Source organism: Haemaphysalis longicornis, unplaced genomic scaffold (assembly GCF_048455015.1).
Source record: "Haemaphysalis longicornis isolate Haplotype H1 unplaced genomic scaffold, Haemaphysalis longicornis Haplotype H1 scaffold_7, whole genome shotgun sequence".
In the NCBI taxonomy this organism is placed as follows: domain Eukaryota; kingdom Metazoa; phylum Arthropoda; class Arachnida; order Ixodida; family Ixodidae; genus Haemaphysalis; species Haemaphysalis longicornis.
This window is the reverse complement of record NW_027526422.1, coordinates 65,756,344-65,867,905: the sequence shown is the minus strand read 5'-3', so window position 1 is coordinate 65,867,905 and position 111,562 is coordinate 65,756,344. Positions and strand designations below refer to the sequence as shown.

Here is a 111,562-nt window from a genome sequence, read left to right as displayed (position 1 = left end):
AAAGCCAAGCACGCAAAATGTTGCATAAAATTAGTGCACGGGTGATATATGCTGTCACAGCCAAAGCGGAAAGTTGGATGAATTGGTTGCTGACTAGAGAATTCATTGTACTAGCAAAAATTAGCACAGGGACAAGCTACACAAGAGAGTGTATTGCTTCGCCTGTTTTTCACGGTGTTTTTAATGAACGTCTTTCCACGTGACATGTTCATAGGCGTTTTCCGTGTTTTAGTGGGATACTCTGAGTTGAAGTGCTAGCGTGTGGTTCGTCTCTTCTGTCCATGTTTTAATGTTCGCTAATAAACGAATTCCCTGGCGCCATAGGTGTTTTTGACTATTAGTTAGATGTGAATCCCTATTTACCCCTTCCTTGTGGAATACCGCATCACTTTCGTAAGCCCAGAGCAGTTTCTGACTCATCCATACTGGGACGAGAGGGAGAGAGAAGTGGATGTGTATGAAAGCGGAGGAGGGCCTTGCGTTGCCAGGGGATGTAGGTAATAGCTGCGCACAAGCCACACCTTGTCGCAAGTGACCGGGTAAATGGTCTTTGTTACAAGCTCCAAAGGTAACCACCACATGACACCCGGTCGCACTGGTGAATGTCAGCTCCAAATGGTGCCGCTGCAATTCATATCCTTGAAGGAGCACAATTTACCCGGAGACCACGACCAAGTCTGGACAGGAAATTTGAAATGGAACAAATCAAACGTGGCGTAATCAAATACCCCAAAGTGGCGTTGACAGCTTCTTTAATTCTAACACGCCATAAATTCCATGTAAACGGGGGCTTCGTACGTATTTAAAGCTCTCTGGCTGGGGTCGTAAGTATAACTCGACACATTGTGTTTAGCGACAAAGAGCTCATGGTAGCTTTTGAGTAGGTGTTGGTAGCTTTCAATTCGAATTTCTTGGTTTCCCTTAATGGCTCGAAAACTTCCATTCGGTCGGTAACATAGCGTAGGCTACGCTACCGGCAGCAGGTACCGGGACCATTCTTGGCATGGCCGCATTCGTTCCGCTTGCTGCTTCGCCATGCCCGCGCATTCATTCCGGTGGGGGCGTTCCTCCTCGCCGTGCCCGCGTGCGCATGCGCGGTCGAGTCCCGGTACCCGCCGCCGCTAGCATAGCGTACGCTACCCGCTATGCTAAATCTATCAAATAGAACTGCAGAGAAAGAGCAGTGGTCTTCAAGAGAAAGAGCCAATGCAAGAAAGAAATAAGGGCACCCTCTAGATAAGTATTTCCTTATTGTGAGAGCGGGACAGCGAACGGGAAAAATAAGAGGAAACGGAGGAAGAAGAATTGGAGGAGAAAGAGGTTAAAGAAACAGCAGCTTTTAGGAGCTTGTCAGTGTAGTTTTCTCGCCTGTGTAACCACCTGCCCCCTACTGCGCAGGCGCGGGGCCGCAAAGATAGGCTTGAGGAGGATGGGAAGGCGGCTCTTTTGTCTGATTTTGTACTCACCTTAGCGAGGTTTCAAGGTTTATTCAACAAATATTTTAACACTACAGAGCGCATAAGGGAAGTCAGTACGGAAAGGGGTCCTGAAGTAATACTGTTAGGGGGACCTCCTATTTATAAACGCAAAAGATACACAGCAGGTATTGAGGAAGACGAATCAAAATTACAAGAAAACTCGTTGAAAACATCAAGATAACAAGCTTAGTCGGAAATAGAATGGTAGATGCTCAATTCTTCGGCGTTTAGTTTCCTGGTTAGCTTTTACAGCCGACTTGGCTCCATGCCTTCGAGGCAGAAATAATTTGCTCCCCTCAGTCGAATTTCCTACTCTAACTTTCCAACGACCTCTATTCGTCGTTTTAACATCAGGTTTAACACCTTTTTTTCAAGAGCTTTCATGCTCTACTTTTGGGTAGTTGTTCTGGAATGGCGACGCTCGCGAAAACACTTTCCGTTTTCTTTCTCTAAGAAGCGACGTTCCTGGGAAAAGAATCGCCTGCGCCTGACGGTTGTAAACAGCCTCCTTTGAAAAACGCCGCTTCACACCGGTGGCCGGTGTGAAGCCCGCAACGGAGCAACGATAATAAGCAGAAAAAGTTCTTTATCTGTTCACGCGGAAAAGAACAACAAAAATAAGAAGGAAGGTGCACTAATAATACCGCCCCTGCGTATTGGTACAAAAGGGCGGGCGATAAAACTGGGACAGTTTAGAGGGAACAACCTCCAAGAAACACAGCGATACATCTAGTTGGCGCGAGAAGAAGCGTGGTGGCGAATACGTGGAAAATAAGGCACTGTTTACGGGTGCTAATAGGGGTCGACGTCATCGAATGTTTCTTCTGGTTTAAGGATGAGGTCAATCTTACTGCGTCACAATCAGGATGATCGACGCATTTACAGCCCCACCAGTGTACGGAGTTGCAAACGGCAGGTTACTGAGATAAAAGACAGGGAGAGAAGGCTCTCAGCTTTGAATAGAGGTGTCGACAGGGTGGGTCCCTTGGGGCCGCCCCTTTTCGAGCGGCAGCGTGGTGGCCAACTCTCGAAACGTCGTCGTCCGCAGCGGTTTCGCGGCCCCTCCCGGCGGTCGTTGGGGACGTGTGAGGGCACAGGTGCAGCGCTAAAGGAAACCCTCCACTAACAGTGCAGGCGAGGCAAGCTGCGGGAACAATGGCGCGCTGCCGCTTCATCCACCGTGCCAAGCCGGCGGCGGTGGCGCGGAGTTTTTCCAGGCGCACGTGCAAAGGCGGCTTCGCGCCGCCTTCCGACAAAGGGAAACACCGTAGTAAGGGAGGCGCGGGGACACAAGCACCGCCACTGCCTCTCCTTCTCGAGAAGGGCAAAAACCGAAGCAAACAATGACGAGAACGCACGCGCGCGCGTGCGGTCGAACTGGGCAGGACAAAAGCCGGCAGCCGCGCGCCAGAGCGCAATTCCACGCGGTGGTTGTTCTTTTCGCAGGTGTCGTTGCTCCTCCTTGCAAGGAACGCGCTGCGTCTTCTTCCCGGCGGGGACCACGGCTGCTCCGACGATGGATGACAAAGGAGAGCGGATGGACAAAAAAGGAGGAATCGGCGCACCTCCCTAATCCCCGGGAAAAACAGTTCACCCTTCTCCCTCTCCCGCCAAAAGCCCCTTTTAAGTTTTCTCCCCCTGTCTTCTCCTGGTCGATTCATTCTTGCCGTATCGGCGGGCACAAGACGACAACGAGCACAGGTCTTTCCCACGGCCACGTGCGACTGCGGATAGTCGTGTAGTAGCTCGACAGTGTGCAGGTGCGTTTCGAAACCAAGGGGAGGCACGAGTCCGATCGGAACTTAAGCCTAATAGTTTCGGGGCGCTAAGCCTAAAGATCGGGCTACGACGGCTCCAGAAGGGCAGCCGCTTGCGAGCAAGAGACAACGCCAGCGGCGTAGACGCTTGCTCATGGTGTCCTGCGGCGTAGCGACGGTACTGTGCGCAGCCGCGGTGGCGGCGGCTGTGGCCGTTGCCGTTACAGCGGCCTCGACTGTAGCTCCCGGCATGACGACGACGTTGGCGCCGGCGTTTGTAGCGAACGTTACGGAGGGGCCTCCGCTCGAGGACTTCGACCGCAGGGCGAGAGAGACTTCGACGAGGCGTGGGAGTTCTTCCAGGACTGGTGGCGGCGCCACTTCCTCTTCGAGAAAGCTGGTAAGTAGGCGAAACTTGGCCTTGCTTCACGGCTGAAGGCGTCTTTAGCGATTCGCGGTTTTAGCCGCCTCTTTCGTGTGACGCAATGTGATCTCACCCCGTTGCGACGAGCTGGAAGTTCTCGGTAGTTCTATGTCGATAACACCAGCGAATGGATTGAACTTTATCGCTTAGAAAGGTGGAGGTATCGCGGATAGCCAAAAAGTGAAAGTAGCTGATTGTGTGGACTGTTCTTTTAGAGAAGTTGACACCGACAATGTGCCCTGTTAGGCCGCGAAGGGCGGCCTTACAAACCACATGTGTAACCCATCAACAGTGTTCTATAATTCAGTCGCAGATTGTGTATATTTTTTTTCATTGCTTATACTGCCCACCAGCGGCATACCTTTGCTGAAACTAACTAGGGCATAGGCCGAAAATAGAGGTGCCAAAAAATAAGGTCCTGATGTTGCTGTAACTGAACAAGAGACGCTCATTAATTTGAAATCAATAAACGTAACGGCAACAAAGCCGAATAAAGATGACAGGGAAACGTAGTAATGGTAGTCCTGTCATTCTGGGCAAGCAGGTGTCGTTAAAGTAAAGAACATGTTCGCATAAGGTCTTGAACACTTTTCGGGTCTGGAATGCGCTTTCTTTAAAGCAGCCCCAGAGTTCAAAAAACATTTCTTGCTCAAGGAGCTGCTGAGAATGTGTTACAGTAAGGTTCTAAATCGTAAGGTAACATTGATATTTGTGCACGTACTTTCAAAATTTCTAATATCGCCGAAGATTTTTGCCCTCGACAAGTATACGTAATGGGTGTTCCCGTTGTAATGTACTTTGGTAGGCAAAGCGAAGCGGATTTTTGCAGAGCTGTTTTAATAGCCGAGACATCTGTGTGTACTTCGGGGAAAACGAAGTCAAGTATGGTTAGAAAAAGGGAACACATCGAAAGCCAATCAAAATATTTAATTAGAGACAATTTGGCAACAGCTACGAGAAGTACACTTGAAGCAGACAAGACGAGCGCTGACTCAAAACTAGTTCAATCGTTGAATGCTACTAGTTAAGCGTTCATTGCATGACACGATAAAACTAAAGGTTTTCCCGCTCGATTTGATCCAATCGCCATACAATTTATTCCAGGCGCCAACTAAGTTAATCCAAGCGCCATCTAATTTATGCCAAACACCATCTAATTTAATCGAGGTGCCAGCGAATTTAATCCAAGTGGCAACCAATTTAATCCGGTCGCCAACCAAATTAATCTATCTGTCTGAAGGTCCTTCAGGAGTGTCTTGTGCGAAATTAGGCGCAGCTTTGCGGACTTTGTTGCGCGAGTTGGGGTGGAACCGTGGTGTTTCTTGATCCAATATGTGCAAGATATCTTATGCTCACAGCTTAGTGGACAACTACTAACACCAGCAGACCATGAGAGCGATCTTGTTTGATCCGTTGGTGTCGCGTGCTGAGCGTCTGCGAGATCGGCAGACCTATCGTCTGCTCACGTATTGTTACGCCGGCAGACTTGCCAACGTATTATTTCGCGAGTAGCCGATAGTTCTGGCGCGAGCAGACGATATTATAATATGGAAATAATTCTTTACACTGCAGAAACGCATTCATTGATTGAAAATCGGAACGCAAAGGGCAGTTAAACGTGTTTTTATCAAAGGAACTTCCGAAGGAATTGTAACGCGCGGAGCAGACGATACTTTTGACGTGAGCTCACAGTACGCGGCACCAGCGAATAAAAAAAGACCGCTGTCTTGGTCTCTGCATGTCAGTAAATGTCCATTAAGCTGTGCGGATAAGATATTTTGCACAAAACGAATCAAGAAACACCCCGTTTCCACCACAACACGCATAACAAAGTCCGCAAAGCTGCGCCTCTAACAACTGGAATAATTTCGTTGGCGACCAGAATAAACTGGTTGGAACTCAGATTAAATTAGATGGCTTTTGGATTACATTAGATGACGCTTGGATTAAATTACATGGCACCTGAAATAAATTGTGTGGCGATTGGATTAAACTGAGCGGGAAAACCTGTTGTTGTCAGCCAGCGCTCGTCTTGGTAACTAGCCTCCTGGCTATCGGTCCAAATAGTCTGTAAACCTTTTTCCTGTCTTGTGATAATAAAGCTCTTGATTGATTGATTGATTGATTGATTGATTGATTGATTGATTGATTGATTGATTGATTGATTGATTGATTGATTGATTGATTGATTGATTGATTGATTGATTGATTGTCTGCTTCATTTGTACCATTGCGCTGCTGCCAAGATGTCACTGTACCGAATTCCCAGCTCACTACTATTTTACGGTTTAATTAGTCAACTATGTTGTCCAAGTGAGGTTTTATTCGGCTATTTACGATAACAAGCAAATCGGGGAGGACCAATTGTCATTGGGCTGACATTTGCACTAATAACAAGGTAATCTTCCCGTGCATACATGCAAAGTGGCTACATTGACAACTCCCATGCGTCGTGCACAGTGACAAAAAATAGCACGCGTAATTAAAAATTTCGTCAGAAAAGCCCCTACCTGCCGCGTAATTGGATACCACGACAGGATAGTATTTTACGTTTCGAAACTTTGTGGGACGTTACGTAAATATTTCGATGTGGTAGTCAGTGCTTTCTATAGAAGATCGTGTTCAACCTCGCACGTGGTACCGCGAGTGTTAAGAAACGAACCCAATTTTTCTGTTCGCCATTATTGGACCAGATACCAGAAAGCAACAAATAATTTGCATGTCCCTGTTATTTTTGATGAGACGCGAGACTTGTTTACTGTAACTCTAAATTGTCACCTGAAACAAACGTTGAAAGCCCTTGGTTAGATTTTTTCGTTCATGTATTAACACAGAAAAAAGAAGCGTGAGTAATGCCTGAGACCATGAGCAATGCGATTTGTAATATTTTGCTGTGTTGTTTTATTGTTTGATACGTTTATCGCCTTCATTTTCTTGGCCGATTGCTGGACCATGTGTATCAAGGCTCTTTTTGGCTTTGTCAGGCCGGAACATTATTTACCCCTTCCGAGAATATAAGTTAAATATATTAATATTCCTATTGTTATTAATAATAATACGGAGCCATAAACCGATCCACGTGACAGCGCACACGACATCAAGAGCTGCACTAAACCAAACATTTGACGCAAACAACAGCAGCAAAAATTTAAATTCCAATTGATCCAATCGCAAGAGCGGTATCGTGAGCTAGTGCTTTCATTTTTACAGCTGAACGGTTGGAATTACGTAATTTGAATAGCCATTTTGCAGACTCTGACAAAAGCCCTTCAAAGAGAAAAAAATAAGCGGCTCAGGACATTTAGCCCATTGCGAGGCTTCGGTGAGAAATGTTTGTCAAAAGTAACGATCGTGTTGCGTTGGATAACCTTCGAAATAAGAAACGTGCGGAAAAAAGGCCAGCGAGTGGTTGTTAAAATCTACTTTACTGACATTTCACCCCTAAGCTTTTGCACTATAGAATCATTCGCTTACCGCCACCTAGTAACCGCGTTCGGTCACGTCTATTTACACAAGGACATTTTTCGTCGCTTTCACTCTTCAAGTGACATCTGTCAAGGGCGACCGCATTCTTGTTTGTTTAAAAAATAATTTTTAGTAGCTTTGAAATTACAGCAGCCCAGAAAATGGAGATCATTCCGACGCCCGTCTAAACTCAAAACGGGGAAGAATTACGGCAAGGGACGGGCCGTCCAGCTGCATGGCGGGTAAGCCGATGAACTTCTCCCGTTCCTGCTCCTCAAGACTTTCCTTATTCTGGCGGTGTCCAGCGCTGTTCGAGAGAAGCGCCTGCGAAATGGGCGAATGTAAAGTCGAAAACTGCGCAATGTGTAGTTAACCTCAGTTTGGGGCCATCGATAACAGGCACAAAGGATTTCCAGATCCTACGTTTGCGTTGGTATTACTCCTTGAAATCAATGCGTAATGGCGAGATTTCGTGGAAAAAACTGAAGTGCCGGCAATCATGCCGGATTCCAATGCCCCAAGAAGAATGACAAAAGAAAAAGTACTTTGCACTAAGGTGCAGTGCCCCGTCGAGTATGCCAACTATCGCGATCGCTGGCCCCCCCGTTCCACGAAATCCCACTATTACGCATTGATTTCAAGAAGTTCCAATGCAAGCGTAGGATCTGAAAACCATTTGTGCCCGTTATGGACGGCTCCAAGTCGAGGTCAACTACACATTGCGCAGTTTCAGAATCTACATATGGTCATTTCGCCGGCGCAGCGAGCGACAGCAACGCAGGGGCAGCGGTTTCGTGGCGAACGAGAAAGTTCAAGTATGCCGACGACATACGCGCACGAACCTTGCGAAACGTTTCCCGGGCCCAGTGCGGGACACTGCCGGTATTTGAGGAGTTGGGGGGGAGAGGAGGGGAAAAGTTGACTCGGCTCATCCCATATGCAGCTAGACGGCACGCCGCTCACCGTAATTCTTCCAAGTTTTGAATTGCAAAGTGGATCATTCGAGAATCTTCTTTGCCTCTCTTGCGCGAAAGGTACACACAGTCCGGGCATTCTTTGGATTTGTGGAGGTCACGCACAGCGAGCCTCGCTTTGGTGGGAGGCGGATCAAAAAGTTGACAAGGCTCTGCAGAGTTGTGAACGGCTTGACTCGGCTTGGTTTGGAGAGTTGCGAAAAAAAAAAATTAAAATTATTCGCTCAACAGTCCCACTTGTTAGGAAAGATGGCTTTTGTGGTGATAAATGCTGTGACTGCGGGGACGACGGATGGCACGTGGACGATTTATTATCAACCCGTAGTAAGCCACAAGCATTGGCGGATCCAGAGGGGCGGTCCGGATGTCCTAAACCCCCCTCCTCCCCCCCCCCTCCTTAATTTTTGAATGTATACTCCCAGAAAGATGTCTAGTTATGAAGATATCCGGAAGATGTCTAGGAAACGTCTAGTTGATGATTTTTTTCTGTTTTTTTTTTGTGTTTTGGCTTTACGAAATTGCGGTGGATAAAAAATGTTACAATCCTCGTCCTCCTTATTATCACCATCACTTATAGAAGCTGACCCCCTCCTCGGAACAAACGTGACCCACGCCTGGTTACAACTAAGGTTGTGTGAGGTTTTGTGAAAGGGGGATATTGCGGGTGCATCACCGTTGGCGAGTTTATGGTGACCTTCCTAGCGATAGTTGTCGACAGAGGCCGCACGTAGGGCTCTAGGGATTGCGATACTCGACAAGTTTCACTGACGGTGCGGATAAAGTGACCAGTGAAAGTTTTGCAGCATAACCAGAAGGTAGCGCGTGTACTGCGCTCTTCACGGTGCAATGGTCGGCGTACGAGTTCTTGTTCTCGCTGGGATGATAGCTGGATCAAGCGATTCCATCGGCCCAGCTTTCCTTTCTCCGTGCTATTTTGCCATTTGTTCGTCATTGCCGACAACTATACAGACCATGCGTAAGGGGGGAAAATGCCAGCCCCAGTAACAAGGACCAAGCCGTGCTTGTATGCAGGAACTGTATAACATTTAAACGAGCACCTTGTTAGCGGCGACTCGTGGAACATCTTGAAAAGACGCGTATCTTAGGCCTAAGCGTAGCGAGCGTCCGCGGACAAAACGCGAGGGCTATGTGGGGAGACCGTTAGAAATAAGCCGGACGCTAACAACGACGAAGAACAGCCGGATGGAAGCGTGGTTTCAGTGACTGCGTGCGTACCGCTATTCGTTTGCCAAGTTCACGAAACGGTTGTAAATTCCAGGGGTTTCGATTGCCGTGCAGAGGGCAGTGGCCCAGACTCACCTGCCGTCTACTGGCATGCGCTGACACTTTGCTTGTTAAGAGGGCGCTCGTAACAACTAAGCAGGCTCAAGGGCCGGCACATGACGTCGATGCATAGATTAATAGATCAGAAAATCTTGCAACTCTTGTAAGTACCTTTCACTGCAGCGCATCCGGGCGACTAGTGATTGCTACGAACGGCTCGAATTGGGCCAAGTTATTGCGCATCGCGCACCAAAAGCTAAACACAGAAATCGGTCATCCGCCGGGACATTATAAAGTGCCTCCTTGATGGTTTGCCTTGCGGGATGCCGCAATACAGATCCCTTTTTGGAGAGAGAGAGAGAGAGAGAGAGAGAGAGAGAGAGAGAGAGAGAGAGAGAGAGAGAGAGAGAGAGAGAGAGAGAGAGAGAGAGAGAGAGAGAGAGAGAGAGAGAGAGAGAGAGAGCTTTCATTAGAGCGGGAGGCTCTCGGTCAAGTAGGAGAAAGGGGTGTAAAGGGATTTGTAGTCTGGGATGTCTTCGGGTCCGTTGGAATCTCAGAATTGAGTCGGGTGGAAGATTTGGGACGGCATGATAAGTCTTGAGGGTTCAGAGTGAAGCGAAGAAAGGAGACTCACGGCTTCATAGCTGGTGCAAGACCGCTTCGAATAAAACAGTGTGCAGTAAAGGACCGGGTGGGGAGGGGGAAGTGTATGAAAGTCCATTTGTATGGGAAATTGGGAAGAGGTGTATGTTGGCGGCAATGCTGCACCCCATCACTTCCACACCCGCCGATTTTCAGCACCTAACCTGGCATTGTTCAGTTCGTCATAGGATGGCACTACGATATAGGAGACTCAGGAAATTGTCGTTGCGCAGGCGCTTGCACAACCTATCATTTCTTTTACTTCGATCGACTGCATCAGCCGTTCGTCCCTGTTCGTTCCATAAAAGGATGCATACTATTTCCTCTATATAGGCGGGAAGGGGGTGGGGGGTGGGGGAGCTGCTGGATAGTATTTGCAAAAGAGTCTAAGGATGAAAATTTCGGAACCTCGAGGGGCAGGGAAGAGACCTTTGCTTGTCAGTACAAAATTGCTATCAATATTTATGCTTCTGCTGCAAGCTGCACACTTACCCTACATAATTTCCATGTCTGCACTTACAAACAGGCATTTTCAACGCCCCCGAAGGGCATCGAAACAAAACTGTAAGAAAGCGATTGGAAGGGGATACAGAGTACGCCTATGGCATGCTCGAAGGATTCACTCTTAATTTCGCATTTCTTCCTTGTGTAGGTTTTTCTGTTTTTATTTATTTTAAAGGGCTTCTAAGATTTTTCTGCATTGACAGACTCTCTCTTTCTCTCTCTCTCTCTCTCTTGATTGGCGCCCCCCACAATTTTCTCTTAAAACGAAATCTTGCGAAAGCCACTGGCTTAAAAGGGCTGAGCCTGGTGACCGTTATATTTAAAGAAGGCGTTCACGTAAGGCGTTCACTTCAAACTAGCGTTTCCTTTTACTAGCGTTTCCTTTTCATTTCAGACTGGTTGATTAATTGTGAGGTTTAACGCACGGACGCTGCAGAAGCTAGCGTAGTGGAGGCTCCCGATTAATTTAACCACCTGGGGATCTTTAACTTGCACCGAAATCTCAAATACACGGGCTTTTTGGGTTTTCGACTTCGTCAGAAAGCATGAAAATTACTTATCACGGTTTACAGCCCAACTGATCGTAAATTCCAGAAATACAGCTTAACAAAAAGGCGAACAAAGACGGGCCTCGACACAATTAAGGTGAAAAACTTTATTTTAAAATAACAAAAAAATTAGTACTGCAATAAGGACGGGCGGCTACATTCGTACAAATTTTTCTGCGCGGGTGCTGTGGACGGATTTGCACAAGAAAGAGCCTGCGGTGCAATCAGTCGGCAGCGTTAGTCCGAGACAAAAAAGTAAATGTTACTTGCGGAGCCATGTTTAACAGAGTGACGGCTCATACACAAAGATAAACTCAAGTTTCTTCGTTCGGAGTTCCGTACGTGACACTACGACAGAGTTCAAATCTCCCGCCTAGACTGCTGCAACGAAGACAGGCCCCGTCTTTCTTCATTTGGGGATGCGGAGCAATACCGAGCACGTTGAACGCTAGGACGTGTAAGCAGGCACGGCCGTTCGTTTAATGAACGGCAGTGCAAATAGGAGAATAACACGACACACACACACACACACAAAAGGCGCCACGAGAGCGGAAAAAAAAAAAACACTTCTAAACAAAGCCTGTCCCTCGAGTTTTTTTCACGGCTGCCCGATTTCTTCCAAGAACCCAACTTTCAGCGTCCTTTCCAACTCAAGCTCAGTTTACTCGAGCCTTTCCCGGGCGAACGGTTTCATTATTACATTTTTTTTTTCTAGTGTCCCGTTGAAAGCTCACTGAAAAACAAGGCTTAAAAACACGCTCGACATGGTACTGTCTGCGGATCGTTCATCGAAGTGAACGCTACGCGCAGCGGGCGATTTTGTGTTCCCTCCGCGAACGCAATCAGGGGCTCAAATGCTATACCGTCGCTGCTTCCGCTACTGCAACCCGCGCCTTTCAATAGCACGAACTGAGAACGTAGCGCCGGCGGCCGGGCTGTTTGCTCGGAAAACAGGGATGCTGCTTCCCGAGTCGGTAACGCCTTTGGCACCACGCATGTCGATAAAAAGAACGGTGACGACGAGGAGAGAAGACGAAGAGGTGTCAGCTTGAGCAGCACCGAGCCCGCGGCGGCGGCGGCGGCGGCGACAATTGAGAGAGCGTTGGAGCAAGGCCGGCGCCAGGGTCCGATCGAAGATTGGATCGGCGTCAAGAGTTTCCCCGGCTTCGTGTTTCCGCTGCGCGTCTTCTTTGATTGCAGCCGACGCCCCCTTTTAACGCAGAAAGTCGCCGTTTCTTTTGTTCTCCTTATGATATGCAGAAAGGCGGAGGAGTCAACGAGGACAATTTTTTTTTAGAAACGCGACGGCGCTGTCGAGTCAAAGAGGCATGCATTTTCGTTTACTGACGAATGGGGCTAATGAACGTTGAACTTACGCAGTTCATGCCTTGTCGGGCCTTACGCGTGTACTTGACATCCGAGCCCAGCGTTAGTGCGCCACCTTCTTTAGAAAGCTGAAAGGAAACAGGAAGGAAAGAACCCACAAGTCGGCCTTTTGCCTGTGTTACTCCAACAGAGAATTTTCACAGTACTAAACGTTATTATCGCGTTACATTTTAACATACACCCGGGTCGTTTGAATAAAACGTTCTCAAACGTCAGGATGATCTTTCTTTAATGAAAGGTTTCAGATGTGCCAAATCTTGCTTGGTGAAGGCCTTGGTGAGACGGCTGCGATAAGAATTTGCGTGTTACTGTTTTTTTTTTGCACTTGGGGTCGTTTTGCGCATCTTAGCTTGGTTTTAGCTGCTATATATTTAAAAAGGGTATTAGCGCTGGCTTGTTGATATACACTGATATAAAAAAGAAACAGCGCTCGAACGGGAGAAGACTGTGTGACATGACTTGGCGCTTAAATATTAAGTTTAATTTTTTGTAGTTAGGGTGGTTTTGTATAGTTTATGTTGCTTTCGTCCGTGTATTGCGTCATGTTGCCGCTAAGAGACGCGATAACGCCTCCCCAAAAATACGCTTTCTTGCACACTCAGCAATCCCGGAAGTGAGAGGCTGGTTAGAGGAAGCTAGCGGGATTGTTACAATAAAAGCTACACTTCGCAAAGCAAGCTTTTAACACCTCAAAAACGAACTTAGCAAGAGGTTTTTCAGGAATTCATCAGGTTGGTGTAATTATTCATCAGAATGCTCTGCGAGTATAGAATATCTTTAATCTTCTTTTAAACCTAGTCGGAGTACCGCATAAACGTTGTAAATGTACGGAGAGCCGGTTTCCACATATAACATGGCAAAACACTCAGCAATTCCAGAGTAATTAGCCGTCGAAATTAATGGCTTGCCACAAAAATCGTGGACATGAAATGGGACTCGATAGAAGCAGCTACGTTCCTTTTTTTTCGGTATCATTGCAGCATGAGGAGAGTATGATGGAAAGTGTCTCTTTAGTTAAGTGCTTCTTTAACTTCTCGAAGCTGCAGCACAGCACAGAACGAAAGCGGATTCTACATTCCCCGCGGTTTTATTGTATAACCGCATTTGAATTCACTGCTCGCAAAATATTGTGAGGTTGAAATAAAATAAATATAGGAAGAAGAACAGGATAAAAAATGGCCGGTTACAAAGTCCACATGAATGTCTTTTTTTAGGATATGAATTGCCTTTACCACGGCCCAAAGAATCTTGAAATTAAATTAAAAAAAACTCTTTATTTCTTGTCTGAGCGAGAGGAGACCGGGACTAAAAGCACAAACGGCGGCCTTACGGAGGTTTTCAGCCTCCTACACACTGTGTCTGCGACGTATATCTCAGTACACTTGTCTTTGTATGTAATCCAACAGAGGTAATTGTTTTCATAAATAGGGGAATAAGAAAAAAAGGATAAAGCAACTAGGAAGAGAGTGAGAAATGAGGTGAGCAAAAAACAAAAACAAAACAACAACAACAAAAAATCACTGCACAAAAGTTGAGGGAACTCTGCGTCATCGAAAATAAAAAGAATGCATATTTGTGCACGTATACATATACACACACTTATACACAGTTCGACACAAAAAAACGCGCTCATATACTAACTGCAAGACAAATGACGGACAAATAAACAAAAAAGGCACGTCGAGAAGTACCTTTTTATAATCAGTGCAAGGGACAGCATGTTTTCTATTTAGCAAGGCGCGGTATAAAAAGCACACGAAAAAGGCTCATCAATCTCTACGTGATGCTGTAAATAGTAGGAGAACAAAACTCGTACAAAAGACTAAGCTGTTCAAGAAACCGCACGTTGTCAGTGAGCAATAATTGTTTGATTTGCTGTTTCAATGAATTTTCATCAACGCAAAACTTACAACTTTCACAATTTTGTTTAACGTTTCTGTCGAACGAAATATGAAAGTTTGTTTTCCCTAATTAGTCCTTGTCTCGGTGGGTGTCGGTGCTACGCCTAAGAAAATAGTGGTATATAGGGCTGAATATTGTATTTCAAGTTTTTGTGCATATTTTTCGTGGGCGTTTATAACACAGGCATGAGGAACCAAATGCTTAGGTCAGTTCAGATGTTTCGGGGATTGAAGCGAGTCCTCGCGGCATCAGAAACGGGAATCGGTAATCACACTCTCACGATTCTTCGCTGATAGGGAGGCATAACCCATGCTTTTTTTTTTTTTTTTTGCCTGAACCTGAATTTTTTCGTGCCGCACAGTATTATTCAGTTTTGCCTTCCCCCACATACGCCGGCAATTTTCATCGTACATCTACAAGCCTTTCAACGCCCAATTCTGTTTTACAACAGCTGTCAATTGATTCTATAGCAACCCGCAGCTGAACGCGATGAGAGGAAACCGATTTTATTATCACAACCTATATCGCGGTGGTTCAGTGGCTAAGGCGTTGTGCTGCTGAGCCCAAGGTGGGATCGATTCCAGCCCCCGAGGTTGCTTCTTTGATGGAGGCCAGAACCGAGAACGCCCGCAAATCTTGATTTCCACGCACGATAAAGATAAACAGCTAGTTTAAATTAATTTCTATCCTGCCACTACGGCCCTAATCATACTCTAGGCATAGCTTCTGCGCGTGCAACACGAAAAAAATTGACTTTTTTGTTATTGTTGCCACTAATTGTTAAAAATACATATTGGTAGTTTTCATTAAAAAGATGAAAAGAATAGAATATTTCAGAAAGACACGTCGTTGGACAACTTTGCTCATACATTTAAAAATTTAAACTATCTTTTAAAACTTTTTGGAAAAGTTGATTGATTGATTGATTGATTGATTGATTGATTGATTGATTGATTGATTGATTGATTGATTGATTGATTGAGTGAGTGAGTGAGTGAGTGAGTAACTGATTGAGTGATTGATTGATTAATTGATTGATTGTAGGGTTTAACCAGCCGACGCAACGCATGCGATGAGGCGCACCGTAGTGGAGGGCTCCGTATTAATTTTGACCACCTGGGGATCTTTAACGTGCGCCGAAATCTCGTGCACACGGGCGTTTCTTGCCTGTCGCCTCCATCAGAAAAGCGGCCGCCGCGGCCGGGAATCGAACCCGCGTCCTTGGGCTCAGCAGCCCAGCGCCTTAGCCATTGTGCCCCCGCAGCGGGTCTTTTCGGAGAAGTGAAGAAAATGTTAATTAAAAAAAACATTGAATATTCTCCGTCGTTGTGTTTTTTCTTGCTTTGATGAAAAAGCTGGTGCAACCTGGGTTAATCGTGTGGTATGGGCGCGCATATACACAAAGCCCCAACAACATACCTTTTATGACAAAAAAAAACAAACAAAACAAAAACGAAATGGGCGTACGGTTCGGTTGGAGCTTACAAAACAAGCCTTGGAAAAATGCCAGAACTTCAGTTCCTCGATACATTCTAATTAGAAAAAAGAATACTGCACGGGAGGTTTTAAAAGGGGACGTCTGTTCATTATTAGGCTCCGTAGAACGCGAAGTCCTAAGCACGCGTCATCCGTAAAAAACGGCAGCCTAATTCCTTTCATCTCTTTATTTTAAACATCTTTCTGCTGCGGCAAGCCGTGCAAACGAACTACTTATCGAATAGACGAAAAAAAGCTCCTATCCTCCGCCGTTTATTCTCTTCACTCTACAGAAGAAAAAAAGAAATTCGCCTTCGGTGTCGTAAATCTGCCTTCTGAGGGGGTTGGAAATAAGACGTAAGCACGATCTTACATACAAACGTGGAATACGACTTTTATTAATGAATTGCTTTTCTTGAAACGTTTCGAGCGATTTCTCCCCAATGACTGCACGCCTTATTGGGCGCGTCTCGCTGTCAGAAGCAGGGCCTATTGTAAAGCTGCCCGAAATATTTTTAGGCACTCGCCCAACAAACATTGCATAAGATTCCCAAAGTGCGGCCGACTCCCACGCAACGAATTTGCCCGCACTTTATGTTGAAGAATCAGGCGCGTTTTAATAGAAAGCTCTGCGCCGCCAATTAGCCTTCCATCCGTCTACGAAATTCACGTTGCTTGGTAACCTGAGCGTCAAGGTGACGCACGTGGCCTTCGTAAGATGAGCAAGATGAGCGTGACGTCAAAGCAATGAAAGAAGCAGCAGCGGCACAGTGGTATAGCAGCGGCGACCCCTGTTCGAGCATTGTCTGCGCCACATACAGATAGCGAGAAAGCCTCCCTCTGCCCAGTGTCGTTTTACATTATTCTCACGGCAGACTTGATTCCTGCTAATATTTAAAGTTTGAGGCCGTCACTACACGTGGGCGGATTGAGCCAATCACCTTTGTGAAACAGCGAGCTTGTCCTTGCATCAGTAGTTTCGGCAGAGTAGACTGTGGATGGGAGGAGGTGGTGCCGCAATAAAGGGAGCGGGGAATTGCGGTGACATGCCTTGCGAAAGACGTTAACATCATGCACGAAGCGGTAAGGCGTTTAATAAGCCGATTTTACCAATACCGCGAATGCCGGTTCAAATCCGAGATGACAGCCTGTAGACTTGAGCTAATGCTTAAAAGTAATGCGAGTTTAGTGTCGGTTGAAGGAACCCGCAGCTTGGAATATGTTTCGAAATCATGCCGTACCACATTACATAATTCTTGATGAGGTTTTTGATGCTGCTACAGAAAAGAGAGAGAGAAAAAAAAACTTTGGGTAAACCAAAAATTAAGGCCATTTTTAGCATTTATTATTGTGTGGTTTTTATCCGTTCATGCCTGTGCAATTCTAGGATGCGTGTAAGATTGAAACCGTTGGACGCAGCTCTAGTATAACCAAGCTTTGAACTAAAACGATGCCAGCAGCCGTTACGTACAAGCGCTAGAAAATACATTAGGCCTTCTTTAAATCAACTCCGCTTGTAGGATCTATACAACAGCAAAATATCCGAGTCGCATGCATGAAAAATTCCCCCGCATTTCCCCGAGGGGGAGAATGTGAAAGTGCGAATGCACGGTTGTCGGCCCGCTTGCGGCGCTTGCGCTCGGCCCCCGCAGCCCACCGCCTCGCCGCCTTCTCTTCCATCTCTTCCATCGGGTTTGTAGTATCACGTGTACACCACGCAGTTATCAAGCCGCTATAACGCCGCTGAGTCGCCAACGCACGCCGCTGACGACGTAGTTTGAATGCGTTAAAGATATAAGGCGCGTCTAACACTGATATCACCGTCGCGTCCGTGGCTTGGTCGGTAGCGCGTCGCGCTGCGGCCGCAAAGTCCTCGGATCGAAACCTGGCGCCGGATGCTGTTTCTTTTTCAAATATAGAGGAGCACTGCGGACGCCAACGCCGCCGGCGGTGGATGGTTTGGGGTCGCTTATAAAGTGCATTGCACTTAAAAAAAGTATTGTATACTATGCATTCATGGACTGCGTAAACTTGAATAGCGGCAATTTGTTTCTTAACACGACCGTTACTTTGTTGTTACGGGTGGCTCCAGGATTAAAAAGAGAAAAAAGAAAAGCTCAGTTAGAAGCTGTTCCGATGAAAGTGGTTCCCTACAAAGGCAGTTATCACATTTACACAACCACGCTTGAAAACAGCTCAGCGCGACTATCAAAACACTCTTAGGACCTAATTTGGACGAGAGCCAAGGATGCACGAGTTCCTTGCCAAGCGACGACCGTCTGGGCACAAACAAAGACGACGAGAAACACGACAGAAGATGGCTGTTCTACTTTGTTACCCTGCCAGCACGACTTCTATGCGGCGCTGTTTATTTCGTTCCTCGTACTCAAAACAGAATTAGAGATATGCAAGAAGACCATTCTAAAGGCAGTAGCTAAGTGCAGCAGGAATGAGAAAAGGGTGAATATGTGCGTACGGAAACGTTGTAATCTTAACGCTCTCGTTGGCAGCATACGGAAGAGGGGATGCGTGGTGCGAATACTGTAGAAGAATAAGAAGAAGAACAAGAAGAAGAAGAAGAAGAAGAAGAAGAAGAAGAAGAGAAAGAGAGTCTTTATTGTTTGAGGGAGCATAAATGCCCCGGTGGGGAATAATAACAAGGGAAGAAAATCTGTACAGATAAAAATGACAGTAAGCAAAAAAGAAGGAATAGCCGAGCGAAAATTGCAAGGCCAGCGTTTCCGACACGCTCGATGACTTTTTATGCTTTAGAAGAAAAAAAAATGTGTGCAAAAAAAAAGTGGCAAGTATTTTTTTATCCCTTGCGGGTTGAATCGGATTTATTTTAGGCCGAAGTATAGAAAGTGTCGGCAACGCTTTTCAAAGCGAGATTTGAAACAGCGTATATTGAAGAGTGAGATATAAACAGGAGTGAAAATAGCGCTGATAGTGTCGTCGCCGCATAGCGTCACCACTGAAACTAATGTTAGTTAAAGCGCGTGTCTAGAGTGCCGTCCGACGGTATTATAAGCACTCCACTGTGTCGACGTCCACCGGTGTTTTTGTAACAAAATTTCCGCGTCGGGCACTACATCGCTCTAGATAACGTAAGCTAGGCAACCTAACCTAAGCATACCATAACATGACCTAACGGACACAAATAAATATTTTAATACACCAGAAATAACCTACGCCGTAAAAATTTGAGTTCATTTTAAACACGAGAAAAAAAAAAAACCGCGGGAAAAGCCGGTTTCGAACCACCTCCCCTGAATCAAGAAGCGAAGACGGATCCTCTGCACTACAACGACTTTTTTTTTCTTTATTACATGGAAATTTGAGAAAACTTTAGAAAACTCAGACAAGACACCTAACACACAATATAAACATTATAGGCAGGAAAGGGGAAGGACATAAGTCGAACAAAGATCGGCACCATGTCAAAACTCGGGCAAGCAAACGCACGCATCCAAAAGAGACAGCACAGCGACTCCGGTGGATCACTCTGCGCAGCATAAACGCTCCGCACCAACGCCACCTGTTCCCGAAAAATGCGCTTTGTCGGCCTAGGGGGTTCCGCAAGCCGATCAGTCATGCGGAACTTCCACAAGCTAAACAATCCTAGGAGAACGAAAACGTCAAATGGCACCCGGTTAACATCTTCAAATGGCAGGAAGCGAATGGTGTACGGGGTGATGTCGATGTCCTTTTTTAGTGTCCGCTGCAAAAGATCCCATAAGAAGAGAGCGTCCTGGCACAACACAAAACAATGATCAATTGTCTCTGGTCAATTACACAGGCGACAATTGACCGACCAAGCAATAGACATTCCCTTTTCGCGCAGCCATGTCTTAACTTGGAGTGTGGAAGAATGAAGCTTGAAGAAAAATGATTTTGCATTTGGCAGGATACACATGCTCATTACGCGTTTTAAAACATTGCTTTTCTGGTGGCCTTGGTAAAGCTGGCGATAAACAGGCACCGAGAATAGACTTTCAATAAGAGTGCTCGTTATAGTTTCCCTTGACAAGCTGAACAGATATTCCAAGGAAAACCGCGCGGTAAGAAAGTTGAATGACTCCACGACCTCTTTGAGAAATCCCCATGGAGGCTTCGTATTGACTTCGCCTGTACATATAAGCAAAAAAGGCACATGGAAATTTATGCGCTACTCAAGTGCAGTTAGTAAAATTGGGTGATCAACCAATTTGTAGACGAAAAAAACGAGGGAAGTTGGTGCACAAACAAATTCATGAGCACAACACCCCCTGCTTTTAAAGCTTTTAAAGGAAGAAACAAGTTGTACCTGCGCATAGGTTCCCATTGAGAACCCCACACAAATGTTGCAAAAACTCTATGTAGGGCCTGAACTTTTGATCGCGCACAGTGAAGCACTTGCAGCACATAAAGGAGCTTTGTAGCAAGGAAGACATTACCCACTCTTGCACGTGGAAACACAGAAAGGTCTCGCCCAGTCCATGCCTGCGATGCGCGCTTAACTTGCGTGAGGGCTGACGACCAATTAGGCCCTGTGTTCCGTATTTGATGTAACAGAACGCCGTGGTACTGGGGTGGAGCCCTATCCCACGTGATACCTGCGAATCTGGATGGAATTCGTTCCCTATTGTCCGATCCAAAATCCCGTAGTTTTTTTCTATATTAACATCCGCTCCAAACACATCACAGAACTGCTTAGTAACTGTAAGGGCTTCCTGGACACTCCTTTTGTCAGCGCAAAAATACGCTATATCATCTGAATAAGCGAGCACCTTAACTCGCTCGATTGCACGCGAAAACCTTTCATTATTTGGCTCTGCTGAATGCTGAGACAAAGAGGTTCGAGGTATAATGCGAACAGTACCGGTGACAGGGGGCAGCCTTGCCTCACAGACGACTTGATCGCAATCGGCAAAATACGATTGACGATAAGCTGTGTAGTGCAGCGATTATAGCACAGCTTGATGCCCTTAAATAACACATAAACTAAGTTGACTGCTGCCGGAAGTGCGAATAATAAATCATGAGAAACCCGATCAAACGCTTTTGCAAGATCAATTTGTTTTAGGTCCACCTGATCTACCGAATCGGACACGCACTCCAAGACAGAACGAGCAATATGAATATTTGTATGAATACTCCTGCCCCGAATACCGCAAGTTTGGTGAGACCCCACTAAACTAGTGATTACAAATTGAAGGCGCCTGGATAAGATTTTTGCAAATATTTTGTACTCAACGTTGCAGAGGGAGATTGGTCGGTAACCCCCTACATACCTTAATTTCTCTGCATCCACAGTTTCGGGGATTAGCACCGTGTGTCCTGAATAAAACGTTGGCGGCAAGATATTATGATCATAGGCAGCCGTAAATACGTCCTGGAGAACTGGAGCAAGGATACCAGAAAACGTCTGGTAGAACTCACCACCAGGACCATCCGGCCCCGGGGTCGTGTTAGTCTTAAGCGCGGAGATGGCATCCTTAACTTCCTCCAGTGTAATAGGGCCTGACACCATCATGCACTGGTCATCTGTAAGCCTGGGAAGTAAGCCAATTAGAGAATGGGACTTTAAAAGCCGAGTTTAATACTGGAGCCCCCAAAATAGCATGCTGTAATGTGTGTGGAAAGCACCGACAATTTCATTTGCTTGAGTATACCGAACACCTTTATAATAAATTTCAATTATCTCCTTTGCAAGTGCGGATTGGCGCTCTTCAATAAAACACTGGCGAGAAGGATAACTATCAAAGAACCTTTCAGTTCTGGACCGAATTACGGCACCATGATATTTTTCTGTTACATATTTTTGCAGTTGTCATTTAACAATCCCAATTTCTTCCAAAGCTTATCCCGCATTGACTGCTTCCAGTTCGTGAAGTGCCACCAATGTACGGGAAAGTTCACGTACAAGACAGCGTTTTAAAAACGAAAGGCGAGCGGGCTCCTCTATTGCATCATTCGTAACTTCCTGTTTAAAGAGATCCCATGTCTGATACAGAGATAGCTCTGGAGTTGCGAGAATACTGTGTAAGCAATCAGATACCCCTTTGCAAAAAAATTCATCAGCCAGTAGAGAGGTATTAAGTTTCCGCAGGTCCTATTGAGTCGGCATGTTACGAGGTCTTGACCTACCGAAGTAGATTGAGACCATACAGTGGTCAGTAAAAAAATATTGGACGTACATTATAGTCCGCAACTCCAAAAACTTCCTCTGCTGATATATATATATCCTGTCAAGGCGGGTATTTGAACTGCACTGAAAATGAGTAAAGTGCACTGCACTTCCTTTCATCTGACCGACATCATCAAGACCATGCTCGTGCAGTAAATCGGCCAGTGTGGCTGCACTGGATCATAGCGCGCAGCTGGTCGAAAGCGATCATGCTCACTGAGGAAACAGTTGAAATCACCCATAAAGAGAACCTTTCATTGTGTTCAAAGGAGCTTTCCCAGCGACAGGAAAAATAAATCACGTTCTCGACAATAACTGCTGCATGGAGGCAAATGATACGCCATGCAACACCCCCAAGGACAAGGTCACAGCAAATCAAACGCCCGGAAGTATCTACACTGCAGGAGAGGCAAGAAAACCCTACTTGCTTGCTGATGAAAACGAAGCATCCGCCAGACATGCCTGCGGAATGAGTGACGCATACACTATAATGTTCTAAAAAGCGCTCTAAATCCGCCGCTGTGTCCTCATCACTACAAAGCTTTGTCTCCTGAATAGCGGAGATGCTTACGTCCATCCGTTTAAGGAGACGCAAGAGCTGAAACTCTTCTCCTGTTCCTGAGTCTTCTCACAGTAAGTGTGGTAGCGTGCAATGCTGTGACACTTGCCATCCCGTTGGAGCAGCTTACGTAATTACGTACGAAGGAGCCGTAGGCACAGCCATCACATTTTTCGACAGCATCAACTGGCTAATCTCCCCTGTCGCATCAACGACCTCCGTGACGTCCATTACATGGGCGGAGAGGTCCTCATCAGTCGATGGTTCCTGACTTTGGCGGAGCTTGTCAGCGTACGTCATTGCGCATCTCTCAGCGGTGTGATCATATCGTACCTCGCGGCACCGATGTGTTCGGCACTGTCTCCACACATGTCCAATCCTGCTGCAACGCAGACAAAGAGGTGGCCGACCAGGAATCAGAAAAAGGCACTGGCTTCCATAAATGTCTGCACTACAACGACAGACGCTTCGTCCAGTGCTAGGCCAGTCCTAAATGTTCGAATGCCATCGCGCGGCACTCTAGACACTGCAAAGATGCTTAAGGGTTATTAGTGGGCGTAACCAGCTTGTTCGATAGTCCAAGTTTTCGGAAGCTGTCCTGGATAGGGAAATGACAAGAGGGCTTCACAAATTCTTCCAGTTGAAAAAAGAAATACATAAATAAATACCTCTTGTTGATTTGACGGCGCGTGTCGGGGTTGCCCTTTCTTAATCTTCTCTTTAACAACCATCTGCTCCTGCGCGTGCGCACTTACAAATTCCTCATTCCTACTTAGAGCACCCTGAACAACCTGAGAGAGTCGGTATAATAGGTTTATTGTGTGAAACTGCGCACGTGTACTCTTTTCCCCTCCTCTTGTGGTTGCGTTGTGCCCGCAGTTCCCCGTTTCGAAACCGTTATTTCTTGAACTATATCCTACCCTGGAAATTGTTCTTCACAGATTACCTGGTACAACCGTTTCCACGTCTCTAGGTCCCTTTCGAACAACGCCGAAATGCCTTGACGTTTTGATTTTAGGCTACGTTTTGTTGAGGTGAGTAGCTACTGTCTTTCGGATTTTAATTCGGGCACTTCACGTGCGGACAGCATTCTTTGTCACACCGTTCGCGATAGGCTTGCTACCCCTGTGCGCAATGTATAAAAAATTCCCGTAACTACCACGTGAAAAATCTAAAAAAAAAAACGCCTTTTTTTTTGCTCAGCCATACACCAACTCCCTTGAAGTCGGCTGCACTACGACACACGTGTGCTGCTGGGAAAAAATCTTTGGCGTCATATTATCCGTGGGATGCCGACGTGTGAAGGCCCTACCGCCTTCAAAAGTCCCTAGGTCCTTTCGACTGAGAGTTCGGTGCTGTTCAGCTGCCACGCCCACCACTCGTAGGTTGGGTGGTGATTGGGGGTGAGGGATAGAGTTTTCTGAGAAACAAGATTTTCACACACATTGCTTTTTCATTTCACTCACTCACTCACTCACTCACTCACTCACTCACTCACTCACTCACTCACTCACTCACTCACTCACTCACTCACTCACTCACTCACTCACTCACTCACTCACTCACTCACTCACTCACTCACACCATGAATCGTTGGTGGACGTCACTCGTAACAAAGGCCACCACCCACTTATTTTGACTAATGATCTTGAAAATGGTGCCCATTGATAGCTATCGCACTCAGAACGAATGTCCAAGTGATGAGACGTATAAGCTTGAGGTCTCTGCCATGTTTTAAACAGCGTGGGACCTTGAGTGTGACTGCACGCTAGTAGCTCAGACATCGGGGCGTTCGTTTTCCAACGCCTCGCGTTGTGGAGCCTCAGGAGGCCTTGTTCGCAAACATTGAAAATACACGAAACCATAGCATGAGCTTCGTTTAGAAGTGGACTTTCGTCGGGCCTTCAGTATTGAAGATTGACAATAGGAAAATGTAAGTAACAGAATTAGTGCCGAGAGACAGGACTACAAGTGAGGGAAGACGACTAACACGATGGAGGGATGAGATGGCAAAAATCGAGAGCCAAAAGTTGGACCACGACCGCACAGGGTAGGGGCGTTTAGACTGCCACGGAGAGGGCCTTCATCGTGAAGTGGACATTATTGATGACCATAATGTGTATGTGTGTAATTAAACCTTACAATACCTACGCTAAGACAACCAGGCAGTTCAACTTCCCCACAATGTTGACCAATCCATAGATCCAAAAGATAAATGCGACGAATGACTGTGCCGTTCATGCGAAAGTTAGGTCCGCGCTGTCGCATGACGCAATGCAAGCATGACATTTAGCATTGAGCAGTGCCACCACATTTGGGGGTCAAATAGTATGTACTTCGCTGTCATTCGCCGAATTTGCTTTTCTGGCAGCATGTATTGGTCCCTCGAGTGCATTGTGGGGAAGCTGAACCTCGATATCGCGTTAGGGTTCACAAGGTCTGCTGCTGCTACTTTTTCTGGCGATTTGGTTGATTGGGGGGTTTAACGCGCCCAAGCTACACCTTGGCTACGAGACGCGCCGCAGACCCATCTATATAGATCTTGTATAAAGTTCTTGTATATAGCTCCTGGAGGAAGCTATATAGAAGAACTCTGAAGGGCCCAGGATAAACTTTGGTCACGTGGGGACCCCTAACCTGCCCCAAAATATCGACACACGGGCGCTTTTGCTTTTCAGCTCCATCAGAAAAGCGGCCACCGTGGCCGGGATCGAACCCGAGTCCTTGGGCTCAGCATCACAACGCCTTAAACACTGACACCACGGCGGGTGCTGCTATTGTTTCTACAAGATGTGTCAGATGTAACATTGTTTGTAATGCCGTGCATGATTAAAAATACAGTGAAATCTACAATTGTGCCTTGAGAAGGCATGTATTTATGTATGTATTTATTGTACAGAAAAAAGAAAGGAAAATTCATTAACAGGCGTAAATTGTCTCGCCTAGGGGCGACACCGTAACGCCTGCTGGTGTAGGGGAGGTGGGATAGGAAGGAAAGAGTACATAGGAATAGGGGGATAGGGTAGAGGGCTTACATAAATATATAACACATGGGCAAGAATAAGATGTGACATATATACAACGTCAGGTGAGAGAAAACAAAAACAAAGAACGAAGCACTAGACATATAAATAAATATCAAAATACAGGACACGAAGGTGTAGCAAAAAGCGAGAGGTAGCGAAATTTCTTAGGCGACCCAAACCGTTAGTTTGTGGCCATTACCGGCAGTAGGGTCTGCTGAGACTTAAACAAAAAAAATGTTTTTTTTTTTAATTTGGGCTGTTTTCTGTTCTTCTCTCTTGTTTATAGGGGATATCCTGAGTGTGGCGGTCGACTGTTTCTTTAAAGCGTAAACAGAGGTTGCAGTTTTAGTGCCTCGGGCCGGCGGACTGCACAACTAGCGTTCATTGCTCGGCGTAAAGTCCTCGATAAAGAGGGCGTCGCAAAACTGGCGAGATACACGAAGCTTTGTCTTTAATGTTACCCCATGAAATTTTCCCCTTCCACATTTTTGACCCCGTCTTAGACCACAGGCTTGCATGACACAGCATGACAAGTGTTTACGTACACGCGGTGAGCAGGAGCCCAGAACTTAATACTGGCGAAATCGGGGTTCTTTTTTTAACCCCTTCCAAGCCGCAGCCTTCACCGACGTCGTTCTGCCCTGCTTATCGGCCGCCGCAATTAGCGCGTGCATTGTTGTAGCCGACTAAGACGAACACCGACCTTTCTTTTCTACATTAGACCGGCGTCGTCCAGTCGCCGCCAAGAAATCAATGAGTGCTCAGCGGTGGCTTGCGCGATACCACGGTGAACGAGGGAAAAGCAGGAGGCGATCGAAGGCTCCCAAGGGATGCATTGATCGGGACTGCAGCTAGTTCGTTGATTATCGACCCAGGGGCGGTCATCACTCTTCTGCGCTGCTTTCGCTATGCCGCTCTTCCTTAGATATAGAAGAATGGCTGAAAAGAAAGGACGGTGTGTTAATAGCCGTTCTTTCTACGACTGTGTGGGAAGGTTTTCGATCGGTATGCTAGCTATTTGTTTCCCTTGACCTCATATCTCACTGAATGAAGACGAGGTTTCGCAGTGTCGACTTAATTTGCGTCATTACGACGAAATAGGATCAGCATTCGACTATCAATCACTTCCACAACTTAGATTCCCATACTGCTGTGACTACAATCCGGTTCTACAATCTAGAACAATTGTTCCAATCATTGAAGCTGGACTTTTAATGACCTTTCCCATGCTCGGAAAATGTGCGTTGAGATTTCAAATATTTTTTCTCTAAATATGTACGTATTGAGTGAGTTTTAGCTCGTAACAGCCAGACAACAAAGTTTCTCAAAAGACCCTGAGGCCCTCATTTTCGTCACGTCTTGGCATTGTTATTCGAAAGGGTTTATTTTATATTGACGGTAAAGCGTTCCGTGCCATCGTCTAAATGTTTTTTCGCACTATATGCGAAAGACGTGTTCGTGCTGGTCCGTGCCACCGTTTTTTTCCCCGTCATTATCACCTTCCGTTTCTCTCAATTTGCACCTCCTTTGTCTTGACAGCCGAATCTCTGTCGTCTCGTCAAGAAGCGATGTCATCTAGCTGAAACACGCTTTCCTACTGACCTTAGTGCTCCTTCTTTAATTATACGGCTCAAATGATTCATGTTAGCTGTGTACGACACCCGTTTCTATGTAAAAGGCTTCAGTAGGTCCACTTTTGGTCCGCCAGATTCGCAGGGCCTTGGTGGTCTTGGCAGGGCCAGGGCAAGATGAAGGAAATGGCAACGTGTGAAATAAATGGCGGTGCCGCCTTATGTCAAATCTTTTTTTCTTTAAGTCACCCTCGAACGTATTGCCTGTTAAATCGTGGATGATCGTACAAAGTTTGTTCCCCCGGGGTTCCTGACTGTTTGCTTTGTATGAAGCCAGAGACAGTATAGCACGTGTTCATAGAGTTTTTGCACAGTGTGTTGCTTTGGAACGTTTTGAAAAGAACGCTGAAAAGTGATTTCCTGTTGAATACCTATTGCATAAGGTTCTTGGCCGATGAAAACGACAGCGGCGTCCCGTATGGCCTTTTGATATTACTGGCACTGAATAGCTTACGGAAATCTCGAATAACAGTTCGCCAAAATGATGTTGACGTAAGACTGAGCAGAGAGTTGTTCTGAGAAATTGTACAATACGTATTAGAAGAGTATGAAGCACTACTTTGACCGCCTGATTGGTTGAACGAGTTGGAAAGTGTGGCAAGCCTTCGGCCTTTTTAACAATGACACACGAGCAAGTGACATGCTGGTGTCTTTCCAGACTTTGTAAACGAGTTTTGGTTGTGTGACTTGTATGCCAAGGACAGGTATAAACGAAAAAAAAAAAAAGCGGTGGTGGTCTTGGCGATGCGTGTAGGTGTGGTATTCTGGAAGTCCATGGTTCGAATCGCACTCCGACCAACTTAACCAGACTTACCTTTGAACTCGATTCTCCTGTTTTTTATTTGTTAGCCCGTCGGCCATTTTGTGACACAAGGAATTTGGATTTCCTACCTACCAAGTTGTTTGCTCATGATTTCGTATTATTAACGCAACTACCTTGCAGCTGAAGAGTTATAACCGGGGAATGACAATAAAGATCTCTTCTTAGATCAATCAGTTGCAAATCCGTTGCCCCACTGGCTACGAGGGTCGTCGGATGTTAACCTCGTTACTATGTACGATAGGGGCAAAAAACTGTGGTTGGTTGCTCGGTCTAAGGAATCTGTAAAACATGACAGTGTCATGTGCAGCGAAACCTGCAGCCGAGCATGATCTGTGGGTCGGCGGCTGTCTTGTAGGGGCGCTTGGCGAGCGACGTCCTGCTGGCGGATCACGTCGGCAAATGTGTACTGGTGTCATTTCCATGACGGATATGTTGTCAGGGAAATCTAGGTATATCCCGGCATAAAACACTTTCGTGTTAAAATACAAAACCCGAAAACGAACAACCCTAAGTATAACGTACTTTTTAGTACTAAAGGTTGCTTCCCCGCAAGAAGACCCTGTGTGCAGGGGTGCACCCTTTACAGGCCGCTTGTTTCGTTGTACTGGAGTCATTTACGTGACGGATATGACATTAGTGGAATCTTTGTGTATCCCGGAATAAACACTTTCGTGTTAAAAAAACAACGAGATCCGAGAGATCCGAGAAGATCGATGTACGAGATCTGAGGGAAGATCCCCAGGTGACTTCAATTGACCTGGAGCCCTCCACAACGGCATGCCTCGTTGCTCTAGGGGTGCAAATTCCGAATTTTTTATAAGCGTATCTTCACTCAGTAAATGTCTTTACTGAATCTATTATTAACATGTAAAAATGCGAATACCTCGAGCCTGCGATGTGAGGCAGATGTGATTTTATATATAAGGCGTTTGTGTAAGGGGGGGGGGGGATTAAAATGGCGCACGTATTTTGTCCTACAGAAAGAAGAGGAAATGTGGAGATCTTTTGTGTACGTGAATAAGTGATCCCGCATTGTAAGGCGAATATTTTTGCCCTTTTACTGTAACGTTTGAGTGCAGAATTTAAGGTACCATTCTTAAGGAGTCTTCGTGACGCTTAAAGGGGGCCTGAGATGGATTTCAAAGTGTTTTTGTTTGTGTCAGAAATCTACTCTATAGTTCTTGTAGAAACAAGTCCAAAAATAGTAAGCATATTCGCTCACGCTAACAAAAGTTATTACCCCGACGAGACAGAACTATTTGTTGGCTCGGCGGCTTGCGATGACGACATAGTCCGACCTCGTCCGAGGCGAAGCACTCATTTCATGGTTGGCCGCCGGAATGTCCGCGGTTTTTGACGGCGGCGGTTTGGTTTAGAGCGTCGTCGTTACCATGGTTACTTCAGCGAGTGGGTCGCACATGAGACGACGACGTCCTTTTTTTTTTTTTTTTTTTAAGCTACGTTTTCAGTCTTTACGGACTTTGAGCAGGAGATACTGGTGATTGCGGAAGTCGACCTTGCATGCGCGAGAGTTTTCGTGAACGGTAACTTATTTTTACCGTCGCTACATAGCGATACAGAGGCTAGAATTTCTACCGACTGTAGTAGCGAGCCCCCTGCGCCGGCGAAATGTACGCTCGCGTTTTGATTAGATTACCGGAAAGTTCCGAGTGAACGCCCTCCCCCGAAACATCGCCCACCCCCTTTTACGGGTGAAATATTCAATTTACTGAAAGACGCGCGCCCACCCCGTAAAATCCATGGCTTTAGCGCCGATGAGTGAACAAAACAAACCCGAATCATCTCTTCATGTGTAGATGCGGTCACTTATTCGTCCTTTCCGCGCTTGACCCGAAATTTCGCCAATCTCGTATTTTTCACTTGATATCACATGTACTTAAATTTGGGTGGGCGTTCTTCCGGAACTTTACGGCACAGCAAATGCGCTGTGCTCTGCGCTTCATGCAAGCAATTTTAGTTGATGTTGCTTACTACATTCTTGCTAAATGATGATCAGGAGCACGATAAATGACAATTTTTTTTAGAATGAGCGAGCAAAATTTCCGCCCCTACTCCAGCTTCCCACGCTTCCAATGGTTCAGATGCCTTTATGAACTAGCATAGCTCTTTTATGCTTTCAAAATCGTCTTGGGCAAGGTAATATAGGTAACTGCGGAATCATTACAATATATCTTACTCATTTTATATCGAAATATTTAGCGGTGGCGTGAATTCTGGTTAATGCAATACTTGGTCCTAATTCTTCCCACTAGATGGCGGCGTCAACGTCATGTTTTCGATTTTTTAAGCTCTACAGTAGAAGTATACGGCTCTTTTAAAAAAAAATATTGTATTGTGAGAGTTCAATCTAAGACGTCTAAGATTCAAGCCATTTCAAGCGTAAGCGAACAGTTCTGGGCAACAAACGTTTGTGTCATTTACTTTGCGACAAATTCGCCAGATGTCGCTACTCGGCAGAGCCGGTAAGCCGGAATGCAGAAACCGCAGAGTGCAATCCTTTCGTTTTCAGCGGCAAACGGCTACTCTTGCTTCATTTAACACGGTAAACGGTAAAGCGCGCTAAGGACACTAGGCAACAGGTTCATTCAGAAGGCCGGTGCAGCAAACCACACTTTCCTGCGATCATGACTTGATGGGAAGCAATGAAATGAAACTCTTTGGCAGTTGTCGTTACGGGATGAGCATGCTCTTGCCCTTGTCGCGACCGCCGCAGAGAATCAGCTGCGACAGCGTTTGGGCTTGAACTGATTTATTCAGCCCGCGTGAGCGCACTTGAGCGTGCGCCTCGTGATCACGAGCAGTGCCCGGCGTCGTCCAAGCGCTGCGTGCGGAGCTCCTCCTTCGTCGTCGGCGCGGCGCTCCCTTGGCGCGCCGTTCGTTACCACCTCTGAAACAACGTCGAGGCTACGCTCGAAACACAGATGGTGCAAAGAATCCTTTCGGGTACAGCGTCCAAGAAAGCAAATGCAAAGAAAACTGAGACACGGAGCGCTGAGCGATCACGCTGGCTGCAAGCGTCGTTGCTCCTGCGCTCACTGTATCCTTCCGCCGAGAACGGAGGAGCGTCAAGCCCGGTTTGGCCCGGTGTGTAAGTGCTTTACACTCCGGTATAAAACAAATATGTGTGACTGTGTAAAAGCACCCACACACAAAAGATGTTTTTTGTAGCTTTCTGATGTTTTTACGCTCGTAAAAAATTGACTAAATCAAGAGCGCACAAACACGTCACGATTAGTTCAAGAAATAGCCGTTGCGCTCCGATACCATCGACCCCCCAAAAACCCCCATCTCAGGGGCCCTTTAAGACGCCAGCCATTTTTCAGGGTTCCCCAGAAAGTGCCCCTACTGAAGTCAACAGCCGTTGTAATTCTGGGAGAATAGCGAGTATTTGTTTTTCAAGGAGCGTTATTATTGATTACTATCATTATTAACGATTAGCGTTAAGGGCACCGTGTCGCAGAAAAGCCGTCGTCGCCGAGACCATTGACCGGCGTGAAAGAAAAAATTGAGTAATCCGGCCTGTACTACTTCTTTCAGCTTCCTACCACATTAGTGCCATTGCTTTTTTCCCGATTCCCCCAACTTTTGCAAAAAAAAAACAAAACAAAAAAAACCAGAGCTCAGAAACGGAACGGAAGACAAGAAAGAAGCCCAGACGGGCGATGACTAACAACTGAATGAATTGTGCTACGCATAGGTAATATAGAAAAGGCGTAAAGAACACAAAAATAACAAATGTTAGGAACGCACATATACAATGTCCTTTATTGTCTGCGCGGAATAAAATTCATTGAGGTATTAGCCAGCGCCCTATGTGTCTCTTTCTTGTCTTCCGTTCCGTTTCTGAGCGCTGTTTTTCGCCAAGATTATGAACCAACTAGCCCTTCCTCACACCTTAGTTCCATAACCTACCCCTTTCCCCTAGACACCAAAATTCTCAAACGCGTAACATGGCGTATTTGTACTCTTTTTAAATAAAACAAACTGTGGTTCATTCATCTGTCATAGGAATCGGTAAAATATGACAGTGAAATGTGCAGCGAAATCTGCAGCTGAGCATGATTTGCGGGTTGGCGGCTGTCTTGTGGGTGTGCTTGGCGAACGACGTCCTGCTGGCGGGTCGCTTCGGCGACGGTGTACTGGCGTCCTTTCCGTGATGAATATGACGTTAGTGAAATTTTGGTGTATCCCAGCGTAAAATTCTTTTGTGTTAAAAACATGCGTTACGACCACCACCACCCAACCGATGGTCCGGAAAGAGTTCAACTCCCGCGGGCACCAGGCGAGGCGTGAGTCAAGAGCACGACAAACAAATGATAGCGCGATGCGAACGGGCTCGATACCGCTTTTGCGTTCGGCGCCTAAAGGCCAACCTTCGCCATACTCAAAATTTTAGTTTAGTTTGCGTTTCTAGTTCACCTGCCTTTTGTGGCCTCCTTAAAGGAGCCATGAAGAGAAAACACAAGTTTGGTTCATTCAAAAGATTGTCTCGTTAGAATCATACTGACACCACTTTTAACGTAAACGTCGCTCAAATAAGCTACATAATTAGTAAAAACGGGAATGGTCATGCGACCCACCAGCTCATTTCCCGCAACAGAACCTATGATGTCACATGAGCTAAGCTCTGCGATTGGCGGAGGCTGGCAGAAGCAGACGAAAATTAGGTAGAGCTTACAAACTAGACGAACGAGCGATTTGCGCTTAAATTTAGGGCACATTCTTTACAAAGCAATAAGAATGATGGGACAAACAGTGGAAGTTACGAAAGCACATGTAAACATAGAAGTACTGATGCGTACTGCTGTTCGTACTGCGCACAGCATGCTTCGTTTAGCTGCACAGCACTACGGGGCTTGGGGTTGTCTCAGACGACACTGGCCGATTGACGCAAGCAACGGTGTCTTACGTGACCCCATTTGTCGAGCGAGCACTGTTTCAGGGAACGAATATTTTCTCCCAGAACAAAAACAAGCCAGGTTTAAATGCGGGCAAAAGCAAACCAAACGCTTGCCATGGTATGGTGGCGCCATCTAGGTTACAGAACGCAAAGAAACGCGGGAACAAACCAACACCGCTGTACAGGGTGGAGACAACCTTTGAACGGTCCCGTGCCGCCGCAATTGGGCCAGCGTTCTCAACGCGTTGTTCTTTTCGTTTCCCACGAGACCCAGCAACGCGAAACAGACAATATGATTCAAACTGCTTCAGTAACCGCGTTGCGGCGATAATTTTAGCGCGGTTTTCACACAATGACATGCTTCGGCGGCGAGCGAGCGACCCAAAATGGCGGCGCCAGCGTATACGTGTCTCTACCCTGTACGGCGGATGCGTGAATGAAGGTACTCTAGGCTGCAGAGCGGTCGGTTCCTGTGATGTCATTTGGGACCACGAAAACGCATGATTGAGCGGGAAAATCAAAATTTTAACCTAAATTGTTTAATTTCTCAGTGAATAAAGCACCGTTTGTATCCGGACAAGCGCTGGGGGCACTATAAAACACGAAATCTTTCGAATAAAACCAACTTGCATTTTCTCTTCATGGCTCCTTTAAGCGGGATTCACACGACGGAGAAACCCTCTCTTTTTGGCTCGCGGCACCCGCTCACGTGACCGGTTTTAGGCTCCGCCCCTCGGTGGGGATAGCCCGCGGTGGCTCCGCGAAAGAAAATGCCTCCGCATGTTTTCGCTCGACGGCGCTGGCCCTCGGCGGGGAATGGAACCTGTTCCTCGGCGCTGTCGTCTGCTAGTCACTCCGCGTAGCACCGCACGTGTGGATGCGCCGTCAGGCCGGCTGATCCCGTCACGTGCTGTTGACGTCACATATCCGTCCGCCTCCGTGAGAGGGTTTCTCCGTCGTGTGAATCCCGCTTTACAGACCAACATTTGTGTTTAACTAGTTGCACCTCCCACTCTCCCCGCCTCTCATGTAATACTTCGTGGTGGTCCATAGAGGAAATAAAGGATGAATTGGCCTGAACTTTCTACCTAACTGGTGTTTTTGGCGGGGAGCTTGTTCAAACTGAGCGCAAGGATGTAAACAACGTGTATAGAAAGCCGGTACCTAAGCCTGCACGCCTGCGCGACCAGTTTTGGTACATATATAGCGTTAGTGGGTGGCGAGCTAGTTTAAAAACGAAAGCTTCCTTGTGCAGATCAGTTTCGATAAAAGCCTATGATAAGCGCTTCCCTATTTGGCGGCTCCCTATCCTAATTTAACTAGGACGGTGATATTAAGCCTGTATTCTTGCACCTTTAAGGAACTTCCCCCCGGATGGTCCTATCAAAATGTGTTTTTAATTATTTCCTCGTCCTTTTGCGCACTGAAGCGAGGAGTTTGCCGTTTTCATTTGACCTGCTTCGCCATTTTTCTTTTTACCCTGATGAGTGAATGGTCTCCCGGGAAACCAAAAGGCAGCGCTCCCATTTCACCGACGAAGAATAACACCCCTCCTAATGCAAACTTTGGGCAAATGACGGGCTGTCTATAAATAAACAGTTCAGCGAACTTCAAAAACAGGAAGCGAGCTCTGAGGTCAAGGCATTGCGGTTGTTTCGAGCTTCTTTGAATGTCACGCCCGCTTTCGAAGGCTTATAGTTCCCAATTAGTCTGGGCAGTACCTCATACGTAGCGGGTGTCCAGTGACGCACTGTATGCAACTGTTGATAAGGGAGGGACAGCCAGGTGGAGGGAGATTTTTCTTCGAGACTGTTTGGCGTGTGCAGCATTTTTTAATCCTTAACAAATAGCCGGGTGATCATCAATATCACTCGTATTCCAAGTATAAAGGCGGCCCGTGTACGCAACGTTTGCATAAGCAACTTTGCCTCCCACTGGAACGATGGGTTAATGCTGCTTTCAAAAGAACTGCTAGAACATTGAATATGTTGGCGGGTGGTGGGTGTGCAATAACATGCATGCATTCAGGCGCACTTCAATCCGCTTTCAGCTGTAGTAATGGAAAGAGCGCGTCGAGGGCTAAGGACCTTTTGCATGAGAGGGGCTACTGTTTCGTACCAGCAAAGACGCCCTGTGCCGATAATTTCACGCACGTCAACGACCCCCGGTGGTCAAAGTTATTCCAAAGACCCGGACAGCCTCGTAGTGCAGGTGTAGCCTCGGCGCGTTAACCCAAAATTAAAAAAAAAGAGAGATCTTTCTTAATTTGGTAAAACTTAGAGCGCGATTCGACAAGGACGACTGAAAGACGACAAACACGAGCGCTCTATTTGTTGCCTTTCTGTCATCCTTTTTGAATCGCGCTCTACTCTAAGTTTTACCTAATATGCACCAACTTGCAGAACAATGTGTTTTACTGAAGTTCTTTCTTTATTCTTCCTCGTGACACGCTATGCAGTTCGTCTTGAGGGACCATATCGTGATGCGGCGCTAGCGAAAATGACGATGGGGTCTCATTCCTGTTCCACTGTGCCCTCCTCGTGCTCATTTTTGGATACTCACTGAGCAATGTTCCGGAACATTCTTCCGGATCAATTACACGCTCCCTTGGCGAGTTCCCTGCACCACGTTCTGCGGTAAAAAGAATGAGAAAGTGGTAAATTCACTCGGACAGTCCGAGATAGTGTGCTAGGGGGGGAGAGGGAGGAAGAGAGGAAGCCTGCAGGATTAACTGTTTTCGTGAGTCATTCGCTATGCCCTTGTTGACTACTATCCAATCAATCAATCAATCAATCAATCAATCAATCAATCAATCAATCAATCAATCAATCAATCAATCAATCAATCAATCAATCAATCAATCAATCAATCAATCAATGTGAGGTACAAGATGTAACACTCCTTGATTTGATTGATAGATAGATAGATAGATAGATAGATAGATAGATAGATAGATAGATAGATAGATAGATAGATAGATAGATAGATAGATAGATAGATAGATAGATAGATAGATAGATAGATAGATAGATAGATAGATAGATAGATAGATAGATAGGTTGATTGATTGATTAATTGATTGATTGATTGATTGATTGTAGGGTTTAACGCGCGGACGCAACGCAGACGATGAGGCGCGCCGTAGTTGAGGGCTTCGGATTAATTGTGACCACCTGGGGATCTTTAGCTTGCGCCGAAATCTCGTAAACACACGCGTTTTTGCTTTTCGCCTAAAATCTAACACTTCTAATTTTCGCTGTCGTTACCGTTTTGGTATTTTAGCATTTAAGGATCGAACTTATGCGGTATTCACATGTATTCGCGGTAAGTTAGCACTGTTCTGTACTCTTGCGTACCGGCTACGAAGCTTCCTTTCACTGAAGACTTCCAGTGCAAGACTCGCATGCTTCAACCATCAACGCACCATATAGAGACAAATCGCTATGTTCCGTGGGGCCCTTTCTGGCATGACGGATTCTTGCATCTGCCGGCGCTGATTATTTCCCGAAAGTGCCATCTCCGCCTATCTGTCTCGCAGTACGGCGCTCATTTTCCCGCTCTTGGCTCGGCACCACCGTTATGTAGCGGCGTCTGCGAAGTTCCACCGCCGAGCGCGCAACGCCATGTTTTGTGTACGTTGGCTGCGTGCTGCTATTGTGGAAGCGTGCGCCGGGATGTCAACAACAGCAACGGAAGCAGCGGCAGGAAGGAGGTCGGAAGTAGCGGAAGGAAGACATATCGATGCTCCTCGCGAAATGAAAAATTGCGGCGCGCGGTGGAAAAGCGCCTGCGGGAAGAAACCACAGTTCCGAAAGCGATACAAGAATACAAAGATATCACACTACAAATGCACGCACCGAGATGTAGAGGTAGAGGGAGGTAGAGGTAGAAGGAGATAGAGGTGTTATGGAACAACAGCAACAACAAAAAAAGAAAAATAAAGAAGACGGGAAAGGATGCTCAGCGAGATAATAGTGTAGCACTCTCTCTTCCTCCGGACGGGCACCAAGTTTTGGACTCGTATCGATCCGTACTTCCTATCAAAATAAAACGAACCTGGCTACGTGCCAAGGGCCTGGGCTGTATGATTTAGTGTGCTTCTCCTCCATTGTGCGGAACAGCCTGGCTCTCGCAGCTCGAGGACTTTTATATGCGCGATTTGTACAAATTTTGCCGTGCCCTGATTATGTGGCGAACGTTTCCGCGTATTTCTCCGTGCACGTTAGGTTGTTTATCGGTGCCGTCAATTTCGCGCCTAGATGCTTGCAATATGTGGTTCAAATTTACTGTCAGTAAAAGGAAACATCCCCTTTTGGGGCGATCCAGTATAAAGTAGTGGTTGGAGCAGTTGAAAATGATATCTGGGGCAACGCTGCTCCGTTTGACGTACACCGTTAAACGTGAAAGCGAATGGAAATAATCTTTTCCAGCGAGTCTCGTAGCCAGGGGTCGTATAGAGGTCGTAAAAGGGACAGCAGATCGATGCAAATTAAAGGGAATATATTCGGGCGTACGTGAGAGTTATGAGCGTTTTGTGGAGCAACAGAAAACCGCAAATAATGGTTGGTCACTACAGCAAGAAGGACGAGCGTTTGGTCGTTCAAGAGGCGCCGAATGAGGAGGAAATATTTGCAGAGACATGAAAACAACATCTGCCGAATATCCCCGCACTCACAGCGGCTCGAGACGTTATGAAAACACCCTTTTCGCTGGAAAATGTCCCCATCGGGAACTGCGCTAATTCTTCTTCAGGCAGTGAAAGCAGATAAGGTACCCCTGTTCTGGCGGTTCTTTGGCAAATGGATCCCCACGTCGTGGCTGACCCGATTTCGCTGGGCTTTCACTTCAAACACAGCGCAAATAACAGCCACATGAGAACCCAGTAATTTGATTATTATGAGATGGCCAGAAAGCTGTTCCGCACCGGCTCTTGTCAAAGAGATCAATGCCAAAAGCGTTTGCAAATGTTTATTTTCGCTAGAGTAGGACGCAGATGTGTTGACTTCGTTATATAAGCACTCCATGTAGTGGCAGGCACGCCTACAACCACGACCACCTTTATATTCGTCATGGTCGCAATCATTAGTATTGTTGTTGATTTTAATAATATAGATTGATTATGGAGTTTTAACGCGTCGGAACTACACAGGTTATGAGGCGTGCCATAATGAAGCAGTCCGGATGAAGTTTGACCGCATGGGGATCTTTAACGTGAGCCGACATTTCGAACAGAGGGGCGTTTTTGCTTTTCGCCTTTATCAGAAAAGCACCCACCGCGGCCGGGAATCGAACCTTCGTCCTTCGGCTCAGCAGCGTAACGCCTTAGCCACTGAGCCACCGCGGCGGGTAATTGTAATAATATCAAGAACTTAAAAGTGATGTCGGGTAATTTTTTTGCTTTCGTGCCCAAACCTTCTGTATTAACTTGAAGTGGGGCATACTATATTTTCTGGAAAAGAAATAAAGAAACAGGAATATTTCAGTGACAGCACGCAACGCTTGAAACCATGTCTGCCTTGCCGTGTCATGCCGGGACCAATGAGCTCTAGATCCCAAGAATCACGTGGACCTTTAGTGCAATTATTACAAAATAGTTATGTCGTTGCTGTGACTTTCAAACGAACTGATTCAGGGCAGAGCACAACGCGGTAAATGTTCCTTGCGTAGCCACTGTCACCAACAGAGATTCAGATGTCACCTACTGTATAGAGTTACACCAGCTATGGGGCTTACTTTGAGAGACGGTGTCGCTGGGATCGATGTACCGGAAGTATTGCCTCGGTCTCGACCAGCGATATTGCAAAGGAGCCCGACTCTTCGCTCTACCTCTCCAGCTTTCGAGAATCTCAGCCTCTCCGTGATGCCCTAACGAACGGGTAACCGCTTATGCGACTTCTCTTTAAGTAAAATTTGGAACAAGTTCGTAGACAACCTAACGTACCGCACAAGTGCATCGCATGCTTCTTGGTAAACAAAGAAAAAACATGTGCACTTCTTATGGCTTAGTGCGTGTACAGGACGTGGCGCACCGTAATGCCGAAGTATTTTTTTCCGGATCAGCCTGTAACAAAGAAAAATGAGGCGAAAGCAGCGAAAGATCTGAGATTACTTCTTTCTTTTTTCTTCGCGTAACTCCAGACTTAGAAGACCGGCTGCCAGGCGCACAGCGAATGTCCGTGGGAGCCGCCGAGTCGCTTTCCCGATGCCGGTCGCACAATCTCGATATTGGATATCAAAACGTCGTCTCAGTTGGGCTAGAAACAAAGACAAACGGGATTACATTTGCTCCGTTGCACGCGTGATATATATGGAAACCTAAGCCCAGCTGCTCGGTGCTCCGCAGATTTCAGTCCCGTACGCGGAAGGAACCGATATTGCGACGCATAGAAACCCGTACGCGGTGTCCTTCGAACATTTGGAAGGTCACCGTAACACCCCGTCGTTACGGGATCAAAAAAAGAGCTTTTTTGCGCAGCAGTGTATTGAGGTGTGAACGTAGAAAAAAAAAAAAAACTAAGTAAATCCGAAGACATGAAGCGAACATTCGGACGATGACGAAAGCAATATACTTCGGCAGGCACCCGAATTCGCTCCGATTTCCGCGGAAAAGTATTTGATGGAAACTCGATGGGAGGGATTAAAGTGGAAATTGATGTACTGAGGCTGGTCGGAGCCCATATTGAGTTTATTGCCTGCACTCACTCAGTTTAATAAAGTCAGGAGCTGGGTTGTAACGCCAACACGTACGTCAATGCGTCGAACAGAGACCTTTACGACAAAGAGGAAGCTGAAGTATGGAAAGTATAATACTGAAGCGGATCTAAGCTGATGTCGGTGACTATATCAAAAATAAATAAAGAGCTTTGCAATAAAGCAAAGGGTACGGGGTAACGAAAGGATTTCAAAGCGATGAAATGGGATTTTTAAGGGCGGAGCACTTTAAGGGCCCGGCTTGCCGTCGTAGCTCGTCCGCGGTCACAGTGTCACGTGGCGTCACTCATCCAAGTTAGAAGCTTCGAAAAGATACCCGCTGGTTCCTCGATGCAGCCTTCTGGCAAGAGGATACTTGAACAAGATGTTTATAAATGCAGGACCGTTCGAAAGCCCTGTAACCACCGGCGTTTGTCATGCATGTCCCCATTGTTCGGCGCAAAAACCCGCCGTGGTGGCTCAGTGGCTAAAGCCCCAACCACATGGAGCGATTTTGCAAGCGACTTGGGGAGCGACGCGACTAGCGACGAACTACTTTTCGCCGCGGACCAAGTCGCTCATCGAATCGCTCGGTTCTGGGTCGCCAGAAACAGTCGCTCGCCTCCCGGAAGTGGCCTCAGCGACTAGCCAATAAGAGAGCCCCTACGTAAGCACGCAACCTCCGGTTTTGGAAGAGAACGGGGGGAAGATTTTGCAAATCCACGCAGACGACGCTTGCGGTGCAGCGGAAAAGAAAGCTTTGCGTGGCAAAGCTTGTGTACACGCTGAAGCAGAAGCAAGAAGGCTCCCGCACACACTGGGTGAGACCCGTGTGGGAAAAACGACGTCAAGAAAGCGAATTCTTCACGGCGTTCATGTTGGAGCCGAGAGACGAGGCGCAGAAGGAAAAGCGTGCGCTATCGCTAACCCAAACTAGTTTTAGAGATGCAATGAAGTGCAACAACAAAGGTAGAAAGGCGTAATACTTTTTAGCCATGCTTTTTATGACAAATGAACCAAAAACAATGTTTGCAAACAACCAGCGTACCAAGCGCGTTACTGTGCGCAGTGCCATCGCCATCCTCAGTCGCTCGAGCCGTCGCTGTCATGTGGTTGCCTCGGCGAGCGACTTCGGTTCGGCGACTGCGGATCCTAGTCGCGTCGCTCGTCGCGTCGCTGGAAAAATCGCTCCATGTGGTTAGCGCTTAAGGCGTTGAGCTCCTGAGCAAGCGGTCGCGGGTTCAATTCCCGGCCACGGCGGCCGCTTTTCTGGTGAGGCGAAACGCAAAAACGCCCGTGTGTGCGACATTTCGGTGCACGTTAAAGATCCCAAGGTGGTCAAAATGAAACCGGAGCCCTCCACTACGGCGCGCCTCATCGCCTGCGTTGCGTCGGCTCGTAAAGCCCTACAGTCAGAATCATTTGGCGCAAAAAAAAAACTGCAGGTACATTTGGGGCAAAATATATGTACACACCGCTTCGGGAATAGCGCGAAATAACAGGGACACAATTAAAAAAGAAGCGAACAGGACAAGCGCTAACTTTCAACTCGATTTAATGGAAAGACGTCTTAACTACTTATACATACACAGAATCTACCTCCCCCACGCCACGTGCCCGCATCAGCCAATGACATACTAACACGGCCAAAACACTCCACAGTTGACAACGCACCCTTCTTACCACTGGAACACCTTATCGCAACGACCGCTCCCAATAAACAAATTCTTTCTCGTGCAAGACAAATGATGATTAACTGACGCAATCACTCCCCCATTTTCTGATGTAGAATGATTCCAGCAACTGTCTAGTACGCCTGTCTTTCTGCCTGTACAGGATATCAGCCTCAAGGAAAAGCGGATAGCAAAGGCGCTCACACGTGTGACAATGCGTGGCCAGACGTGCGTGTTCCTCTTTCTTAAGCGTGTTACGATGCTCCATTAGTCGGATGTTTACGTAGTGACCTGTCTGACGAACATGCACTTTTCCGCAAGATAAAATAATCTTGTAAACAACAGCTACACAGCACGGTTAAAAGGGTGATACATGATTTACTTGACACGCTCCTTTCTTTTTTCCCAATTCATCTCCAGCACGCGTGTAGACTGCCCTACAAACGCTGTTTAATTTAACAGGGGCAGAAAACACAGCGTCCACACCAAACCGCGCTGCCACCTTTTTCAGCCCGTGCGTCATCCTATGTACGTAGGGCAACACAGCAAACGTTTTACTCGTTTCCCTTGAGGACCCAGCCGCACCAGCGCCTCCCTGCTTTTTGAATGTGAGTCAACTGGCCCAACTCGCCACCCTGCTACAATATATCTACTTAACTGGCAGTCCATTCGTTAATTTTCTTAGGAATGCTCGTTTGGTTGGTTTTTACTATAGTAAGCGAAGAAAAGTAGCCGCGGAAGAAAAAAATGACGCGTTCAAAATGGCGGAGGAAACCGTCACCACGTACGGTATGAAAGCGAGTACAAAAAGAACAGGACTCCCGCTCCTCCTGTTCCAGGTAGAACAAAAAAAAAAAACGATAAAAAAAGAATGCGAGCTGTCCCAGGAGAAGGCGGGCAAGCACTGCAAAGGCTGAAAATTGAATTGCATTAAACAAACTTCTGGTCACTTCATCAAGAGAGGAGTCAGAGAGGGAGAGGAAGAGCCCGAGGGTTGGTAGCAAGGAGTGGAGAACGGTGTTACAACCCCTCTGGCGAATCACTGCTCGGCACTTGACAGCTTTCAAGTTGAGTGGAGCCGCTTAAACTTCTATTACGAGTATCAAGTTCTGATTTTATAGGTGCGGCCTATTTTTGCCGTGCGCTCTTAAAACATTCGTGTTCTCGCTGCGCCTAAACCGGCCGGAATAACCAATCAATGCCATCGAAGGTAAAAACTAGCTTAATTGCGCAATAAAGAGCACTACTTAACTCAAAACATGTGGTCCCCCGACGTGACAACGCGCAATGCGAGCGTTACGCGTATTGTGTGATGTTACAGAGGTGCCTCATTTCTGAGTCAGATCATTCGTCCGGCTTCCTTGTTCGCTATAATTGGTCTTTTAAAGTCAATGCACGATACCCTAGTGCAATTATGTGATAACGGACTCTTTTTATTTTCGTGCGTGTGAGAGAGCTTGAAGCTGAAAAGGTGAGGTCTTTGAATGTTGCTTCGCAAATGCTCCTTGTCGTGGCCGTAAGAGCTTCGCATCACCGGCTTTCTTTTTTTGTTTCACCACTTTCTCTGAAACGTATATTCATACATGGTTCCTAACTTACGCCATGCGGTTTATTTCTCAAGCTTGAATAGCTCTAACGAACACCAGGCGTGTACCTCGTGGTTGTGCCAATTTTTAGATGCGACTGCATCTCATTCACTCGCCTTGTCCCTCCATACGGCGTTGCTGTTTTCCGTCCACACCCCTCCCCCATTCTCCTCGCCGCGCGAGCTGCGCTCTCCGCCGCTCACCCCCTCTCTTCTGCGATAGCGAACACTCTCTCGCGAAGGGCATTGGATTGGATTCGATTGGCTTGTCTTGGCTTGGCTTGGTTGGATTGAATTGGATTTGGATTGGATTTCTATTGGATTGTATTAATGTGGATTGCGTTGGATTGTGTTGCGTCATAGCCCCGCCACGTTACGTCATAGCCGCGGCAGGCAGTTCACGGCACGTTTCACGCGATGGGAGAATCAACCTAACGGAAACAACAACGGAACCCCCTATGCGTCGCATCTACACAGGGGTTCCCGCTAGGGAAGGTGGGAGAAATTTTCTAGCTTCGTTTTTTTTCTCTTTTTTGAGTTAATCGCCGACCGCATCACCAGTGATAACCCTAGTTCTCGGGTTTGTAGGAAGAAGCATCAACAACAGTTTACTCCATGCGCAACAAACGTAGTTTACAGTATCCCGTTATTGTGTGACAGATAATATATCAGGAAAACGGAGGGACATGCTAACGACAGGTTAAAGAAACACAGTTACAATGTGGAAAAGTACAAAAGCGGTCATCTAGTAATACATTGTAGAGACTGTGCTGAGTGCGAGCCGATATTCGATAGTGCCGCAATATTGTAGGAAAATCAGCATAAACTGACAAGGGAAATTATTGAGGCTCATGAAATCGCAAAGATAGAAGGACAGTGTGTAAACGTCCCTTCTGTCGCGCTGTCAGCAGAAGAAATCATATATCTACACAGTGTGTATGCACATGGCGGTAGCGACGTCAAGGAGGATTTGTAATTTTGTTTTCACGTGTTCTTTGTTGCCTAGATTTCTGCTGTATTTGTATGCCAGATGTCACAGCACTAAACTTCAGTTGTAAGTCAACGCCTGTGTGCCTCGCTCTCCCTATCGTCTTTGTTTGTTTGTGTGCGCTGCGAAGTCAAGAATAGGGAACACCAACTAGCCCAAGCATCAACGTTAACCGAGTTAATCACGTGAGGGCGCTGGATTATATGTACCTTTGTGACTTTGTGGGTGCACGCATCGACAGAAAGCTGTCGTAATCCTTATTACATGTACGTCCGGCTTATCCGAGAATTCATCCATAGTAGGCTTGCTTAAAGACCGTCTTCTGTGAATTATTGGTCGTGTTATTCCTTCTGGTTAGCCGAGCTCCAAATCAAGAGGGAGCGCGAGGGAGGCGTGGAAGGATGCGGCCTCTTCCAAAGAAGTACGCGAATAACCCTGCCGGAATGTACGGACGAAACAGAGGGGACTTGGGATGTCCCTTTCACTGCGAGAGGGGACGACGAAGGGTTTGCTGACCTTATCTCTACCCTCCCCCCTTGTAGGCTTTTTTGCTCTCGCGTCCTCGCACTGGACCGCAGCTATTACGACAAGACAGAAAAGAAGAAAGGAGGAGAGGAGTTCACAAGCATAAAGAGCAGTTTAGGTGTTCAGCGGTAGTTATCTAACCAGAAGGTCAGGGATTAAACTCATACCCCTGCTACGGCGTTGTATTTACGAAGCTCATAAAGAAATGATCGTCACTCTCGTCTGTCCCTAATCGAGTAGGCAGTCAAAAAACAACCCACGATGTTTGTAGTGAAAAATGCGGCGGAAATGCGGCGTTATTGCATGTTGCAGACAGCCCTTTTTTGGAAATGGGGCGTGCAAAATCTAAAAGCTGCTATACATTTTATGTTCGTGTTTTTTTTTTGCATCGATTGCAGGCACAGCACGAGCGACCAATGACCCTGGATCCTCGGAAGACATGGCAGGCTTTTCTGCGCCACTCGGAGAGAACAGAAACCAGGAGGCCCAAGAAGAGAGTTAATCCGTCATTCCTCAGAATGGTGCGTCCGTAACCAGAGGCATTGAAATACTCATCCAGCTGAAGACAAATAACCTCGGCCACATTACCAATCCAACCTCTCATCTTTATCTGGCTTCCTCTGGCTAGTGTTGGCGGGTCTGCCAAGACTGACGTACGCCCGCTGGGTGTCCTAGCAATGTTTCGATCCCGCAGAGCCAGTACATCTGGGGAAAAAGGTCGAACATGAAAGAGGCAAGGCTTCTTCAAAGTTCGCTCACTTAGGTAAAGCACAAGTCACAGCTTAGTTGCCTTGATTTTATATAGTTTCCTGCCATTTTGTTTCCGAAATGGTAATATTCGTGGAAAGTTACCACGAAGGGGTCAAGACCTACTGTTTTGCCCTCCATTAGCCGTCATTGATATTTCTGCAACACGACGAAATTACTACCTGCGGGTTGCCTTGGTGCATGACTGGGCTGAAGGATTGTCGCTGGCACTCGAACTTCCTCCAAAATTCAGAGTGCCCTGAATATCTCGTCACTACACGGGTACGGTTGCTTCAGAAGAACAGCACGGCTTGTCGGCTGTTTGTACAGGGAGTGCATTTCGAAATGTAGTAGTAGTAAATTCCTTTATGCGGAAGGAAAGGCCGGTTGGCCGAAGATGTAGCGCAAACACAACACACAATAACGAGGGGGCACAGTACAGCCGCTAAATATGCATCTTCAGTGACCTCAATTTTTTACTCGTTTAACTACACGTTTTCTACTTTTAACTACCTGCAGCTACATTGCTCTTCGGTTGCTTCATCGTCGTACGGTCTTACGTCGACGCCATGTTCGTGAACCTTGGGTGTGCTTTTGGTTTGCCGTCATATAACCAACACGGCCACCTCCTTGCGAGTTTCCTCTTGAGAGCTCGGACTTCCAGGCAAGATGAAATAATTATCTGTTATATTAGCAAACAATAAAATAAAATAATAATTATTAAATAATTAAGTACTTAATTTTTAATTACTGGTGGCTGCAAACTTCCCCTAGCTTTCTTATAAAAAATATTACAAAATAGCTTCTACAGCCTTGCATTTAGGCCCCGTGACAAAGATTCGCTGTTTTCTCAAACGCTGTTTGGGTAGATCTGACTCATTGCAAAAAAAAAAAAAAAAAAAAAAAAACGACCGATCTGTCGGCGTGCACCAAACGATTTACACCACATACTTGTCCGTGGGTGCCGCGGCAAATTGCGCACAAGTCGCCAAACGTTCTTTGGAGGCTTGTGCTTTTGCTTTCACCTGTTCTTTCACAGAACAGCACACGGGTAAAATGCTTTTCGGTGTAAATACCGGTGGCGCAAGTGCTAACAGTGTGCGTGTGCATCCACGGTCTTCCCTTCGCAGCAAGGACCACAGGGCCCTCCGGGTCCCAGAGGTCCCAGGGGTCCCCCAGGCGCCAACATCACGCGGGAGGAAATGTTCAGGGAATTCAAGGGCCTGCTCCGAGGTACGAAGCCTATAACCGAACCCACGCTCTGAGAAATCTCCACCTCACAGTTCAATTTCCTGTTTTGAAGAGTTGTTCACTTACGCGACCTGTATAAACGTTTTCCTGTATGAAAGGATTGAAAGATGGACTCGTTTTCAAAGAGTACACGTTAACAATGCGAAGAGTACAGTTGTTTTACATCACAAATATTAGCTTACCTGTTGATAACTTTTAGTTTGTCTGAGCCAGGGGGCAGTGAAACACGTCTTTCTCCTATCTAAGCTGCGACATTCGTGTTTTGTGTACACTTGCAGCATTGCTTCTAACGAATTTGATTAGAAAGGAAGCTTAAGATACAGGTTGTTGGTTTTCGAAGCGCATTTCTTGGGCGCCGTTCTTAGCGCAGCGGCGTCGCCGCTGGCGAAATCGAGCGAAGGTGGGGAGCGCACTCTTCTACCACTATTCAGCTGCGGCGAGGCTTAGGCAAGTGTGTTGTAATTAGCGTCGTCCGTTCATCCAATATGTTCCGAACGGGCGCATGTGATCATTCATCATTCCAAGTGTACTGCAGTTATTATGAAGTCTGCACTTACCTAAGTCTGCACTTCCGGTTCTCCATATACAGCCCGTTGCATCGAATACTTTGAAGAATAATAGCAAACATTCATTTGTTCTCTTGCTCACAGAGGCAGCAGAAAGAAGGGCTCAACTGATGGCTGAGATGCAGGTAATATCTTCTGCCTCTTTATACGCTGTTTTTGCACTGCTTGAAATTAATTGCATTGCAAACTTTTAGGTTATCATCAGATATTCTGATAACCTAGAGTTCTAGGTTATCAGAACTAACGAATTTATTTAGTTTTTGGATAACCGATCAGCGTGGAGGTCACTCTAGTTCGGAAAGTTAACTATATGTGTTGCGAACACCTAATTCCGTGGGCTCTACAATCAAACTTAAAACCCGCAGTGCTTTCAGCTTTAGTGAAACATATTTTAGGGCGTCTTGAAGGGCCCGAGTATGCATTCCTGCTTTATGAGAAACGTCTTGCATATCTGTCATCGCACAAGGTACGATCTGAAGTTTTTTAGGTTTTATTGAATGGAAAAATGTGGCGGGGCGTCAACCGTCATACGACTCGGCTGACAGCCTTGACTATAACTAGCCGTCGAAATTCACACTGTTAACATAGTTTTGTTTCTACCTACGGACATCCAATGCACTTGAGATCAACCTATGTGTTATCAAGGGATAATATTTAGGCACAGATTGTGCGGTTTATAACTGTTAAAAATAAATATACCTTATTTTAAATATACTTTAACTATATTTCCAGCGATTTTAACTAAGTCAAGTGATTTTAACTAAGCACCCAGCTCGTCCGAAGTAAATTGTCATGAGGTTCGGTGAAAACGTCACAGTGCCCTTCCTTTTTTCGCTTTCGATTTTAACAAAAAATATGTTACGGGGCTCGCCATAATAACTGTGTCTGCCATTGCTGCAATACGTAGTTTTAAGTGTATTTTCAGGGACTGTATATAGAGGGGATTATAAAGGACTGATGGCTGCTATATGTATACGTGGGTTGAAAAACGCTGTCCTTTCACACTGCAAATGGGAAGACCAACTTCACTTTCTGATTTAATATGTCTGCCCACCTTCACCACCACAAGAAGGGCTAAGCTAGGCCTTAAAATCCTTTTATTTCCACTTCTTTATCTAACTATTGGACAAACAACACATATATGTAGCTCGCTAAAGCCCAACATCTTTCGTTATCCGATGCTCTCGAGTTCGAGCCAGGCTCACAGCCAACGCGCCGCATTCCGTACGTGCAGTGCTCGAACACGACCAACTGTTCTACGCCGCTGGCTTCGGCGCCGGGGTCAGAAGGCGGCCAGGCTGGCGATCTTCGGCTGCCGTGGTTGCCACCGCTGGTGGAGATCGATCGGACCAGCCTGCTGCCTCGCAGCCAGTCGGCCTTCTTCTGGGAGCTTTCGCAGGAGATGAGGGCCCGGAAGGCGAAGGAGCTGCGCATACACCCCTTCCACAGGGTATGTACGACCATGGCCTTTACCTCCCCCCCTCCCTTTCCTTCTTCTGCCGGTATAGCAGCGCCGTTTCATCAACGCCGCAGCGTGACGGATCTCTGGAGTGGCTGGCTGCTTGACTGCGTTCCGTAAGCGGCTGGGATTTAATAAGCGTATCAATTACGAGGAGTGATCGCCTGTCTATTTAATAAGGCTTCATTAGTGAGCCTCATTGAATTAGGTCGTTATTAGCCAATAAGTGCTCGAAGATAACCTCCTTCCTATGTGCTTATTATAGCAGGCGGGTTGTACGAGACGGTCGTGATCAAGTTAATTGGAATAATTAGGAGTTTAGTGGACAGCGGGTTAAGCAAACTGTGAGTCGATTCGAGCTGAAAGCAGTCTCTTTTCTTTACTGGGATCGACAAGGCGTTTGTCGTTTCAGAAAAAGAAATCAATATATATTTGCTGGTGTGATGTGTCTGCCTAGAGTCCATGGTAATCTGTTAGGCGCAAAATAATAGGAAAAGTACTCAAACAATGAAACAGTCTGTACACGCACACACACGCACGCGCGTGGAGATGCGCACAGGACTCACGCACACAGAAAACTGCAAAACAAGGTTTAATTTTGAAGGATGATATCAGTTTTCTTAACCTACAAAAGTACGCTTGGGTGTATGCATTGTATAGAAATTCCTTCAGCTGTGTACTACTGCGTAATCATTCCTACGCCGCTTCTCCTCAATTTGAGTTTTAATGCGTAAGCACTCTTTCTCAAGTACTCCAGAACACCAGTCGTATAGCGCGCTTTATCACCATAGAAATGCATATTGCCGCGAACCATACATTGGGTTTGCTTATTTGTGTTTTGCTTTTACCGCCCGGCTGCGCCGGTCTGCGTTATCTCTGCGCCAAGGGAAGCGCGTGTTCCATTCTTTCTTTCTGTGCCGCATGCGTTATCTGTTGTGATGGGGAGAGCGTTCCGATCTAACGTGAACGGCCCAGAATGATCTTCTTGGATCTACTATGTTCTCTATGCGAATCGACGTTTCGAGAACCACGCGCGCCGAAAGATAAAAGGCCTGCAGTGCGGACGCCGGGGCATTCGATTCGACGACACTCGCCTGTGCAAGTCACTTCGTTGACCGCTGCTTCGCCGCCTCTGTATTCTTTTGAGTTGTTAGGGGAGCACAAGTTCGCTCCAATAAACTTGTTTCTCCTTCAACACAACTGCATCGTCCTTGGCTTCGTGACAATATATTGCGAAGTTAAGACATTTAATAATTCTAATAGCTGAATTGTAGACCATTGGTAAAAAAACAAAAATCAAATGAAGCCACAATTCGATCATTACGGCCCAACTTCAAGTAAAAACGAGTAAACGTAAGTAAATCTGCTAAATCACAGCCACATATTACAAATGAAGAGAAGCGGTGCAAGAATGTTAATGCATCAGTGGACAATTCCCAAAATTTCTGTACAGTTTTTTAGAGCTTAATTCAACGTCGATCCTAACGTGGAATATAATGAATGCACCACATTCATCATGAGCTTACCCTCTTCCTCAAAAACTTAGAAACAACCTGCTGCCCACTAACGTGAGGTTTTGGAACAACAAGCGGGATTAACAGGCCACTTAAAAGCGGCGCGTCACACATACACAATAACGTGAGAAACAAACAAACAAACAAGAGGAAAGCGTTATTCCGCTCCTAACAAGACGCAGATGAGTAGATAGTATTCTTTATCTCTCCTTCACATTTCCCGGCATACCGTTCAAAATATTTTCTGGACGACGTGCACTGACCCTTCGCGCACTCGTCTATATGTGGAGGGGACCGACGCTGCACCAACATCGCAACGTTCCACTTTGTGCAGCCCTTCGCCGAAGGCAGCTTCGAACGGGGATCCGGCCTGAATGCTACCCGCGGCCTGTTCCGGTCTCCCATGAACGGCCTGTACCTGTTCTTCGCCACGGCCTTCGTGAGCCGGCCGACTTCGCCCAGGGCTCTACGCAAGCAGCTGGGGCCTGGCACGAACGAAGTGTCGCTCATCGTCTGCATGAACGCCCGCTGCCAGAAGAACCTGTGAGTAGAATCTTCACCAAGTCCTTATTTAAAGGAACTCTGCAACACTCCCGACAAACGCTTTCACTCTTTCCTTCGCGTCTGGAAGCACTGGGAAAGCTATAGTTATCGCCAGCACGGAGTGGAATTGCGGGATTTGCTCATCACAACAGATGCGCCTCCCGTTTCTGCTTTGGTTTTGGGGCTTTCTTTTTAAAGTGGCTATCGTATATGCTCTTTGCTGGAACTGAAGGAAGCCGGCCAATAGTCATTAAATCGATGTAATAACGTAATTTCAGCGGTCAAAGAACGCCAAGACCGGGAAAGAGAAGAAAATTTTTTGAGCAAGTTTCTAAGTTATCTGATGGGCATATAGTCGTAATTTTTCGCTGATGTACTCCGCGACCCCCTAATCTTAGCACTGGGCGCACTGGGTGTGTGGGTTGACTACGTTATGTAAGCATTAAAGATTTCAAAAAAAAAATTGAAAAAATTGTTGCAGGGTCCTTTCAAAACACGTCCAGTAACGTGGTTCTTGATTGGCCTGACTGTCGAAAAAACAAAAACAATGTTAGTCCATGCCGCTAAGAATAATTGCATGATAAGTTGCAGAAAGCAATGCTACACTGTTTCTCACCTTAGGTGATATAAACTGGTATCTGTCCCAATGCCACAACTACCATCAAATGGGGGAGGCAAATCATTTGCACAGCCGGCATAAAAGAAACATAAAAATTGAGTTGGGCTAAGTATGCCAAGTACGTGACGCTAAGTATGCGCATGGAGGGGACGATAGGCACTGGGGTGTTGTCAATCCAGACGGCGATGGGGGGCGCAGTGGGTGGGTGGGAACGGGTGGGATGTAGGATGAGAAGTTCTGATTTGTGCGGTGAACATGATAGACCGATTTTGCGGACGAGTTTACTCACAGAGCTAGCTGCAGCGTCTCTTCGATCTGAGCGTCACTGCCACTGGTCATCCAGAGGGGGATGTCATCGGCGTATACTGAAGTGCGTAGGTTGGGGATGGTTAGTAGGGCGGTGGCCACAGGGATCATAGCAAGGTTAAAGAGAAGGGGGGATATAACCGAACCCTGAGTGGTGCCAACTGGTGGCACCCCTCAGGCGCCCCTTACCTCAACAAGACATTTGAGGTAAGGGGCCCTAGGTGAAGGGTTGCTGTGCGGTTACTGAGAAAGGAGGCGACATAGTAGTAAGCGTGTGATCCCAGGTTGAGGTAATTAAGAGACCGTAGGATGGCTGTGTGAGAAACGTTATCGAATGCTCTGTGCAAGTCGAGGGCTAGGATAGCCGTACTATCACTCTTGGATGGTAAAAGAAGTAGGTCATTGTGTAGTTGAAGGTGGGTGTCCTGAGTGGAGAGGCCGGGGCGGAAGCCGGTGAGTTTGTGAGGGAGAAGGTCATGATGTTCTAGGTATAGTTTGTGAGGCGGCTTGTGATAGTGTTCAAGGAGTTTTCCTAGACACGAGGTGAGGGATATCAGTCGGAGGTGTTCGATGTTTACTGGTTTATTGAGCTTGGGTATGAGGGAGAGGCCGGCATGGCGCCAGGAAGTGGGCAGGGTGCCAGATCGCCAGTGGTGGTTGAACAGAATCAAGATGGTGTGGAGTGTGCATCCGTCTAGGTTACGTAGGAGATTATTAGTTATGTTATTCGCTCCGGGGGCTGTTTGGCGCCGAAGTTCTGTGATGGCATGTTCGATCTCTGCGATGGTGATGTCGGCGTCGAGGGTGGTGTTAGGCAAGCCCGCATATGTACCCGTAGGAGTAGAGGTGGTAGTGATGGGGATGTATTGGGTCCGGAGTTCGGAGAGCAGCTGGGCTGCGGTAACAAGGTATGTGTGTATGAGGGAATGAATGCGGGATGAAGTGTATTCTTTGGTAGTGGTGGGGTCTAGTAAATGTCTTAGTAGCGCCCACGTGCGTTACTTGGATAGCTCACCGCGCATATCGTCGCATATTTGGTACCAGTCAGCTCGGGTGAGCGCTGCTGCGTGTTCTTGAATTTGTGTTTGGAGGTGTGCAAGCTTGCGGCGCAAGACGCGTCTGTGTTTGCGGGCGCACCGCCTACGTTCAGTGCTACGATATGCCTCCAGGAGGTGCGTCATTCGGGTGTCGGCCAGGGCAGGGATTATTTCAGGGTCGACGGCGGTGTCATGGGAAGTCTCGACGCGGATTATTTTTGTGAGCCAGCCGTTTAAGTCCGATTCAGAAAAGGTTTCGGGGGGTGGCAGTTCGGCACATTCGGCGCGAAAGGCGTCCCAGTACGCAACGTGATGAGGGGTGATCGAAGATGATAGCCGGTGAAAAAGCTGAAGTGTCGTTTGGATGATGTAGTGGTCGCTTCCCAGGTTGTTGGGGGGGGGGGGGGGGGGGTCTGAGGTCCTCCACTTTTCAAATGATGGGTTAAGGATTGCAGGCAGGTCTCTGGCGTTTACTGACACTGCCACATTATGTGGTACAGGGTGCCGCGTTGTAGAAGGTATGAACAGTGGGATGTTTTTTTTTGGAAGGGTTAGGGGCAGGATAGATTGGGTGGTGCGAGTTACGTAGAGTGGGGAATTAGGCATCGGTTTCGGAACAGAGTATCGAAGTGTTGAAGAGATGGGAAGACGAAGTGGGCAGTGGTGGCAGGGGCTTGACAGCCGGGCAGTCATAAGTCAAACGTGATGGGGAGATGTGGAAGGATGTGTTGGATAGTAGTCGCAGCAAGATTCGCGATCCTTTGGGAGGGAGAGCTTGGTGTGGAGGGGAGTACGTTTGGTGAGTGTGCCGCCGGTGGAATAGGATGTCGGTGAGTCTGGAGAGGAGGGGAAGGAACGAAGTTTCAAAAATAGGAAACACTGCGCGAATGGAACCAATTCCATGTTGTCAACACCAGTGCTGCGAAGGCATGCACGAGCATTTTCGTCTTTAGCCTAAGGCATTATGACGTGCGAAACTAAAACTTTGTGATACCTAATTTGACAGAGCGATTTGGGTGGTGGGCACGTTATTATAGCCCACTCACTACTCCTGACGTCACAGAGCCGTCGCTTGTTTCTGTCGCCTCTTGTTCGACGACTGGATTCTCGCCTCGTAAATAGAGTTCGTCATTTGAGTCATTATGTATCCATTACTTTAACAAGTACTAGGGCGACGAAGGTAGATTTGAAACCAAAATGGTAGCGTAGCGCAGAATTGTTGGACGAACAGCACATATCGTGCCCTAAAACATCGGAAGCAGAGATTTAAGAAGGTGGTTAGTCCCAGTTATCACGGTTAATGCAGAAGTGAATTCTAGTTACGACTGCTGCTTAAAGAGAACCTGAAACACTCTTTTGAACTATTTTCGAAATCTTAAATGCTTGCAGAAAGTAGTCAACAAACACAACCAGTACTTAGAATAGGGGGCAACAAAGTACCTCAGCCAGAAATTCTTGCTCTATGCCCATAAGATAACTTAGAAACTAGCTCAATAGATTTTTCTCTCTTTCCTGGTCTTGGCGTCATTCGACCGCTCGAATTACGTCATTAAAGCAGTATGTCCGCTATTGACCGACTTTCTTTCGGTTGCAGCAATAAACGCATGCGATATCCACTTTTAAAAGACATCGCCGCGAAATCTAAGCAGAAAGGAAAGGCGGGTCTGATGCTACGAGGAAACCACGCAGTGCCGCTCAATGATGGCGATAACTATAGCATTCGTAGTGCTTCTAAACGTGAAAGAAAGAGTGAAAGCATTTATCGGAAGTGCTGCAGAGTCTCTTTGATTGTCGAACAGCAGAAATTTTGTTACCGCAGGAGCCACGGTTCTTTACCCGTACGATCACGCCCGCATGTATTTCTCTCCCTTGTTCAGGTCTCTCCGCACTACGAGCGAGTTCGGTGACGGCGAGCACACCATGTCGCTGTCTGTCAGTGGTCCCCTCATGCTCAGGGTAAGTACCGGAAATGGAAAGGTTACAACGTAGTTATGGGCTACACATAACGATTTAGGCCCTTCGGAACTTGCTTAATAAAACGAAGTTCTGCGGTTAATATTCTAATCGGCTGTAGCCAGCACAAGGGTATGATAGAATGCTATCACAGTCACTAAATGTTATATAAATATTAAATAGTAAATAGTAAATAAACCACAAATAAATAGTTAATAATAAATAAAAAACACTAAATAGCACGTAATAAATACTAAATAGTAAATAGCAAATAAACAAAATCAGTAAAATTTTGACTGCTATTGTTCTGACACTAATTTCGTCTTTCCTGACTGCACAAATACGCAGGCGGGGCAAGTGGTGTCGCTGTGGTTCCACAACCGGACACCCTACCCGATCACAATCCACGAAGGGTCGCAGTTCAGCGGCTTTCTCGTCGGCCTCTGAGAAGAACGAATGGACTGCGCAAACGTCCTTGTGGCGTTTTTGTGTCTCTTGTCGAATTGTGCAGGGCATATGAGACCCACGTCGACGTATACCAAGCATGTCCTTTCTTTGGTTTGTTGCTGTCCGGTGCTATGCGTCTTGCAAGCGCAATCGGACAGTGGCATCGCGCATGAGTTACGATTAACAAACGCCATATCAGTGAGAGAAATGGCGCTGCATTAGACACCTTCCACGCATATTGTCATAATTAATGTGTTTCCGCTCTATAAGTTGATGTTGTGAAATTTTTCTCGTAACCCGTTGATGCTCAGTGTTGCTCAGGAGCAACAACTCAATATTTTTTCTCTTGCACTGTGGGGTTTTTCTTTCGACATTTAACACCGTCTGTTGACAGACTAAGGTTCCCTGGCATTCAAAAAGTTAAAAAAGAGAGGGCAGCACCTAGTTCCGTGTGCTAAAAAAAGTCTTGTTCATGCGTGTGAACTCGCATTCAGCCCGGGGGCTGAATGGCCTAGTGACAGGTAAGTGAAATTGTGCAATTTCGCTGTTATTACGAGTCATAGCAATGCAAACTTTACGTTGTTATCTTCACTTGAACCATAAATCATGCTGATCAAGGTAGCTTTCTTGTTCAATTGATATATGCCCAGCCAGTGCCCAGTGTTTCCTACTGCCAAGGGGGTCATTGTGTCCGTGCTAGTGAACCAAATTTTTTTCTGGCATGATATTTGTGATGTCGGAAGTTTTAAGATCATGAAAATATTTTCACAATCTTAAACAAAAAATTAAAGTTTTTTGGCATCAAAGGCTTAAGAGTGCAAAGCCTATTTTTTATTGCCCTCTGATGATGGCGTGCGGAATTTTTTGATGCATCTATGAAGAGTTGGAAGACGTTGATTTAAAGCTTACTGTTATGGTTCGTTCAGTACCCAGTGTTGTGAACACGTCTTTCACATTACCGGAAATTGAGTGTGGTTTGAGTGCATGCCAGTTAGCCTACTGTTAACCTAGGTACCTCCCAGAGACCCACCTACCCGCTTATGTGCAGGTGCCCGTGTCGCGGATGTAATGTTTATTATAAGCTTGTAAATACATTACGCCATCATTGTAAAACAAGAAATTGTGCGTAACCTCATCAGTTGATTCCGTTAGATGTTGTCGTAAACGACTCTACATATTCTGTGAATGTGCTTCAATGAAGTTTTAGTTATCGTTTTTTGTATTATTTTTATGTCACCTTCAACCTACCTTATATTACCATTTTCGGTTCTACAAGTCGTTCGCATTTCGAAAAGTCTGTGCGCTTGAGTGTCGATGAAGGCATATTAACAAAAATGGTTTCCACAGACAATTCTGGAACATTTATACCGTGTATAGCAAGTTTTTGTATAAGCGATTACTGGCGCAAAAAAAAAAAAAAAAAAACGCCTGCGCGTAACTCTTTTATAAAAGTGAAATAACAGTACTTGCTCGTGATTATCTGGCGATTGTGTTGTTTCGAAATGTTATTTATCGTTTTTATGCTATTTTCTTTGTGTATTCAAGCAATGCCCTTTTTATATTATCTCCAGTTCTATGTCTATATATACCCTAAGCCACCAGATTCGGCTACGCATTTATGTGTACATATTCTGTTCTAGTTGAATGAGTAATCGCGCCCGTTTCTTGCTTCGGAAAGCAGGACTACAATCCCGAGTGCCTTGTTAATAAAATGAAACATCCCAGAGTACGGATACAGTGGCTTTTGAGCCCGTGTTTTCGAGAATTTTATTTTTACACCCGGAGGAACCAGGCGGCGCGAAATGCCATGAGCGGGAGAAAGATGGTTTCTTTGGACGTGCCGGCTTGAGAATGTTTCACGCGCACGCTAAAGCGCCGCGCAACACTGCAACTGTTGTAGACCTCTCAGTTTTGAAGTTATGGGTGTGTTGTACGAGACGCTGTTGCAGTAGGCATGTGCGAAACGCCACCGCGATGCTGATTTCATAACGTTTCCCAACTATATCTGCGAATAAACCTTTTGTACAAGAATCATGACATTTAGCGGTTTTTGAGAAGCTGAGTGAGTGATTAATTTGGCCTATTGACGCGCCAAGCTTAAGCATCCGCCCCCCCCCCCACACACACACACACGCACGCACACAGGTGGACGCGCGCGCACACACGTGCCCCCACACAACATGCACCAGATGCGCGCACACGCAACACGCGTCAACGAACGCGCTACGGAGAAGTGGAAGTGACTCGGCAGAAACAGTGACAACAAAAATGTCCTGCCAGATCTTTTCCGCATCCGCCTATCCAAGGGTGTTTTTTTCCAGCTTGCCGTTAATGCCGTGTACAGTAACCAAGATGGCGTTCTTCTAGCCGTTGTTAAGTTGCTCAACTCTACCCCGACCCGAACGACATAGATTGTACGCACACACAAACGGTCACAAATATGTGGTCGGCGGTCGCAAGTCCCGCAAAGTAGTCACAGAAAACAAGAGCATTAGCAGAGGACGAGGTGAGGACAGGACAAAGTAGCTCTGAGGCGTCACAAGGGTAGTGTAGGCGGTTGTGACTGGCGGGGTCACGATTCCTCTATCATTTTTTCAGCGTCTAGATTATTGTATTGAAGCTCATGCTAAATTATGCGGGGCTTCCATTCTTATGAGACAATCTTTCGGATGAATTTAACTGGTATTTTGTTTTCACGGTACTTTTATAAGCCGTCCCTGACGTTTCGGTCTTTTTTATCGTTCTATTCGGTCTGTTCATTTTTCAGGACGAAACTTACAATGTAATTGAAACCTAAATTAGAGGGTAGGACCGAAGCCCTATTAAGCCAGAGTTACGTTGTAAAAAAAAAAAACTAGAAACTGTTGTAGGTGAACAACGGAAGGACTCCAATATGCATAGATAATTCAGCTTCCTTATGCCAAACACAAACCGAAGTAAATGACCGTTACATAGTTGGTATAACGTTCAGAATTGGGCACCGACGCATAAAAGCTTAGAATATAAGAATAACTGCAACAAGTCCACAATCTTGTATGATGGCGGCAGCACTCGTTTCACAGGTCTTCTACAGGTTCAAGCCCTTTTTGCAAACACCATTTCAAGCCTCGTCTGTTTACTTAATGGCCCCCAATTGGTAGCAGCAACCATGACAAAGTATTACAGATAACCACGCGCATGCGTATTGATAGTACGCTCTGCAGTTGCATATGTTTAACAACAGTATAAGAGTCTTTCGGATACATTTCCTGCAAAGCGAATGTCAGACATGAAGGCACAACCCTCGGCATACGCGCAAAGTACTTCAACATCGCTGCAGTGTCAACATTCGCGTCAAGCTTTCCTGAGTTTGTGTTCAAGGTGGCGTTACAGTGTTGTGTAATAATGTGCGGAGAAGTATGTTGGACCCTTGTTAAGTATCCCCGGTATATTTCTGGAAAAACAAGCGCTACAAAATGGTGGTGGCGGTGAGCACACTCAGAAAGTGGCCGCGTCAGTCAAGTATAAGTCCGGAAACGCAAGTTTATTTGTCTTTATGCGCACAACCTATTCACCTAGAGGCAAAGGAACGTTCCCTGAACTCAAGCATTTGCAGTTAGACGTTAAGGTTACAATGTGTTGCAACGTGCAGGTCAGGGGTTTACACTATAGTTCATTCACCCTTATCGGAACAGTTAAATTTCATTAATTTTTGCGATTCCATGCCATTACCATAAACGAAGAGGCCGCTAAAGCGAACCTTCAAAGGTTCAGTCACTGAAAATGCTCCTCTCCTTTAAGTCGATGGTGCTTGTGGTGGGCATTGGGTATAATTGTGAATATGCGACCGAACTGAGATACAATGACCTCGCTCTGGCCCTGGAGAGGCGGAATGAGCCTCAGGAGCTTTCTTCAACGTCCAGGTACTCAGGGCATTGCAAGGCCCGTCGAAACGGCGAAATCGTGAAGCCGGCGACCAATGGCTTTGAGCCCATCGACGATCAACGGCCCTGCCGCGATTAGCGATACGCCCAGCCACATGCTGACGTGTCCGGACAGATAGAGGAGAAAGTCGGCCATCTGTGCAAGAAGAAGAATAGAGAAGAAAGGGGAAAACAAACAGACGAAGACGAGTGTTTGTAAGAGAAACACTGAATTAATTTATCCAGAAATTTATATCGCTGCTTGCTACACTTCTGCAAAGCAATGCCTGTACGAGCCCGGCGGGCTTGGCCCGAATCCATGATTTTAAAGAAGTGCAGATTGGTGATTGCAGTACAAATTGTATCGTTTGCCTATGAGGTCTCAGTACTTAATATGGAATATTTAGTTTGCACATGCGATTTCGTATAGGTAATGGAATAAACGTCTCTGCCGTTTTGTCTCATCCCGTTCTGCCTAAGGTGAATAGCAAATTCATCAACACTTATTCGAGCTAGCTCGTTTCTGGAGTGTTCTTTGCTACCTCCCATTGCCGGGGACTCCGTAGAAACACTATGGGCCATGTGCTTAGTCCCTCCTCCACTCCATTTGCGCCCTCCACTCAGCTGAGGGTCCATATTGTCCCAGCGCCTTACTATAGCACTATGTCGTCACAGCACCATCAATCAGCAATGCGTGCGACGAACACGACCGGAAAACGAGGCGACTGCGAAAAAAAAAGATTGCTACCAATTTAAACATGCGGTAAAGCGCAGTTGACTCCGAAACAATGCAACCAAGTGCAATACAATAAAACAATTCCTTCTTTTAATACCCCTCTAGTGGCAGCAACAAGCTCTAGTAAGGGTGGCGGAATATTAGATTAGGGTACTTTTATTAGCAGAAAAGCTCTCCCAGGATTTTATATCCACGCGGACGAACACGATATAGTAAGTGAAGCCCATTCATTAAAACCTCAACTTCAGAGTATAATTTCAACATGCAGGAATATTAAGCAAGATGCGTGCGATATAGATACGAAAAGCAAAAACGAGGGTTAACATTGAGCTACTCGTTTGCCGTGCTAACGGGTGTGGCACCGGGATGAACCCAATTACACAATTACACAAATTACACAATAATAAAAAAGCACATTCACAGTGGCATGCAGCTTCTTGTGCGCGAGATTGCCCTACGGCATCAGAGGGTTCTCAAAGGTACAACTGCACCCGTTTCACGCAAAAAATCTAAGAAGTGACCGGTGCTGGGGTCCCCATACCCAACACTTAAGATCTGGGGGTCTCCCACGATGGCACCCTGTGCCTCGGAGGTGATGTGTTCGGGCGTTTTTAAGACCTGGGAAAGTCCACAGCAGGTGTTAAACGTCAGCTTCTGACGCAGGAAGCCCACAGAAGGGGGCGTGGAGCTGATTATGCTATGCATACCTACCGTCATTCTGGGAAGGTTGCTCACAATCTTGCGCTTTGTGGAGCCAAGAACGACGGTGAGATCAGCTTCAAGGTTACTGCGAAAAAAAGAAGAAAGAGAAAACGAACGAAGGAACATTTGTGTCGAAAGGGCGATTTGACCTCGTACTCTCTACCATAGAACTGGCGCTTTGCTGCCAGAAAGACTGACTAAAATGTAAGTAGAGCAACTTAAAACAAGGCATCGCAAAGGTTAGCTTTGATGCGCAAATAGACTCACTCGTATCTGGCGTACTCCGTGATGTATCCTGTTTGAAACATAAGACCCCGGTAGCGAGTGTCCCTGAAAAGTGTTCCGGGTAGGTCAACTATCAAAGCCGTGTGAAAAGGATGATAAATTCAAAGATAGGTCTAAACACAAAAGCTGTACAGAAAACACCCTCACGCAGTCCCTCGCCGATTATAAAGGGCTAACATAACTACCGAAAATAAAGTTTAAAGGCATGGAGCAGTAGTCATAGTCGTTCGTTCGGGCGTTACACGTACTCGACCGATCTTTCATTAGCGAACATTCCATAGTCCGGTCTAGATCAGTATTCTGCTGAATGAAGAAAAGCTGCGGGTGGTCTTACTTGCAACCACGGGTGCAGACATTCTGGCAGGAAAGAAACCATTTCTGGTGGATGAGTTCGTCGATACAACGCACTGCAGGAAATAACGGGCAAACAAAAATGTTTACTTAATAATGTATTTCGGGGGTAATTATGGCTGTTATGAGTAGGATTTTCCTTTGTATTTATGGCGTACTGTATACAGCAATGAACTTAACTATGTTCTCTTGAATAGAATTAAGAAGTACTTATAAATGCATGCAGCTGAATTATTCAACTTATCGGCCATACACTTGACCTTCCTGACGTGGCATACTATCCCAAAGGTGGGATTCGTTTCAGCCTGCCACTATCACAGAAGGTTCACCGCACCGGTTCGCGTAGCTCTTGAGGAGATCAGCTGAGTCAGTTTAGCTGTTCGGGTTCCAGCAAGGGTTCGAAGCGTGCAGTCGGCCGGACAATTTTCCCCTACAATTCGCCGTGCTCGAAAGGTACGGTGTCAATGGGAGCAAGCGATACATCCTGGGTAGTAGAATTAGAATAATCGTACTAGAAAGCCTCCAGGGCACCTAAGCACTCCTTATTACATAGCCAATACGAAACCATTAGTGTTGAATTTTCGTACGTATATGCCGGTATTGCGTGCGCTACCGTGTTGTATATGTGATGACGCCGTGGCGTGTTTGATTCGCCTGACACGTGGTACTGCTTCAGCGCCCAGTGTACATGGGTGACGGCGTCTCACAGCTGGTGTTGATGCAGGCGGTCCATCGCCACAACCACCACGCCGATGAAATGTGAAGAACCAGTGCCGTGTGGAAGGTGGCGCGCTCATTTCATATTACAGTAATGAGGTGGTGCGTACAGTGGCGCCACTTTCTTCATAACGGCATGGACCGCACCTTTCCAGCGGTGGGACGGTGCCTTCTCCTGCTTTCTTTTCGTCCTGCGTCCTTTTCTTCCTATCATCGTTTGTATAACTTGGAGGCGCTTGGACAATCGTCTTTGTCATCTCTGTTAGCAGATACGTGCTTATCCAGCCACCCAACTTTATTCGTTATGGTTCAGTAGCTAAGACATTGTGATGACTGAGCATGTGGCTGCGACTTAGATCTTTGGCTGCAGTTGTTTTTTTTTTTTCTGTTGGAGGTGAACAGAAAGAACGCTCATTCATTGATGATTCCGGAGCTGCATAGAGCCCCCAGGTTGTACTAACTACTACGTAACCCTACAATACTACGAGCCCAATCGCCCGTCTATAGTTTCTGTGATCACGTCGAACACTTTGACAACAACGACGCTTAACACAACATCAATCATTCTATGTTTCACCCGCTACATATCTTGACGCATAATGGTAACTATGAGACGTCGTGGGCTGATTCGAAGCATAAATGGATTGTAAAAGTTTATTTACAATGCAATCGTTACAGCACGACTTAAACAGAAACTACGCCCATTACAGTTTTAAATTACATCAAAATGCGGAAACGAGTGCAGTAGCGTACATTATTCGCCTACTAATCGCAAGTGAAAGTAACGAAAATTTGAAGCACTGAAATCGTGTTATAAGTGCAAGAATTAGCTGAGGCGTAGATAGAGGAGGCATCACCAGAAGTACACGCACAGAATTGCGTGAGTTGCCTTTCCCGTTCAGATGTTTCCTGTGCGCTACTGAACAACTGTGAGCATATTCGAAAGCCTAGAACCCACTCTTGAATTGAAAAGTTTATTGCAGTCTTTCTCGTGATTATGTTGATCTGCGAAGGCAGTACTCATTGAGGTGGCGGTGCGGAACAGGCATGGCACTTCACTGAGGCGTTTCTACCGAGGGTTCATTCTGGTAACTAACACCACAACACAGGGTTTTCCCCATTGGTGGGAGTCGGGTGGTAGGTTTGAAATACCCCAGCATCTGTTTTCGTTGCTTCAAAACGCTACCCTAAGTGTTCCGTCTGGGGGTATGGAGAATGTCTTTTAAAAAGCTAGGGACACCATGTTTGAGCACACGATTAAAGAGCTAACGATATATTTGCATCAATACCTTATGGATAGAATCCTGCAGTGAGTTTTCATAGATTCCGAAGGGCAAGGGGTCATATATCAACACGACAAAGCAGTGATACAAGCTGCAATTAAATTGATGTTTCGGAATCTTTTAGCTGAGGAATCCAATTAAAAGAAAGAGGAGAAAGAATAAGAAGAATAAGCGTCCTACGAGAGCTTACTGTGGGGTACGTATTCGCAGACGGCTCCCTTCATCCGGTGTTTGACGGCGTACATCTTGGAGAAACAGCCGCACGTGGATATCCACTTTTGTGCCACGCAGAACTCGCTGCATTCCTGCAGTTTTAGCCACAGGGCGGTTCACGTACATGAGTTTTGCATTATCACGAAAGAAAAAGAAACGCACAAACAAAAGTGCTACAGAATGAACGAAAGTAAAAAAAAACAATTAACGCAGCTTGCACGAGTCGTGAAAGGCAAGAGAATTAGCAGCGCTCGGAGTTGATCCCAGGAGAGAGGGACCAGAAAGAGCAAGTATATGCACGTTACTCGAACGGCAAGCGGCAACCCGAAACTGCCACCTTCGGTATTAACAAGCACCAAGACGTCGTCGCCGACCGAGACAAGCCCGCTTACGTCGCCTCTCTCCGACCCGCCCAGGGCTTCCCTTGTCTCAATGACCCCGACCCGGAATTCCCAAGCTAAACCGACCGAAAACGTCACGTGGGCAACACGACGGCCTCCAGCTGTACGGGTGGGCGACCGGCGCGCCACGGGTCCGCCGAGCCGACGACGACGACGACGAAGGTGGGAGCTCCTTACGTGGCGCAAGCCCACGCGCAAGCCTGGACGACGCCGGGCGCTCCTTACTACTCGAGGCGCTCGCTCACGTGCGCTCGGAATTTCTTTTTGTAAAGCCACTGAGTGAAGGTCGTGCCCGGCACTTGTCTCCGGGGGAGTTCTTTCTTGTATTTTTTTTGCTAACGCCATCGAACCAATCTCAAGCTTCTTAAACAGCTTTGCTGCTAACAAGTTTAACGCTTTCATTCTTGCCGATACAGCTGGCGATTTCGCGGCAAATGCAGCTCTTCAACCTTCCTTCAAAACAGGCACAATACCGAAAAAAAAATACAATCGAACGCATCCAAATGTCCGTGCACCAAAAAAAGCATGTTAGTCTGCCAGCTTGTGAGAACCTCGAGTTAATAAATTAGAAAGGAAGGCGGGCTGCCAGCGGTGAGTATTCTGCTGTGACAGGTCTTTAAGTCATACATCTGCGATTAAAAGTTTGGATGTGTCAGGTCAGGTCGGGCCTTAAGACTGACTTTAACTAGCACTGAAAATGCACAAAGGTCCGTAAGCCTCGTATCTTGCTTCAATCTCTTTTGTGTAAACATTAAGGAAATAATTGTACGACTGATTGAGAATGAACAATCAAAAACAGATAACACGTTGAAAGCCTTTTATATAGGCTTTACGATATTGCTTCCTTACGCAGCCAGCTTAATCTTAGCTATGTTCATTTGATTTTGTTATTTAACGTAGTAAAGAAGACACGACCATTGGGGTAACTCACATTAGTTCGCAAAGCATCAATTACAATGTTGGGGGTGTGGCAATCTAAGCTTACCGTGGTTTAATACAAACTTGGTGCTGTTTTCACACTTCCTTTCGCATTATTTATAAATTCCCATGTGCGGCTTACGTACATGTAGAGAAATGTGCGCGTAAGTAACATTCGTACCAGCCAGTCTATATCTTGCGCAGACTAGGTGTAGGGTTGTTCGTTTTCCGGTTTTATATTTTTTACAAATCGCGGGGTAAAAATCGGGTGGTATTTTTCGAACTGATAATCGGGGAGATATCAAGTTTTTTTTTAGAACCGTTCCAAAATTCGAGTTTTTTCGGGTTAAATCTAGAGGTCTACTAAGTAATGCAATCAGTTTATTTCAGATAATATCGCGAGCTTCTAACTCTAATGCGTTAAAACTGGTGTTTATTTCAGGCTGCTAATCGGGGGGACACAGAATTTCCTAGGAAACACTCTCCGAAATTCGGCATTTGTTTCGAAATGAATAATTAATGACGACGGTAAAGAGCATTGCTAACTTTCAAGAAAGGAAACCTTTTATAGACTCGACAAGCTGGCCATCAATTTTTCCCTCATCCATGTGTACATACATTATCGTCTGCTTGCGCAACATGTCGGTCTTCATTCGAGACCTGTCCGATCGTTGAACGTATTTCAGCTGGAAGAAAGTTCTCTCGACGTCAGAGCTTCACTGAACTAGTCACAACAATGTCAGTGCAGCATTTGCCAGCCTGGGGTAGCCAGAGTAGCCTGGGGTAGCTGGGGTAGCCTGAGGTAGAGTCATGCCAATACTCAATGAGTTCGGAAGCTGCGTTTCTGGGGCTTGCTTCCGGCAAGTACCGGTTGAGAACGGCGGACTGTCAGCGCATGATTGTACAGATCGCTACTTTGAAAAGGTCCCTTCGGGGAGAAATCGCGTTTAACCCGATTCTCCCGACACATGTTCGGGGTGTAAGAATGTGGTAAAATCGGGTATTACCCGAAAACAAACCACCATAATTGTATCGTCTACGCACGGTGCACGGCCGATGCATATTTTTGTTCTTCACGCACAGCTACGAAGCCACTTCCAGAGATTGTGAGAGCCCCACTTGCCTCTTCCTGGATCTCCTTCCCGTCGTAGAGGCTTTCGTCGGCGGTGGAGACGTAGTCTATGCACCGTGTCTCGTACGGCAGAGGCAGTGAAACCAACTCAGTCTGGTAATATTCCCGCCGAAGAAAAGAACAAAAAAAAAGGGAGAGGAAAGTGTTAGCTAGAAAGCAATACCCAGGAAAAACGATGACGAAAGTAGAAACGACCAGTACAAATCATGACTGTGCACGTGAAGCAGCGAGGGGATTTGATCAATTTAACACATATACTGAAGCTCTTTTACAGGGACATTCACGTATGCCAATAATCTGGACAAAAATACGGAGGCAGTAGATTTTGGGAACATTCTCAATACAACCTATTGATTGCCCTTTTAATTGTACCGCGAGACAGCAGTCCTCACTAAGCCACTATTTTCGTCAAAATTTATACATCTTCGAACTCTAAAAAAAGACTCACTAGAAATACCCTCCCGCTTCAAGCTTGCCTATCTGTTGCCATACTTCCCGATGCGCAGGTGGATATACGTAAGCACAGCCTCATATTTTGCCTGAGTGAGGAATACCAGCGTGTTCTGTACTAACATTGGCGTCATGCGTTAGTACAGAATACGCCATCGCGCATTGCGTTGTCTTTTAGGATAAAGACAAATTAATATTATCAGCGCTGATGTGCGTTCGATAGCGGCAGGTCTTGCATAAGCATTTGCCCAAGAAAAATTGCAGATATTGCAAGTGATCCATACGGGGTTGTCGGCAAATGTCGACAGAGTCGATGGAACTCCTGGCACGAGAATAGCTTTCTATGCGAACTTATTCTAGTACCGGTGCTTCATTTGAGCCAGTGATGTAATGGCTGGTGCCCTATATATACATTGCACCACCGCCGAGAGAGTCGAACGATCAGCCTCCCAAAAATAAAATGGCACCATGCCGCTTTGCGAAAGTGGATGTCCAGCGAGCTGTTGTAAACTACTACACATGCTGATAGGGAAGGGTATGAAATGTTCCTTGCTGTCTCGGTGGGCTTGTCGCTTGCGCTCGGCTTCTCTGGCGGCAAATGTTGGGTCCTGCCTAGCCTGACGCAAGCGCTCGGCGTCTTGGACGAAAACTTGTAGGCCCTGCCTGGGTTTTGCGCTGAGCTTTCCGACCAACGAGAGGCCAACCGCTTCGCGGTAAAAGAAGAGTGAACTGATAAGGCCATTATCACCTTTCAGAGCTCTTTCGCTCAGAACCTTCTTACAGCACATTCCCTTAAAGTAAATAAAACATCATGCAGAAGGAATCTGCTGCAATGCATTTTTTTCCGAAGTCCATATCGGACTGGAATAAGTTATGGCAGCAGAAGGTATTTTGTGCGTTGAGTGAAATTTTCGCCAGATGTCGGCAGATGAGGTAATTCATTCCGGCTGAATATTCTTAGTGTCATTGTTCACCATTGTGGAGTGTTCTTGTGCTATTTGTGTTGTTGTTGTTCTTGGTTTTGAACAACCAGCGCTCTGTGTTTTCTTGGAGGATTTATCCACCCCCCTCACCCCTCTCGGTAATGCCAGCAATGGCGCAGGGGGTTTGCCCGTTGCAAGTTACACACAAACAAACAACCAACCAAACAAACAAAAAACAAACAAACAATAAACATTTAAATTTTCCTGCAGAGAAATGGCGCGGGCAGATTACTGCTCTTCAGCCTGTATCTCCCGCAAATGCAGCGTACGCAGCGCGAACGCACTGGAACGATGCCCCATATAGCGATCGCTTTAATATGAATTCAAACTTGCTTGTAAATGAGCAGTAGTATGTCAGCCGCACTGAAATGGAAGGCTGCATATTAATTCGAGGTGTGCCGAGGTTCCATACATGTGCCGCGCTACGAGTTTATTTCTTCTCACTCTCTGTTTATCAGAAATACAGGTCCCGCGACTCAAGATTGAACTTGCGACCTCGTGTGTATTAGCACAAAGGACGTCATAGATACCAATGGACCACTAGGGCCGGTTGGGTGGTGAAGAGAGAGAAAGAGAGAAAAACTTCTTGTTAACATGCGTGATCCTTTGTTATCTTCCTGTGTTTTTTGAAAGCACAAAGAATAATACACAAGCATCGGCCACATTTTTGTATCTCATTTCTGTCGAAATATAGTTTCTGGGAAAGGTAATCGACAACGCTATTTCTACTCTTTAATGCCCACATAACGCGGCAATAATGGCGAAACTTTGTTTCTCGCGTGATAAAGTGCGATTTATGGGTTCAGTTTGTGCCGTAGTTGCAGTATTGAAGTTCCACTGTTCGTTTAGGTTGTTGCCATTTACCCCGAACGCTGTGCTATATACTGGTGCTTTAGCCCGTCGCTTTAGAAGAAATGCCGACTGAAGTATATAGAAAACTCGCAGTTCAATACTCCTGAACGCAACAAATTAGCTCTTGAGCAACCAAGGAGAGCATTTTCATTTTGTCACGTGACAGACCAGTGAACTTGTCGGCGCAGGAATTGGAGTTATTGGCCAGCGCATCACTACGCGCTGATACCAACGAACCTTTCTCGTACAGAATCAAAGTAAAGGCAGCCCGCGCCGATGAAGGCCGGTGCACAAAAGCAGCGAACCCGAAAATTTTGTTCCTTAACTAAAAATCACGCTGCATGAAACGCTTTTGCCGTTACACAAAATAGAAAATATATCTCAGCTCCCACTACAACGGCAATTTATTTTTGTTATAGTTTTTTTCAAACCGGGGCAGCAATGACTTTAAAAAATGCGCACCACAGAAGTTACTTGCGCAGTAATTTTAGAGGCCCATGCATTTATAAGTAAGTCCATTGTTCGCTAATGCCAAGAACAGCTTCTGAATTCACAAAACATTCCTCCGCCCATGGCTTCCTTTCAAGAGCGCAGGAAGAAAAAAAAACTGTCACGCTCCATTTGGTAAAGCACCGGGAACAACAAAAACAGTTACTCATTGAAACGAACGTTAAAGTCATCTGCGCACGACACGCAAATCCCGCGTTCAAAATCCATTAATGGAAACATCTCTGTTCTCATGTTTTTGCAATGAGCCCTCTTCACGTGTTGCAATGCGAATTTGCGTGCGAAAAGACAAGTCTTTACAGAATCGTTGTGTCGGGTCAAGTCAAGTAAAGGTTTCGACGGGGATTTAAATCAAAACAAGAATAAAAGACAGGGGTGTAATCAGAAGCGAACGAATGCACGGCAGTTTGATGTTAGGGCGGGGAATATAAAAATACGTGAGCTTGCCCGTATGCGCCAGCTTTATTGCTAGGAGAAACTCGCTGACCTCGTTAATAGGGTACAAAATAAGTTTTAATGGGCGAATTCTGTGTTTGCACATTTTAATGTGCTCATCTCACCTTGCTCACCTCACGCTGCCATCATGCTTGCGACGCACTGGCGTTACAAGCAAAGTCGAATATTTTTGTGATTGCCTAAATCTTTTTATCAGAGAGTGAATGCATTAGATTGGTTTTGACACGAAACACAGAAGCACGCAGCACAGCAAAAGTTTTGGCAGCAACAGAAGTGCAGCAGCCTATTTTGTATGTCGTTTGATTCAGTGTTAAGTCAAACACTTTGCTTGGAGCTTACTATAAAAATGCAGAGAGCGAAAAGCACAACTAGAAGAAGAGAACGATGACAGGACATGTGTTCGGTCGTTATGTTCGCCATTATTTCTCGTAAAATATCACTTGAGTTTTGGCATTGGATCCGACGTGTAAATACGTCTGTGATGTCTCTCTTCACCCGCATGTTTTGTTTTGTTTTGTCTTGTTTTGACGCGAACGGCTGTTCAGTGAACAGGAAATACTCGCATCTTATTTTGATATTAGTTATCAGAACACCGTTTACAGGATAAGCAATAGGAAGAATGCTAAGGTATTTTTTATTGAGCTTTCTTCGCCTTGGAACTTGAAGTACCGATTTTGCTTTTACTTTTATGGTTATGGTCACTTGGTGACGCAGGAATTTCAGGCACCACGAAGACAAAATATGTTTTTTTTTTGTAATTTGAAAGCCCTTGGATTTGGGTGCTCACTGTACTTTATTTCAGCGCCGAAAGAAGCTGTTTAGAAAAAAAAACATGACATTATGTAAAAAAAAAAAAAAAACGTTCAAATTTCGCTCTACACAATGTCACCAGTTGCGCAATAAAATAACACAACTGATACGAATGAACGGCCCGTTTGTTAACTGCGGCCAAAATTAACAATAAATACAGATTACAATTAATAAATCATAACTACATATAATATATTTTAACATAAAATTGAAACGAATTTGAATTACCGTTAATAATTAGTATCGCTTGATTTAAATTGAATTAACGTTAAGTTGGTACGTCGAAACAAAGGTTAATTAATGAAACTTAACGTCAACTCTAATGGATTTCGAATTACAAACAAAACCAAAGCTCAAATTAAAATTGTAATTTGAATAAAATTAGGCGATTGTTAAACAATCTTTAACAGCGCATTCTCGTTGTAGCGAAACGCATAAACAGGCATCGTGTTTTGTACGAAGAAGTCTGTTCGATGAACCAAGCTTGTGTCTGTTCATTGCCTTTTAAGGCCCCGCCAGCCAAGGCAGTTTCTAGATTTCGCAAGGATCTCTTGTCACTGATCAAGGGAAAAGTTGAATGAAATGACGGATTCAGGAGAAATTTCTTTCAAGAATTCCGTCGAAAATCTCAGGATGCCGACGTGGAAGAGCAGTGTTCCCCCTGGAAAGGTCACTCCCGGTGGGCCATTTGACGCATACGCCACTGCTGAAAGAAGCAGAGCAACCGAAGACGAAATACGAAAGGAGATGCATGAAGGACAGAGCACTCTGTCCGCGTATATGTCCCTCGCGTCTTTATCGTGTAGTTGCGGCGTTTCTTTCCATGTTGATGTATCCAAGCATAACAAAGAAGTGGGAGAGAGTGAAGGCTGTTTATTAGAAAAGCAGAGAGGTTTGCGGCGTGTACAGTCGCCTACATGCTTCTCTGCTGATATTTGGGAATGGGAGAAAAAAGGCCCAAAAAAAGAGCTCGGCAGGAAAGAAAAAGAAAAGAAGAAACTGTCGTGGACTTGGCACGATGAATGACTTACACGCATTTGGCTTTTGTTCTGAGCTTGGGTCACATGATTTACACTTTTGAAATTAGGCCAATGCCACCCAAATAAGAGAACAAACTCCGTGGAGCTTGGCGCTGCTTCGAGGGACAAATCATGGTCCTAAAATAATCTTGAGAGTTATTGGCCCCTGTTCTTGACGCTCAATGATTTCAAGGAAATGCGACCGCTGTTTCATGTAGGCGGCACATTCTAATAAAATGTGTTCAACTGCTTCGACGCAAGAACAATTATCACACCGCGGATTTGGCGCCGCTCCGAGGAGAAATAAGTTACTATTTGTCCATGCACAGTTAGGCGATGATACAACGTTTCCCAACGTTTCCTGGTTACGAGGGAGCTGTCTCGGGAGTCTCGACTTTAATTCTGGGTCAATGCGTTTTGCATGGCAACGAACTTTACTAGTAACTCTGCCCGGTGCCGTCCTCCGGGGAACTGTCGCCAAATAAGACCAGCCATTTCGGCACCATCCAGCGCGAAAGAATGCCTACGAAGGCCTGCGTTTAGAACCTAGCCCTATAGGCCTGCTGAGATAGTTTATGGAAGAGCAGCGCTTGCTCACGACATTGCTGAAAACATGCGAACGCCTGCGAATATTTGTGAATGGGGAGCATTTTGATTACCTGGAAAAGGGCAAAAAAGCTGGTTGTGACACTCCAACACACGCACACAGATCGCAGCCTGAACATGTAATTATACAGACAGCTGGTTAGGTCCCTGAGGCACGCCACCTTAATGTGGTGCGTTCCTCAGTATGATTAGACACTGGGAGCGCTGGGCAGTACACGCAAAAGTTTTGTTTTAGCATTTTTGTGTGTGTTTTTCGATTGACGCTGATTTCTTATGTCAGCAATTCGAAATATCTGGCGAACACAGTGTTTTTTCTATTTCTGAAGGTGAATGACATGGTCGCCCAAACATAATACTTCCTACCTGTGCGACAGAGATGGTGTATTTTCGTCCAGCCTGGAAGCGAAACGTATGGATTATGCCTGAAGTGTAACTGCTGGTAGCGTGAACCAGTGCGGAGAAAGCCATGTTCTCGTTTCGCGGGTCTTTGGTGTCCGCCCGTACGCGAAAGTTGAGCCCTGCAACGGGAATGGAAGACCAGTGAGTACACTCCGTGCAGACATCAAGTTGAAATTATGAAGGCTACGAGAAATATAAACCCGTATGTGCACGCAAAACGTTTAATTGCGTTGAAACTTGCAGCTTATTACGTGCTTTATATACTATTTACGGGTTAGGCTAATCTGTTGGTCATATTAATTAGATATTACACGTCTGCTGCGTTTTGGGGATGATCTGTAGCCTAGAATGTATTCCTGATTGAAATAAATTCTCGCGTTACTGTTTCACACGTATGCGACTTCGTCTGCACCTGTTCCATACGAGCAAATATTGAAAACAGACGAGGTTGTGTATTTAAAGCAGCGTACGCCACCCTTTATCTCCACCCCCCCCCCCCAATAATAAAAAGAAAAGAAAAAAACACTTTTATGGAACTTCATTTTCATCAACACGCTCACAAGCGCGCATGCTGTGAGCGTGTTGAAGTGTGTGCATGGTCACCGCAATGGTCTGTGTTGATTTATTGCGTTGTGCCGACTGTGGAGACTGATTTTATTGCAGCCATATCTAGTAGAGGTTATAACGTTTGGTTTTGTAAATATAAACACAGTGCCCGACCTCCGATTTCCTATCTTTCACGCACCTTAGATGGGAAGAAGACAAGAACTTCAATTCTCGTTGTTCTGTTTCGCTAATAAACGGGTAATAACATTTTGCCCTTTTTACCCTCTTGCATACGAACTTTCCCTTCAGTCCTATTTAACTGGTCTCCCTTTTTGCAAATAAACGTCATTTAATCGTGGGCTACGTTTGCTTTTGTAAAAAAAATATAGAAAGATGGGTTACTCGGATACTGTTTGTGGAGGAATAAAAAAACACCACAAATTTTACACATGAGAGGACCATTTAGAAAGACACGGCAATAGCTGACTCGTAGCCGGTTTTTACCCAACAAGTTTATGCGCATGTAATTCTAAGCTGCCCAAATGACACATTCATCAAACTCACACTTCGAGCACACTCGGCCCCACATGCATACGTAGTCGGCCACACGAGCAAGCCGGCCGGCCACACAACCATGTGTGGCCGTGTGTGCTCGAAGTGTGAGTTTGATGGGTGTGTCTTTTGGGCCGCTTAGGATTACCTACGAATAAATTTGTTGAGTAAAAACAAGGTACCAGCCAGCGCTTGTGGTGTCTTTCCAAGTGGTCCCGTCGTGTGTAGAATTTGTGTTTTTTGTTGCTGACACTACGAATGTTACTTTCTTCTTCTTTTTTGCAAACGTGCCCCTTTCCCTACGTTTCCCCCATAAGTATACCAGGTAATGCATTGCGCAAGATGAACGGTTTCGTGGGAAACCCGCCCCCGGCTGGAATTTGGGCAGTGACCTTGTTGTTGATACACTATATGCCCAGCAAAAAAGTGCGTATGCAGTCATCGTGTTATCAGCAGAAATCCGGTGGCGAACACATTGAATAAGACCCATTTAGAAAGTTGTTGTCTGTGCTGCTTTTCTAGTACGCTGGAAAAGCGCTCGTTTCTCATCCCTTCATCACGTCACCGTGACACCCGAGCTCGTTTCTGTCAGTTCTGTCTCACATGTCGATTTCCATCACAAGGAGACGTGATTCTTTAGAACCCGGTGCAGATGCACCGCCACATTGATACACACTGTGCAGTGAAGCCCGCTTGCGGGCATGAGGGGTGGGGAATGGCCATTGTTGAATGGGTGTTATTTCATGAGGGCGTTTAAAGCATTGACTACACTCCTATCATACGGAAACGTTCAGCCTCAACTGAAGTGAATCGGGATTGACGGTTTGAGCGTGATTGACATGCCACTGCTTCTACGCCCCTCATTTCACAACCAAATGGGAAATAACACTATATCCCGGTGAGACGGCGTCAAAAACAGCTTTGTGCGGCTTCGCGTCCGGGCACACTACGAAATCTTAGCAGATATTAGCTGAATCAGCTGCCGCGCTATCTAGTGCACTCTAGCCGCACCAAGGCAGTTCTTTGTAGCGTAGTTGGAGCAACTACTGCGACGCGTTGTGTTGTGGTGTTTGAGCTCTTTTGCGACGACGGCTGTGGTCAGCCATATTTATTCATATTCGCCTCACCAGTGATAGTACATCCCAGTGCACCCGAAATAACCGCTGTACTGGATGCAGCTGACGACAGTCGTGGTGGTGTCATTTTTGTTGCTAGTTGATTTGGCCATGGTGCCGACAGTGTACAAATAAAATTTTGTAAAAGCGGGTAGGGTTAGCTACACTAATTTTACTGCACGTAATTTGATTCAATTTGTAGCGCTATTTCAACTTGTCATTTTCTGTGGCACCGTTTACAGCGGACGATATATCACCGCTACATTCTCATGGCGCTCGAAAACTTCCATCGCGCTTGGGGAACCAGGATGAAACGGGGCTAGACCGCGCTTGATTGTGATTGAAACTGGCCCATTATAAGCATTCGTTCCGTATTAGCTATCCTGATCGAATCTGCCTGTGTGACAGCGATGCATTGCGCTTAAAAGAAAAAGAAAAGAATGCTGCCGAGTTAGTTTAGGCTAACTGCCCCAAATATGATTTCCGAGATTAACACAAAATTACCTAAACCAGAGAAAAAAGTATGCAAATTTTATGGTTACCCTTGCTTCACTGGTTCTGTTACAAGTTTCTGGAGGTATTCAATGTAATGCTCGTCAGGTCATTATATTTGATCAGTGTGCGCATGAAACTTAGCCGTTGATGGGGAAATTCTTAATTAACATGTACTGGCGGCGACTGAGGCAATGACAACGTTGGGCTTCCACGGCGTGAATATTACGGGGATGGTTAAATAGATATATAACAGTGCAACCATGTAGGGCAGTGCAAGGTTCCGTAGGTAGAACATGGTGATACGATTATCTAGTTAATCGAAACGAATACTGAGATACAGTGCCACCATACGTAGCATGCATAGAATTATGCCCATAGATAGTACTTTTGTGAAGACAGCACACAGTTATAAAAAAAGAAGAAACAAAGTATCTACAACAACCGATGCCCATAAATCACCCACACGGAATAGAAGAAGCATTCGGAGCTCACGACTAAATTCATTTGAAATTTCTCCACGGAAGTAAATAAAGCTGAGTCGTAGTATTGGCCCCACGAACTACGAATGCGGCAGATTTCCATTGCGTGAACTGTGACCAGAAAAGATCAAAATAAGGACATATTGGAGGCATAAACAAACAAAAAAAGAAGACGCATCAGATGTACTGCTTGATTCATTACTGAAACGCATAGGACAGAAAAAGCTAACCACAAGATGGATACCGTCGAACTGCATTGAGAGTCGTTCGTTCCAGCATATTCTGTTGTTCCGCCTATGAAAGTTTCTTTGCCTTGACGGTGATAGATAGCCTCCAGTAAAAGTCTTTACGTCGCCAAGATGTGTCAGTATATCCTAGTGGCGGTTGCTAATTTTATTTCAGTTTTCTTTATATCGGCCACTGCTGCTCGGCATTGCTCCCGTGATATAAAAATAAGAAGAATGACGAATAGGCATTTCTTCTAGTGATTAAATAAAAATTTAAGTGCCCGAACTTTACTTTAGAACTACAACGAAGGGTGGAGTCTTAAAAAAGCTCATAAGCATGAACAACCACTTCACATTTTCTTGACGTTGCAGTCAGGCACGTTAGCAGCGTTGCAGCGGTTTAAATTGTCAAGGCCCACTCTTGAAAAGGGTTGAAGGTTATGTGATTTAGGCTATTGTTTCTTTCTGGTTTAGTTTGACAGATTGAAAATTGAAAAGAAAACACACCTTTGATAAAGTTCTTTTTTAGACACTACCTGGCGTACAGGCAAGCGAACATTGTAAATAAAAAAAGAGTGCACGTGCTCACTATAAGAATACGTGCACGCTTTCAAACAGTAAATAAAAAGTGATAGTACACTACGGGTCCTGAATGGATCCTTTCCTTACATGGTGAGTTCAGCAGTGCATGGCAATCTAAAAAACACCGCGATGCAGGGGCGAGGAACGCAAAAGAATGATATGTAGGTGGTAAGTTCGACTTGACCTCATTACGCGAAGTACCGAACGCACAGAAAACCTAAAAATCACGAATGCGATTGTTTTCCTAGAAATCGAATAAATACACCACGGAAAACTAAAAAGTGGTTCATAAATCCGATTTATTTATTATAAAGAACTGTAGAGGAATGACTTATGCAGTGTCCCTTCCTGTCTTAATATGATAGGCTCAAGCCCTTACTGTGTCCCCTGATCAGTATGCTTAGACCTAATCTCAGTGCTACAAAATTCAATGGCGCCGACTCGTACGCGATGCACTGGGAGTTTGAATAAAACAGGTCTTTGGGGTAGAAGGTAATGCTCTCTGAGCAACATATTCACGTACCTATCCGTCTGCTCTACGCATATCTCTGTACAATAAAGTCTTTTAAAAGAAGCACAGCCATAGGCAGCACAGGCAGGAACGAGTGAGCGTTGTCCTGAATACATAGGTGGCACTTCTCAGCTGCGAGAATGGGAAATCATCCCGATATAATATATTCCAGCGAGCTGCAGCTGCTGCGCGAATCAGCAGGGCTCAAGGCAGAATTACACAAAATGAAAATTGTGTATCTGTTGCCTGAGCGCTGTTTCCACATGGACATTGCTCACTTTCATAGTCGGGTTCGTCATTTCGCCGAGGAAATTCTTAAGTGGTGCTCCGATAGCCCATAGAGCGAAAGTTAAGACGGAAATGCATGGTCGTTCCTGTTTGGTTGGCTCTGGTTTAGTACTCGTTAAAGTAAAGTGCCAAGTTACTAGCACCGGGAAGAAAGCACGTCAATCGCGTAGTGGAAAAAGACGTTTTTCAACCTCCCTGAAGCGCCCGTCGACACTCTCGTCGATGTGTTTTATTTTGTTATTTCTCATTCCGAGGATGGGTAGCACTACCAGTATCTATCAGTCGACGGTCCATCGCGAATAACCATGAGAATAAGCAAACCTGAAAACTTAGTACGACGCACACGTGCCTTGGGCGCACCTCAAAATCACCTCTATTCCCAGCAGTCAGGTGGTTAGAAATTTAGGACAACGCTTGCACGCCCCAGAGACTTTTCTTCTCGACTGTGCGTGTTCAGTTGTACTCAGGAGGATCTTGCAACACGAATCCCACAGGTACTTACGATATTTGTACTGCTCTCGACACCTTTGTAGTTGCGGGGAACGGCCAAGGTTGAGAATGAAGCACACGCCGGTTTTGACGAATGTGTAGGTGGGGTCCCAGCTAAGTGAAAATTGAAAAAAAGAAAACAGGGATTGTTTGACTCTTAGAGGTAGCCAGTTTGGCGACAAATTAACTGCTTGTTATTTGCACTATTATTCACATCTGCAGTTATAAATGAATGGAACGCGAACTCCAATGCATAAACTAGAGCTGTCAGATTTGAAAACTTCTTTTCATGGGAGTAATGGCGGGCATAAATCATATTTAGTGAGTCTTATCCCGACACTTCATAACACTAAATCGGGCAGGCACCAGTTCGACTTAGATGAGGAAAAATCACACAGGTTTGCGTGCGTCTTTATATTTTCCCATTCGCGTTTCCTTTTACGTTGACTGTACGTAAGGCATTGTTGACAACGGTCTGATCAAGTGTCAGAAGAGGTTGCAGCAACAAGACTGTGGGTGTTGATCTTGACTTCAAATTCGGCTACAACTTAATTTACCGTTTGAATGATCGCTGTTTCTTGCGACTCAGAGGTGTGCCAATGAATGCTGTTGATATTCTTAGAGCCAAGCCAGTCTGCTGGCAACTGAAATTCAAAGCTAAATGAAAAGCGTTAAAATTTTTCCGGTCCTTTTGTTCAGGCAGATAAAACGCGGCAAGATAAGAAGCAAGATTACAATGAAGTAAAAACGCTGTCTAATTATTCACAAAAACGTGGTTGATTCCACTGTCATAGGAATCGGTAAAACACGAAAGTGAAATTTGCGGCAAAATCAGCAGCTGAGCATGATTTGCGGGTCGGCGGCTGTCTTGTGGGTGTGCTTGGCGACCGACGTCCAGCTGGCGGGTAGCTTCGGTAAAGGTGTACTGGCGTCCTTTCCGTGACGGATATGACATCAGTGAAATCTTGGTGCATCCCGGCATAAAACATTTTCATGTTAAAATATAAAAACCCAAACAGAACAATCCCAAGTATAACGTACTCTTTAGTGTTAAAGGTTGCTTCCGCGCAAGAAGCCCTTTTTCCAGATGTGCACCATTTACAGGCTGCTTGCTTCATTGTACTGGCTTCATGTCCGGGACGCATATGACATCAGCGAAATCTGGTTATATCCGAGAATAAAACACTTTTGTGGCAAAAAAACCACTGGACGCATTTAGGTACGAGTGACCGCGTCGAGAAGACCGTGGATGCCACTCGGTGTTATACTATCGGCAAAACATCGAAGCCCCTTTCTTAAGAAAAAGAAGGTTTAAACGCGAAGCTAACTCCATGCAACTGCGGTCGAAGTCAAAGTCCAAAATCCAAGCTGCTTTTACCGTGTCGGAATGGTGCAATCGGATAAACGTCGATTTATAACGCGAGAAATCCAGGTTTGATTGTGGCCACTTCAAGCGTTTTTTCTTGAGGCGCTTGATGAGCATTTCTGCAAACACACTGTGTGAATTGACTTTCTTGGAGTGCGTTTTGAGCGTAGCGATTTGGATATTGGGTATTGAAGACATTGGCTTTCGACCAGACAAAGCTTCGCGTTTCAACCATCTTTCACTTCACCGAAGATCATCATCATCTTCAGAAAAAGTTGGCTTTTCTGTCGTGCGTTTTGGGGCAACGTCGCCATCATTCAGACATAGAAAGCTTCGCTTCAAGAAAGGGGACTACCGTGCTTTAGGCGCTTCCTCTTTTCATGGCGACCGTCGTAAATAGGAGTAGCCATTGTTTTTGCGAGCGCACCCGCCCAAGCGTATTTGCTAACAGCATAACCACAACGAATTTCTTCTCCATTCAGAGCTATAAAAAAGGTGCTTACAGATTGTCACAATTGAAGCTCTCGCAAATTTCTCCTGAAAATTTCATGGTGCAATTCAAAAATTGGTCTGCTGCTGGGTAGGTAAAGTTTATCACGTACTTCATGGCGATGATATCGTTGCCTACAGTCGTGTCCTGTAAACAAGAAGGAGAATAGAAGAATATACAGAAACAAACTTGCCATTTCTTCATATCATGCGCGGAATTTGATCTAACCGCCAGGACAGCCACGTTTCTAGATAGAAAAGTGTTCCCAACGCGCTTTTTGTGGGTTCCGACGCTTCACACAAGAGATTTTTTGATGAAGAGTAGACGCGTACTTAGAAGAGTAGACACGTACAAGAATAGGCGTCTATTTTTTAGACAGTCTATGCCCTACCTGCAGCAGTTTATGCCAATCTGCAAGTGCAGTCCAGCCTTCTGACGTGGTTGCTTGCCGTGAAGGATGACGGTTATTCAAGGTTTCTAAACAAAATTGAAAACAAAAACTACCACTTTTATGTCATTTCTAAATCTGTTAGCGCTTTGTCACTTAACGCAAGCTTGGATATGTAAATTAAAAAAAAAATAGGCGCATGAGAGCTTTTCTGGCAGGTGACGCAGGGTACGAATACGAATATCTTTTTTGAAGATGTTTCTTTTTAAATTCAGTGACAAATATATATTCTACTTAGCATGCCTAAAGGTGGAAAGGCTTTTATTGATGCCGTTATTAAAACAATATAACTGAAGATTATGACAAACTGTTGTAAGTTTTGAGGATTGTTTTTATTGTTCCCAGTTGCGATCTCACCGGGCATATCTCTGTTGGCACAGGAAATGAAAGATATCCTAAAGTTGCAACAACCGGGATATCGCGGGTTGTTCAGGTTGAAAATTAGTCAGAAAGATCAAATGAAGACTCACGAAAGTAGCAGCATTGCAACGGTTGTACCTTCCGTACTCAGCACACATTCTGGTAAAGTTAACGCTGAAAAAAAAAGTCAATATATTGAGTCGGTCGTAGGTCAAATTTCACAGTATATAGGGAAAACACGAGCGACATCTACCCGAGCCCCATCGTAACTACCGGTACACCGACCTCGTTAACCTGGGAGTACATACTCGACAGTCGGCCCAACTGCCGATTGTCCTGGCTACTGAGCCTCAAAAAAGGATTGATACGTTGCATAAAAATATACCAGGCTAAATGGGGTCATGAATACAAGATATAGGTTTGGTTCATTAGAAGGATTGCTTTGTCCCGACAACAACGAAACCAATGTTATCGCAAACTTCGAACAAATAATGGAGATATCCAAGAAAACATGTCAAGCAGTCGCGACACCCTAGCCACTTTCCGGCAACCTTTATATGACGTCAAAGTACCCTGTTTATAGGATTGGTCTCCGCCAAACTAAGCCATCGCTAAGAAGCATGACTGCACCGTTGTATTGGGGCCTCTAGTTCTGTTTAATGACACCACTTCAACGCTAATGTGCAGTTAACGCGCTAAAAATTATGTTTTAGTGCTCGCCCGTATGACGTCACTCCTACCCATTACACGTCTTATTAGAGCGAAATTTGAATGTTTTTGAATACTTCTTGTGTTTTTACGATTTAAAGCAGCTTTTGTGGCTGGAATCGAGCTTAGTGAGGTTCGTGAGGTACGGAAAACTAATTCTTTCAAACTAAACAAAGTTGTATTTTGTCTTCATGGCCCCTTTAAGGGGAGATTGGTGGAGAATCATTGCTGTATGTTGCTGACTAACACTATAGTGACTACAATGGGTATTCTTGTGTAGCGGGGACGTGCCCTGCTCCGGCCTGCCATTGTTTCGTGCACAGAGGTCACTGCGCTTTTACTCTTGTTAGGAAGCATGCCATCTTGTTTTGAAGTTTTAGGGAAGGGGTAGTCTGACAAGGGTAAGAAAATCACTGTGAACACCTAAGTGCGAGAAGAGGTCAGGATCAGTGAAAGAACGAAGCAAGCGTCAGTCGCATGACGTCGGGATGGCTTTGGGTCTTCAGGCAAACGGGTTTCACATGTTCGGCTCAGCACTTACGACTCGTAGGTGCAGATAGTGACGGCCGGGAAAAAGACGCCGTGGATGTTTTCTTGCTCGTAGGTGACGCCCGTGTAGAAGTGGCGGTAGTTGTCGTAGTCGCCGTAGATGCTGATGGCGCATGCCACGAAGCAGCACAGCAACACCAGCAGTTTGCACACGCGGAACAGAAACCAGATCCTGCGTTTGCAAAATGATGTTCTTGTACGTGGTTAGCCTCCTCCATGTATTATAGCTAGATAGGTTTCTTTTTTTGTGTGGTGTTATTGATATAAGCCTGCCTCCTAAATGAAAATGCCCCACAAAAAAGAACGATGGACAAAAGCTGCTGCAAGAAAACAATAGGACGTTGATTTAGTTGCTCTGGAATGTATGCTGTAAAAAACCGGAGCAGGGCCCCTTCAGATTTAGCAATCTCAAGTAAAACCGGTCAAGCGCCGGCACTGGCAAAATTGATCCAAGACGATGCTGCGTAAACTGGCAAACGTAGTTTAGCCCGCGGATTACTGAAAGTGAGCATGAATATGAGCATGAGAACGAGCATGAATGCGCTGTAGTAGCGGCACTAGCTACTAAGGAAGAAAAAAAATGACTTTCTAGTGCACCGGCAACACTCCTTATGTATCCAGTCTACAAGTGAGGCTGAAGCAGTTTCCTTTTCGTGAGAGCAGGTTAAGCTTAGAGAGATCTTTCGAGCAAGGGCCAATTATAGTCTTTGGGATGAATGAAAAACAACTGTTTCCGGTTGTTAAAAAGCCTATAAATCCCGATGCGTGAAAGTTCCGCCCCTTGGAAGCCTTAGCAGCCTACAAAAGTAGTGTACGAAGCCTGTGAACGCTGCATAGTGCTTGTAATTCTCGCTTCGAAGCAAAGGGGGCCTGGATTTGAATCCTGCTACTGACACCTCGAGCACTTCTTTTTTAAGTTTGCGTTGAAAGTGTTCAAGAACAAACGGATGATCAGGTATGTTGAATTTCCTTAAAGTGTTTTGTATGCCCAGATTGCTCTGCCGCACGGAATTGAGTTGAAGCGAAAATGTTTGCCCGGGAGGTTTTTGAGACCGCGCGCCAGAGGTGACATCCCGTGGAATAAGGGCAGATTAGAGCTGGCACCAGGCAAAGCGCCAAGTTTGAAGGCTTAGGACCAATGCTGGTGTCCGATATGTTGTATTTTTTTTTCAGCGCTGTTAATAGTGCACGAGTTACTGCCTAGGGCTCTGCGAATTACGTGCGAGAACAACTACTTATAAAAAGCATTTGAATGTGTGTAAAGGTTGGGCGTATTCGCACACAATTTAGATATCTGCGTAAGAGCAACAAGGTCGAAAACTGGGCTAGTTGGTATGCATTTATTATAACCGAACAGCGGTCGCGTTCGTTTTATGTCCTTCTCTCGTACCGTTAATTTTGCGCTGTTCAATCACAATAAGTGCGTAAGAAAGTTGTCCGAGGCAAAAAATCCCGTGTGGTCCCACCTTGTGGCCCACCTACTTACGAACAAAATTTTAGCTGCACCTTTGTACCTGTTATTATAAAGCCCTCCTCAATAATATAAGTATAGCGTAAGCGATATTCATGATCATCTTGCGCTGAAGGCTTCGATTCATATGGTCCTTACTCGCTGTGCCCTAACCGAAGGGCACATGACATCGAACATAGTTGTGATGAAAGCAGTTTTTTTCGAACGTACGCGCAGCCCAGTTTACAATGATTTGTATGCAATAAACTCCTGGATTCTATTATACCACCTTCGTATTGCTGATTGCCCAGCTTGAATCCGACACTGTTTACATTAGAGTAGTACCACGGTAACTTACACTGTTCGCGTGACAAATATCTTTTCCCCTATAAGGCATAGATTGCTCATATAATAAAAGCTTCTATTTGAACAGAATAAAACCCGTTCCATCGTGCGCACACCAACAATGTTTAGGAAAGCTCAGTTATAAATACGCGCCCTGCCCATCGCTTAAAAACCCTTCATACAAGCAATACGCGACAGAAACCATACCATAAAATAGTTTCAAACCATAGTTGTTCGTTGGATTGCCTTTTATTCGCAACACAGCATACTGAATACAATGTACACTAGCAGCTTAGGGTACGGAACTGTTATTCTAGGCACAATACCTCACAAACCGTTACTCACTCAGCCCTTTGCAGTCTTGCACGTACGCGTCGTCGCCAAAAATCGAAGATAGCGCGCATCACATCGGTGGCACCGGCTGAAATGGCGACACCCATCCAGAAACCGGAGTAGCCCCCAACCAGACCTAATATCTGCGTTCCCTGAAAAATAAGAAGCGAATACTCAAAGGTAAATAGTCAGAAGTTGAGATCAATAACGCGCAGTTGTGACCGATTCCTCCTCCTCCGTAATTGAAAACCCGCTTCGTGATGAACCCAACTGTCATGAACGATGAACGGCCCAATCAAACCAAGGAAAGTTGTGCGCGGTCTTCATAGCCCAGGTAATTAATTGCGTGAATACTGCCCTATTCGTTTTTACATGCTTATAAATAGCAAAAGGGAGGATTTTTCGCTGCAGACGCGTATCACCCGCAAAAAGGTGCGGGTTCACTCTAAATCAGTAAATGCACCTATCGAGGTAAATGTTGATGAACTGCGCGTGGGTGGCGCCTATTTTGTGTACGATGCTGTGTATGACACTGTCATTAAATCAGCAAGATAGCGCAAACGTGTGCCGACTTCAAGCAATACTTACAACTCCTCTCTAACTTCCACTGGGGAGTCTCAGTTCCCACTCTCTTTATCTGTTTTATTCACAAACATTAGAAGCCTACTTCCGAAAGGAGACGTTCTTTGTTCTATTCTCGATGATAGAAGCTCTGACGTCGTTGTCTTAGCCGCAACTTGGCTTACCACCGAAATTAGTGGTGCTTTGTGGATAACAATTCTTATAATATTTACCGACATGATCGTAGAACGAGAAGGGGAAGTGGCGTCCTGTTAGGCATACAGAAAAAAGTTTTCTTCCTTCGTTATTGACACGAAATCTGATCTAGAAATTGTTTGCTGTGCATGCGCATCCGCGTCAACTAAGGTACGTTTAAGTGTGTGCTATCGGCCCCATTACTATCGGCTATCATTTGTGGGCGAACTTCGCAAAAGTATAGCGACAAGTGTCGAGATGTTTCCTTCTGACTACAAGTACATTTTTGGGAACTTGAATTATCCCTTAATCGATAGGGTCTCTTTGTTTTCCCGCTGTCATACCTTTGTAGGTTTTGTTAACTTAGCTTCAGATTTTAATTTCTCCAGGACCGACGCAGTTACACTACGCAAGCTACAGGCAAACACCTGCCCCCACAATACACTCTACCACGTCATGTTCCCTACCAAATAGCCAGTCACATGTCAGTTTTGTCCATGCATGGGAACTCTTTACCACATGACCGTAGAATGCTCCAACACCCCTACCCAACCACCACTCCCCAACATTAGCACACAGCAGTGGGTGGAGTTGCTGGCCAGCTCCGACCCTCTACCCAGAGCATGCTGGTAGAGAGGGCAACTCGAGCGGGTCCCCTCCAAGGTATCCTGGACTCAGGACGCCTCTCACCGGGCGCCCTAATATCGCGCTTGCTTTCCTGAATACAGTTTATTCAACTAATCAATCAAATAGTTAACAAACCAACTCGTGGTCAAAATTTGTTAAACTTAGTGCTGACCTCTGCTCCTGATGCAGTAGGACAAATCCTAACACCTCAAGGATTCAATGACCAGAAACTATTAAAAATACCAGTTTACATACTACTCAATAATACCAGCTTCACTTCCAAGTTACTAAGAGATTGCAATAGAGGTAACTATAAAGATATATACTCCGATCTGCAAAAGCTTTTTCACTCGGAATTTATGCCCTCTTTCTGTCAACGCTCTGTCGACGGGATCTGGGTTTTGGTCAGAGAAAAAATATCTTCCCTAGTTGACAAGCATATCCATTTGATTATCATGCTTAATTTCAAAACTAGCCGATGTTTTAAGAAGTCACTTGGTAGGTAAAGAAATAAAAAGAAACACTTATACCAGACACCCAAACGTAATCTAACTGCTTGGGGCGAATAGAAATATTTTTGGAAAACTTACTGTTCTGCAATATCGGTAGCTAAAAATAAGTATTTCAAACATGATCTACCATCAGTCATGAAGTCAGACCCCCAAAAATGTTGGGGAACGATTTCTCCGGATAATGGCTTAACTCGCATTTCGTCGCACGGAGGTAACAACGTGCCTCTTGCTCACCGCGACGGCCCGGTAGCTCTCAACGAATTTTCTCAATATTCACTACAGAGGACCAGTTCACAGTGCCCTTTGTTGCTGATCCTGACTACCCTTACACGGAACCTATTAACATCTCCGCTGAAGGTATTTCTCGGCTAATAATCGACCTGAAAATATCTGCAGAGGAAGGTATGATTACATTAGTTCACTGTTTCCGTTTCCAGCCAAATACTCTTCCTCATGTTCCGGGCATCGCTATCATCCGGACGTCTTCCTTCTTACTAGAAAATTGCCAAAATTGTTTCTGTATTTAAGGCTGGTGCTGGAACTTGACCCGTTAATTATCGTCCAATCTCGTTAACTTGTATCACTTGCAACTTACTTGAACACGTCATAACTTCACATGTCTACAGCCACCTCGAGTCCAATAATTTCTGTTTACCTAACCAATAGGGGTTCAGAAAGGGTTTTCCATGCGATTCAGAGATTTTTCAATTTACGAACGACCTGTATTTAAAACTGAGTAATAACAAACAAACCGGTTGTATTTTTCTTGATTTCTTCAAAGCTTTGACCAGGTACCTTATTGTCACCTAATATCAAAACTATCATCGCTCAGACTAGATTCACTGATGCTTTCCTCGTTGCGAAGTTCTTTGTCTCTTCGCCAACATGAGCAGTGGGAGGGTCGGTTGACCAGCTCCAACCCGGATCACCAACAACATCTGGCAGTCCGGGCGAGACAGGCCGCCATGACCCAGGGCTTCCTGGACTACGGAGGTCCCCACCTGGCGGTCAACACAACAACATTGACTGCTCCATTAAACGTTTATTCGTCCTCCTCTTCGCCAACCATTCACAGTTGTAAACACTTTATCTTCTCCCCCTTTATACGTCATTTGCGGTGTTCCACAAGGCAGCGTTCTAGGACCCTTGGTATTTTTAATATTCTTCAATGATCTGCCAACAAAAATTTCATCTTTGACTCATCTTTTTGCGGACGATTGCGTATTATATCGTAACAATACCCGTACCGATGACCACAACTCTCTGCAAAATGACCTCATAACTGTTTCAAGTTGGTGCAAGACGTGGCAGATGCATCTTAACAAATCTAATGTAAGGTTATTTATTTTTGTCGCTAGCATGCCAATTATAAGTTCACGTACTCTTTAAACAGCTCTCCCGTCTCTGAAGCAACTTCGTACAAATACCTCGAGGTTCATTTCACTTTCAACCTGTCATGGGCTTCCCATATCACCTCCATTTGCGCCAAGGCCTCCCGATCTATGGGGTATTTACGAAGAAACTTAAAAAAATGCCCCTAGCAGCTTACGAATGCAGGCCTACGTCCCTTTTGTCAGTCCTCAACTGGAATTTGCTAGCCCGGTATGGTCGCCTAATATATCTTAACAATATGCTTGAAGCCGTGCAGAATAGAGCAGCATGCTTTATTTCTTCTGATTATAACCACTCTCATAGCGTCATACATTAAATTTCAACAGTTCTGCGCTCCCACGTGCAATCTGTCTTTGGAACGATATGCGCGATAACATCGTTTCCATATCAAACCATGTCTCTTTCCACCACCGTGTAACCAGTCATTTCGTAGGTTTGCTTTCTTAAACTGTTCACCAACTTTTAGATGCGAAGCAGCTTATGGTCGAGCCTGTTCCCTCCACCATTGTATAGGCGCCGTTGTGCGGCGTCCACACACCCACTGCGCATGCCTGGCCAGGCACCGCTGATGATGATTGTGGCAGGATGCCCCTAGGGATTGGCCAACCAAAGAATCCATCACGAGATACATTCGCGTTCAACCACCGTCGTCATCTTCCCGTAGAAGAACCCTGAGTACCACACCCCCACTGCGCATGCCTGGCCAGGCACCACTGATGATGATTGTGGCAGGATGCCCCTAGGGATTGGCCAACCAAAGAATCCATCACGAGATAGCTTCGCGTTCAACCACCGTCGTCATCTTCCTGTAGGGGAACCCTGAGTAGTATGCGAGGCATTCCTCCTCTCCTCTCCGACGCTCCTCTCCTCTCCAGCATTCCTCCTCTCCTTTCCTCCTCTCCTCTCTTCTCCGGGATTGAACAACGAATGGCAACACCTTTTGCTCCGCGCGATAATGCGAAGCCGCTTAGGGTTAGAGACACGACGGTAGCCTCTGCATACTGCGCTGGGGGCGCCACTGTAGCTCCGCGGTATAAATGACGCGCGCGCGCGCTATGCTCCCCTCATTCTCCTCCCGCAACGCCGCGATCGAACTGAAAACTAATGGGAACTTGAGTCGACCCCATGGCTGCTTTGCATACTACTCAGGGTTCCCCTACGGGAAGATGGTGAAAATTTTTTGTTGTCTGACGTACTTAGTGAATTTACATTTTCATGTACTGTGCCTTACAATCTATAGCAACGTCTTGGCAAAATATTACGTCCTTGTGTTTTCGTTCCTGATGCTCGAAATGCAGTGTTAGCCTCATCTGGTACTTAGTATGTTTAGTTGCTCCTGTATTGGTTCTACTACTTTTTGCCTCCCCTTTCTCTATGGCCGTACGGGGGCCTGTTAGGTCTTTGTAAATAAATAATAAAAAATTCAGCGTCCTCCCGAAATTTTCTATCCTACTAAGAGCTTAAATTTCCTGCTTGGTTCTAATGCTATGGCGCGCAATATTTGGTAGAGCAATTACAATGCGACACCACCAAGAAAAACTTTTCTCAAAGCTTGCAGGTATCCAAATGATGGTTTAAACTGAGGCAATATGATCAACCAGCTTAACGGGCAGAAAAAGAGTTTTTCCCAGTAACGAAGGTTGCCGCACAGACGCCTCAGGGTTGTTGCTGCCCTGTTGTCCGCAAGCGCACTAGGTATCTGGAACCACAATGTAGCAGGAAATCCCTTAGAAGAACTGGAATCGCGGCCAGACATGCGACATGATAAGGCAATATATGGCGCGAAAATATGCGATTCATATACGCCGCACTGTTTACACGAAGACGTGGCATAGAATCTCAAGGGAAACGAAAACAATTTTCTTCCTGTTAAAAAGAGTCTGTGGCGTTCACCTGAGTCTAACAAAGCCTTTTAAGCTGTACATAGACTCACCAGCTATGCTTGATACCTGACAGCCTCTGCACTTGTCGCCGTGTAGCGCGTAATGCGTCCATCATATCAAAACACAAAATAAATCCCTTCCAGGACGCCGAAACGTCAACTAACCGTGAGAAGAGGAATGAAGTGAAGCGCATCGACGCTCCTGGATGTCATCAAGGCCCTCACTTTGACGTACGTCAGCCTGGAGAAAAGTGCAAAAAGAAGACCTTGACGACACCACCGTTATTAAATGAACAGGGAAGCCTCAGCAGTAGCACGATGAAATCGGCGAGCCCGAACGTGAAAGGCGCTTAAAACGTCAGAAGGTCTCATAACTTATTTTTCTGAGCCAGTTGCTTGACAAGTGAGAACGGGTAGATAAAAACTACGAGAAATATAAAGTTACATTTCCACAATGTTCATGTAGCTTAGAATGCAAAGCTGAAGTCTGTTTTGTAGACCCACGCTAATGTCAAGGGGGCTCTAGCAATTGGGTCTTGGGAACAAAGCGATTGTCCCTAACACTAATCCAAAAAAAGAAACTATCGCATTTCCTCAGCGCAAGCATAGATGTTATGAAACAGCTTTGCATGACATCTACGTTCGATGGGTCACGATAGCGCATTGTATTTTAAAAGTGGAGCAATTTAGGGGCCCGGGATGTCGTCCATCCAATGTCGTTGGGCGTCACCCAAGTCAAATGACGCATACCCACTTAGAGGGGTTGTATAAAAATGATTTAGTCTTTTGAAGGTAAGTTGACTTTTTTTATGGTCGCACCGACGGATAGACGGAAAAAAAGTACAGTTTCACGAGAAGACGGCGGTGTGAATTTGTATGTTTTGTTTTTTCCTGTGCCCGTATCTGTGATCATAACTAGCGCAACTCACATTCAAAAGCATGTTACACCAACTAGCCCGACATCAAGCTTTACTGAACTTGTTTTTTGGTCGTGGAAACCAGTTTGGTAAGATAAAATACGGAAGCCGAATACCTGTGCCGCACAGCTTCTAGGTCGGTCACTTTGGCAAGCTACTAGCAAGGAAAATCAGTTGCTTAGAATTCCGATCGCAATCACATATCGGGACGAATAGAGAAAATCGTCTTCGCGATATTTTTTTTCCTTTTGCTTGCTCCCTCTCCGTAATATAACACATAGATGAGAACTGAGGAATTTGCCCGCGGTAGCTCCCCCGCCCTCGTCACAAATGCTAACAGGAGGTTTAATTTTGTTCGAATTTCATTTATTGCATATTTTTTTTCTGCAGACAAATGCATCAATTCATCTAATTTTTCAGTGACAGTCGGTTTTCATTGCTTAAAGCGAACAATAATAAAATCAACTTTAAGTTCTTTTTGTAAGATAAGTTGCAAGACACCTCGGGTAGTGGCGGTGCACGATGTAGTAGGCCCAAGCTAATCGCACTGGCAGGCACTGGCAGGCACTGGCGTGATTTGTATTAAAGCTGCGACTCGCGATATCTTATAAGGCGGGTGGTGCGTCCGTATCTGCACTTTTGTTGCAGGTAAGCAGGCCTGCTGCTGCTACAATTGCAAGGCACTATTGTGCGTGTAAAATCTAGTAAAACCGTTTAAATCAAGAAACACGAGTTCCACGCTCACCCTTCCAATGACGAGCTGCTTACTTGCTTCCACGCTGACTGTGTGGCCTTGTAGATTGTCTCCCTGAGAAGAACATGCGAAATAAACGCTCATAGAAAGACATATGGAGAGTCACTGCCGTCTTTCTAATAGTGTCCAGATATTTGTTTTCGTGCTTTTACTGAACTTTCGACAAAGGCTCTTGAATTTAACAAAGCAAGAAACTTCGAAAAAGTGAGGATTTAATGCAATGCAAGACAGTAAGTGTGAACGTTCAAAGTACGGAGTAGAATTCACACCATACAATTATTGAGAAGTTTGAGGAAAATGATGCGTTAACTATATTTGAACATTAAGAGATGGTGTAATAAGTTACACTTGAAATATGTACAAATTATTCAATTTTGAATTGTGTGTTTGAGGTTTGTGACAGCTTGAGTTTCGGTATGCTGGAAGAACACCTTTGAATTCATAGCGGAAACACCAGAAGAGATAAGAGATAAAAGACGTAACGCGATTGTGTTGATTATGTTCATTGTTTAGACCAGTTACCCAAGCTGAATGACGCATGATGGCTCCCGCGTAGTTCCCGGTGCGTTTCGTGCATTTGAGCTGATAAATTAGTTCTCCCTTCTCTTCTGAGTGAGATCGATTATTCCACAAACGCACGACTGATACGGTTGATATCGTAAGCTCTCAATATTTCGGTAAGAAAGGCGCAGTCCAGGGTAAATGGGTAATTATAACGATATAAGCCCACTTTCCGTAACGTAACCTCCTCAACTTAAAACTCATTCGCTACCACGCCTATCTAAATCGATCAATTTGATCGGTACTTTTGGGAGCGCCTTTTCATAGCGTTCCACGTGTTTCTCGAACAAGTAACGCTGTTCGGAGTTAGATCAGAAAATGGCCTTTCAAAATCAGTTTTGTTTTCATTTTTGCTACGGAAACGGGATTTTTGACACGCCTTTGAATCACCTGGGTGTGGAAAAGGGGCGTGGTCATCGCGCGTCACTGCTACCAACGAAGAATGCGTGCAACTCGTAATTACTCTGCACCTGCGCTTGGTTTTTGCTATCAAAGTGTGAATGGGGAACTAGCAAACGATTTTCAATCGTCCGGTTCGCGCTCTGACAGTAATAATCCTAGAAGTCGTTGAAAATGTCAAGCAGTGCCTGGTTGCAAAGCTACTTTATGATTTTAGGCAGTTTTAATGCCTTTGCGCACGTTGTTCTAAGTACTGTGGTAGTTCTACTTACCCCAGTACCATTCGCAAACAGTTTACAACAGTTTCGGTTTCGTTTCTGCATCGCGAAATTCATATTTATCGCTACTACGCAGTTACCCAACTTCAAGGCTACCTGCCATGGCGCCTGGAGCGTCCGCGACTGATCCTCGAACAAAGCATGGCGCTCCTGATTTCCTCCCACCCTAACCCGATTTCTGCGATAAGATCTTCAGATGCAAGTCAAACGATCACACCCAGTCACCAGATATCTGTTCCGCCGAGGACAGCGCTTCAAACTGGCCTTACACTGCCAGTTGTTCGACTTCCAGTTTCGTTTCCATGCGAGGGTATATTCGGGTGTCTAATGTTGCTGCTTAGTTGAACTGTCTATTTGGACGGAGTCTCCGATAAGTTTTTGTACTGTTTCATTTGAAAAATGTTAGGTGGCGCTGCAATAGAGGAGGCTCGTTGTGCTGATCTTTTTCATCGCGCAACTGCTACTCGGCCAAAGATCGCAGGGCACGATTCTAGCTCATCGTACCTCATTTTTGCGAGCAAGGCTACAATTGCGAGTAAGAAGATGATAATAAAGCTCAGCTTTATGTTTTGAGAGATAACTGACCGTGAACGACAAGAAGCATCAGCCACGGCGTTCCGTTTTCAACTTCATGCATGTTTTTTTCCGCATCGCGTGCTAGTCCCAAATATTGTGCTCGCTGTGAATGAAAAGTCAGCCATTGACATGATGTTTTTACGTTATGTGGGGGCAAATTGGTGCCTCTGATAATGACAAACCGCCAGGTTTATTCCAGGAAACCACCCGAAATTGCACATTTTGAATTGGAGGTTGGGCTTCACCGCATGACACGAGCACCGTGCATGCTAGCATTTTTTTTATATATATCTGACAAACTGTTCCGCGCAAGTCGACATTTTTTATAGGGCGTGTTTTTGAAATGTTTCCCTACAGAATGTATATTCTAATTTTTTTCTACTACTGGTGGTTTGATAAACACAACTCCTTTTTTATCATTTTGTTCGACAACTTGACAAAAATTTTGATTTTGATATTTTTTTTACAACTATGATATGTAAAAACCTTTAAAAAACTGGTGTTATTAGAAAGGCCGTTAAATAATCTGCATTTTGTGTTCCTGCAATTAGTGCCTAACCAATTTATTAGCAGGAAAAAAAATGTTTTCTTGGACCCCTAAAATTAGTCAATTTTCCCGCGGTAGCGAAAGAGTTAAGCCTTTCTAAACGACGCTGTTCCGTCCGCTTCGTAATGAAGCAAAAGCCCACATACTAAGCTGTACGAAGATTCAAAGGCTATATTGCCCCCATTAAAATCATCACATAATTCACCTTCGCAGTGGATCGCGCTCCGGGTGGTAAATTTATTCACCTTGCTAAACACTTTTTTCTTTAAATACAAAATCTTTTTGCGAGTAAGACATAGTCACGCCAGAAATGTGAACTCAAAGGATGTCTTTCTAAAGCCTTACCTGCAAGCTGTTTGGCAGCGATCGTTGCACACGACACTGTACCTTGCCCTGCCATCGGTGTGGACGCAGTTGGCTGCCAGAAGAAATGATTTAAACTCATTCAAGAAACCAAGATTGGCAATAGAAGTTTCATTGGAGGGCAGCACAGTTGACTTGCAAAAGTAACTTTCCTGTTCATCTTCTGTTACACTGCAAACTTACACCGAAACGCTGAACGAAACACTGAATTACCTGAAATGGTGATCTTGCACATCACTATGGCACGACTGACCCGGTTAAGCGGGCGTGACACCCCAACCTTTCATTTATCAGAGTTCCACCTGACAGGGCCACGTTTCCTTAAACAAAGAACGCCTAACTGAAATATCCAACTGAAATCATAACGAACGTGAAGTGAGGTATAGGAACCATCCAACTAAAATTTCTGATTGTTCCCTGGCATGTAACGTTCGATTATAATGTATGCTTTTGAACTTCTCGTGAATGCATGACAGAAGCAAGACCCGTACCGGTCCTGTGCAAATCGCAGACCGTGTCCTTTATGTGGTTTCTCCAGGCGTAGTCGTTCGGGATGCAACCGCACACCTCTCGTGTTATCTCTTTCCGGCACTCTTCGTAGCAGATCTTGATGGCATACAGGCAACAAAGTACAGCGTGATGTTAGCGCTGCAACCACCAGGTGTGCTGAATGGTCAAGACCCACTTGATTGAAATGCACAAAAATTTGCCAAAATTTGCCACTTAGTACCACAAACGTGTGCTGGGATGTGAAGCGCTTAAAATTACGACTGGTAACAGGGGCCGGAAAGACAATAAACAGGACAACAAAACAAGACAAAATATCCTGTTTTATTTTTTTAGTCCCTGCTGCCACTGTCCTAGGTTTAAGCGCTTCACACCCCAGCTATGCAGCCCCAACTAGCGTCTACTGATGCCCTCTCAACCCCAAACGTGAACGATCCTGTCTCTGCTGCAAACGTCTCACTGAAGTAAAATGTTCGATTTTCATTCCCGTCATGAATTAAAATGAATAAAATGTTTGTATTTCAGATATTCCTCGTTATCTCACCGGCCAGCTCAGATATCGAAGTAAATTTTGCGTATAATATATGTAACGCTTTGCAATTACAGTCGAGTCCACTTATAACGATACCGTTTATAACAATATATCGGATATACCGCTGAACAGCTATGGCACCATCAACGTTTGTATTCTTTCTATGGTAAAATAAACCGCTTATTACAATGCTCCAGTGGGACGATATCGGATATAACGATTGCATCCGGTGATATTGTGCACCAAAAGTGCAACAGTGACGACAGTAATGGCGCCGTTACGCAGCCTGCTCAGGTAGTGTCTTCGTAGGAGGCCCAATGCGTGACACAGTCCCTCGGGGGCTTTGTTTCCGCCAAGGACATTTACCTCAGCTAGGTGGAGCACCTATAGATGCTCTTGGAAAAGATTTGCGCTAGCTTCACATTAGGCAAACAAAGGTGACCGACTGTGGCTTCTTTTCCAGAAATTAGTAGTAGTACCACCTTGCTGGCAAATCGAATAAAATGTTTTGAGCTCTGTTCCGTCGTTTTATTTCGCAACCCGCTTATAACAACTATCGGTTATAAGGATGACATTTTCTTGGCACTTGGATATTGTTATAAGTGGACAAGACTGTACTTCAAAGTAGTTGCAGCATTTGACCCAAACAACACGTAATGAGGGGTATTTACTGGAAGGGCTTGTGCCAAGCAACACTTAATGGGGGTATCTGGGGCAAAGTAATGATCTTTAGGAGTTGCTTAATACGAGTGGGACCAGTTGATATATCGAATTCATTTTTTACAACGCACATAATTATGATGCTCATAATTCTTCCTGATAGCACACTTGATTTTGTTCGACTCAGTCAACACACCCTGGCATCGCTAGTACATATATTTTATATGACTTGCTGTTGAGGTCCCGTTAATTTTTTTATGATCGTCCAACCAAACGAAAATATATCAAGCGTAACTACCAAATCAATTAAATTAGGCAAAATATACACTGGGCGGTAATCATAAACGATGTTTTAAAGCCGTTTCGCGCTTTCGCGCTCACTCATGCCTACCCAAACAAACCTATGTCCGAATAACCAATTTTTACATGCACTTCATTGACACTGTTTGAAAATTTGTATATTATACGAAACCACCAAGTACCTCTTTCGAGTACTGGACTTCGTAGTTTGGGAGACGGAAATACCGGCTGTAGTTGTCGCATTTTGTTTCGTAAGGCGCCGGTAGTGATACGACGCCCTCCTGGTAGAAACAAGAACGTAATTGGCACTGTCAACATCCCTTTACTCACTGGAGGTTGCTACGTTTATAACATGTACAGCAATAAAAAACCCAGAGTACAGAGTCATGCATACAGCCTGAGTTGGAAGGATAAAGTGAAAAAATGTGTGTACAAGAACAGCAGAACCAAAGCGTACGCGCGAGGTATACCCGTTTAAGTGCCTTGACGCAAACTAGAATATAAAAGTCATAGCTTCTGCTCGTTATTCATAGAAGACTGGAACTTCCCCGCAGATGTATCGGTGGAGCATATTGGGTCAGTTTAAAATGCGCTGGGCTGGCATTATTAGGCAGATTTAGCCCGCACTATTAGGTAGCGTATGCGGTAACAGAGACAAAAATGGGGAGCACTGTTGCTTTCTAGCGCACATATGTGCATTTTCAGGATAATGTTTAACTTTTTTGGAAGTTTATCGTGAGGGAATGTCGTTGCGTCAACTTCCGTTCAAGGGTAAGAAAGTTCACATCACTGCCTGCAGAGACTGGTGAATATCCGTCGGTTTGAGTGCGCGATCTCTTAACGCATAACTCGATCATTGCGATATGTATTAGCGCAGCCATACTGGGTAGCATGGCTGTGATGTTTCCCGTCGGCTCACGTGCCTGCACGATGCCGAAAACGAAGTCTCCCGAAGGCTTGAAGGCCATGGCATGTTTCTTGCCAGCAGTGTTGGTGTCCACGTGGTGGAAACCGAGGCTCATTTCGTATTCATCTAGTTCGACGACGTCATCATCAGGCCAAGCGAAGAGGACGTTCATTTCTGCGCAAAGAAAGATTCTGTAGACACAACAAAAATGCAACACAGCCTCTTGATATGAACACAGCAGCAACAAAAACACAGCGGCGCTTTTGAAAGTAGGACGATGTGTTTAGTACATGAATATGTAGTAGGTGACTGAATTTCGCGGGTGACTGAGAACTAGAAAATGGAGGGGGGAATAAGAGTATTAGGTTTAACGGAAAAGCTCCCACCGAGCCTTATGAAAATGAAAGCTGCTCGCTACGTTCTCAACTTGAGGAATGATTTATTAGCCCCTTATTACATAAGCGCGTGTTCTGCACTCGTACTTATAATGCAGAAGTACGGTTCAATCTTACAGACTGCGTCATTTACAGCACATATAATGTAACGCGAAAGGTTCATGGCTGGCCTCAATGCCAGCTAAATTTATGAAGCGCAATCTAACATTGTGATTTGATTTTGGCCTTAGTTCTTCACGGGTTAGTGTCCAATTTGATTACTCGCGTACAACCGACAATAAAGGAGGAAACGGCACCGAATGAAAGAAATCTTAGCCATTCAAAGTGATGGACTTCCTTTGCGATGCGGGACCGTTCACTTATGTCTAGTTTTCAGCAACTGTTGCTGAAGGGACTCACCAAAGGCCAGCACATTCTGGTGGACAGTCTCGATTTTGGAGTCGTGCCTCCAGTTCATCGTGTAGCACATGTGTGTTGGCAGCCGTGAATAAGACATGCGGGTGACACTGGAATGGTTTAAAATACCAACAGATAGCTTCGTTGAACACTAATAGTGGCCCTGGACGCATGCAAAGAAATGCTATGGAATAAAATGTTTTGTTTTTGTCAAACCCATGAGCGGATATTGTGTCGGTTAGTTAAATTTGACTGTTAGTGTAATTTTGTCGAAGTTTGAAACACTGTTACCGTACTTGGCTCCTAGACCGACTGCCGTTTCATAGTCGTAAACAAATGGTGGCAAGTTGAAAGGTCCGGAGGTTCGCATGATCTGCCTGTGCTCTAAGAAGGTAGAGCGCTGGTCATAGTGAAATTTTGAATAAGCCTCGGCGTTCTTTTACACGTTATACGTTTACTCGCAGCATACATAACGGGAATCTGTCGCATAGCGCCGTTTCTACCTACAATTTGGTTACGTTGGGTATAATTGACGGAGCACCTCGAGGTGTGCATGGCGGAATTCAATGGCATTGTGAGCGTATTGAGCTTGTGCACATTATGCGTCAGAAAACAAAACAGCAATAATAATCATTGCAAAGGTGCAAACGAGAACCTCGAAGAAAAACATAGCGCCAACTGCATTGTAAATGAGTATGACGTCATTGGGGCCATTCTTGAAGCATCCCCAAAGATGGCCGGTGCTTAAATCCTTCGAGAGTGTCATATCAACTAAGGGCGTAGACATTTACTAAATAGAGGAATAAAGTAATAAAATAGTCAAACTACGCAATGTAGACACCTATAAGAGGGCAAAATCATTTCAGTGTCCCTTCAATTATTACACAAATGGCAGTTGAGTTCGCGCACTGAATGATCATGCCGACTAGCATAAACCATTCAGAAATTGGTCTTTGTGTGCAGTTTTGATTTTCATTGAGTTTTCCTGCAAGCCGTTTGTTTCACGACCCAAAGTTCCACAACGTCATGTGGCTTTCTAGCGTATGCTCTTTAAGAGTCATTTCTTGAAATACGAGCAACGCTTACTTCGGACTCAAATAGAACTCGAAGAAATACTGTGTCGGGTTGACAAAACCGATTTGCAGAACGTCTTCTGAGCTGTGCGCTATATCGCCAAGGTTTCCGCCAGTGAGCAGCAGCTTCCTCAAATCATCTGTCTGTAAATGGAATGAATGCGGAGGATGCAAGTAAGTTAGAAAAGTCAGCATTTCTGAGCACGAGATGTCAACAAGTACTGTAAAAAAAGACGTTGAATACATGTTTGAAAAAAAAAATGAAGCTTAGTTTTTTAGCTATAAAAATCGTCAGTGATTTGTGAGACATGGCATAACATGAAGGCAATTTATGGCTAATTATTTCAAAGAACTAGTTCACAGAAAGCCTCTTTATTGCTTTAATGTGTGAGCATTACTTGCCGATGACCGTCTGTGAGAAAACGGTAGTGCTTTCGAAACTGTAGCTTTCCAAAAACGCGTAATTGGCAAAGCTGACACATTAAATTATTGAAGTAGTGCGAATGTGGGTAATTATTAAAACAGCAAAAAAAACGACCTAATTAAACGAAACGCTGTTTGGCATAGCCAAATCTAGCCAAATGACGCCGAGTATAGCTCTATGATTCGTAGTATAGCCGAACATGAAATACCAACGACTAAAAGTCTCCCACAGTGGCTACTCATAGCCAAATCTGTCCATAAACAACCCAAAAGTAAGAAACACACAAAAGTCTATCTAGTTCAGTGCCCTGACGCAGAGAACTAAAACAACAACAATGAATTCACTAGATTAACGCAGGGCCTGTGAAACGGGAAGAATGGCGTAAGACTGCTTTAGCATTAGTGGCAACTGTATTTTCTGTACAGCTTGAAAGCAACAGTAAGAGAAAAAATGGAGAAACAAACTGTGTATTGATTATTTAAATAGCAAATGCCTTCTTCTTTAAGGGCAGGAGCGTTCTTTGATGATCCAAAGACAAACAACGATACAATATAGGCAGTAATACAACAGGCAGTAATATAACAAAGTACGCACATTGGTGGTGTTAGTATCGCAGAACTCCTCGTAGTGTTCGCAGAGCTTCGTCTTGCTAACCCTGTAGATAATAAAAAGCGGACCAATTAGTAGCACGAAAGTACTATATGGCCAGTCGGTGAAAATGCGTAGGTGGCTGGACTAAAATATCGTATCAAAAATTGATGGTACCGAACACACTCCTAGCTTTGAACGTGGCCATGCACCAACAGACTCTTTAATTGGCTTCGGCGTGTCACGTGGCTGGGATTGCGGCTCTGCAGTGGCTGCACATGGTTGGGAGCTGCCTCACGGTCTATTCCCTAGACGACGCAAGCTGAAACATCCACTTTCGCAGAGTGAAATGGCAACCTCAATTTCTTTGCCAATTTGCATGATCTCTGTAGGTGGTTGTGTTGCACGGGGCACAAAAAGCCTTCGTGGAGTGATTCATTCTTTTCCTCGGTGTTTAAAGGGTCCATGCAACACTTTTGTCAACTTTTTATGAAATTTTAAATGCCTGCAGAACGTGGTCACGCAGCACACCCAGTACTTAAATTAGGGGGTCGCAAAGTACCTCAGCCAAAAATTACTGTTGTGTGCTCATCAGATAATTTGGAAACTCGCTCAAAAAGGTTTCTCTCTTTCCCGGTCTTGACGTACTTCGACCGCCTGAATTACGTCACTGAGGCCGTGACTGAGGCCATGTAGCTGCTGTTGGACGGTTTTTTTTTCTTCAGTTGCAGCAATTATAGCGGAAGAACGACGCAAGGCAGACCTGGGCCATGGCTGCCCGTTACGGGGGCGATAACTTTAAAAACACGGTCTATTTTCATGAAAGCCTCAAAAACAAAGCAGAAACGGAAGGTGTACTTGGTGCGACGAGCAAATCCCGCAGTCCATCTCCATGTCAGCGATAGATGTAGCTATCGCAGCGCTTCCAGAAGCGAAGGAAAGAGTGAAAGCGTTTATCGATAGTATTTCAGGGTCCCTTTAAGTTGTGCATGAACCAAAAAAATAAGAATTTGTGATACGAATGGCTATCATACCCACATTGTTTTCTCTTATAAACAGGCGGAACACAATGCATGTGCGGCAGATGCGATGCGAGCTCAATTTACGGCGTGACGTAGCATCTGTCCACGACGTACCAGTTGGTGACGCACACGGAGAGGCCGGGAAAGAGAAGCACCTCGGTGCCCTCAATGCGGACGTCGACGGCGCTGGGGAAGCTGAGGTACTGTTCCACAACTTCTGATGCCTGGTACAGGAAGCCCAGCATCATAGTCAGGAACACGCCGATGCGGAGAAACCGCACGCGCCTTTGGTACCTGTGACCACAGTTCCATTCTTCTGTTGCATTCGAATGGCTTGACTCTCTCACTCACTCCTCTTTCTCTCTCTCCTTCACACACACACGCAGACACACACACACACGCATGCACGTACGCACGCACAGGCACACGTTGTGACCTTGCCAGATGAAGCCGCTCGGCCCAAAAATTTAAAATTGTCTCAACAGGCCAGCACAGGTGCAACTGTACACTCTATTTAATAGGCATTGAGAATAAATAATGAGCGAAACAGGAGGCGAGCGCAGCGAGAAGAGGTTTCCAATGTGTGTTTACACATCGAACACCACTAGTACTCTGCATAAGTTTTTATGCCGCTTTTGCTTAGCAAAAGAAGAGAAAAATAGCAATAAACGATTATGATAGCGTTCACGAAATGTAGCATAAGCGAAAGTGAAGGAAGCTTATGTAGGTATAATTGTCTTGTACATTGAAAAAAGCTAACCCACCAAATTTGTCAATAACAGCTGCTACCGTTAATTGAAGGCTTTCTAGTAGTGTTGATTTTGATGTTTTCGACCCGGTTCGCATTTATGCGAGACGTATGAGTACAGAAATGGGACACGCATATACCATTTATTGTGATGTCGCTTTCAGCACCATCTCTTGGCGTTCTGTGAAATCATTCCTCGCACAACTGCCCTTTCGTCTCACTAGTGCGGATTTCTGGGTCATTACTGCGAAATCGCACTCACTCCGTCACCCGACTTTGAATTAGCTCAACGCGAGTTTCCATGGCTAATTTCATAACTTGATGGCAAAGATTGCACCACGAACACGATAATTTTTCACTGGGCGACATCCTTGGTCTAAGCGGGAATGTTCGTTTTTTCTAAAGTTCAGCTGCACGCTTTAAAATAACTACGCCTCAAGCTTCGCGGCCTTTTATCATGCCTATATGCGATCAAAAGTTAAGTTAGCTTGTCTCAAATGGATGCCGAGCAATAGCAAAAACTTCACAAAGAATTCAATTGTAATGGAATTCAGCACCGAACATCTGCCATCAGGCCTTTTGGGATGGTGGACATTTGCATGCAACAATTGCTAACATCACTAGTCGATATACACGAATAGGCATCTTACTTTTTCTTGTCTCCTTTTGCTCCCAGATCCAGTATGGAGCGAAGTGTCACCTTGGGCATTAATTCGTACATTGCCTCCTGCGGCCAGACGAGAATACTTGACGTAAAGTCGCACAGTTCAAGCCACGTAAAGGTAAAACAAAACACAGCAACTTCGGATCTATACGGACATTCCTTGATTTCTTACGTGCTTTCAATGCATGTGCATTGTGATTTCCTAGGGGATACTTTACTGTTATATCGGGAGTTTGCTATAGTGCTTCTATGAAGGTACCTTAATACTAATTCGTAACTTCTCTGTACGGAGTTCCGATTGGTCTTCGGATTTCCCACCAACCGGATGAAGACGATTGGCCATTGACGACAGCAGCCGTCACCAGAGACGCGCGGTGACAGGCAAGTGACTCAACCCCTACTCAATGCCTACTCCACACGGAACTTGGATTTCAGGGTACACTTAAGTTTGCTTGCGTTATTTGAATTCGGATGCCTAATGGCTTAACCTGCCGATAACTTACTGCTACATTGCGTGAGAGAGCGAGATAGATAGATAGATAGATAGATAGATAGATAGATAGATAGATAGATAGATAGATAGATAGATAGATAGATAGATAGATAGATAGATAGATAGATAGATAGATAGATAGACAGACAGACAGACAGACAGACAGACAGACAGACAGACAGACAGACAGACAGACAGACAGATAGATAGATAGATAGATAGATAGAGAGAGAGAGAGAGAGAGAGAGAGAGAGAGAGAGAGAGAGAGAGAGAAGGCTCTTTTTTGAAAAAAGCAGAGATTTTTGCCGTCGTTTGCTATCGCATACCGGCTTCTCTGCTAGGGATCAGGGATGTAAGGAAAAAAAGCCCTAGAAACAGGTAGGCAGGAAGGGAAAAAACAACACTGCCGTGGCTTGACGTGCTCGACGGACGATGCTTCAGATTTTTCACAGAATTTGTAATTTTAAAACGCGACCAATGTCCTCCAAATAGGAAAACGATCTTTTTAGAGCCTAACGCTGCTTTGATGGGCAAGTTCATGGTCCTAGGATAGTCTTCAGAGTTACCGGCCCTTGTTCTAGGCATTAAATATATTAAAAAAAATACGGGATCTCGGTGCCACACATGTTTATAAAATATGTTCAACGGTTTCTACAAAAGAACAGTTGTCGCAGTACGGGTTGGTCGTCAGTCCGAGGCGGAAAAGGTAACTGTTAGTGTAAGCGTAGTTGAGTTGTAGGGGATGCTATAATGTTTCTAGGCTAGGAGGAAGCTGTCGTGGGAGTCTTGATTTCAACTCTGCGTCAATCGAGCACGAAAAGACTTGTTTATTCGGTTGGTTACACGATAGCCGGTTTCTTTCAGTTACTACAAAGCGATGCGCCATGGTAGAAGCCTCTGTTTTTATAAAGAACACTTTACGGTATTTTCTGTGTGGTGGTTCTATATTACGGATTCATAATTTGTCATTACGAAGTTACGAAGGGTCGCCATCAATCCCTGGTTAATTACCATCCCATAACGTGTCGAGTTTGCGCTGCTGTTGTCTACAACTGTGAAACATCTAGATTAGCAAGATGTTTTATTGCAGCATAGCCTCTCGTTCCTTTGGCTCGATGGCTCTGCCGAGAATGAATAATAAGAATTGGCATTTCACTAGCCGAACATAGTGATTTCTATCTCGAAATGTATGGGTGGTTCCTTCTAGCTCTGTTGCTAAATTGTGTGCAGTTTATCCGCACTTGTAGTACAAATCTGACTAAATTCAGGCTACCCAATTTTCTCCCCTCTTTCGCTTCACTGAAGGATACCGACCTTAGTCGAATAAAAGAACAGGTGAGTGCAACTACACGAGTAAGTCAGAAATGGGCGCCACAAATTCGTTTCAATATTCACCCAAAGGATACTCACGAGTTTGCTGCACATTTCTTAATACGCACCAGCGTGGGATGGGATTAATTAGGGTGCAAAATATATAAAATGCAGCAGCCCCTTCTTGGTGAAAACTAGTGTAGGACTGTAGCATGGAGTGGGCAAGTTCATCATCACGGCTACAAGCTACACCGCCATGAAAAAAAAGAAGATAGCTGCGGCCCGGCTGCGCGCTCTCTGCTCGAAAGTAGCGCGCCAAAATAGGCAGGAATGGTCACCTGACGACTTTGGAAATCCCTTCTCAGCAGTCTATTTACACTTGCTTCGTCGGAGGAAAAAATCCTAGACCATACCTTAAAGATGATCCGAAATACAACGGCAGTATTGACGGTTGATACAATAACTTAAATCATCACCATTACATCATCCTCACCATTACCCTCAGTATGTTTGTATCCACTCCAAGGGTGTAGGTTTCTCCCATGTGCCCTAGTCGTTCCTGTCTTGCGTAGCCCTACGTATACCGTATTTTCGCGATTCTAAGCGCTGCCCTATTCTGAGCACCTTCCCGCACTTTCGGGAAAAAAGTTTGGAAAAAAAAAAATTCGCTCGCGAAACTACACACCCCATTTTCTAAGCAACCCTCGCAAGGTTAATTTCAGACGCCTGGAAGCGGGCCCGAGATGACGTTGTGGCCGAGTTATTTATGATGTTTTCCAATACGAACCACTTCAACGGAACCGAAGACGTCCTGCTGGGGCATACTGGAGTGGTGGCCCAAGTGGCCCAACGGACTCGAACGGTATAGTGAGGTTCAAGTTTTTCGAATATAAGCACCCCCCTTACTTTGGGCTTTGCGATCGCGGATAAGAAGGGTGCGTAGAATCGAGTAAGTACGGTAGTTAATTTCTTGCCTCCAAATCGTCTTATTTCGTCCCTACATCGAGTTATGGGTCTTCTACTTAGAGTATTTTGAAAACAATCGCAAGGATTGGTCATTGGGTAAAATCTAAAGAACTGTTCACCAAAAAGAGCGCCTAAAATAAATGGTAAACGCAGAACATTTTCTTTAAGAACAAAATGCCCAAAGTACTTTGTTAGGAAACCCCTCGTGGGAAGAGGAGCCGCGAAGGTGAATTTATGTTGGTTATCCGGTTCGCGGGCTGAAAGGTGGTAGGATTGCGCTTGGCCATCGAGCAATCAGAGGCGGAATCAATGGATTTGAACAATATTTTCCTCAGATCGATGCGAAATCGGTTCGATGTGAACTCGAGATAAGACAGCGCCTTTTATGTTGTGGAATCGCGTTGAAAGCATCATATGCTATTGTAACACCCAGAGACATCATAAAAAAAACGCGCAGAATTTTTCCGCAGTGGGCCATATTCGGCGATATGGGCAACCACTATGGCTCTCTAACAGAATTCCTCGCTTTTCAAACGGTATAATTAAAGGAGTGCTGCGCTTATTGATGACGGCCGTTTACGCTGCACCTTTCCACGGCTGCCGCGCAGACCACATAAACTTACAAGGCTCATTCTCTGGCACTATCGGCGTCGTGACTTCAACATCAGGAACTACCAAAGGGGTAGCCTTCGCAGTTGACAGATATTATAACAGAAATTTCCATTCATCCACTTCAGGAACTGATTACGTTCTCACTGGCTGTGCGGCGATGGTAGTTACTGGTTACGCCTTCAGATGTACTGGGAACAGTCCGTCAGGACCATATGCCGGTCAGGTGCAAAATTGTCCCCTTCATGGGACTGTCAGTTGAAAACCGGCTCTGTCACCCGTGAACTGCACTGGGGGTTAAGCGTTATCCTGTCTATTCCTTGTTTCTCTCCTTGCGTTTGGTCCTTTTGGCCCGATTTGATGTTGCTTTTAGCAGATGAACTTATCTTCACAATATTCAAGGCTAGGTGCTTTGATGACGAACACTAGGAACCTGCTGCGGTGGCTCAGTGGCTAAGGCGTTGTGCTGCGGAGTACGAGGGCGCGGGTTCGATTCCCGGCCGCGGCGGCGGCTTTTCTGATGGAGGCTAAAAGCAAAAACGCCCGTGTGCTCGCGATTTCGGCGCACGTACGTTAAAGATCCCCGGGTGGTCGACATTTATCCGGAGCCGTCCACTACGGCGTGCCTCATCGCCTTCGTTGCGCCGGTGCGTTAAAAAAAAGACGACCACTGGAGCTTCTCCTAGCTCGAGCGATTGAGTAATCTTTAGTTTCTGGACGAGTGCGGCTTTCGTTTGCCATTAATTGCTACAAGTTTCTGCGATCACTTGCGGGCTAACGTTTCATCTTTATCCTTTCTTCATATTTGCTCTCAGAGTGGGAGTGAGTTTTATTAGCTGTAGGCGCCGTTGATGCGCACATTTCGCGAATGCTTGCTTTTGACGAGAACAATGCAGGCAGGCGGGTAAGAGTATAAAAATTATAGAAATGCCCGAAGTGTCTTCAAGCTAATCCTCTGCCGCGTACAACGCTCGGGGTAAAAATGTTTGTGGGTTTCCTTACACTTGTCAGGTGCCCTTGCCGCGAGGAGCTCTCGAATGGGACACTTTAGTGCCCACTGTACACAGTTAACACCGCGTATTACTTGTTACACCTGCTTTCTTGCTAGTAGGTGAGAGCACGGAGGAAAGCAGCAATAACACATTTTTTGCTCGTCCCAGAGTGTTTAAGTGTGTGGGCACAAGTTTCCTACGGGGCGGCTGGTTCGGCTCCGGATAGAATCTCTGAAATGTCTTACCTTTTACGAGGTGAGAGTCACAAACACCTCATGACAAGAGCAGAACATACTCAAAAATGGTCACACGGCAAAAGTGCTAGAATGCTGCAGAAGGAGGAAAGAGGTTAAAAGGAGAGAAAGTGAATGAAAAGGAAGTGGAAGGGATTCCCAAGGCAACGTCATTTCACGAGGAAATCAATACGCCACTCTGCAATGTGCCGAGGAAAGCTTTCGGCCGGCTCAAAGTAAGCAAACACAAGTCTACTGGAAGCCTGTTTGCATTTAAGCTTGTGCGTGCGTTCTCACGTCCATTGTTGGGCCTCTTGCTGTGAGTACTGGGGTGCTCCAAAGAGCCCCTCTAAAAAAAGGGGACAGACGACGTGTCAACCATGGTATCATCGAGACGGCGTCCAGGAACAAGTCGTGCGGACACCTAATGGAGATTCGCTGTATCGCGGCCGTGCGAAGCGTTTATCAATGCTAAAAGTGCTGGGCTCTGCAGATACGTGCTGCCTGTACATTCGATGGCCGTCCAGCAGTGGGTGACGTAGCCTGAAAGCCCCCGGTGTGTACATAATGCGCGTACTTACGGCGCACTTCGGCCCGTCCCCCCGGTGTTTACAGAAGACCAACCAGGCTTGTTTGTTTTGTGTTGTGTTCTTGAAAGCTGCCTGCTGGGAGCTATTGATTTGCAGTATGTGTTTGCCAAAAAATGTGTCGAACGGTAGCAAGAAAAGGTACCTTAGTTAGCACTGCTTATCACACAACCCTGTAATTATTATCGATATTTTCTGTTACCTTCTTTGGCGATTTCATAAGAATCCTGCGCCATATTCAGAAGGCGCTTTTCTGTCGCATATCAAGCACAAATTCCTAACCAATAGGCTTACCTTCAACTGTGGTTACTGAGTCTACAAAAACGTAAGACTGGAGCCAAAATCTCGTCGATATTAGTGTAATAGGCACTGCAGGGCGTTTTTTTTTTATAGTCATGGCGACCCCGTTAGAAAAAAATTCGTTAGAAGTTTATTTACTCTCGCAATTCAAACAAAAATTAGATATTGCTATGGCGTAATGTGCATAAAGCAAATGAACACAAAAGAATATCTCTTACCGCATACTTGTTCGCATACACCAGATATAAACACACACGACTTCTAGGCATGAGAAACATGCTTGTGCAGTCTTCAACTGGAACCCTATGCCTTGTTTCTTTAAGGCAGGAGCCTTAAGTGCCTCATTCTGCGAATAACCGATGCTGTCGTAGCTGTTGTCCTGTCAACACAAAAACCTTCGCTGCTAAGAGTCAGTAAAAACATGTGTGATCCCATGGGTTTGAATCCGGGCCTCCGCAGAAGCAGCCCAATGTTCTGCAACTGCCTATAACATCAGCCTCGGCTCGACGAATACAAAATATTTATTTGTTCTCTCTCTCTCTTTAATTTATTACGCTTTATTACTCTCCCGCACTTTTTGCTTTATTACGTGGTAATCATACAAATTTTATGCGCTGAGCAGGCGCACTCTATAAGCAGTCTACAAACACGCACAGTTTAAGAAGGGGATCAAGTCAAAATTTGTAACTAAAAGTCCGGAAAGCACACACACGCACCAAGTGGGTAGAGCACGTTGGCAGCTGTAAAACAAGTTGTGGTCGTCCGTGTTATTCGAAGTTTCTTCTGGGAACATACCCACTTCGGGGATTGGCCAGTACTCAGGAGCTTTGAAGGGGTTAATTTGAGTGCTTTAGAGTATTCACCAAAGTACGAATTGGAAACCCTAAAAGTTGTAGAATAGTACGTGCCACATGACACCTGAACGTGATGGCACGGCACGTCATGCCGTGCCATCACGTTCGTTACAGAAACAGAAATTAAGCTCTGTCTTTCTCTTCAACCACCGAGTACTCGGCGGGATATTTCTCTTCTATGCCTCTTCCATAAGTATGCCTACACCGATAAGCCATTCCCATTTCAACTCGATATACCTTCCGTTACATCTCGCAGTTGCATAATAACAAGCTTCACGCGATTATATGGGTCAGCCGACGCCTTCAACTCATCAGCTCTTCCTCGTGTCATACGCTTGTGGAACGATCTCCTGAATGACATCGCATCTCAATCGGACCCCGAAAAAATTCGATAAATTCTGCACTCTTTCTTTTCGTCATAGAAACTCTAGACTGTCTTTTTACAACTTTTTGCGCCACCTCCTGTATCGTTCCAATGTGTTTATAATCATTTGTTACTATTCTATTTCCTCCCGCTTACAGATCAGTCATGTGTCGTCTGGTTGCGCAGCACGCGCTTTTTTTTTTAGAAAAAAGCATCACACTTAGTGACCGCTTGCATTTTTGTACTGTATAATGTCCTTATACATACGGGACAACATTGGTTTTTTATCGCCATTTACGATCCTGAGGTTACAAAATGGGAACAACTTGCACGCTCTGCTATTGATAAATTTTGGCTGCGTGTGCACAAGACGTTTTCTACTGAGTTGTATTCCGCATATCTGTATTTCTTCCCATCTGCAATGTTCTCATGTGCAACTTCAAATGACCTTTTTTGTCCGCTATCTCCTTTTTCTCTTTTTTGTCATATAACGTGTTACATGTTGCTTCATTTTTTGTTGATTCGAAATTTAATGTTATCTGACAATTCTGTGGCGACACTTACACTTTGTTGCCCCCTTCCTCAACGCCCTGCAGTGGGGCCTGTAAGAAATTTTTAAATAAATAAATAAATAAATAAATAAATAAATAAATAAATAAATAAATAAATAAATAAATAGAACACTGTACAGAATTCATGCAGAATCCTTATTGTAGGGAATCCGTGGCATGTGGCAGCAAGGAAAGCCAAGACAAATAAGCAAATATACTCGGGTGCAAGTTAAGAACGGCAGTATTACATGTATTGTACCGCTGCAGCGACAGACCCGTGACGTCACCACGCCCGCAATTTTAACTGAGCTTGCGCCTAATGCGTGGCATCGTCTGCTCTCTCTCACCTTTTTTGTTATCGCTGCAGTAATTTATTAGCAGATAAAGTAGAAAAAAATCACGGAAACAACTCGTGTCACGTTTAAAATACTCGCAGTAACCCACTCCTTGCGCGGCGCGTGGAATCAAACGGCTGTGGTGAGGAGGTGCCGGAGCAGCTCGTGTGTTCGTTCTCAAGTTGTATACTAGTATACGAGTAAAGCAGTTACTAATAAATATCACCAGGCTTTAGCCTTCAAAGCAAGTAAGAATACTTAAGGGTGCCGACATTTTTTTGCAGAACCAACTGTCATATTCCGTGTGCAGGGAAGGGAGCCTGCGGAAAAAAATTCCTCCGTATTATTCGCTTGTGCCTTGCGCTCCTGGCGAAGACGGGAACTCTGCGATCACCTACCAGTAGCTAACAGCGTGGTGCGTTAAGCAATATTACTAAGACCATGGCCTGGCACTGAACTTCAAAACCGTTTTAACACCACAGCTGTTTAAGCTCTTAGCTCCCCCGTATAGCGTTACCAGAAAGAAATACCAAGAAAAGAAGCCGAGCGCACGTAAGCGTGCGTCTCGTGAGGAGCTCCCGGCGTCAGCCAGGCTTACGCGTGGGCTAGCGCCACATGATGAGCCTCGCAAAAGTACCAAGAAAAAACACCGAGCGCACGTGAACGCGCGCACCGAGAACACTCTGCCCAGCGATCGTGTAGCGATATCTGGCGTGCCCTTTTAATCACAAGTTCACCTGCGTTCTCGCCTCAAGTTGGAAGCACAGACGCCGAGTTCACGCTAAAGACGCCAAGTTGGCGAAGCCGGTTGCCACCGGTTCTAGCGTGCGCTATCGTGGTCCACTTCGTGAGAGATGTGAAAGCCTGCGGACGAAACGATCCGGGCCTGCCAGTTACGGAGAACTTTCAGTGGCAAGTTCGGAAATCCATGTGAGGTGCAACAGCCGGGTCTCCGAGGAAGGGAGAGGGGCTGTTTCCCAAGCCTTATTGCACCACTAGTGGAAGCAGCACCATTTTTTTTTCATCCTTTAAATGTGGTTTCAAATATTACAAGAATTGCTTCAAAAAGTTCTTGCCAGTATATATTAGCGCATCATTTTTTTGGCAATGACACAGAAAAGCATTGAGAATCGATGAAGGTGAAAGCATGGCGTGAACTCATAGAAATCCAATTGAACTTTCGAACATTTTTACCGTAACGTTGCCATTTTTACACCGAAGATGTATATGCTAGGGATGGCAGGATTTTCTGTGCCGTGAGTGCGTCCACAAAAACTACGCACCACGCTTACGTTCATCAAATGCAGTGTCTAGAGTGCCATCCGATGGTCCTCTCGCTACGCGCTGTAGCCGTGGCTGGGGTGCCGTTCGACAACATTAGAATTTTTAATACTTGGCTGGCACAGGGCAGAGCGTTTTTCGTTGTGGCGTTGATGTTCTGTGCCAAGGTAACAAAGGTAACCAAACAAGAGGCAAGGCAGATTGAAACGAATAAATGGAGGGAAAAAATGGAAGCTAAAACGTCGTTAGAGATGCACAGGGTTGAGAAATTGAACATCAGAAAGGAAAATTTCTACGATAATTCCCAAGGCAGTGCTTTGCTTTTTGAGGCTAGAGCAGGTTGTCTGCGAACGAAGAGTTTTGTGAGGAAGTATTCACAAAATGATGGGGTATGTGTGGTCTGCGGAAAAGAAACAGAAACTATGCGGCACATAGTGTTAGAATGTGAGGGTATCCATCCAAATCTACATGAAGGGAATATTGGGCTTCCAGAAGCCCGAAGATTTAAGGGTATCACAGAGGAAGTTAAGTTCAAGGCTGTCGAGGGGACGAAAAGAAGATTAGAATGCTGGTGGACGAAAAGCAGAGAGGGGAATATTGCCTAGGGCAGTTACCACATGTAAAAGGGGAAAAAAATTCCCCGCATTTCCCCGAGGGGAAGAATGTGAAAGTGCGAATGCATGAGTTGAATTTGCGCGGTTCGGTAATGTTCGCGAAAGAGAGATCACACACACACACACACAACTACAAAGAAAGAAAGATGCATTTATTCACAGACACCTATTTGTGTTGTCGTTGTACTTGTTGCTAGAGCGGATCTCAGCTTTGAAATTTCGTGTCAGTACTCCTTTAAGCGGGTGCATTAGCCCTTCTCACGCCCGATTCCTGGCCAATCCCCCACGTGGGTATGTGCCATGTCAGCGGCCTGGCAGCGCGCGCCCATCTCCCCCCGTTGCCAAGGAAGACGAGGAGATTCCTGGCCAATCCCCCACGTGGGTATGTGCCATGTCAGCGGCCAGGCTGCGCGCGCCCATCTCCACGTGCGCGGACATAGCCGGTGGACGCAGGTTCAGGGTCGCTTAAGAAGTGCATTCGCACTTAAAATGACCCACAGCTCATCTCGTTCAGAAGGTTCACCACTTAGTGGAAGTGGGTTTACTTTTTATGTATTTAATTTTCATTATAATTTTTTGGTACGTTAGCTTTAGGCGTTTTAATGATTGTTTTTTGATAGATGGGTTATGTTAGGTTACGTTGTGTTACGTTAGGGAAAGCGAACTAGTGCCAGCGGCGACATAAGTCTTGCGGAACGCCGGTGGACGTCGCTTTGTAAGAGTGCTTATATTACCGTCCGATGGCACTATATACAGAGCCTTTATCAAACCATTAGCCGGAGAAAAACTCAATTTTCGTGGTGGTGGTTGCTTTTTCTCTTCGCATAGCACATACCCATTCCGGGGATCGGCCAGGCATCAGAGGTTGGAGAAGAAAAAAGTTTCTTATCTAATCACGGGGCATTGTACAAAGATAGTTTTGCAGGGTTGGAAATCATTATTGTCCCTAGAAATTTAGCCAGTCTGCCGTCCGGGCCAGTTCTGCATAACAACGGCTTGTCGTCGCGGTGATGTAAGCGCGCAAAAAGCAGCACACCGGTCGACCTTGGTGCCCCCTGAGTGCCCCTTAGAACGCACTCACCGCGTTTGCCATTGAGGCATTATTAATAATCAGATTGCTGTTCTACTGAATTTCCCATTGACATTTTTTGTTTGCTTACTTTTTCTCGCCTTAATTATTTTTTCTAGCACTTACCCGTGAAAAATTAGTGTCGTCTGCTTGCACGCCGCTTTTAGCTATGGGAGAGAGAGAGAGAGAGAGAGAATAACCTTTATTTCGTTCCAGCATGCGGGATTCCCACCGGCCGCGCAGGGCGCGGGGTTCACCCTATCTAGCAACCACCTTTACCTCGGTGGCACCCGGGC

The 111,562-nt window shown here is 45.5% G+C and overlaps 2 protein-coding genes across 2 annotated transcripts; one reads left to right on the top strand and one right to left on the bottom strand.

The window, feature by feature from the left end:
• The first annotated feature begins 2,808 nt into the window (after positions 1–2,808).
• On the top strand, positions 2,809–56,906 carry LOC144145841 (erythroferrone-like). Its single transcript, XM_077677631.1, has 8 exons — positions 2,809–3,635; positions 44,829–44,951; positions 46,308–46,410; positions 47,079–47,119; positions 48,229–48,444; positions 50,302–50,510; positions 54,350–54,428; positions 54,774–56,906. Exons 1-8 carry the CDS (start codon positions 3,390–3,392, stop codon positions 54,870–54,872), a joined length of 1,116 nt encoding a protein of 371 aa, XP_077533757.1. The 5' UTR covers positions 2,809–3,389; the 3' UTR covers positions 54,873–56,906.
• A 1,476-nt stretch (positions 56,907–58,382) lies between these two features.
• Positions 58,383–105,401, bottom strand: LOC144144415 (uncharacterized). The gene is made up of 24 exons (XM_077675846.1): positions 105,324–105,401; positions 100,694–100,770; positions 99,410–99,589; positions 98,280–98,340; positions 97,275–97,405; positions 96,192–96,298; positions 95,414–95,571; positions 94,673–94,771; positions 92,983–93,097; positions 92,474–92,546; positions 89,759–89,821; positions 88,262–88,337; positions 82,940–83,079; positions 80,792–80,971; positions 79,653–79,716; positions 78,748–78,881; positions 76,892–76,992; positions 71,559–71,713; positions 65,504–65,605; positions 63,039–63,153; positions 60,832–60,904; positions 60,480–60,542; positions 60,222–60,297; positions 58,383–58,931 (listed from the first exon to the last, which is right to left on the bottom strand). The coding sequence occupies exons 2-24, from the start codon at positions 100,762–100,764 to the stop codon at positions 58,779–58,781; spliced, it is 2,490 nt and encodes an 829-aa protein (XP_077531972.1). The 5' UTR covers positions 100,765–100,770; positions 105,324–105,401; the 3' UTR covers positions 58,383–58,778.
• Between the last annotated feature and the right edge of the window lie 6,161 nt (positions 105,402–111,562).

Coding starts and splice junctions, on each gene's coding strand:
- LOC144145841 (XM_077677631.1), top strand. CDS start 3,390: ATGGTGTCCTGCGGCGTAGCGACGGTACTGTGCGCAGCCGCGGTGGCG. Junction 3,636..44,828: donor CTTCCTCTTCGAGAAAGCTG/GTAAGTAGGCGA, acceptor CATCGATTGCAG/GCACAGCACGAGCGACCAAT. Junction 47,120..48,228: donor AACTGATGGCTGAGATGCAG/GTAATATCTTCT, acceptor CCGTACGTGCAG/TGCTCGAACACGACCAACTG.
- LOC144144415 (XM_077675846.1), bottom strand. CDS start 100,764: ATGTACGAATTAATGCCCAAGGTGACACTTCGCTCCATACTGGATCTG. Junction 93,098..94,672: donor AAGTCCAGTACTCGAAAGAG/GTACTTGGTGGT, acceptor TATGCCATCAAG/ATCTGCTACGAAGAGTGCCG. Junction 76,993..78,747: donor AGCTTCAATTGTGACAATCT/GTAAGCACCTTT, acceptor ATTTTCACTTAG/CTGGGACCCCACCTACACAT.